We start from the raw sequence: 121,896 nt of genomic DNA, 5'->3' as shown, positions 1-121,896 counted from the left end.
AATTAGCTCTTTCTACTATCCACATAGCGATATCGCATTATTAAATATAAGGTTGGTGTTCTCCCCTAAATAATCCTAAAATTGATTCTATTACTAAAAATCATGCTATTAGTTTGAGAAATTTATCATTCACTATTAAAATAGAAGTAGACATGACCAACATGTAAATCCTTGATGAGTTACAATATAGATATCTAATCCAGCCATATGCAGGGAACTATATCTGCTAACACTGTCCTTTATAATGGTCGGATATGAAATGTGTCTGTAATCTATAGTAAAATATAGATAATTGAAGCTAAAGATATATCAGGTTGTTTTTCATTAGAATAGACAGACCTGATCGAATGCCACACATAATGTATGTTTATGATGAATTATATCTAAATGTTTATTATACAACTGTATGGTGTGAGCTGCATGCAAAATTGAGATAAATATGACAATAGATGCGTCCATACCCAAATCAAAACAGGTTATATCTATGCTAACACTATGATGGACCAATATGGGAGAGTCTTCCAATTTACAAACCTAAATTCAAATTTAGGAACAACATGTCTGTATAGTATAGATAACAACAGCCTGATGTCCTCTATTGAGGCATCATATTCATGCTATATCCATCACGTTAAAATGGTCCGTTAGAATTGATGGTACACATATATACCAGACCTAACTGGAATGAGATGTATAAATTGATAACAAAAATGCCTTCTATTGGAACATAAGTAAGAGCTAATTCCAATCATGTCATGAGCTACTGTATATAAATATTGAATATAATTGTATGTAAATAATGACCTATATCCTCTCGAACTGTAAATTGTAAATATTATTTTGCTACGACTTTTTAAAATTCTTAATGTAATCATATGTATGTTTTTGTATTCCTTTATAGTTTTTGTTGTCCTGTACAGTATACACGTGAATGACGGTCACCTGATGAAGGCAGAATGCCGAAACGCGCGTAGTGCCAATACTCACCGCTTTTGCCCACTATAATAGACTACTGACCGATTTGTCTTTGTTGGTTTATGTGATATGTGTTTCTATATTTTTCAAGTTTTTTTGTAATTGTGTATACCTTGATCAAATATAATATTAATTTTTATACTGAAATTATCTATCCAAAGAGCCTATATAGGACACTAAAAATACTCAGACAACTATTGTTATAAAATAAAAATAAAATATTCTTAAAAAACAAAAAATATACATCTCTTTGTGATCATAGATATATAAGAATGTGTGAATGTCGTAGCTATACACACGAGTATGTGCATGAGAGGTCTTGGCATTTTTTCAAATATTGTTTGCTATAATTCCTTTTTCAAAACTGCTTTTGCCCTACCTATAGCAAATCTATTTTCGCGTAGGGGTCCCCTGCTTTTCAAAATATATATTCTCATGGCCTGTCCATGAGGGGAGTTACATGTAGTTTGTTAATTATTATTATTGGTTGACACAGTAGCTTTCATTATTTTTGTACTCTTTATACTAAGAATTTCTTAAATTCTGGGATTGTGTTCCACAGTTCATATCGGACCATTAGTACCAGTGTATGGATATACAGCCCTCTATGGTCTGCATCTCTTGAAATTTTTACATACATATAAAGACATCTGTTAATAAGATATGGCCACGCTAAAATCATTTGGGTTTAGCGATGAGGATTTTGCCTCTATGGTAGGCTCTTCTGTTAATTTTGATAATATAAATCCAAATACCATTGATAAAAGTGAAGATTTTGTTAAACTATTAGCCCTTAAAAAAAAGTCCATAAGAATAGAACTCCATGGCAAATACATCCTAGATTACCTTAAGGCCGGTGTCATACCCCAAGGCCTACAAATTAAAAATATTCCAGGTCTGTTCATACAAGTGAAACATTTTCTTGAACGATGGTCCCTCATCGCCAATCGGTGTTCGAGGGACCTCATGATGTTGATAGTGGAAACAGCCAAGGAAGTGCTGGCTGAGTTAATTCAAGAAATTCTAGAATTAGAAAATCAGATTAAATCATCTACGGTGATTACTGACATCAAAAAGAAACTAGAAGAGGTCGAATCTGAACTGAATTCCTATAGTGAATATTTAATAAAACGCAAAATGGATAAACTCCAAAAAGATATACGCTATTTCAGTCGAGAAAATGTTTACCCGTACTTGCGAGACAATTTTTACGAACAAACAGATCAGTTTGGTCAAGAGATGGGTGACTCTCACTTTGACCCAAGACAAAAAAAGGTCACTACATTTTCAAATACATCAGATTCTGGAAGTAGCTCTAGTATGTCTCCCCACCAAAATCAGGGTCAGAGATTCACACCAAGACCAAACCAAGGTTATCGTCCTTTTTTAGGGAGGCGCCCTCAAAACAGAAGGAACTGGCGACCGAATTATCAATCCCAGTCTCGACCCTATCGTCAATACCAATCCAACTTTCAACAGAGAGGGCAATTCCAACCACAATATCAGGACCATCAACCTCAGAACTCCAACCGATATCTGGAAACACGGAGCTCCAAATATTGGAGAGAATAAAAACTATTCCAATATTTAATCTAAGCAAATTTGAGGCAGATGCATCTACCATTGCGATTCTATCGAAGGGGTTATCCTTTGTTCCTCATTCAGGACTCAATAAATTTGAGCTCTATAATGATGTCATGAGCTTTTTTCGCAAAATACGTCTAAAAAATTACTTTTCAGATAAAGAACCCATAACAACCGAAGAGAACAAGTCAGGTCTAGCCCCTAAGTCAGTTTTTACACCCACACTAGACCAAGTGTCCCCTGAAATACGAATTTTTGAACAGATAGTCATGCATAAATTACAGACAGCAACCAAATACATACCTAACACTCCCTACAACATGAACAGAGAGGAATATAATGCGTTGCAACAGTTAAAAAATATATCAGAAATCACCATAAAGAGTTGTGACAAGGGTGGCGGGATCGCTATTCTTGATACACAAAAATACACGGAAAAAATCGAAGAGATGCTCAGTGACAACAACTTCTATTGTAAAATACTGAGAGACCCCACCCCTAAAATTAAAAATAAAATTCACAAATTGACCACCAAAGCTCTACAAAATGGAGATATTTGCAGAAAGGAGTATGAATATCTAAATATAGACAATCCCAGAATGGCGAGTCTGTACGGTACTCCTAAAGTTCACAAAAACGAATTAGACCCCCCTTTTAGACCCATTGTCACCACCATCGGCAGCATAACAGAACCCATATCAAAATATCTAGACGCCATTCTGCGTCCGCATATCTCCAAAATTCCAGGATATATACAAGATACTCGACAGATCATTAACCAAGTGGAAGGAACAGCTTTTAACACCCACAGACAATGGATGGTAACCCTTGATGTTGAGAGTTTATACTCTAACATCCCCTGTATAGGAGCCATTGAGGCCACGCAATGGTTTATCGAAACATACAATATTACTTGCAATACCGAATTTATTCTGGACTGTCTAAACATTGTCTTAAATGACAACGTATTTGAATTCAGAGGCACCCTTTATAAACAGACCAAGGGGGTAAGTATGGGCGCGGCCTGCGCACCGACTATCGCTAATATCTATGTCGCTTTCTTCGAAAATACGAATATTTTTAACGAAATGGCCCCATTTTTCGAATCCGTATTTTATTGGTCGCGATATATTGACGACGTCATCTTTATTTGGGATGACACCGAAGACACCTTGGCTGAATTTGTTCTTTGGTTAAATGCATGTGACCCAAACTTGAAGTTTACCGCACAAATTAACAATCATGAAATAGAATTTCTTGATGTCACTATAAAACATGATCAAGGTCAATTATATACGGACCTTTATGTAAAACCCACAGCCCGTAATACAATTCTTCATTATGATAGCTTTCACCCATCTAATCAGAAAAACAGTATCCCTTTCAGCCAATTCCTCAGGCTGAGACGGAACTGTTCGAGACTCAAAGACTTCGATGAACGAGCGATCTTGATGAGGAAAAAATTTGAGGAACGAGGGTACCCCCATCGATTAGTACGTGAATCCTACAAAAGGGCACGGTTCTACGATCGGCAACATCTTCTGCAAGGTACGAAACCTAAACAAAACTCGAATTTAGTGTTTGTTTCAAGACATTCCTGTCTCAATAACCAAGTACGCCAGATTATTTATTCTAATTGGCACATTTTAAACACAAACAAGAATACCAACGATAACCTGCCCAAACCACTTTTTGCATATCGCAAAAACAAAAATCTTAAAGATATAGTGGTGAGGTCACGCATGCCCCCATTGGTAAAATCGACACAAAGAAGCTTAACCAATTTAGATCCAGTCACCGGAAACTACAAATGCGGAACATGTAAGGTATGTCCCCAGGCGATTGAAACAAAAGAAATGGAATTCAATGGAGTTACTATCCAATTGACAACTATGGTAAACTGTAAAACTAAGAATATTGTATATTTGCTTTTGTGCCCCTGTGGGTTGGGCTATGTCGGGGAATCCTCTAGGTCTCTGTACACAAGGCTTACAGAACATAAATCTGCAATTAGAACTCAGAAAGTAAATGCACCGATGGTCAGCCATTATATCGAACAGAACCACAAACCAGAAGATGTACGTTGGATCATTCTAGAACATATTGAGACACGTGAAGGTCTATGTCCAGACAAAGTCCGTAAAAAACGGGAGGTATTCTGGATTTTTTCTCTGAATACATTCACACGAGGCTTAAACCAGGATATTCCATGGGAACAAGCAATTCTGTAAAATTTAAGATACCAATGGCTATAAGACATATACAGACTAGCTGTACTGAGACACATCCACACAGTAATAAGTCTATGTTTTATAAATACCCTGAAACTGACTTTTTCTATCTCTAATTATATTTGGGATATCTGTACAACAAGATGTTTTTGTGCCATTATATTTGCCCTCCAGCAGGATGGTTAGTCTAGCTAAATCTAATATTTCTGCGCCCTGGTTGGTTGCTTATCTGTTTAGGCACTTTGGCTATTGATACCATTCTAGTACTCAGACATTAGGTATATATGCATCATTGCATCTCCGTCCTCTCTATGTATACTTTTTTGTATACATCATGACCTCACTCATTGAACCGCCGGACATCGTTAGAGTAAGCGGTGCTAAATCTAGTTTTTTCAATTATTGCCCTATTAGTATTCATGTATGAGTTCGTTTTTATTAACCGTCTTGAATATAATAAAGATGCAGACAAACTAATGAAAGTCCGCTTTCTATCATTTTTTGTATTTCTGTAATGACAGGTTGACATATAGCCACATTTCTAAACATGCGCCTCTGTAAACAATCTAAATAAACAGGCTGCTGCAATATGTAGCGAAACTCAATCTCGCCCTTAGATCAATTTGTTATAGTCCGTTGTTTACTTTCATGACATTAAGTCCCATCATGAATGCGTCACGGAATATGCGCCAGATATTCACCGGCGTCAGGTGTAATCAATTTCACCTTCCTTTTGGCGGGCCGGTCCGCTTATATATACTGCTGGCTCAGAAACACTTGTGTTCTTGAACCACCGGCACGTCGAGGGGAGATCTGGCCAAAGCTTACTACCCGGCAATACGAAGGTAAGGATATTATAGCGATCACTCTCACCAGCACTATGATTGTGCCTTTTAGACGCTTACTGGCCCATGTTGAGTTAGTGTCTAATACTCTGTTTTATATCCCCCCTTTTTCTTCTTCAGCACGGGGAATCCATAATTAATTGATGCACGTCATCCTCTATCTAAAATACGGCGAAACTATCCTGTTTCATCTCTAATAAGGTAATACCTTAGGCAGACTCTCTTTAAAGCTATATTATTGTACCATATACCGATTTTTGGACACTAGAAGGGGATACATAGACATATATGTTCCTATTTTTAACAGAAACAGAAGAAACAACAAACTAGATTTGCCGGTCTCCCAATCATGACGTTTTCAAGATTTTCAGTACATCTAAGATAAGGTACTGTTTCCTATCTACACGTCAGACATCTAGAGATTTATATCGTGTGTAGTTACACAAATACTATATATGTGTATTCCTATTTCCCCCATGATACAGATAATGTTCCAACTCGGGGACCTCTGAGCATAGGTCTTCTGGGAAAGAGAATACAGAAAGGGGAAATAAAATACATTGGAACAAGCATCTGGACCACAGACTGGGTCCCATAATTTTATATTCCCAGTACAACCACCTTTTAAAACGGTAAATATACATGGAGCTTCTATTTTACTCGCATGTTTTGACCAAATCAGCTATTAATGGCCAAACTTATTCTTTATTTAGACGCATTATTCTATGAGGATCTTCAAACGAATCTTTCTACTATCCACATAGCGATATCGCATTATTAAATATAAGGTTGGTGTTCTCCCCTAAATAATCCTAAAATTGATTCTATTACTAAAAATCATGCTATTAGTTTGAGAAATTTATCATTCACTATTAAAATAGAAGTAGACATGACCAACATGTAAATCCTTGATGAGTTACAATATAGATATCTAATCCAGCCATATGCAGGGAACTATATCTGCTAACACTGTCCTTTATAATGGTCGGATATGAAATGTGTCTGTAATCTATAGTAAAATATAGATAATTGAAGCTAAAGATATATCAGGTTGTTTTTCATTAGAATAGACAGACCTGATCGAATGCCACACATAATGTATGTTTATGATGAATTATATCTAAATGTTTATTATACAACTGTATGGTGTGAGCTGCATGCAAAATTGAGATAAATATGACAATAGATGCGTCCATACCCAAATCAAAACAGGTTATATCTATGCTAACACTATGATGGACCAATATGGGAGAGTCTTCCAATTTACAAACCTAAATTCAAATTTAGGAACAACATGTCTGTATAGTATAGATAACAACAGCCTGATGTCCTCTATTGAGGCATCATATTCATGCTATATCCATCACGTTAAAATGGTCCGTTAGAATTGATGGTACACATATATACCAGACCTAACTGGAATGAGATGTATAAATTGATAACAAAAATGCCTTCTATTGGAACATAAGTAAGAGCTAATTCCAATCATGTCATGAGCTACTGTATATAAATATTGTATATAATTGTATGTAAATAATGACCTATATCCTCTCGAACTGTAAATTGTAAATATTATTTTGCTACGACTTTTTAAAATTCTTAATGTAATCATATGTATGTTTTTGTATTCCTTTATAGTTTTTGTTGTCCTGTACAGTATACACGTGAATGACGGTCACCTGATGAAGGCAGAATGCCGAAACGCGCGTAGTGCCAATACTCACCGCTTTTGCCCACTATAATAGACTACTGACCGATTTGTCTTTGTTGGTTTATGTGATATGTGTTTCTATATTTTTCAAGTTTTTTTGTAATTGTGTATACCTTGATCAAATATAATATTAATTTTTATACTGAAATTATCTATCCAAAGAGCCTATATAGGACACTAAAAATACTCAGACAACTATTGTTATAAAATAAAAATAAAATATTCTTAAAAAACAAAAAATATACATCTCTTTGTGATCATAGATATATAAGAATGTGTGAATGTCGTAGCTATACACACGAGTATGTGCATGAGAGGTCTTGGCATTTTTTCAAATATTGTTTGCTATAATTCCTTTTTCAAAACTGCTCGGGTCTAGAGATCATCAGTTCAACAAGTACCTACTTGCACCCACTGGGGTGAACCACTCAAGAACTCCATGTACCAGAGTCCCTAGGGGCGATCCGGAGGAGGGGCTAGCGGTGTGCGGTCCATTGCGATTGTTTCTACAAATGGGCTCCCTTGAGTTTTGAGTCGACAGGCTCCTGGACGACGCACCTGCGTGCCGGTTCGGGCATCGAGGCCATTGACGGTTGCTTGGCGGCCTTCTCTTCCACCCCTAACTATTTTCTCTACTGATGAGGGAAGTTATCCCGAAACCCGAGCCATGTCTCGGGCGACATCCAAAAACCCGGGACATGTATCGGGTCTAGAGATCATCAGTTCAACAAGTACCTACTTGTACCCACTGGGGTGAACCACTCAAGAACTCCATGTACCAGAGTCCCTAGGGGCGATCCGGAGGAGGGGCTAGCGGTGTGCGGTCCATTGCGATTGTTTCTACAAATGGGCTCCCTTGAGCTTTGAGTCGACGGGCTCCTGGACGACGCACCTGCGTGCCGGTTCAGGCATCGAGGCCATTGACGGTTGCTTGGCGGCCTTCTCTTCCACCCCTAACTATTTTCTCTATTGATGAGGGAAGTTATCCCGAAACCCGAGCCATGTCTCGGGCGACATCCAAAAACCTGGTACATGTATCGGGTCTAGAGATCATCAGTTCAACAAGTACCTACTTGCACCCACTGGGGTGAACCACTCAAGAACTCCATGTACCAGAGTCCATAGGGGCGATCCGGAGAAGGGGCTAGCGGTGTGCTGTCCATTGCGATTGTTTCTACTAGTGGACAGTTAGATCTCCGTGTTTCAAGGAACTCATGATAGTCTGATGTAGGGCTTTGTGGACCTCCATAAAAGCCTATTCAAGTCAGTCCCACAAAAGAAAGAGGGCACTCTGCACAGGACTCACTGGATGTATATAAAGAATAACAAGTAACACCACAAAGGGTTTTTGGGAACAGAAATACAAGCACTTTTGGCCGTGGATCCTCTAAGAGCTTTGTGCCCCCTTAGTTGATTCCCCAACTTTTGAGTTGTCATCTCGGGCAGTGCTGAAGAAGGTGGATTTTCAATATATTTTCCACCGAAACGTACGTAGACCGGATTGCACCAGATTCCAACCTACAACACAGCAGTGGTTGAAAAAATAGTAATATTCCTGTTCCTGGATAGTGATTGTAAAAATTGGTTGGCACAAGCATGAATGCTATAAGTCAGGGAATGAATGTGTGCGAGCGTGAGAGTGAGTGGCGTCGTATTTATGGGGAGTACAAAATTGATATGAGGTATTATTTTAACAAAAAAATGTGTATATATATAGACATGTCTCCTTGTGTCTTTAAGGTTCTTGGGATTGTGTCTGTATATGAAATGAAGAGGATTGGTCAACAAAAACGATATTCATTATTGGACCAAACTGTATAGTAATGTACATTTTGTATGTATTTACATTATGTTTCCGAGAAAATTCAATTGAGCGATCAAAGAATCGGTAACTTGTTGAAATCAATCCGTATAGCACTGTATATATTGGAGGCAGTCAGTTTATATTTTATATATAACTAGTAGCCCGTCCCGACGTTGCCCAGGAGCAATTAGGCTTCAGGGCCCCCCCCTCCCTGCTTTTGTAACCATGCAGACATCATTTTTTCCTCCTGTAATTTACTTTGCTTCAGGGCCCCCGCCCGCCCCACTTTTGTAACCTGCACATGTCACTTTTTCCTCGTGCACACGTCATCCACCCCCTTCCCTCCACTCCACCCAAGGGACGCAGGCATTCGTAAAGAAAATAGTCCTATATAAATATAATCTCCTATAGTGAAGCAAACGCATCTAAACAATAACATATTCACCGCTGACAGTTATGTGAGCAAACTCTCCCCTTTTTGACAGAAGGTGGCCTCGTTCGAGGGGGTACCGTTTTTCTCCTGACCGTGTGTAGGCCTTCGTTGCGCACTTTGTTAACGGCGGAGCACAGAGTCCCATTAAGAAGAGCATGGGATTATCCTATGGAAGCCGAGGTGGCTCAAACGTTTACAGCATCTAAAACCCCTCTGGCTACACGTCAATTTTTCCTCCTTTTCCTCCTGTAATGCATTGTTTGTCTGACATTTGTAGTGCACCGTTTGCCTCCTCTTTCTTGTCCTCAGGCTTCCCCGACCGCCGCCCGCCCGTCCCCAGCCCGGCCCGGCCCGTCCCGTCCCCCGCCTGCCCCGACCCCCGCCTGCCCCTACATGAGCGCCCTTCCCTCCGCCGGCGATGCTCCCGCCTGTCCGCTTGCACCACCGCTCCTCCCCTGCGCCATGTCCGCCGCTCCTCCTCCGCCCCCGGTCCTCTGCTCCTGACGTCACTGCTCCTCCCCTGCACCATGTCCACCGCTCCTCGGACGCCGCTCCTCCCCGTGCTCCTAACGAGACCACGCACGTCGCGGCCGTCGCTACTTTTGAGGGACTACTTTTTTTTAATCTAAAATTTTAAATAACGTTTATTTTTTTAATTTATGTAGCCTATAACCATCTACACACCCTGCCAATTTCAACGGTGTATCGGGTGTGTAGATTGCCGCAGTGGTTCCCGAGTTTACCCGCCTCAAAGCCTGAAAGTTTCTGCTTTATTATAGTAGTATAGATTCAATGGAGAAATGTAAAATGTATAAAGAAATTACAAGTTAAGAAATGAGAATCTGATATATTAAAAAATAAATAAAAGGAGTTTGACGCAAGGATTTATTGGTTCAATATCACAGTTATGTACAGATGGCCAGCTTTGGGAGCTATTTGTAGCCCTTGAGGAAGTTATGCAGGTCCAGTGGGCCATTTAATTATGTTTATTGCAGGCTCAGAGACCTCCCTGCGGCCAATCCTGACGCTGCTCTAATGTATAAGAGTGTAGTGTAGTTCCTATCATCCCAATAGGCTCTGCACATTGGAATAATATCTTCAATAGTATAGACGTAGGACAGAGGTTAACTAGGTCTTCTACTGACGATAATAGACTTAAAGTTTAATGTTTGTGCCAGCTAGCTCAGAGTTCACTAGAAACTTTCTCGAATAGACAAGGAGGAGTTTAACCTCCCTGGATAGACAAGAAGGGATTTAGTTTCTGACAACCATAGAACATGACAACTTTGCTCTCCCCTAATCAAGAGTGTATCTCTAGAATCGTGTGAAAACAAAAGACAACTTATTTTACTCAGTCAGTTCAGTGCATTCTTAGTTTCACCAGATTGTAGAGAAAAGGAAGAGACGGGCGTGTTCAATAAAAAGATGTTATTTATTGATCAGTCTCTTTTCTCATACAAGAGAAATTAATCGCTATTATTGCAATACTTAGAGTTAAGTAAAGTGCATACAGTAATAACAGAATTATAAAATAATACTGTAAAAGCATTGATATGGTTTCTTAGCCATATGATACTTAAAATGGATAAAATAGATACATACATATATACATTGACTAATCGTACTCAACTGGTGCTTCTAACTACGCCTACCCCAATGTACCTGACCTAAGCCTAATACGTGGCGGGAGTAGATAAGTAGCAGTTTAAGTTAAGTTTGTTTTGCCAAGGGTCTGCTTCAAGAATTCTCTACAAAGGATGATTCAGTTCAGTACCTGGGAGTTTAGAAGGCTGGAGGGCTGGTATCTCTATCTCAGGTCTTGATATTCCAGCTGCCTGCGAGGGCTGCTTGGAAGCGCCGGAGCTGGATTTCTCGGCAGGAGAAAAAGCAGCGTCTCTCTCTCAGCGCGTCAGAAAGGAGGGGCAGCGTCTGTGGGCTTCGCTGTCAGCTGGGCTCCTCGGCAAGTCTCGCTGCTCCAATCTTGTCACCACCTCGTGTGTTTGCTTAAGGCAATGTCGGTATTATTTATACCTGAAATGTGCCGGGATTGACGTAAGGATGGACATAAATACGTCAATAAGGATGTCATACGAACTGGTCGTTCGCACATTCTTTACTGAAGTTCTCGGCTAAATTAAAATAATGGCTGTGGGGATTTCCCAGGTCGTGGTAGGTTTGATTTGTTTTGAGAACACCGTATGCCTATTAGGGGGCTGGAGGAATAGTGCTTGCCTAATGAGATGGCATGCGCTATGACCTAATCAGATAACGGGCTTCTGTGCCGTTGTGTGGCTAATCAGATAACGGATTTCTGTGCAGTTGAATGGCTGCTAGTTAATTATTAACCAGACAAGGGTCAGAAACAGGGGGATCGATACAGTACCCATAATAAATACACCACACCCACTCCACCTAGTCTATGTCCATATTTACAAGTCTAGGCATAGTAAACATACTAGTAGTTCATGTGTATACCGAACCACCCCAAAATACAATCATTTGCATATTGAAATTTAGGAAATGCGAAATACACGAAAAAGATGAGTATAGTTACTATATGCACGTCGAGCAGTATAATAATGCTAAATCAAATACGCATATTTTAAAATCAGCATGAATGAAATGCGGAAATTACACATGAAATGGCTCTTAATACAGAAGAAAAAAGTCGAGACCATCTCATCACAAAAATCATAATACTCGTGAACATGCTAGAGGGTAGCTAATGTGTCTTGAGTAGCTAAAGATAGAAATTTTGTTCTCTAAGAATAGTTTTACTTTAAGCAGAAGATAAGTGTCCCAAAAAATCGTAAATATTTTGGAATGGAAGGGGAAAAAATGTCTCGCTCTCTGTAAAAACTGGTGAGAAAATTTATTTTGCTGTATTTTCAAAGTTGAAGGCCAAGTACAGGGTGTAGGGAACGCCGTGTGCTAGTTTGTTCAAAGTCATTCTTTCTGCTCTGGTGAAAACCTCATATTGTTGAGACTTTCGAAAAAACTGTCAACTGCTTCTTGTGAAGGTTCCACTAACTCAGATAAATTTTGTAACATGCATTCATGAGCATGATTGCCTTCATAGATGTTTTGTTCAGCATAGCTGACAGAAGGTTGTACCTGATCGATGCTGCTTTCATCTTGTACTTCACAACTCTTCAATCGTAGTGGTGAAGTCTCCACGAATGCCGTCATCAGGATTGGTAGCCGCTGGGGACAGCACAATGCATGAGCCGTTACCGGACCCAACAAAGTCTCTGCGTCCATTGGCACATCCGATTGTAGTGTCAGACAGGTGTCCAACACGCATTCTTCGCCGCATAGCAAGCACCTTAATACAGGCATAACACAACTTTGCCACATCGGTCTGAATGAAAGAAACCAAGTCATGTTCAAATCTCGTAGCCGTGCTAGTCCAAGGACTTTAGTTATGCGGTCCCGGTAGCCAATAGCTCGGATTGTTTCTTCCATTATCGCTGGTGTGTTGTCTGTGACGTGGTTTGCCATAGCGAAGTAACAGGATCAAAAATAGGATGCCTGCCACTAGTCCCAAAAGGAGAGGAAGTCCGCCAAAGATGGAATGGACAAAATCAGGAAAAATACCCAGGATGGCTTTGAATGGGGTTAAAGCTCCCGAAAACACTGTCTTAAATACACTCGCGATTCCGCTTGTATCAGAAATATTTAAGATTTCGCTCAGTATTTCTGCGAAATGTATGGGGGAATTGGTTGATAACAGTGAATGAATCTCAGCCGTTGTCCTTGCAACTTGGAGATCATATGTTTCTTTTGATGACGATAACATGGTTGGCGTCTGTAGGAGCACTGTCTTCATTCTGCTTAAAGTATCAATTCGAATAGAAGAAATCTTCAAACTGGGCCACAACCTTGCCTCCCTGTCTCGGGCATCGTTCGGGTACAATACTCGTTCACAGCACATGACCTTCGTAGTCACGGTTGTGAGATAAGGTTTTCCGGGCAGCAGACTGCAACATCTGCGATCTACAATTAGAATGTAACTCCTGTTCGAGAGTCTCTTAAAGAATGGTTCTATTTGTGTTGCAGGTGTGCCTAGCTGGTGACATGAAAGGTTATTTGAGTTCCCTTCACAAGCTCCATGCAAACTAATACCCTGACACAGAAGTGTACCGCTTAGTGACCTTTCACAATTATTGCCACTAAGGAACACACTTTGTCCTTTATTACTAACACAAGCGTGTGTATAGGGCAAGTTCCATGTTGACTTAATGTATCCTTTACCCAACCTTTCATACTGGCCTGCCTGTATATATTTTTCGCAGTATTGAAACTGGAAAGTTGTTATCGGAATATTTATTATCCCATGTATTATCCATTCGATGACAGGTCGTTCTGACATTGTCAATGGTAATCTCTCAAGTTTTTCAATGCTCAGAATTGTATAGTCAGCACCCTTCTGTGCCAAACTGATTTGTTTATCAGTAAGGTTAAAGATATTAAATAGTGACGTTGTGTTGATTAAACGCCAAGGCACATAGCCAGAATGCAGATTTTGTAACGTCCAGCCAAGTTGTACAATAGAGCGCAATTGGGACTGACCGTGTTGTAACATCAGTAAGTCCTGCGATATTATATCGATTGCTGAAGACACAATACTGTCCAGTGAATATATTCTGGAGGACAGAGTCATTAACCCATTGTCCACAACAGAAAGTGATTTTTCCAAATTAATACGGTCAATTTCCCGTATTTTTCCAAGCTTCGTTGTAAGCTGCATATATAGAGGCCGCTATGAAACGTTTTTGACGCTGTTTGCGTGGTCCCATAATGAAATCACGCAAGTCAGCACCTTCTTGAAGTAAAGTTAGGTGTTGCTTAATTTCTGCCAGTGTGGATGTTTGTAGCCATTGAAGGCAGAGCTTGCCCACACTGTAAGTAGTTACTATCCCTGGATGTTGTCTTTGGGAATATCTAGGGTCTGGCCTGGTCAATTTGAACCCCTGTATTTTGTTCAGGAATCTGTCTTGACAGTTATTAGTGTCTGTGGGCCAGATCAACCATTGTTTCCAATCAGGATGTGTTCTGTTTTGGTTTAAAATATGGTTTACGTCTATCTCAACATCTATAGAGTTATTACTATTCGTTGTTGGCTTTGGAATAGACGGTTTGTTTAAGTCTTTGATTTTGGCTAAGCCAAGACAGGTAGTTTGTTGAATAGTGTCATTCAAAAATATAATTTGTTCTGGGATCATGCAGGCTCTGAACAATGATTCTATACCTTGTACTTGCCAATCTTTTGTACCCCAAACAGTTTTTGTTTCAATGTTACTGTTCCAGAAATCAAAACCAAATGTATTCATTTGCTCAAAAAATGAATCTGAATATATCAATTTTGTGTTTGTAAGCATGGTCTACATACCTGTCTTATTTGACAATTTGAAATAAAATGTTTCTGCATTACTTGTGTTAAACCCTGAAAAGTATGAATATTTATCAAAAAATGTTTTGGAACTACCCTTTGGTGGAGTAGCACAATGTTCCCATTGGTTATAATTTAAAACATTTCTAGGTTGTGCAGATTTATGGAGATAATGGTTACCATAGTGGTTATAGCAGAACATTTGATCATAATTAGATGAACCCTGTAAATAATCATGTTCTGTAAACTTAGCAGACATTACTAGGTCAGACATCATATCATTAATACTTTCAAAGTCCCAATCATCAGTAAATGTGCTTGGTTTTACAAAGTCACTTAACGAGATCTTAAATTGGTGTGGATACTTCAGGATTTCAACCGGGCCATAGATTTCATAATCAGTATTGTCCCATGCTACACCGCCTGGTATAGGATTGGCTGTGAAGTTCACTGAAGAAAGTTCTCTTTTCTTGACGTGTGAAGTTGTGTGTGGTTTAAGGACCAAGTTGATTTTCTGGCTTGCTGTGTCCATTTTAGCATATTTTCCCTCAATGAAATGTCCCAAGCATAGTACCATGATGAGCCAAAGTATGAGGACAAATGCACCTAATGTCACCCAAATTTCAATCCATGGAGAAGTCAGATAGGTTCTCTTTAGTTGATGAAAAAGTTCCTTTGTTTTGTCTTTAAAAGTTTTTGTTGATGGCTGTACTTCTGGTTCGCTTTGTTCTTCTGAAGAATCATCGAAGTTAATGAAGTAGCCGGATGCCGTTCTGTCAATTGTTCCAATTGCTTCTGGATTACTTTTTGTTTTTGGCTTTTGCTTTGTTTCATTAGAAGATTCTGTAGTTATATCATCGTAGGTTGGTGTTTCTTTATGAAAAGCTTTGATTTGGGTTTTAAGAGGTTCAAGTTCCATTGCTTTGTTGCATAGTCCTTGTTGTTTCACTGTAGATTTTCCAAATGTGATCAGTCTTTCAGTTTGAACCTCTGTTGATGTAGCAAACTTTGGTGTTCTGCTACTTCTTGGGAGTCCACTTGGCCTACTATTTGTTATCGGCCACATGATTGTGGTTTAACCAGGTCGATGGATATGACTCGGTTCTCCTTTTTACCAGCAAGGGGCGGTAGTACTACTGATCTTGTCCCGTTGATAGACAAGACAGGAACTGCTTTTCTGTAAGAAGGCCCAAATTCCTTCTTTACCGCGATCTTTTCTCTGACCAGATCCCCGACTTTTGGAATCCAGACAGGCCTTGCTGGGACAGGTGGTTTTTCTTCAGTGGTTGTTGGCTGCTGTTTCAACTTTATGTTTCTCAGGTCTTTTCTTGTTTCATTTAAGTCCTGTAAAATAGCCAAGCGATCTTTGATATCAAAGCATTTTTCTTTAACCACTGAAGTCTGACTATCTAAGTCCTGGATTAACATTCTAGTCCCAAACAATAGTTTGTACGGACTGAGTCCTTTCAGAGAATTTCTTGGCAGGTTATTTAGACTACGTTGGACACTTATTAGATGTTTGACCCACCCAGCTCCCGAACCTAATATCTTTGCTGTTATAGATTGCTTTATGCCTTGGTTTTTTCTTTACACCATCCCGTTTCCCTCAGGAAGGAAGTGAGAAGAGTCCCGCAATGCAATGTTAATTCTGGCCAGGCACCCCCCATAAGCTGTTTTTAGAGCTAAAGGAAAGATTTTGGTCAGAACATAACATGCTTCTAGCGTATATGCCATTCTAGACTCGCAAATCTTTGTATAACAGTTCCGACGTCAGCCGAAAGTTGGGGCCTACATTATAAGTGAAAATAGTCTTTACATGTTAATGTGGCGCATTATTCATACTGGGTTTTATTTTTTTGATGATTTGATACATTCTGGAGTGAAACGCCATGGTATTAAACCGTTTCTCTCGCCACTGCGATCTCTATTGCAGTCTGGGCAGTTTTTTACAAAAATGTGATGATGCAGGCTCATGCCTGGCCACCAGTACACTGATTGTAATTCTTCCAGAGAATCTTTTAGCTTAAGGTGTCTGAGACCCTCACCCATATGTGCGTCTGCTATTAACAAGCCTCTCCTGTTCATGTTTGGAATTACTCTATCCCCCACTCCAGGGATTCGAGCAAAAGGAACGGAGTTTGCATCGATTATGTATGTATAATTGAGTGGATAATTGATCGGTAGTGCAGAGCAGTCGCCTTTTGATGATGTTTTTACTGCCAGCACAGTTTCACCGTCAATGTATTTTACTGCACGCTTTTTTGTAGCTACGGAAGCCGATTTAGTTGCTACCGCTGTGGCTGTCTCAGCCAATGAATTCCCTGCAACGTGAACGCCATCACGCTGATGACTCAGTGAATGTTTTTGGTAGTTCTTTCTGTAAAAGAACTACTTGTTCCCAAAGCACTTTTTGCTTTATTGTTGCACCTGTGTCATCTTTGTAACCGTTTTGAATCCATTTCTGTAAATCGTTATTGTATGATTTGACGCAGTAATATGAATCGCACACAATAAGTGTCGGGAATTCGCGATCGGCATTATCTAGCGCCATTTTTAACGCTATTATTTCAGTTTGTTGTTCTGAATTATTTTCCACTGAGTGTGTTTTTGTAAGTAGAGGTCTTAATTTACCTCCGCGCCACACTTCTTTTACAATTTTGCATGTGGCGTTGTAAGCCAGCTCCCCCCAAACTGAAGGTTGAGCATGACCGTCTGTATATATTACACAGGCGTACTGTCGTAAAAGCAGAATGTTGATTGGCAGAGGGTATTCTCTCTCATATTCTAGATATTTTAATTCTTTCATTTCCGGGTCAAAATAGTATTTTACTTTGTCTGTAGCAACAGAATTTACCCATTGTATCCATTCTGGATTCAGTGCAGTTGTTGGTAAATTACATGGTGTTGTTAATGCCTTAAAAGCTGATTCTGCTGTTCTGACTGTAACCTGTCTACCGTCGGCTTGGTATTTTTCTTTTGCTACAGCTGTTTGAACTGCATGAACTATGTTTTCCTTAATGCTGAACCTTTTTTCAGCTTCTGTGTACAAATGTGATTTGTATGCTATTGGTACCTTCTCTCCTTCATTAGAGGTCAGGTATGTGAATCCGCATCTTCCTGGGATGACTCGAATCACAAGGTTGCGTGTGTTGTCACGTGTTTGTAATTTTGTTTTAACTACCATATCTGTTTGTAAAGATCTCAAAATTTCTGTGTGTTTTTGAGTCCAATTGATTCTTTTAAAATCTGGTTTTATAAGATCATAGAGAGGTTTAACTCTCTCTGCATAATTTATAATGTAAGTTCTTCCGAAATTTAGGAAACCTAGAATTGATTGTAAGTTTTTTAGTGTTCTAGGTGCTTGGATTACAGCACATTTCTCTAGGAAATTGTCAGCCAGGTTTTTGCCTTCACTTGATAATTCATATCCTAAAAACAGGACAGTTAGATGGGCAATTCTCGACTTTTTAAAGTTGAATTTGTAAACCTCTGCTGCGAACCCAAGTATTATGGTGTTCACTCTCTTCAAGTGAGTATCCAAGTCATCATCTGTTAGATAGATGTCATCGACATAAGATAATGCCTCATCATCATATATTTGTAGTAACTCTGTTACTCTTGCTGAGAATAATCCTGGGCTGTTCTTGAACCCCTGGGGCAAACAACAGAAATTTTTTTGTGCGCCATTTATTGAGAACGCGGTCAAATATCTGCTCTCTGGTGCTATATTTTGACAGAAGAATCCATTAGAGATGTCTAATGTTGTTTTGTATTTTTTGTGCACTATGTTATTCATTAGTGCAGCACTATGCGAGTTTTGTACTGCAAAGGTTTTGCAACATGAGTTAAGGTGTCTGTAGTCCAAAACAAGACGATATGAATTGTCTGGTTTGGAGACAGGAAACAAAGGATTATTCATTTGTGAGGTGCAAGTTTCAATCGCCCCCTGGTATTCAAGTTGATCTAGGATCTCTTTTACCCGTTTTTTAGCTTCTTGCTTAATTGGGTACTGCCTCTGAGCAGTAGGTTGTGATTTTAACTGGATTTTGTGAGGAGGAGAGTCCTCATCCCATCCCACATAGTTTTTATATAATGCAGGAGCTTGGGCTACTGCCCACTTTCTTGCAAGTGTATATTTTTTATGAATTGGAATATGATTTGAGAAGGCAGGCATAATTATTTCTTCGCCATGAGGGCACTCCCCGACAAACTCTGGTGGCCAGTCTCTTTCAGCTAGAAGGATGTCATAGCCCTTGGAGAGATTATCCCAAAAGAGACCCCTTATTTTCCTAGTCTTATCCCCCTCTATACGCAATGTTATTTCATATATTTTATGATGTTTGCTAACTCTGGTATCTGCAGTTTCCACCTGAATGTATTCATTCGTGTCCACTGTCTCCAGATGATTCATAAGGATCTTGCGAGCTATGCTCACTTCTGCTGTGCTGTCTAGCATTGTCTGAGCCCATTCTCCGTTTTTCAGCTGTGTCCTCAGTATTCTCGGCATGGTTGATTACTTTAATACTGGCTACCTTCTTTTTTGGAAACTGTAATTTTTTATTTTGATGAGCAGGTTCCTTGTCTTTGGACTTGACGTGCTCTTCCCTGTGTTCTGACCGTCCTCTCCTTTCCGATTTCTGCGAGGAAGTCTGAAAAGATTGAGAGGGACGTGTATCAATATCTTGATATCTATTAGGTTTCTTCAGAATATCCCTATTTCTAAGGTTGTATTTTTTCTCAGAGGGCTCCCTCTGGGGAGACTTGAGTCCTTGGTCCGGAGATCTTTCTCTCCGCCGAGGAGACCTTCCTCTGGACTGGAATCTTTTTTCTTTAGGAGTGGATTGTTTATTTCCATCCCAGCTCTTTTTTTGAGTGTTTAGATTATTTTTAATAAATATTTTTTCAGGTTTTTCAATAAGTTGGGGTTTCACCGGTTTTCCACCCAAACTATCTCTTCCTAGTTCTTCATAGGATTTTTCTATGATTCTGGCAATTTCAAATGGTTGGTCTGCTATATCTGTCTCTTTTAACCTCTGGTGGATTGCCACATTTGCTGCTTCTCCCTTTATATTAGCTAGTAATATTGCCGAGACCTGCTTGAAGTCTTTTAGTAATTTCATACCAAGAGTTAAAGCAGGTTCTGGACCATATTCATCTTGAATTTGTTTTAGCACATCTGGTATTACTGACATGGATGGAACACCATGTGTTTTTGTGTAAATGGAAGCAAAGACTGTGCCCCAAGTGTCACAGTCCTCCACATGTGGTGCGATTCCCATTGGAAGACAGATAGTCAGAATCCTGTGTTTCTCAACCGGGGTGGTATCTGGAAATACCGCCTCTATTTGAGTGATTTTTTGTGCTAACCAGAATGGAATTTGTTCCCGTTTTGTGGGTACTTTACCTAGACAGGACTGTATGTTCTGTGGTGTAATTTTATTTGTGTTCCCCTGGTGAGGGATCAGCTGTGGAATTTTAATAGCTGGTAGGACTGTTGAAGTCCGCATTACATATTGGACTAATTGTCTGTGTATTTTAATTAGTTGTTTTAGCTGTGCTAAAAGATCTGGTGCAGACATTTCTTCAATGTCTGGATGTGGTGTGTATCCGGATAGGATCGGCCACGTTGCTCCTGGTCTACATAGTGGACCGAGCCTGGTGATGTGATTATTATGTTTTAGGGCGCCATTAAACCAGAGCAGGTGCTCTTGGTATTTGAGTGGTATTTCCACCTCCTCGAAAGGAGTGTACTCATTCGGAGGTTCCTCTATTTTGTAATAGTGGAAGTCCTTTGTTACAGCGTTTGCTGCTGGAAAGTTTATCCATGAATAGAATACCTCTGTCTGCCGATATTCGTGTGCCTCTATTACGAATATGACTGTACCACCTCTCGGTGTCAGCCCATTTTCTATAAGTTTTAAAGTTATAGATTTTCTTATGTTGACCAGGATGAGTATTGCCTCCGGGTCTTGCTGTAGCAGAGTATTGTCAGCTGCTAGGAGTTCAGCTGCTATTCTAACTGTCTCCCTTTCTTCTTCAGTTTCTGACATTCTAATGTCAAGAAAGTTATTTTATTTATTTGCAGATCAGGTTTCTATGGAAACAAAGATTAGATGCACAATATTTTGGAACAGTGTATCCTTCAACGTTGAATAAACCAAGAACCATACATAGGAGTCTCCTCCTACTAAGTTTGGCGGATTTAACCTTTCACCCACTCCAGACGTCTTTGGAGTATTATGGGGAAAAGGGTCTGTGTGAAAAAGCACGACTGAGTTACTCTAATGTCTTACGTTAGATTTATCGCCCATCCAAACACGTTGGTCGCCATGTAGTGTAGTTCCTATCATCCCAATAGGCTCTGCGCATTGGAATAATATCTTCAATAGTATAGACGTAGGACAGAGGTTAACTAGGTCTTCTACTGACGATATTAGACTTAAAGTTTAATGTTTGTGCCAGCTAGCTCAGAGTTCACTAGAAACTTTCTCGAATAGACAAGGAGGAGTTTAACCTCCCTGGATAGACAAGAAGGGATTTAGTTTCTGACAACCATAGAACATGACAACTTTGCTCTCCCCTAATCAAGAGTGTATCTCTAGAGTCGTGTGAAAACAAAAGACAACTTATTTTACTCAGTCAGTTCAGTGCATTCTTAGTTTCACCAGATTGTAGAGAAAAGGAAGAGACGGGCGTGTTCAATAAAAAGATGTTATTTATTGATCAGTCTCTTTTCTCATACAAGAGAAATGAATCGCTATTATTGCAATACTTAGAGTTAAGTAAAGTGCATACAGTAATAACAGAATTATAAAATAATACTGTAAAAGCATTGATATGGTTTCTTAGCCATATGATACTTAAAATGGATAAAATAGATACATACATATATACATTGACTAATCGTACTCAACTGGTGCTTCTAACTACGCCTACCCCAATGTACCTGACCTAAGCCTAATACGTGGCGGGAGTAGATAAGTAGCAGTTTAAGTTAAGTTTGTTTTGCCAAGGGTCTGCTTCAAGAATTCTCTACAAAGGATGATTCAGTTCAGTACCTGGGAGTTTAGAAGGCTGGAGGGCTGGTATCTCTATCTCAGGTCTTGATATTCCAGCTGCCTGCGAGGGCTGCTTGGAAGCGCCGGAGCTGGATTTCTCGGCAGGAGAAAAAGCAGCGTCTCTCTCTCAGCGCGTCAGAAAGGAGGGGCAGCGTCTGTGGGCTTCGCTGTCAGCTGGGCTCCTCGGCAAGTCTCGCTGCTCCAATCTTGTCACCACCTCGTGTGTTTGCTTAAGGCAATGTCGGTATTATTTATACCTGAAAGGTGCCGGGATTGATGTAAGGATGGACATAAATACGTCAATAAGGATGTCATACGAACTGGTCGTTCGCACATTCTTTACTGAAGTTCTCGGCTAAATCAAAACAATGGCTGTGGGGATTTCCCAGGTCGTGGTAGGTTTGATTTGTTTTGAGAACACCGTATGCCTATTAGGGGGCTGGAGGAATAGTGCTTGCCTAATGAGATGGCATGCGCTATGACCTAATCAGATAACGGGCTTCTGTGCCGTTGTGTGGCTAATCAGATAACGGATTTCTGTGCAGTTGAATGGCTGCTAGTTAATTATTAACCAGACAAGGGTCAGAAACAGGGGGATCGATACAGTACCCATAATAAATACACCACAAGAGCAGCGTCAGGTTTCGCCCGAGCACCCTCGAGTTGCACTCCCAGGGGGACTGGAAGCATGTGCCTGCATGTCTCCAACCCAGCTCTGCCGCTCGGGTTGGAGACATGCGCACTGACAGCAGTACGGAAACACTCCCCCCTTCAGCCTTTCATCGTCTGGCCCTGCCCCAAGGCTCGTTTTAAAAATAAAACAATAACTCCTTGTTATTATTTTATTTTGTATATTGTGCGGCTGCTGGCAGGGGGTGCGACGCACTTCCGCCATAGCGGAGGAGCCACAGCTGAATTTAGGGATAAAAGAGATAGTCAAACTAACTAGCGCTCTAGCTGAAGCAAACACAACTCAACATGATCAACTCAGATTTGAACTAAAACAGTAGCCGAAGGGAAGGAGCAGAATGGTCCCATGTGACCTGAGCTCCAAAATGTATTCCGTTCTTCACTTTATTTTCTTGTTCTTATTCTTTTAAAAACGTCGGACATGTGCAAAGTTTAAAGGCTCAGGCTACTTGTGTCCAAAGATCATCTGCTTCCGATACAATGAAAGCATTGATTAGGCTGAGACATAGAGCATCATTTAGAATGAAGTGTGGTCGCAGTCACTCGTTCAGATTCATGGGAATGAAGAAATCATTGGAGAACATGGGATGTGAAGGAGGACAGGAAACAGGACAGATATGTAAACATGAAAAGAAACTTTAGCAACTACCACAAACAACCAATATTGTAAATCATTGCAATATTAATCACAAACCGAGTCTACACATCCATTTATATACATCCTTATATGTGAATAAACAACTTTCGCCCGTAGACCAGAAAGTACCCTGTGCTCACGGTGGGTCTTCCAACTAGAGTTCTTTATTCAGTCACAAAGCCCACAGCTTGCAGACTGTGGGGCTTATTTACACGTCCAATGTGCCACCAATGAATCACTTTTTTTTACGCACCAGCGGCGCAATGAGCTTCCCTATATTTACAAGGCCTTGTAAAGTCACCCTGCATGTCTTTTCATGGCCTAGTAAATATGGGCCCCTTCACGCATTACTCTGTGTAAAAAGGGCGTTCCGTGGGTATTGCTATGGGTGTTCCTACGCAACAGCCATGGAACTTGACGCATTCCCAGATTTACAACATTTCTTAAAACTGAGAATGTGTCAGAATCCCATGCTTCCCCAGGGGAGGCATAGGAATGGCACAGCAAGGACGAATACTTTTATTTCTCCTTGTTCTTTCCTCTTTCTATACATGCTGCATAATAAAGCACGCTTAGAAAGAGGTAAATGCCATTAATTATTGTTTTTGTGCTGGACGGTGTCGCTTCCTACACAAAAATAATCATCCCTGCAGCGCAGGCACCGGTGCTAAATGATGCAAGGGTGCCTGTGCTGGTGCATGGCCGCCAACTGTGTGCCAGCAAAGGAGAAAGCACATGGATGCGTCGTATTGTTGTTAATACGACGCAACCCTGTACTTTGGAAATGACGCAGCACGGCGCAGCTAAACAGCTTGTGGGACTGCACCGCGTCATTTTCTTGTAGATGAGGCACTTTGTGGCTGAATAAAGAGGCACTGATTGGAAGCCCCACTATGAGCACATTGTGCTTTCTGTAGTACCGGCCAAAACTGTGCAAACATAAGGACCATCGGGTACCTGGTCCCACACCCGGTGTGGTGATCTGCCCCTCGAAAGGGCCTGGCGATAGTTAATGTGGGATGTGATGAGACTATCCTTCATATGATTATTAGTAAGGCTCATACTGTGCTGGAGCGGAGTGTACCGAACCAACTAAGATATCCACGGACAGTCCAAATAGTTGCTCCTGAAAAAGAAAATTCTATTGGTCAAATTCCTGAAGGGTAAACGCAGAAAATGTGCACAACTTCTAATCTACAGCCAGGCGTTCAGAATAGGAGGCACCTGCAGCAATGGGGACACTTAAATAGTGCATCCACTAGAGTTTGTGAAAGTATTCCATATGAGTGACTCCTTTTTGAACATCAAAATGCAGCATATTGGCAAGTCCTTGCAGTTATCCTGAAAAGTACTTTAAAAAAAATAATTAAAAAAACAGTTGAAACAAAAGTAGCAGAATTCAATTTGTGACAGTCTATTGTTCATCAGCAACAAAAACATTATGCAAAAAGCATTTCTCATATTGTCCACCTCTGAAAAACCACAAAAGTATTTTTCAAAGCGTCTAGCCATTGCTTAACATAGAGATCCCAATTAACAAGCTCTTAAGTGGAGAGAAGAAATCAGCACAGAGGAAACAATTGCAGGCAGACTGCTGTGAATCTAGAAAGTGAATACCATTTACAAACATCAGCAGTATCAGCTTCTGCCTGCAGATCAACTTGGGTCATTGATGTGATCCAAAGCCCATGAGCAGACTGTAACAAGCAATATGTAGGCCAAACAAATGTCCTCACTGCACGCTTGAAGAAGCACACATCAGCAACAGTTTAAAAGAATCTCGAGCAGGCTGTTGCCAATCGTTTTAAACGCACAGACCATTTGCTGTTGGAAATAAACATTTTCACTGTGGAACATGTTTTCAAAGCTGGACTACTGGACTGCACGGATAATGTTTGGATGTAGTTCTTGAAATCATTGCATACAGGTGAGTGAACATCTGTGACAATAGCACTGGTGGCACTGCATATCCTAAGAGATTTCAGGACTGTATTGATTCTTCATTCGAAGTGGAATCTTCACCAGTGGTTTTGAAAAAACATTATTGATGTATGAGCAACCACTGAGAAAACAATCTTGCACTACCTAGGAAAGGTGGAAGCTGAAAAGCTGCAGTTTAAATATATAGGTTTCTTTTTAGGGCTCGGCATCGAGCCCTATTGCAGTTGAGTTCGCTCTCAAGGGAGGACAGAGCGGTGCACGAGCCTACCAGGGTCTGTGGACGCGCACACACACAGGCAGGCAGGCACGCCCCAGACACACATAGACAGACAGACACATGCACACACGCACACACACACACACACACACACACACACCCTCCCTCTCTGCCCACTCCCTCTCTTTGCGCACTGTTGCAGGTCCGCTGTAGACAAGGAGATTGTCTTCTGAGAAGTGTTTACATCCTCAAAATGACTTTCCAGTGTAGAGGACCATTGGTGCACCTGCTTATCTGGCAATATGCATAAGGATTACTACCTATCTCACTAATATTTTATCTTCGTAAATAGTTTGTTCACAGTACATTGTAAATTGTTTTCACATCATGGGAGCTCTAAAAATTGAATTCTGTTCATCGCTTCTAAATGAGGCGCTTTTTTTGCATTCTTCGACAATGCTTTCAAACTAATTTCTGCTACTGCGGTAGATGGATGGCACTCCGGAGAATATTGTGTTGATCGGTGTTGGACCCGGTCCTTTGGGCAGGTTTACCCCGTGACTTTTTGCTTTTTCCTAGCCTGTTTTTGGAACCTGGATTGGTGATTGTAGGCCTCTGCGCACTTTTTCACTGTGGTACAGTGTAAAGTGCGTGTGCTTTCTGTGTATGGATGGTGAGTGACCTGCCCTCCCATAGGAATGAATGGGGAATATGTATGCCCATGGTAGATTCCTGATGCATGGGGAGTGCAGGGGCGAGTTTGATATGTATGAACTCGTGAGAATGAATGCTGCAGAATGGTGTATGCGGCATGGCTGTGTGTAGTCTAGAAGCGCCACTTTTAGGAGTTGGCATAATTGTGTAGTGAGTCTGCTAGCACGTGATTGGCTGATGGGCCTGGCCCAGGCATGCCTGGGCCTGTTGGTAGATGGACTGTCTGGAGAAGGGGGTCTGAGTCAAGCCGTAGATGAAAGGCCCCCCATCTGCTGTTAGGGGGGAGTGGAAAGAGCTCTGGTGGTGCCAGGCTGTGTCTGTCGGCCCACCCTGGATGACTCTCCCTCCCGATGGCCCCCTGTCACCTCTGACCTGAGGCTGACAGGCGAGGGAAACCAGATACTCCCAGAGCTTAGGGCTCGCCTACACAAAGACTTCTAAAGACTTCAAAGCTTTTTCTGTGGATAAGAAGGGGCTCCGCCCCTTCCAAAAGGTTCTTCTTTCTCTGGAGTTGAATCGACCAGGGGTGGGTGCTGCCCAGCTCCTGGATGCCTGGACTCCTGGGGGACCCCTCTGCCCTGCCTGGGCTGAGGAGGGGACTTGGCTTTACCCCTGGGAGGCTCTGGGACCGTGGCAGCATGGAGAGGCTGCCTTTTCCTGTTGAGAGCGCTTTCTCTGGACTTCCTAGCGCTTAGGAGCGCTTTTATGCTCACTTATAGCGCTGGACGCGCTGAGGCTTCTTGCCCGTATTTATTTAATTATTTACGAGTGCCCACCTCGATCTGCCGCGGAGAAAACAACCACGAAGGGGCCGCGACCGGATTGGCCGGGACCCGAGGAGAGCCGTGCTCTGATTGGTCCTTGGACGGGAGCCTGGTCCAGGAGCCGCGCTGTGGTTGGCTGACTCCTGGAAGCTGCGTGACGTGGTGGGGAGCCGAAGAGGAGGAAGGACGCATGGTGGCCGGGAGAGGGCTGTTCCCGCTTCCCCCTGCCTGGGGAGAAGCTCTGGGTTGTCGTTGCTGGTCTCCCGTGTGGAGAGGGAGACCGGAGATTCCCCCGCCGCCAGTGGAAGCCGCCACATCGAGGCCGGCGGGAGGAGCTGCCGTCTGGAGGAGCAGGCGGGGCTCCGGCGGCAGGAGCAGAGAGCCCCCGCGTGCAGCCGCCGCCTCAGGAGACCGGTGAGTGGGGTGCGGGCGTTTGACCGGCCCTAAGACGCTGGTGTCTGCAGGGCGGCCCCCGATGGCAGTGGGCCGCCCCAACGTCGCGCAGAGCCTGTAGAGGCTCCCACAACCCGGGGGCAGTATTTGTGCCAGAGTCCCCCGTGAGGGACTCCAACGGAGCGAGGATGCTTTGGGCGGCCCCGCGTGGCAGAGGGCCGCCCCGACGATCGCGGGGCATATTACTTGGAGCCCTGTGAGAGGCTCGTGCCCGCATGTTGTTTGGTGAGCCTGTTGAGGCTCAGAAGGGCGTTTTCTTGACTCGAGTCCCCCGTGAGGGACTCCAACTGCCCTAAGTCGTGTTCAGAGCCTGTTGAGGCTCTTGGGGGCCATGTTAGATAAGTAGGGGCGCCGGGGCATAATTGTCGGTGCCCGTCCCCTCCTGCCTGGGAGAAGCTCGTGTCCAGGGAGGCTCCAGGGGGCATGTTGCTTTAGAGCCAGTGTGGCTCCAACGTTTGACCAGTGTTGGCCAGGGCCTGTGTGGCTCCAACGGGCGCAGTGTTTGTTTTAGAGCCTGTGTGGCTCAGGTGGCGCAGATTCGTTCTAGGGGCTACTGAGAGCCCTGCCACAGCTTCTGGTACCAGCTGCGCAGCACTTAGTGCCAGCTGCTACGTTTAGGCCCTTGTGAGTGTTCCCAGGGGCCCAGCAAGTAGTGGGCCCCTGCATCGTTTAGGCCACTGACATTGAGACTCAGGGCGTTCTAGCCCCAACAAGGCCAGTTGGCCTAGGGACTGCCACAGGTGGTGGCTTATGTAGGTTGTGCGCAATTGTATGGTTCTTGCACCTCTGAATGTGATTTCTTGCATCATGTCTTATTCCTGCACCTCTGAATGTTTTTAGACATCATGTGACTATTGCGCTACTGTATTATTATGTGCTTTATTCTTAACACCGCTGAATGTGTAGGTTTATACATTATGTGTTTCTCTTTACTACTCCTCTGAATGTATATCTAGGCATCATGGGTACTGTGTTCTCTCTTAGACCCCTAAATGCTGTGTGATACTTAGGTGGTTTGCCTTTACTACTCCTCTGAATGTGGTTCATACATCATGGGTAATGTGTTCTTTCTTAGACCCCTAAATGCTGTGTGATACTTAGGTGGTTGTTCTTTTTAGTACAGGTGGTCCTAGTGAGGTCCTGGTCCCCTGCGTGACAGTCTCCTAAGGGGTTTAGGGTTGCGTAGGTGGTACTTACCTGTTCCCAGTAGTTACGGGATGTGATCTATAACTGTTACTTTGTGTTACAGTGAAGTTTATATACTTTTATTCTAATTACTGACCAGTATTTCTATATCTGCAAAGTGTTGATTCAGACAGTGGCCCATGTGGCCCTGTCTTGTAAATAATCCCTTGTGAATATTGCCGTGCCAGTTGGCACAATGTACCTGTGTAATTACTATCTGATATGTTTTGACAATACAAAAGTTATTTTAATATAACCTTGTGTGGAGTCTCTTTTGTGGTGTACCTAGTATGTTGTTGCTGTTGTGCGCTGACGCAAATGCTTTACACATCGCCTCCGAGTTTAGCCTAGACTGCCCGCGCCATGCTACCTAGAGGGCGAGCAGGGGTTATCTTGGCGTGTGACTTCCTTTCCCTGACTGGAACGGTGGTTTCTGCCTGGCTTTGGCATCAGCCTTAGCCTACCCGAAATAGCCGGTTTCCAACAATCGGTATAGCTCTATAAGCCGTGCGCGCCCCTGGTGACCCTCACGCCCAACCCCAGGTCTGCCCAGTAGAACGGCGCTCACTTCATCCCTCTGTGAGGCAGAAGGTGAGTGTGAGTGCAGAGTGCACAGAGTGTGAAGTAGTGAGTGCAGAGTGAGTGTGCAGAGTGGGTGTGCAGAGTGCAGAGTAGTGAGTGCAGAGTAGTGAGTGCAGAGTAGTGAGTGCAAAGTAGTGAGTGCAGAGTAGTGAGTGCAGAGTAGTGAGTGTGCAGAGTAGTGAGTGTGCAGAGTAGTGAGTGCAGAGTAGTGAGTGTGCAGAGTAGTGAGTGTGCAGAGTAGTGAGTGTGCAGAGTAGTGAGTGTGCAGAGTAGTGAGTGCAGTGTAGTGAGTGTGCAGTGTAGTGAGTGTGCAGACTAGTGAGTGTGCAGACTAGTGAGTGCAGAGTTGTGAGTGTGTAGAGTAGTGAGTGTGTAGAGTAGTGAGTGCAGAGTAGTGAGTGCAGAGTAGTGAGTGTGTAGAGTAGTGAGTGCAGGGTAGTGAGTGCAGAGTAGTGAGTGCAGAGTAGTGAGTGCAGAGTAGTGAGTGCAGAGAGTAGTGAGAGCAGAGTGCAGAGTTGTGAGTGCAGAGTGCAGAGTAGGGAGTGCAGAGTAGTGAGTGCAGAGTAGTGAGTGCAGAGTAGTGAGTGCAGAGTAGTGAGTGCAGAGTAGTGAGTGCAGAGAAGTGAGTGTGTAGAGTAGTGAGTGCAGGGTAGTGAGTGCAGAGTAGTGAGTGCAGAGTGCAGAGTAGTGAGTGCAGAGTGCAGAGTTGTGAGTGCAGAGTGCAGAGTTGTGAGTGCAGAGTTGTGAGTGCTGAGTTGTGAGTGCAGAGTAGTGAGTGCAGAGTAGTGAGTGCAGAGTGCAGAGTAGTGAGTGCAGAGTGCAGAGTAGTGAGTGCAGAGGAGTGAGTGCAGAGTAGTGAGTGCAGAGTAGTGAGTGCTGAGTAGTGAGTGCAGAGTAGTGAGTGCAGAGTAGTGAGTGCAGAGTGCAGAGCAGTGAGTGCAGATGCAGAGTAGTGAGTGCAGAGTGCAGAGTAGTGAGTAGTGAGTGCAGAGTAGTGAGGAGTGCAGAGTAGTGAGTGCAGAGTAGTGAGTGCAGAGTGCAGAATAGTGAGTGCAGAGTGTAGTGAGTGCAGAGTAGTGAGTGCAAAGTAGTGAGTGCAGAGTGCAGAATAGTGAGTGCAGAGTGTAGTGAGTGCAGAGTGCAGAGTAGTGAGTAGTGAGTGCAGAGTAGTGAGTGCAGAGTAGTGAGTAGTGAGTGCAGAGTAGTGAGTGCAGAGTAGTGAGTGCAGAGTAGTGAGTGCAGAGTAGTGAGTGTGGAGAGTAGTGACTGCAGAGTAGTGAGTGTGCAGAGTAGTGAGTGTGTAGAGTAGTGAGTGCAGGGTAGTGAGTGCAGAGTAGTGAGTGCAGAGTGCAGAGTAGTGAGTGCAGAGTGCAGAGTTGTGAGTGCAGAGTACAGAGTTGTGAGTGCAGAGTTGTGAGTGCAGAGTGCAGAGTTGTGAGTGCAGAGTGCAGAGTTGTGAGTGCAGAGTTGTGAGTGCAGAGTAGTAAGTGCAGAGTAGTGAGTGCAGAGTGCAGAGGAGTGAGTGCAGAGTTGTGAGTGCAGAGTTGTGAGTGCAGAGTAGTAAGTGCAGAGTAGTGAGTGCAGAGTGCAGAGTAGTGAGTGCAGAGGAGTGAGCGCAGAGTAGTGAGTGCAGAGTAGTGAGTGCAGAGTAGTGAGTGCAGAGTAGTGAGTGCAGAGTGCAGAGTAGTGAGTGCAGAGTGCAGAGTAGTGAGTGCTGAGTGCAGAGTAGTGAGGAGTGCAGAGTAGTGAGTGCAGAGTAGTGAGTGCAGAGTAGTGAGTGCAGAGTAGTGAGTGCAGAGTAGTGAGTGCAGAGTGTAGTGAGTGCAGAGTAGTGAGTGCAAAGTAGTGAGTGCAGAGTGCAGAGTAGTGAGTAGTGAGTGCAGAGTAGTGAGTGCAGAGTGCAGAGTAGTGAGTGCAGAGTGCAGAGTAGTGAGTGCAGAGTGCAGAGTAGTGAGTGCAGAGTACAGAGTAGTGAGTGCAGAGTAGTGAGTGCAGAGTGTAGTGAGTGCAGAGTGCAGAGTAGTGAGTGCAGAGTGCAGAGTAGTGAGTAGTGAGTGCAGAGTAGTGAGTGCTGAGTAGTGAGTGCAGAGTAGTGAGTGCAGAGTAGTGAGGAGTGCAGAGTAGTGAGGAGTGCAGAGTAGTGAGGAGTGCAGAGTGAGGAGTGCAGAGTAGTGAGGAGTGCAGAGTAGTGAGTGCAGAGTAGTGAGTGCAGAGTAGTGAGTGCAGAGTAGTGAGTGCAGAGTAGTGAGGAGTGCATAGTAGTGAGGAGTGCAGAGTAGTGAGTGCAGAGTAGTGAGTGCAGAGTAGTGAGTGCAGAGTGCAGAATAGTGAGTGCAGAGTGCAGAATAGTGAGTGCAGAGTGCAGAGTAGTGAGTGCAGAGTAGTGAGTGCAGAGTAGTGAGTGCAGAGTAGTGAGTGCAGAGTAGTGAGTGCAGAGTGCAGAGTAGTGAGTGCAGAGTAGTGAGTGCAGAGTAGTGAGTGCAGAGTGCAGAGTAGTGAGTGCAGAGTGCAGAGTAGTGAGTGCAGAGTAGTGAGTGCAGAGTGCAGAGTAGTGAGTGCAGAGTAGTGAGTGCAGAGTAGTGAGTGCAGAGTAGTGAGTGCAGAGTATTGAGGAGTGCAGAGTAGTGAGGAGTGCAGAGTAGTGAGGAGTGCAGAGTAGTGAGGAGTGCAGAGTAGTGAGGAGTGCAGAGTAGTGAGGAGTGTAGAGTAGTGAGGAGTGCAGAGTAGTGAGGAGTGCAGAGTAGTGAGGAGTGCAGAGTAGTGAGGAGTGCAGAGTAGTGAGTGCAGAGTAGTGAGTGCAGAGTAGTGAGTAGTGAGTGCAGAGTTGTGAGTGCAGAGTTGTGAGTGCAGAGTAGTGAGTGCAGAGTTGTGAGTGCAGAGTTGTGAGTGCAGAGTAGTGAGTGCAGAGTAGTGAGTGCAGAGTAGTGAGTGCAGAGAGTGCAGAGTAGTGAGTGCAGAGTGCAGAGTAGTGAGTAGTGAGTGCAGAGTAGTGAGTGCAGAGTAGTGAGTGCAGAGTAGTGAGTGCAGAGTAGTGAGTGCAGAGTAGTGAGTGCAGAGTAGTGAGTCCAGAGTAGTGAGTGCAGACTAGTGAGTGCAGAGTAGTGAGGAGTGCAGAGTAGTGAGTGCAGAGTAGTGAGGAGTGCAGAGTAGTGAGGAGTGCAGAGTAGTGAGGAGTGCAGAGTAGTGAGGAGTGCAGAGTAGTGAGTGCAGAGAGTGCAGAGTAGTGAGTGCAGAGTGCAGAATAGTGAGTGCAGAGTAGTGAGTGCAGAGTGCAGAGTAGTGAGTGCAGAGTAGTGAGTGCAGAGTGCAGAGTAGTGAGTGCAGAGTAGTGAGCGCAGAGTGCAGAGTAGTGAGTAGTGAGTGCAGAGTAGTGAGTGCAGAGTAGTGAGTGCAGAGTAGTGAGTGCAGAGTTGTGAGTGCAGAGTTGTGAGTGCAGAGTTGTGAGTGCAGAGTAGTGAGTAGTGAGTGCAGAGTAGTGAGTGCAGAGTAGTGAGTGCAGAGTAGTGAGTGCAGAGTTGTGAGTGCAGAGTTGTGAGTGCAGAGTTGTGAGTGCAGAGTAGTGAGTGCAGAGTAGTGAGTGCAGAGTAGTGAGTGCAGAGTAGTGAGGAGTGCAGAGTAGTGAGGAGTGCAGAGTAGTGAGGAGTGCAGAGTAGTGAGTACAGAGAGTGCAGAGTAGTGAGTGCAGAGTGCAGAATAGTGAGTGTAGAGTGCAGAGTAGTGAGTGCAGAGTAGTGAGTGCAGAGTAGTGAGTGCAGAGTAGTGAGTGCAGAGTGCAGAGTAGTGAGTGCAGAGTGCAGAGTAGTGAGTGCAGAGTAGTGAGTGCAGAGTGCAGAGTAGTGAGTGCAGAGTAGTGAGGAGTGCAGAGTAGTGAGGAGTGCAGAATAGTGAGTGCAGAGTAGTGAGTGCAGAGTAGTGAGTGCAGAGTAGTGAGTGCAGAGTGCAGAGTAGTGAGTGCAGAGTAGTGAGTGCAGAGTAGTGAGCAGTGCAGAGTAGTGAGGAGTGCAGAGTAGTGAGTGCAGAGTAGTGACTGCAGAGTAGTGAGTGCAGAGTAGTGAGTGCAGAGTAGTGAGTGCAGAGTAGTGAGTGCAGAGTAGTGAGTGCAGAGTTGTGAGTGCAGAGTTGTGAGTGCAGAGTAGTGAGTGCAGAGTAGTGAGTGCAGAGTAGTGAGTGCAGAGTAGTGAGTGCAGAGTAGTGAGTGCAGAGTGCAGAGTAGTGAGTGCAGAGTGCAGAGTAGTGAGTGCAGAGTGCAGAGTAGTGAGTGCAGAGTAGTGATGAGTGCAGAGTAGTGAGGAGTGCAGAGTAGTGAGGAGTGCAGGGTAGTGAGGAGTGCAGAGTAGTGAGTGCAGAGTAGTGAGTGCAGAGTAGTGAGGAGTGCAGAGTAGTGAGGAGTGCAGAGTAGTTAGTGCAGAGTAGTGAGTGCAGAGTAGTGAGTGCAGAGTAGTGAGTGCAGAGTTGTGATTGCAGAGTTGTGAGTGCAGAGTAGTGAGTGTAGAGAGTGCAGAGTAGTGAGTGCAGAGTGCAGAGTAGTGAGTGCAGAGTGCAGAGTAGTGAGTGCAGAGTAGTGAGTGCAGAGTGCTGAGTAGTGAGTGCAGAGTAGTGAGTGCAGAGTAGTGAGTGCAGAGTAGTGAGTGCAGAGTAGTGAGTGCAGAGTAGTGAGTGCAGAGTAGTGAGTGCAGAGTAGTGAGTGCAGAGTCGTGAGTGCAGAGATGTGAGTGCAGAGTTGTGAGTGCAGAGTTGTGAGTGCAGAGTTGTGAGTGCAGAGTAGTGAGTGCAGAGTAGTGAGTGCAGAGTAGTGAGTGTGCAGAGTAGTGAGTAGTGAGTGTGCAGAGTAGTGAGTAGTGAGGAGTGAGGAGTGCAGAGTAGTGATGAGTGCAGAGTAGTGAGGAGTGTAGAGTAGTGAGGAGTGCAGAGTAGTGAGGAGTGCAGAGTAGTGAGGAGTGCAGAGTAGTGAGTGCAGAGTAGTGAGTGCAGAGTAGTGAGTGCAGAGAAGTGAGTGCAGAGTAGTGAGTGCAGAGTGCCGAGTAGTGAGTGCAGAGTGCAGAGTAGTGAGTGCAGAGTGCAGAGTAGTGAGTGCAAAGTAGTGAGTGCAGAGTGCAGAGTAGTGAGTAGTGAGTGCAGAGTAGTGAGTGCAGAGTGCAGAGTAGTGAGTGCAGAGTGGTGAGTGCAGAGTGCAGAGTAGTGAGTGTAGAGTGCAGAGTAGTGAGTGCAGAGTGCAGAGTAGTGAGTGCAGAGTAGTGAGTGCAGGGTAGTGAGTGCAGAGTAGTGAGTGCAGGGTAGTGAGTGCAGAGTAGTGAGTGCAGGGTAGTGAGTGCAGAGTAGTGAGTGCAGAGAGTGCAGAGTAGTGAGTGCAGAGTGCAGAGTAGTGAGTGCAGAGTGCAGAGAAGTGAGTGCAGAGAAGTGAGTGCAGAGTAGTGAGTGCAGGGTAGTGAGTACAGGGTAGTGAGTGCAGGGTAGTGAGTGCCGGGTAGTGAGTGCCGGGTAGTGAGTGCCGGGTAGTGAGTGCCGGGTAGTGAGTGCCGGGTAGTGAGTGCCGGGTAGTGAGTGCCGGGTAGTGAGTGCAGGGTAGTGAGTGCAGGGTAGTGAGTGCAGGGTAGTGAGCGCACGGTATTGAGCGCACGGTAGTGAGCGCAGAGTAGTGAGCGCAGAGTAGTGAGCGCAGAGTAGCGAGCGCAGAGTGCAGAGTAGTGAGCGCAGAGTGCAGAGTTGTGAGTGCAGAGTTGTGAGTGCAGAGTTGTGAGTGCAGAGTTGTGAGTGCAGAGTTGTGAGTGCAGAGTAGTGAGTGCAGAGTAGTGAGTGCAGAATGCAGAGTTGTGAGTGCAGAGTAGTGAGTGCAGAATGCAGAGTTGTGAGTGCAGAGTAGTGAGTGCAGAATGCAGACTGAGTGTGCAGAGTAGTGAGTGCAGAATACAGAGTGAGTGTGCAGAGCAGTAAGTGCAGGTGCAGAGCGGTGTGTGCTGTTGAGCGCAGAGTGCTATGTGCTGTTGAGTGCAGACTGCTGTGTGCTGTTGAGTGCAGAGTGCTGTGTGCTGTTGAGTGCAGAGTGCTGTGTGCTGTTGAGTGCAGAGTGCTGTGTGCTGTTGAGTGCAGAGTGCTGTGTATTGGCAATGTAAATGACAATGTCATTTGTTTATGATTTAAAGAAAAAAAAAGAAATGTCATGAGCAATGCCAATAGCTCTTCCTTTAATGATGCCGAGACCATTGCATTGTAAATGCTTGTTTGTCTTGCATATAAACAACATGTGCTTTGCCATAGGCGATTAGTCTAAAAATATCTGCAAAACTACAAAAAATACACTTGACGTTAAGGGCACAGCAGACTTTACAACATTTAGTGCCTTTTCTCACTTAGGTGAATTTCCAATCAGCAGTTCTGGATATGTCCAGTGATCAAGAACACAATTGTTCTTGATCATTGGACAAAAAAGGATAATTTATTCCAAACAACGAAAAATGTTAAAGGGGCAGATGCCCCGATTTCTCATCTTTCCCTCCTCGTAATGTATTTAAACGACCGGAAAAAAAGCAAAGCAGCATAACTAGCCAATACTGCAATATGAGGGCAGATCTGCATAGGAGGGCAGATCTGTAGAGGGGGCAGGGTGACAAATCCAACCACACTCCACAGCTTTGCAGCACATCTGGGAAAGGGTGTGTAGGTCCCACCTCTCCAGGAAATAATTTGCTTACCTTGTTCAAAGGTGAGAAGTTCTTTGGCTTCCCCTCCTAGCATTGAAAAAGGGTCAGGCAGGGTAAATGATACCCCCACCCTTCAGACTTACCATCTGCCCCTGCGTTACTCAAGTGTGGGAGGGGCATTGGTATGCTTCCTTTGGATTATCCAAATGAAGAGATTTAGTAGCCCCTGAAAGCCTCCTGGATTGTGAAACTGCAGCAGTAACAACAGACCACTCCTCCGGCTTGCCTAAGTGTGGGGCTTAGTCATCTTTATTCTCCTACATCCCACAATATTAAGGAGTATTTGCTAAGCAAGCCCAGTGCTTCCTCCATTAAATAAGTGTGGGGGCTTTAATTTCAGCCTATCTTTGCTTAAGGATGTTGATATAATTATCTGCCTTACCCACCACAAATCAAAGTAAGGGGGATTTGAACGCACCACCAACCTTGCCCAAGGGTAGGGGGAATACTTGGACCGATTTCATTTGCCTTGAATTAGTGACTTTTCCCATTCCTCTAATGGCCCACAAAATGATGTAGACCATGGGGCAGTGAGACACCCTATTTGTAATTCTTCCTTGTCCTCCATAGTCTGTAGCATTCGGTGGGCTAAGGACAACTAGGTAAGTTCACAACTGCACCAGTGTCCTGTTTGCACATTCTAAGATCTGCACTAAAGCAGCTGTCAGCTTCTCTCCATTTGGCTATTAGCTCCTATGTTCTATGGCAAGGTAAGGGTGGAGAAAAACATCGACATCCTTACCTTTTAGCACGGCTGTGGGGTTAGGACCACCAAATGCTCCTGAGGCAATTTTTAAGTCTATGTATAAAGAAACACTCCCAGGCAGTATGAGACAATAAAGCCCAGATGACCCAAATCTCCCCCATCAGCGGAGAAGTCCGATACAGTGGCAACACCCAGCACCTCACCAATGTAGATGGAACAGTGTCACAAAAGACCAACTCACCTCCACCCTCATCAGCACCCCACCACCGACGAAGCCAGACGCTAACACCGTGGCACACAACCTCCACCGCTGGATCATGAACTGAGATGACGCACTCACCCCCCTCAAGATGACCACAAGACGACATGTCAAGAAAGCAAGATAGTTCACCCCTGCACTCCAAGAATCCAAGCACTCCTGACGACGACTCAAAAAGTCATAGAGGAACAACAAGACCCAGGAAACATGCACCACCTACAGAGCAGCCACCACCGCATTCCACCGACTCATCAAATCCACAAAGAAGATTTTCCTCCAAGACACAATCCTCGCCAATGCCCACAACTCCAAAAAACTCTTCTTCATCATCGAGGAATTTGCCAAAACCAGCAGCGAAACAACAGACGCCCTTCCCTCCCAAGACCTCTGCAACAGACTCAGCATCTTCTTTTACCTCAAGATTAAGACTATCTATGACAACTTCTACAATCACTCCAGCTCCCATCCCCAGCGACACCACCTAACAGACCCTGCTCACTTGGTACCCACTTATGACAAAAGACACTTTGAAGACCATGAACAGAATCCACTCAGGAGCACCCTCAGACCCCTGCCCACCTCACATCTTCCACAGAGCCACCACAGCCATCGCACCTGAACTACGCCGGATGATCAATTTCTCCCTAAAAACTGCCACATTCCCCGATGACTGGTTAAACACAGAAGTCAACCTCCTTCTGAAGAAACCCCCCACAGAACCGATGGATCTCAAGAACTTTTTGCCCATCTCCCTGCTTCAGTTCGCAGCCAATGTCATCGAAAAGGCTGTCAACAACCAGCTAGCAAACTTCATCAAAGCCATCAATGGCCTAGACATCTCACAATCTGGATTCTGCAGCAACCACAGCACCGAGACCCCCTACTTACTGCCACAGATGACATCCACTCCCTCTTTGAACAGGTCCATCCGTCAGCCCTCATCCTCCTGGACCTCTTGGCTGCCTCCGACACCGTCTCCCACCGCACACTAGCCACCAGACTCCACGACACCAACATCCGTGGAAAGGACCTTGACTGGATGTGCTAATTTCTCACAGGGAGAACCCAGCGAGTCAGACTCACGCCCTATCTCTCAGAACCAATGAAGACCAGATGTGGAGTGCCCCAGGGATCTTCCATCAGCCTCACCCTTTTCAATATCTACATGACACCCCTTGCAACCATCGTCAGAAACCATGGGCTTAACATCGTCTCCGACGCCAACGACACCCAGGTCATCCTCTCCCTCACCAAAGAAACCAACATCACCAGGCAAAACTTCCAAGAAGGGATTAAAGCCGCTGCAACTTGGAGGAAGAAGAACAGCCGGAAACTAAACTCTGAGAAAAAACAAGTCCTCATCCTTGGCTCTACCCCCTCCGCATGGGACGACAACTGGTGGCCCCCACCCCAACAGACCATGCACAAAACCTCTGCATAATACTAGACTCATCGCTCACAATGAACCACCAGATCAATGTCGTATCCTTGGCCTGCTTCAACACCCTCTGCATACTCCGAAAAACATTCAAATTGACCCCTTCTGAATCCAGAAAAACGGTCATGCATGCCCTCATCAGTAGCAGACTGGACTACTGCAACACCCCCTCAACAAGAAACTACTTCACTCCAGACCATCCAAAACACCGCTGCCAGACTGACCCTAGACATCCCCCGTCGCAACCACATCACCCAACATCTCTGAGATATCCACTGGCTCCCCATCGAAAGAAGAATAATCTTCGAGCTCCTCACTCATGCGTACAAGGCCCCCCACAACATTGGACCAGCATACCTAAACAACTGCCTCTCCTTCCACGCACCCAACAGACACCTCCGGTCAGCTGATCTCTCTCTGGCCACCATCCCACGCATCTAGAAAAAGAAAGTCCTTCTCCTACCTCGCAGCCAAGGCCTGGAACATCCTCCACCTCCAGCAAATCCCTACACAGCTGCAGTTCAGGAAGGACCTCAAGACCTGGCTCTTTGGATGACCCACCGCACTCAATGGAGTCACCCCCATTCCTCCAGCATCTTGAGACCCTTGCGGGTGAGTAGCAGCACTTTACCAACCCTGATTGATTGATTTAACACCACACCAAGCCTGGCCCACAAGTCCTCCCTCCCACTCTCCCCTTCCCCTGACACAAGCTCATAGTATTGAATCCATCAGCCTCTCCGACACTGCACTGGTGAACCTCACAACACGACAAATTTCATAGACACTAGGAGGTGATACACCTCAGCTGATAGAGATTCTGGAGTAACTCAACAGCAAATTTTTCAAGTTGTGAGCCCCTATAGGGCATTATGTTTGGTTATTTTCAGTGGGCCTTTTGCGACCAACACACCAAGCGACTATGCTCAGAGGAGGGGTACACTGCACCTCACTATTATTATGTGATTTGTAATGCCCACAGATATCCCGGCGCAGGGTACCTAATAAGTCTGATGCAGTAAGTTAAGTTAACAAGATTTTAAAACCCTCACAAAAGCTCAGGGAGTGAATTACAATTCCTTACAGCTGAGGGAAGAGAGTTCCACAGTTGTAGGCCAAGATTTGCTAAAATAATGGCCTTCCAAGCGAGGTAAACAAAACCTTGGTATCGAGAACAGGATTTGATTTGAACATGTTAGGGTGCGAGTTGGCTGGTAAGGAACTACCAGTTCATGAATGTAACGAGGTCCTAAGCTCTGTTTGCTTTTAAACATAAAGAACAGCGCTTTAAACTCAATGCGCTTGATGATCCTCAACCAATCCAGTTGCAAATGGGAAACTGAAGCAGATTTTGATAAACGAAACAGCAGGCTAGAAGCATTTTGCACAACATGAAGGCCCTGAACCAGGGCCTTATCAGCACCTAGGTAGAGCACGTTACCATAATCCAGTCTGGATAGGATTAAGGCCTGAATGACCATCCTTTGCCCTGTTAAGGGAATCAGCCAAATTATCTTTTTCAGCCATCTATGATTTGCAAAGCAAGTAGCAGTGACTCCAGCCACTTGTGGTTTCTTGGAGAGTTTATTATCCATGAGAATGGCCAGGTTTTTCACCAGAGACAGGGTGGGCAGGGTCCCAGGGGACTCTGGCCAGAGTCTAGAGCCCCAAAGTGAGGCATCCTTACCCACAATCATGACCTCTGCTTTGTCCCCACTAAGCTGGAGGGACTAAACCACGGGCTCAACCGATGAGTCGTGAAGGCTGCCAAACACAGAAGACATGCACTTCACAGTTGTCTCAAATGTATCTAATATACAACTTGTTGAGATATCCTCTGTAGCTACCCAACTACCGTAATATGTACGCTCTACATTTCAATAAAGAATCGCGAGTGGATACAAAATTAGACAAAGCCCCGCTTTCGAATTCAGTGGTGACTCCCAACTCTCCAATCGTGAAAGAAACTCTAAATATGAGGAGAATTCAGCATCTGAATGTCCTTTCTCATAGGGAGATTACGGTGGAGAAGGCTCAGCTGAGGGAATCTGCTCAGGACTTAGAGTTTCCTCTTGCAATTTGGAATTTACCAATTGCCTCTAAGCTTTAAATCGTATTCATATGACCAGCTGGGGCGCAGCAGATAGCACCCTCATACTCTTGGACAAAGTGAAGGTTTTGTAAAAGATCACACACCTCAACATTGAACAAAACAGGGAGCTTCAAGTGACAAAATGCTCCACACACTTATGAAAGGAGTGTGAGGAAGGAATATACTCCACCCAAATCCTTGGATAAGTTGGTGGCAGGGAATAAATGTCAGCTTTCAAATATTGGGCTGGGTAAGGAAGTTAATACCACAAAATTCTTCCTCAGCCGTTGCACAAGGCAGAGGGGAAACACCTTTAGGGGGAGGGCATTCTCTCACCCTGGACCAAAATGTAGGACAAACAAAACTACTCATCCCGTACTTATGTCGAAGTGACAAATCACCGCTGGCCTTGAGCAAAGGGGCAGAGAAAAACATACCATTACTTTTTACAAGAAAAGGGAGTTGGCAAATGCCAGTGGTGCAAAAAATTCTTTCACTGCCTCTAAGCAAAGCCAGCAGAGGAAGGTAATGCCTACTCCCTCTGTGGCTGAGCAACGCAATGGTGCCTCACTGCCCCGCTCCGCACGTGGACAAAATGTAAAGATGAATGCCACAAAAAGTTCCCTCAACAATTGGGAGGGGTAAATCAGTCCCATAGGGCATACTAAACTTCCAAGGGCAAGGTGGGGTTAGCAGATCTACTCCCTTGCCCACAGACAAGGCAGGGGCCCAAGACACAGTATGTCTGTCCCTGAAAAAGGCAGAGGCGTCACCGTCTGCGCTTAGCGTTCATTGCCTTGCCCTCCTTTGCCTTGGGTATTTTTCAGCATAGGGTGGTCAGAGATGGGCGACACCTGCCCTGGCGCTCCGTTTGTAGTTGTGAACAGCACTGCGGGTGAACGGTAACGTGTCACAGCTTTTTCATCTTACCAAAATTGGGTAAGTGAAGGCTAGGGCAGGTTTCCTCACACACTTTCAGCCTAAACAGTTGAAGGAGAATTTTCTGTAAACAAAAAAAACCACAATGGCACTCGTGGAATTTCTATATTTAATTGAAAGGAATGTAATGGCTAGAAGACAAATCCCCAAAAGATGTGAAATTGGCAAGTTGTGATAGTAGCTTAAACATAGCTTCCAGCTTACTGTCCTCATTCAACCATTACTCCTACCTACACCAAATATGGTTGTCAACATGAAAAGATTTCCACACATACAATACCATATTAAACAATATACAATATCACAAATTACATATGTAATCAAAAGACAGTCACCCACATACTTATTCCGTTTCTCATCCGTGTCATATTTCGACCTTCCACAAGTGATGACTGGGGCATGGGTTAAAGTATGCCAAAGAAAAACAAATTCAAACTTAGAGGATTTTAAAATCAAGCGGCTAGTTAGCCCAAGTGTGTTTTATCCCAGCCATGAAAGAGTCAACTCCTAGTGAATGGAAGTGTGGTCGCTGTGTTTTGTGTAACAAGACTTTGCAGGGAAAGGGACAGAATATCTGCAAGATCCTCCCCACATTAGGTCTAGATCCCTGACCAAGCCCCCTTTTTTTCCCCCCAAACAAAGGCTATATGAAAAAATGATAATAGTAATAAAGTAGAGGCCCTTTAGTCAAGACATACCAGCCCTGGCACACTTGCTCTTCTTTTTAGAGGGCTGTGCATGTGATCTGGGAAAATACCATCACTCAGAGTGCTAGAGAGACAGTGAATGAAATGGGCAGCCCCATTGCCCTATGCTCAGGACCACTGGAATTATGTGGCAGGAGACAACCAAATTATGACCAGGGTTGACTAAAGGATGTAACAAGAAAAGGCAAATTACCTGGCCTAAGAGGCACATTTTGTGATTGTATTATTTCATTAGTTTGTCATTTTTAGGTCTCGTCTGCACAGCGCTTGCACTATGTTTATAAAATCTATTGTGTTTAATATAAATCTTAAAAGAGGCTTACATCCCACCTTTACTCCTTATTGGTTTGTGTGTTTGCCACTTACTTTTCCTCTGTGTCTATTTGCTGTTGCACTATATTGCCTGTTGCCAGTGGGGGCTGGTGACATTTGAAAGTGGTAAGGTGTAAAAGTTCAGGATGAGTGCTCCATGGGGAGTGAGTTTAGTGAGCGAGGCCGACCGTCATAATAAGGATTTGGGGGTTCTCCCCCACCCCCCGGAACATTTTGAAAATGGGCAAAGGGTGCATTTTCAAACAAATTTGAGAAAGCAAGAAAATTCATGAAGCAATTTATAAATAAATAAGCCACCCATCCATCCATCCACAAGAAAAACTGGAAGCACTTTAAGGCAATCAGATTACGCCATTCTGTACAAGCCTATTCATCCATTCAGAAGAGGTCCGACGCTGAGCCTTTCACTTAAAATAGCTATTCTATAAAAGTTCATTAATTCAGTCATTCTTGACCTTTTCAAAAGAGGACCAGGGACCACCTTGAGACGATTCAGTTGACAGAATAGTCTCTACATTCCTATTCATTCACCTTTTCATTTACATATTCACAAGAGAGTCCTTGGGTGCCTTGAGGTGACTCAGTCAACCGAGTCATTTACTACTAGCCTATTCATGCATTCACAAGAGAAACAGAAAGCAGCTTGACGCCATTCAAATAACAGGACCCTTCCCTACAAGCCTGTTCACCCCGCCATCCGCCATTACTTTGGTAGAGTCAACCCCTGGAACCCTATTTATTCATCAAGCTACTCATGAATTCACACCCAACCAAACTGAGTTGGACTTTCAGGGATTCTCGTCGCACCCACCCTTGAAACCTACTCTCCAGCCGCATTCCTTCTCTGCTCTCTTCCCTACTTTGGGTATATAGTGGTGTTGTCAACTGCTGTGGAATCAGAAGTCGTGGCTGCCTCACAACTGAGCAAAGCCGTGTGATCTTGGGAAGATCAATGTATGTCAGTGGGGAGGTTGGTGGGAGTTAAAGCACAATCATCACCATTAAGTGGGACATTTACCCTAGTCCTTTAGCTACAACAATTCAGAGTTTAGAAACGGGTTAAATGCTAGTGTAAGGCGCTACATAAAGTAGACCCGACTTGTTCTCTACTCCATCAGGGCACTGCAAACACTTGCTGTCAGCACAGTTCCAGAATAAACTCCAGAAGTCAGCTACAAGCACGTATGAAGAATGAACAAGGAGACCAGAGTTGCAAATTTACCTGTTTGAAGCCCGTTAATCCCAGGCAGTTCACGTTGTCTTTCTCTCGGACTCGGTTCCATATAGGAAGGATCCTGGAAGAGTGGGTGAAATGAGGTAAAACAGCAGCATTTGTAGCTGTGTCCACTCACGAGAGTCCCTCGGGAGGCTTCGCCACGATTTACCCTGAAGTATGTGTCCCCACTGCCCTCCATTCTGTTAACGCTGCACTCAAACTTTCGGTCATGAAGAGTCTTTTTCTCCCCCAGTCAACAGAACATGTTAATCTTGCCACAGAGGCAAGCACTCTGAGGCAAGAAGAACGACAGACAGACACAGCACACATAGACAGGACGCTGATGGGAAGAGGACGAGAAAGACACGGAGAGACAGATCGCTGCACTCTCGCCCTCCCCTGTCCTCCATTTACAAACGCAGCTCCCCAAACCTGCACTCTTTTCCTCCCCTCTCCTCCATTTACAAACGCAGCACCACAAACCTGCACGCTTTTCCTCCCCTCTCCTCCATTTACAAACGCAGCACCACACACCTTCACTCTTTTCCTCCCCTCTCCTCCATTTACAAACGCAGCACCACAAACCTTCACTCTTTTCCTCCCCTCTCCTCCATTTACAAACGCAGCACCACAAACCTTCACTCTTTTCCTCCCCTCTCCTCCATTTACAAACGCAGCACCACAAACCTTCACTATTTTCCTCCCCTCTCCTCCATTTACAAACGCAGCACCACAAACCTTCACTCTTTTCCTCCCCTCTCCTCCATTTACAAACGCAGCACCACACACCTTCACTCTTTTCCTCCCCTCTCCTCCATTTACAAACGCAGCACCACAAACCTTCACTCTTTTCCTCCCCTCTCCTCCATTTACAAACGCAGCACCACACACCTTCACTCTTTTCCTCCCCTCTCCTCCATTTACAAACGCAGAACCACAAACCTTCACTCTTTTCCTCCCCTCTCCTCCATTTACAAACGCAGCACCACACACCTTCACTCTTTTCCTCCCCTCGCCTCCATTTACAAACGCAGCACCACAAACCTTCACTCTTTCCCTCCCCTGTCTTCCATTTACAAACGCAGCACCACAAACCTTCACTCTTTCCCTCCCCTGTCTTCCATTTACAAACGCAGCTCCCCAAACCTGCACTCTTTTCCTCCCCTCTCCTCCATTTACAAACGCAGCACCACACACCTTCACTCTTTTCCTCCCCTCGCCTCCATTTACAAACGCAGCACCACAAACCTTCACTCTTTCCCTCCCCTGTCTTCCATTTACAAACGCAGCTCCCCAAACCTGCACTCTTTTCCTCCCCTCTCCTCCATTTACAAACGCAGCACCACAAACCTTCACTCTTTCCCTCCCCTCTCCTCCATTTACAAACGCAGCACCACAAACCTTCACTCTTTCCCTCCCCTGTCTTCCATTTACAAACGCAGCACCACACACCTTCACTCTTTTCCTCCCCTCTCCTCCATTTACAAACGCAGCACCACAAACCTTCACTCTTTCCCTCCCCTGTCTTCCATTTACAAACGCAGCTCCCCAAACCTGCACTCTTTTCCTCCCCTCTCCTCCATTTACAAACGCAGCACCACAAACCTTCACTCTTTTCCTCCCCTGTCTTCCATTTACAAACGCAGCACCACAAACCTTCACTCTTTCCCTCCCCTGTCTTCCATTTACAAACGCAGCTCCCCAAACCTGCACTCTTTTCCTCCCCTCTCCTCCATTTACAAACGCAGCACCACACACCTTCACTCTTTTCCTCCCCTCGCCTCCATTTACAAACGCAGCACCACAAACCTTCACTCTTTCCCTCCCCTGTCTTCCATTTACAAACGCAGCTCCCCAAACCTGCACTCTTTTCCTCCCCTCTCCTCCATTTACAAACGCAGCACCACAAACCTTCACTCTTTCCCTCCCCTCTCCTCCATTTACAAACGCAGCTCCCCAAACCTGCACTCTTTTCCTCCCCTCTCCTCCATTTACAAACGCAGCACCACAAACCTTCACTCTTTTCCTCCCCTGTCCTCCATTTACAAACGCAGCACCACAAACCTTCACTCTTTTCCTCCCCTCTCCTCCATTTACAAACGCAGCACCACAAACCTTCACTCTTTCCCTCCCCTCTCCTCCATTTACAAACGCAGCTCCCCAAACCTGCACTCTTTTCCTCCCCTCTCCTCCATTTACAAACGCAGCTCCCCAAACCTGCACTCTTTTCCTCCCCTCTCCTCCATTTACAAATGCAGCTCCCCAAACCTGCACTCTTTTCCTCCCCTCTCCTCCATTTACAAACGCAGCACCACAAACCTTCACTCTTTTCCTCCCCTCTCCTCCATTTACAAACGCAGCTCCCCAAACCTGCACGCTTTTCCTCCCCTCTCCTCCATTTACAAACGCAGCTCCCCAAACCTGCACGCTTTTCCTCCTCTCTTCTCCATTTACAAACGCAGCACCACACACCTTCACTCTTTTCCTCCCCTCTCCTCCATTTACAAACGCAGCACCACACACCTTCACTCTTTTCCTCCCCTCTCCTCCATTTACAAACGCAGCACCACAAACCTTCCCTCTTTTCCTCCCCTCTCCTCCATTTACAAACGCAGCACCACAAACCTTCATTCTTTTCCTCCCCTCTCCTCCATTTACAAACGCAGCACCACAAACCTTCACTCTTTCCCTCCCCTCTCCTCCATTTACAAACGCAGCACCACAAACCTTCACTCTGATAGTATAAATTTTTATTGTCTAGTTAATTAAAACCTTTACAATATTGTTGCATAAAAAAGTGTTTTTTTTTGTTTTTGTTTTTAAATACAAGTTCTTGAACAGTTAAAAAGGAAAAGAGCTTTCTGGAAGTCCATGTGTTTGGTTTAATTGTAAAAGGTGTTTCAATGAGTCTATTCGTTACACTTCACGCATCCGGTTTCATGCCTTTGCTTTCCTTTTTCTCGATGTTTTGTATTAGCTGTAGTGCCCTTTGGAAAAATCTGGCAGCCCGACAAGCTGTCTGCAATTGGTGACTGTTTAGTGCTAGCATGACGGCCGGACGGCATGTACTGATTTGGAAAACGGAATACGTGAAGGAGATAGTAACGTCTCAGGTTTTTCAAAGAGGGACAAATGCACAATATGTGCAACGTTGATGCTTCTTTTTGTCCACATAGTCTGCAGTCAGGGGTCGTCCATGATTGCTTCCTCCCCTGCCCTCCATTTACAAACGCAGCACCACAAACCTGCACGCTTTTCCTCCCCTCTCCTCCATTTACAAACGCAGCACCACAAACCTTCACTCTTTTCCTCCCATGTCCTCCATTTACAAACACAGCACCACAAACCTTCACTCTTTTTCTCCCCTGTCCTCCATTTACAAACGCAGCACCACAAACCTTCACTCTTTTTCTCCCCTCTCCTCCATTTACAAACGCAGCACCACAAACCTGCACTCTTTTTCTCCCCTCTCCTCCATTTACAAACGCAGCACCACAAACCTGCACGCTTTTCCTCCCCTCTCCTCCATTTACAAACGCAGCACCACAAACCTTCACTCTTTTCCTCTCCTGTCCTCCATTTACAAACGCAGCACCACAAACCTGCACTCTTTTCCTGCATGCCCTCCATTTACAAATGCATCACCCCAAACCTGCACTTTCTTCTTTCCTGACCTCCATTTATAAATCACCCCAACCCTGCACTTTCTCACCCCAACCCTGCACTTTCTCCTTCCCCTGCTCTCCATTTACAAATGCATCACCCCAAACCTGCACGTTATCCCTCCCCTCCTCTCCATTTTCACCTCAAACCTGCACTTTATCCTTTCCCTGCCCTCTATTTACAAATGCATCACCCAAAGGCTGTACTTTCCATAAACTCTCCAGGGAAGTGAGGCTCGAGTGTGTATCTGTCCTCCTGGCCTGGAAAGCAGTGCTCCCAGGTGTAAACCATTAGGGCTGCGCCACAATAATGCGCCTTTATGTCTTGAAATACCTTGTATTAGCGGGGAGTGCAGCCTCTTAGTCCAGCCTCCGAGTACGACCCTCCAGAGCTCCGGGCCTCTCAGCTCTGCATACGACCCTCCAGAGCTCCGGGCCTCTCAGCCCTGCATACGACCCCCCAGAGCTCCAGGCCTCTCAGCTCTGCATACGACCCCCCAGAGCTCTGGGCCTCTCTGCTTTGCATACGACCCTCCAGAGCTCTGATCCTCTCAGCTCTGCATACGACCCTCCAGAGCTCTGGCCCTCTCAGCTCTGCATACGACCCTCCAGAGCTCTGATCCTCTCAGCTCTGCATACGACCCTCCAGAGCTCTGGGCCTCTCAGCTCTGCATACGACCCTCCAGAGCTCTGGGCCTTTCAGCTCTGCATACGACCCTCTCAGCTCTGCATACGACCCCCCAGAGCGCTGGCCCTCTCAGCTCAGCATACGACCCCCCAGAGCTCCGGACCTCTCAGCTCTGCATACGACTCTCCAGAGCGCTGGGCCTCTCAGCTCTGCATACGACCCCCCAGAGCTCTGGGCCTCTCAGCTCTGCATACGACCCTCCAGAGCTCTGGGCCTTTCAGCTCTGCATACGACCCTCCAGAGCTCTGATCCTCTCAGCTCCGCATACGACCCTCCACAGGTCCGGTCCTCTCAGCTCTGCATACGACCCTCCAGAGCTCCGGGACTCTCAGCTCTGCATACGACCCTCCAGAGTCCAGAGCTCTGGGCTTCTCAGCTCAGCATACGACCCTCCAGAGCTCTGGGCCTCTCACCTCTGCACACGACCCTCCAGAGCTCCGTGTCTCCCAGCTCTGCATACGACCCTTCAGAGGTCCGGGCCTCTCAGCTCTGCATACGACCCCCCAGAGCTCCAGGCCTCTCAGCTCAGCACACGACCCTCCAGAGCTCCGGGCCTCTCAGCTCTGCATACGACCCTCCAGAGCTCTGGGCCTCTCAGCTCTGCATACGACCCTCCAGAGCTCTGGGCCTCTCAGCTCTGCATACGACCCTCCATAGCTCTGGGCCTCTCAGCTCAGCATTCGACACTCCAGGGCTCTGGGCCTCTCACCTCTGCACACGACCCTCCAGAGCTCCGGGCCTCTCAGCTCTGCATACGACCCTCCAGAGCTCTGGGCCTTTCAGCTCTGCATACGACCCTCCAGAGCGCTGATCCTCTCAGCTCTGCATACGACCCTCCAGAGGTCCGGTCCTCTCAGCTCTGCATACGACCCTCCAGAGCTCCAGGCCTCTCAGCTCTGCATACGACCCTCCAGAGCTCCGGGCCTCTCAGCTCTGCATACGACCCTTCAGAGCTCCGGGCCTCTCAGCTCTGCTTGCGACCCCCCAGAGCTCCGGGCCTCTCAGCTCTGCATACGACCCCCTAGAGCTCCGGGCCTCTCAGCTCTGCATACGACCCCCTAGAGCTCCGGGCCTCTGAGCTCTCATATGACCCTCCAGTGCTCTGGGCCTCTCAGCTCTGCATACGATCCCCCAGAGCTCCGGGCCTCTGAGCTCTGCATACGACCCCCCAGAGCTCCGGGCCTCTGAGCTCTGCATACGACCCTCCAGAGCTCTGGGCCTCCCAGCTCTGCAAACGACCCTCCAGACTCTGGGCATCTCAGCTTTGCATACGACCCTCCATAGCTCTGGGCCTCTCAGCTCTACATCCGACACCCCAGAGCTCTGGGCCTCTCAGCTCTGCATACGACCCTCCAGAGCTCCGATCCTCTCAGTTCTGCATACGACCCTCCAGTGCTCTTGGCCTCTGAGCTCTGCATACGACCCTCCAGAGCTCTGGGCCTCTCAGCTCTGCATACGACCCTCCAGAGCTCCGGTCCTCTCAGCTCTGCATAGGACCCCCTAGGGCTCCGGACCTCTCAGCTGTGCATACGGCCCTCCAGAGCTCTGGGCCTCTCAGCTCTGCATACGACCCTCCAGAGCTCCGTGTCTCTCAGCTCTGCATACGACCCTCTAGAGCTCCGGGCCTCTCAGCTCTGTATACGACCCTCCAGAGCTCCGTGTCTCTCAGCTCTGCATACGACCCTCCAGAGCTCCGGGCCTCTCAGCTCTGCTTGCGACCCCCCAGAGCTCCGGGCCTCTCAGCTCTGCATACGACCCCCTAGAGCTCCGGGCCTCTCAGCTCTGCATACGACCCTCCAGGGCGCTGGGCCTCTGAGCTCTCATATGACCCTCCAGTGCTCTGGGCCTCTCAGCTCTGCATACGATCCCCCAGAGCTCCGGGCCTCTGAGCTCTGCATACGACCCCCCAGAGCTCCGGGCCTCTGAGCTCTGCATACGACCCTCCAGAGCTCTGGGCCTCCCAGCTCTGCAAACGACCCTCCAGACTCTGGGCATCTCAGCTTTGCATACGACCCTCCATAGCTCTGGGCCTCTCAGCTCTACATCCGACACCCCAGAGCTCTGGGCCTCTCAGCTCTGCATACGACCCTCCAGAGCTCCGATCCTCTCAGGTCTGCATATGACCCTCCAGTGCTCTTGGCCTCTGAGCTCTGCATACGACCCTCCAGAGCTCTGGGCCTCTCAGCTCTGCATACGACCCTCCAGAGTTCCGGTCCTCTCAGCTCTGCATACGACCCCCTAGGGCTCCGGGCCTCTCAGCTGTGCATACGGCCCTCCAGAGCTCTGGGCCTCTCAGCTCTGCATACGACCCTCCAGAACTCCGGGCCTCTCAGCTCTGCATACGACCCTCCAGAGCTCTGATCCTCTCAGCTCTGCATACGACCCTCCAGAGCTCTGGGCCTCTCAGCTCTGCATACGACCCTCCAGAGCTCCGGGCCTCTCAGCTCTGCATACGACCCCCCAGAGTGCTGGGCCTCTCAGCTCAGCATACGACCCCCCAGAGCTCCGGGCCTCTCAGCTCTGCATACGACCCCCCAGAGCTCTGGGCCTTTCAGCTCTGCATACAACCCTCCTGAGCTCTGGGCCTTTCAGCTCTGCACACGACCCTCCAGAGCTCTGGGCCTTTCAGCTCTGCATACGACCCTCCAGAGCTCTGATCCTCTCAGCTCTGCATACGACCCTCCAGAGCTCCGGGATTCTCAGCTCTGCATACGACCCTCCAGAGTCCAGAGCTCTGGACCTCTCAGCTCAGCATTCGACACTCCAGGGCTCTGGGCCTCTCACCTCTGCACACGACCCTCCAGAGCTCCGTGTCTCTCAGCTCTGCATATGACCCTCCAGAGCTCTGGGCCTTTCAGCTCTGCATACGACCCTTCAGAGCTCTGGGCCTTTCAGCTCTGCATACGACCCTCCAGGGCGCTGATCCTCTCAGCTCTGCATATGACCCTCCAGAGGTCCGGTCCTCTCAGCTCTGCATATGACCCTCTAGAGCAACGGGCCTCTCAGCTCTGCACACAACCCTCCAGAGCTCCCTGCCTCTCAGCTCTGCATACAACCCTCCAGAGCTCCGGGACTCTGAGCTCTGCATACGACCCTCCAGAGTCCAGAGCTCTGGGCCTCTCAGCTCAGCATATGACCCTCCAGAGCTCCGGGCCTCTCAGCTCTGCATACGACCCTCCAGAGCTCCGTGTCTCTCAGCTCTGCATACGACCCTCCAGAGGTCCGGGCCTCTCAGCTCTGCATACGACCCCCCAGAGCTCCAGGCCTCTCAGCTCAGCACACGACCCTCCAGAGCTCCGGGCCTCTCAGCTCTGCATACGACCCTCCAGAGCTCTGGGCCTCTCAGGTCTGCATACGACCCTCCAGAGCTCTGGGCCTCTCAGCTTTGCAAGCGGCCCTCCAGACTCTGGGCATCTCGGCTTTGCATACGACCCTCCATAGCTCTGGGCCTCTCAGCTCAGCATACGACCCTCCAGAGCTCTGGGCCTTTCAGCTCTGCATACGACCCTCCAGAGCGCTGATCCTCTCAGCTCTGCATACGACCCTCCAGAGGTCCGTTCCTCTCAGTTCTGCATACGACCCTCTAGAGCACCGGGACTCACAGCTCTGCACACAACCCTCCAGAGTCCAGAGCTCTGGGCCTCTCAGCTCAGCATACGACCTTCCAGAGCTCTGGGCCTCTCACCTCTGCACACGACCCTCCAGAGCTCCGTGTCTCTCAGCTCTGCATACGACCCTCCAGAGGTCCGGGCCTCTCAGCTCTGCATACGACCCCCCAGAGCTCCAGGCCTCTCAGCTCAGCACACGACCCTCCAGAGCTCCGGGCCTCTCAGCTCTGCATGCGACCCTCTAGAGCTCCGGGCCTCTCAGCTCTGCATACGACCCTCCAGAGCTCCGGGCCTCTCAGCTCTGCATACGACCCCCTAGAGCTCCGGGCCTCTCAGCTCTGCATACGACCCTCCAGGGCGCTGGGCCTCTGAGCTCTCATATGACCCTCCAGTGCTCTGGGCCTCTCAGCTCTGCATACGATCCCCCAGAGCTCCGGGCCTCTGAGCTCTGCATACGACCCCCCAGAGCTCCGGGCCTCTGAGCTCTGCATACGACCCCCCAGAGCTCCGGGCCTCTGAGCTCTGCATACGACCCTCCAGAGCTCTGGGCCTCTCAGCTCTGCAAACGACCCTCCAGACTCTGGGCATCTCAGCTTTGCATACGACCCTCCATAGCTCTGGGCCTCTCAGCTCTACATCCGACACCCCAGAGCTCTGGTCCTCTCAGCTCTGCATACGACCCTCCAGAGCTCCGATCCTCTCAGCTCTGCATACGACCCTCCAGAGCTCTTGGCCTCTGAGCTCTGCATACGACCCTCCAGAGCTCTGGGCCTCTCAGCTCTGCATACGACCCTCCAGAGCTCCGGTCCTCTCAGCTCTGCATACGACCCCCTAGGGCTCCGGGCCTCTCAGCTGTGCATACGGCCCTCCAGAGCTCTGGGCCTCTCAGCTCTGCATACGACCCTCCAGAACTCTGGGCCTCTCAGCTCTGCATACGACCCTCCAGAGCTCTGATCCTCTCAGCTCTGCATACGACCCTCCAGAGCTCTGGGCCTCTCAGATCTGCATACGACCCTCCAGAGCTCCGGGCCTCTCAGCTCTGCATACGACCCCCCAGAGTGCTGGGCCTCTCAGCTAAAGCATATGACCCCCCAGAGCTCCGGGCCTCTCAGCTCTGCATACGACCCTCCAGAGCGCTGGGCCTCTCAGTTCTGCATACGACCCCCCCCCAGAGCTCTGGGCCTCTCAGCTCTGCATACAACCCTCCTGAGCTCTGGGCCTTTCAGCTCTGCACACGACCCTCTAGAGCTCTGGGCCTTTCAGCTCTGCATACGACCCTCCAGAGCTCTGATCCTCTCAGCTCTGCATACGACCCTCCAGAGCTCCGGTCCTCTCAGCTCTGCATACGACACCCCGGGCCTCTCAGCTCTGCATACGGCCCTCCAGAGCTCTGGGCCTCTCAGCTCTGCACCTGACCCACCAGAGCTCCAGGCCTCTCAGCTCTGCATACGACCCTCCAGAGCTCCGGGCCTCTCAGCTCTGCATATGACCCTCCAGAGCTCCGGGCCTCTCAGTTCTGCATACGACCCTCCAGAGCTCTGGGCTTCTCAGCTCTGCATACGACCCCCCAGAGCTCCCGGCCTCTCAGCTCTGCATACAACCCTCCAGAGCTCTGGGCCTCTCAGCTCTGCAACGACCCCCCAGAGCTCGGGCCTCTCAGCTCTGCATACAACCCTCCAGAGCGCTGGGCCTCTCAGCTCTGCATACGACCCTTCAGAGCTCTGGGCCTCTCACCTCTGCATACGACCCTCCAGAGCTCCTATCCTCTCAGCTCTGCATACGACCCTCCAGAGCTCCGGGCCCCTCAGCTCTGCATACGACCCCCTAGAGCTCCGGGCCTTTCAGCTCTGCATACGACCTCCAGAGCTCCGGGCCTCTCAGCTCTGCATACGACACTCCAGAGCTTCGGGCCTCTCAGCTCTGCATACGACCCTCCAGAGCTCCGGGCCTCTCAGCTCTGCATACGACCCTCAAGAACTCCGGGCCTCTCAGCTCTGCATGCGACCCTCCAGAGTACAGAGCTCTGGGCCTCTCAGCTCAGCATACGACCCTCCAGACCTCTGGGCCTCTCAGCTCTACGTACGACCCTCCAGAGCTCCGGGCCTCTCAGCTCTGCATACGACCCTCCAGAGCTCCGGGCCCCTCAGCTCTGCATACGACCCCCTAGAGCTCCGGGCCTTTCAGCTCTGCATACGACCTCCAGAGCTCCGGGCCTCTCAGCTCTGCATACGACACTCCAGAGCTTCGGGCCTCTCAGCTCTGCATACGACCCTCCAGAGCTCCGGGCCTCTCAGCTCTGCATACGACCCTCAAGAACTCCGGGCCTCTCAGCTCTGCATGCGACCCTCCAGAGTACAGAGCTCTGGGCCTCTCAGCTCAGCATACGACCCTCCAGACCTCTGGGCCTCTCAGCTCTACGTACGACCCTCCAGAGCTCCGGGCCTCTCAGCTCTGCATACGACCCTCCAGAACTCCGGGCCACTCAGCTCTGCATGCAACCCTCCAGAGTCCAGAGCTCTGGGCCTCTCAGCTCAGCATAAGACCCTCCAGAGATCTGGGCCTCTCAGCTCAGCATACGACCCTCCAGAGCTCCGTGTCTCTCAGCTCTGCATATGACCCTCCAGAGCTCCGGACCTCTCAGCTCTGCATACGACCCCCCCAGATCTCCGGGCCTCTCAGCTCAGCATACGAGCCTCCAGAGCTCCGGGCCTCTCAGCTCTACATACGACCCTCCAGAGCTCTGGGCCTCTCAGCTCTGCATACAACCCTCCAGAGCTCTGGGCCTCTCAGCTCTGCATACGACCTTCCATAGCTCTGGGCCTCTCAGCTCTGCATACGACCCCCCAGAGCTCTGGGCCTCTCAGCTCAGTATACGACCCTCCAGAGCTCCGGGCCTCTCAGCTCTGCATACGACCCTCCAGAGCTCCGGGCCTCTCAGCTCTGCATACGACCCCCCAGAGCTCCGGGCCTCTCAGCTCTGCATAAGACCCCCCAGAGCTCCGGGCCTCTCAGCTCTGCATACGACCCTCCAGAGCGCTGGGCCTCTCAGCTCTGCATACGACCCCTCAGAGCTCCGGGCCTCTCAGCTCTGCATACGACCCTCCAGAGCTCTGGGCTTCTCAGTTCTGCATAGGACCCTCCAGTGCGCTGGGCCTCTGCGCTCTGCATACGTTCCCCCAGAGCTCCGGGCCTCAGAGCTCTGCGTACTACCCTTCAGAGCTCTGGGCCTCTCAGCCCTGCAACGACCCTCCTTAGCACCGGGCCTCTCAGCTCTTCATACGACCCTCCAGAGCTCCGGGCCTCTCAGCTCTGCATACAACCCTCCAGAGCTCTGGGCCTCTCAGCTCTGCATACAACCCTCCAGAGCTCTGGGCCTCTCAGCTCAGCATACGACCCTCCAGTGCTCTGTGCATCTCAGCTCTGCATATGACCCTCCAGAGCTCTGGGCATCTCAGCTCTGCATACGACCCTCCAGAGCTCTGGGCCTCTCAGCTCAGCATACGACCCCCCAGAGCTCTGGGCATCTCAGCTCTGCATTCGACCCTCCAGAGCTCTGGGCATCTCAGCTCTGCATACGACCCTCCAGAGCTCTGGGCATCTCAGCTCTGCATACGACCCTCCAGAGCTCCAGGCCTCTCAGCTCAGCATACGACCCTCCAGAGCTCCGGGCCGATCAGCTCTGCATACAACCCTCCAGAGCGCTGGGCCTCTCAGCTCTGCATACGACCCTCCAGAGCTCCGGGCCTCTCAGCTCTGCATACGACCCTCCAGAGCGCTGGGCCTCTCAGCTCCGCATACAACCCCCCAGAGCTCCGGGCCTCTCAGCTCTGCATACGACCCTCCAGAGCGCTGGGCCTCTCAGCTCTGCATACGACCCCCCAGAGCTCTGGGCCTCTCAGCTCTGCATACGACCCTTTAGAGCTCCGGGCCTCTCAGCTCAGCATACGACCCTTCAGAGCTCTGGGCATCTCAGCTTTGCATTCGACCCTCCATAGCTCTGGGCCTCTCAGCTCAGCATACGACCCTCCAGAGCTCTGATCGTCTCAGCTCTGCACACGACCCTCCAAAGCACCGGGCCTCTCAGCTCTGCATACGACCCCCCAGAGCTCTGGGCCTCTCAGCTCAGCATACGACCCTCCAGAGCTCTGGGCCTCTCAGCTCAGCATACGACCCTCCAGAGCTCTGGGCCTCTCAGCTCTGCATACGACCCTCCAGAGCTCTGGGCCTCTCAGCTCTGCATACGACCCTCCAGAGCTCTGGGCCTCTCAGCTCTGCATACGACCCTCCAGAGCTCCGGGCCTCTCAGTTCTGCATACGACCCTCCAGAGCTCTGGGCTTCTCAGCTCTGCATACGACCCCCCAGAGCTCCCGGCCTCTCAGCTCTGCATACAACCCCCCAGAGCTCTGGGCCTCTCAGCTCTGCATACGACCCTTTAGAGCTCCGGGCCTCTCAGCTCAGCATACGACCCTTCAGAGCTCTGGGCATCTCAGCTTTGCATTCGACCCTCCATAGCTCTGGGCCTCTCAGCTCAGCATACGACCCTCCAGAGCTCTGATCGTCTCAGCTCTGCACACGACCCTCCAAAGCACCGGGCCTCTCAGCTCTGCATACGACCCCCCAGAGCTCTGGGCCTCTCAGCTCAGCATACGACCCTCCAGAGCTCTGGGCCTCTCAGCTCAGCATACGACCCTCCAGAGCTCTGGGCCTCTCAGCTCTGCATACGACCCTCCAGAGCTCTGGGCCTCTCAGCTCTGCATACGACCCTCCAGAGCTCTGGGCCTCTCAGCTCTGCATACGACCCTCCAGAGCTCCGGGCCTCTCAGTTCTGCATACGACCCTCCAGAGCTCTGGGCTTCTCAGCTCTGCATACGACCCCCCAGAGCTCCCGGCCTCTCAGCTCTGCATACAACCCTCCAGAGCTCTGGGCCTCTCAGCTCTGCAACGACCCTCCAGAGCTCGGGGCCTCTCAGCTCTGCATACAACCCTCCAGAGCGCTGGGCCTCTCAGCTCTGCATACGACCCTTCAGAGCTCTGGGCCTCTCACCTCTGCATACGACCCTCCAGAGCTCCTATCCTCTCAGCTCTGCATACGACCCTCCAGAGCTCCGGGCCCCTCAGCTCTGCATACGACCCCCTAGAGCTCCGGGCCTTTCAGCTCTGCATACGACCTCCAGAGCTCCGGGCCTCTCAGCTCTGCATACGACACTCCAGAGCTTCGGGCCTCTCAGCTCTGCATACGACCCTCCAGAGCTCCGGGCCTCTCAGCTCTGCATACGACCCTCAAGAACTCCGGGCCTCTCAGCTCTGCATGCGACCCTCCAGAGTACAGAGCTCTGGGCCTCTCAGCTCAGCATACGACCCTCCAGACCTCTGGGCCTCTCAGCTCTACGTACGACCCTCCAGAGCTCCGGGCCTCTCAGCTCTGCATACGACCCTCCAGAACTCCGGGCCACTCAGCTCTGCATGCAACCCTCCAGAGTCCAGAGCTCTGGGCCTCTCAGCTCAGCATAAGACCCTCCAGAGATCTGGGCCTCTCAGCTCAGCATACGACCCTCCAGAGCTCCGTGTCTCTCAGCTCTGCATATGACCCTCCAGAGCTCCGGACCTCTCAGCTCTGCATACGACCCCCCCACATCTCCGGGCCTCTCAGCTCAGCATACGATCCTCCAGAGCTCCGGGCCTCTCAGCTCTACATACGACCCTCCAGAGCTCTGGGCCTCTCAGCTCTGCATACAACACTCCAGTGCTCTGTGCATCTCAGCTCTGCATACGACCCTCCAGAGCTCTGGGCATCTCAGCTCTGCATACGACCCTCCAGAGCTCTGGGCCTCTCAGCTCAGCATACGACCCTCCAGAGCTCTGGGCATCTCAGCTCTGCATTCGACCCTCCAGAGCTCTGGGCATCTCAGCTCTGCATACGACCCTCCAGAGCTCTGGGCATCTCAGCTCTGCATACGACCCTCCAGAGCTCCAGGCCTCTCAGCTCAGCATACGACCCTCCAGAGCTCCGGGCCGATCAGCTCTGCATACAACCCTCCAGAGCGCTGGGCCTCTCAGCTCTGCATACGACCCTCCAGAGCTCCGGGCCTCTCAGCTCTGCATATGACCCTCCAGAGCGCTGGGCCTCTCAGCTCCGCATACAACCCCCCAGAGCTCCGGGCCTCTCAGCTCTGCATACGACCCTCCAGAGCGCTGGGCCTCTCAGCTCTGCATACGACCCCCCAGAGCTCTGGGCCTCTCAGCTCTGCATACGACCCTTTAGAGCTCCGGGCCTCTCAGCTCAGCATACGACCCTTCAGAGCTCTGGGCATCTCAGCTTTGCATTCGACCCTCCATAGCTCTGGGCCTCTCAGCTCAGCATACGACCCTCCAGAGCTCTGATCGTCTCAGCTCTGCACACGACCCTCCAAAGCACCGGGCCTCTCAGCTCTGCATACGACCCCCCAGAGCTCTGGGCCTCTCAGCTCAGCATACGACCCTCCAGAGCTCTGGGCCTCTCAGCTCAGCATACGACCCTCCAGAGCTCTGGGCCTCTCAGCTCTGCATACGACCCTCCAGAGCTCTGGGCCTCTCAGCTCTGCATACGACCCTCCAGAGCTCTGGGCCTCTCAGCTCTGCATGCGACCCTCCAGAGCTCCGGGCCTCTCAGTTCTGCATACGACCCTCCAGAGCTCTGGGCTTCTCAGCTCTGCATACGACCCCCCAGAGCTCCCGGCCTCTCAGCTCTGCATACAACCCCCCAGAGCTCTGGGCCTCTCAGCTCTGCATACGACCCTTTAGAGCTCCGGGCCTCTCAGCTCAGCATACGACCCTTCAGAGCTCTGGGCATCTCAGCTTTGCATTCGACCCTCCATAGCTCTGGGCCTCTCAGCTCAGCATACGACCCTCCAGAGCTCTGATCGTCTCAGCTCTGCACACGACCCTCCAAAGCACCGGGCCTCTCAGCTCTGCATACGACCCCCCAGAGCTCTGGGCCTCTCAGCTCAGCATACGACCCTCCAGAGCTCTGGGCCTCTCAGCTCAGCATACGACCCTCCAGAGCTCTGGGCCTCTCAGCTCTGCATACGACCCTCCAGAGCTCTGGGCCTCTCAGCTCTGCATACGACCCTCCAGAGCTCTGGGCCTCTCAGCTCTGCATACGACCCTCCAGAGCTCCGGGCCTCTCAGTTCTGCATACGACCCTCCAGAGCTCTGGGCTTCTCAGCTCTGCATACGACCCCCCAGAGCTCCCGGCCTCTCAGCTCTGCATACAACCCTCCAGAGCTCTGGGCCTCTCAGCTCTGCAACGACCCCCCAGAGCTCGGGGCCTCTCAGCTCTGCATACAACCCTCCAGAGCGCTGGGCCTCTCAGCTCTGCATACGACCCTTCAGAGCTCTGGGCCTCTCACCTCTGCATACGACCCTCCAGAGCAACTATCCTCTCAGCTCTGCATACGACCCTCCAGAGCTCCGGGCCCCTCAGCTCTGCATACGACCCCCTAGAGCTCCGGGCCTTTCAGCTCTGCATACGACCTCCAGAGCTCCGGGCCTCTCAGCTCTGCATACGACACTCCAGAGCTTCGGGCCTCTCAGCTCTGCATACGACCCTCCAGAGCTCCGGGCCTCTCAGCTCTGCATACGACCCTCAAGAACTCCGGGCCTCTCAGCTCTGCATGCGACCCTCCAGAGTACAGAGCTCTGGGCCTCTCAGCTCAGCATACGACCCTCCAGACCTCTGGGCCTCTCAGCTCTACGTACGACCCTCCAGAGCTCCGGGCCTCTCAGCTCTGCATACGACCCTCCAGAACTCCGGGCCACTCAGCTCTGCATGCAACCCTCCAGAGTCCAGAGCTCTGGGCCTCTCAGCTCAGCATAAGACCCTCCAGAGATCTGGGCCTCTCAGCTCAGCATACGACCCTCCAGAGCTCCGTGTCTCTCAGCTCTGCATATGACCCTCCAGAGCTCCGGACCTCTCAGCTCTGCATACGACCCCCCCACATCTCCGGGCCTCTCAGCTCAGCATACGATCCTCCAGAGCTCCGGGCCTCTCAGCTCTACATACGACCCTCCAGAGCTCTGGGCCTCTCAGCTCTGCATACAACCCTCCAGAGCTCTGGGCCTCTCAGCTCTGCATACGACCTTCCATAGCTCTGGGCCTCTCAGCTCTGCATACGACCCCCCAGAGCTCTGGTCCTCTCAGCTCAGTATATGACCCTCCAGAGCTCCGGGCCTCTCAGCTCTGCATATGAGCCTCCAGAGCTCCAGGCCTCTCAGCTCTGCATACGACCCCCCAGAGCTCCGGGCCTCTCAGCTCTGCATAAGACCCCCAAGAGCTCCGGGCCTCTCAGCTCTGCATACGACCCTCCAGAGCGCTGGGCCTCTCAGCTCTGCATACGACCCCTCAGAGCTCCGGGCTTCTCAGCTTTGCATACGACCCTCCAGAGCTCTGGGCTTCTCAGTTCTGCATAGGACCCTCCAGTGCGCTGGGCCTCTGCGCTCTGCATACGTCCCCCCAGAGCTCCGGGCCTCAGAGCTCTGCGTACTACCCTCCAGAGCTCTGGGCCTCTCAGCTCTGCAACAACCCTCCTTAGCTCTGGGCCTCTCAGCTCTGCATACGACCCTGCAGAGCACCGGGCCTCTCAGCTCTGCATACGACTCTCCAGAGCTCTGGGCTTCTCAGCTCTGCATACAACCCTCCAGAGCTCTGGGCCTCTCAGCTCAGCATACGACCCTCCAGAGCTCTGGGCATCTCAGCTCTGCATACGACCCTCCAGAGCTCTGGGCTTCTCAGCTCTGCATACGACCCTCCAGAGCTCTGGGCCTCTCAGCTCAGCATACGACCCTCCAGAGCTCTGGGCATCTCAGCTCTGCATTCGACCCTCCAGAGCTCTGGGCATCTCAGCTCTGCATACGACCCTCCAGAGCTCTGGGCATCTCAGCTCTGCATACGACCCTCCAGAGCTCCAGGCCTCTCAGCTCAGCATACGACCCTCCAGAGCTCCGTGCCGCTCAGCTCTGCATACAACCCTCCAGAGCGCTGGGCCTCTCAGCTCTGCATACGACCCTCCATAGCTCCGGGCCTCTCAGCTCTGCATACGACCCTCCAGAGCGCTGGGCCTCTCAGCTCCGCATACAACCCCCCAGAGCTCCGGGCCTCTCAGCTCTGCATACGACCCTCCAGAGCGCTGGGCCTCTCAGCTCTGCATACGACCCCCCAGAGCTCTGGGCATCTCAGCTTTGCATTCGACCCTCCATAGCTCTGGGCCTCTCAGCTCAGCATTCGACCCTCCAGAGCTCTGATCGTCTCAGCTCTGCACACGACCCTTCAAAGCACTGGGCCTCTCAGCTCTGCATACGACCCCCCAGAGCTCTGGGCCTCTCAGCTCAGCATACGACCCTCCAGAGCTCTGGGCCTCTCAGCTCTGCATACGACCCTCCAGAGCTCTGGGCCTCTCAGCTCAGCATACGACCCTCCAGAGCTCTGATCGTCTCAGCTCTGCACACGACCCTCCAAAGCACTGGGCCTCTCAGCTCTGCATACGACCCCCCAGAGCTCTGGGCCTCTCAGCTCAGCATACGACCCTCCAGAGCTCTGGGCCTCTCAGCTCTGCATACGACCCTCCAGAGCTCTGGGCCTCTCAGCTCTGCATACGACCCTCCAGAGCTCTGGGCCTCTCAGCTCTGCATACGACCCTCCAGAGCTCCGGGCCTCTCAGCTCAGCATACGACCCTCCAGAGCTCTGGGCCTCTCAGCTTTGCATTCGAACCTCCATTGCTCTGGGCCTCTCAGCTCTGCATTCGACCCTCCTAGCTCTGGGCCTCTCAGCTTTGCATGGGACCCTCCGAAGCGCCGGCTCTCTCTGCGCAGGCTGTGACCCTCCGGAGCTCCGGGCCTTTTGGATTTACAGCGCTCTGCCAGTGTTCCCTGTACCTTGCTAGAGGCACGGACGAGTGGCTGGGGGCTGCCTTTGCAGGGTTTAGATGCTGGATGTTTTTTACCCTCAAGGATGCTCCATTGGTCCGAGGTCGGCTGCACCGAAGTCCGCTTCGCCCACTCACGGGCCCTATTGCTGAAAGCTCGCTCAAGAGTGAGCCCCAGTACAACGTATGTTGTGCTGGCGCAGCTCACCGAGAAGTACTGAGACGTGACCCCTTGCAGCACGAGACTGTGCACACCTCCCTATGAACCGGGAAATCATAAATCATATACTTTAAATATATATTGTTTAAAGTACTTACTTACTGACGTCGGTTCTTCTGGTTTGTGTCTTAGGAAACGGCAGTCCACTCTGTTCTCTGAAGAAAGGCACAGAGCCTGAAGTATAGTGCCAACGAACCTAACCAATCCTGGATCTGCTCTCAGCATGAGAGTAGCTTCATGATTGGTCGGAGCAGGTTCATACAGCACTCCTTTTCAGGTTAGGAGCCCGTGCTTGCATTGCAGTCTGCCAGCTTTCACCCAGCTAATACATAGGTGAGGACTACAGTGCGCATTGGGGGTCAGCCGTGGCAAGACCGGGACCAATCTGACATGTGCTCTTTAGGCAAGTAAGTCCTGCTGCCAATCAGCAGTAGGAATGGCCCTGCCCCCAAGAGGAGGCAGTAAGTGGGCGTTACTAAATCAAATTGCTGCAGCTGTTGCACTCACAGAGGGAGAGACAATGCTCCTCCGCCCAGCAGGAGGAACCGCCACTGTAATTGATTGACAGAGCACTGTCTACGGAATGGGGGTGAGGAAACCTGGTGGTGAAGTATTGGCATTATGCGTTTCTTTGCTGCAGCAAACCGATCTATGTCTGGTGTGCCCCACCTGCTGAAGTAAGGGAGCAGGACTTGCGGGTGGAGTTCCTTCTCGTAGACTAGTTGTTATTGTGCTGAGTAGGTCTGCAAAGTCATTGTCCACTCCTGGAAGATATTTTGCTAAGAGAGGATCTCAGTGATGGATGGCCCAATGCCAGATCTGTTGAGTAAGCGCTGACAAAGGCGGGGAGCGAGTGCCTCCCTGCTTCTGAAGATAGAACATGGCTTTCATTTTGTTGGAACGTACCAGATCTGTTTTTTTTAATCTGTAGGGGAAACGCTTATAAAGCTAACTGAATGGCTAACAGCTCCAAGCAATTGATGTGCATATCCCTGATATGAGGTGGCAACAAACCTTGTACTGTCATGTTGTTCAGATGTTTCCCCCCCAGCTGCTTAGGGATGTGTCTGTGGTAATGGTCACCTGCGGAACAGGTTCTAGAAATGGCCTGCCCCGCAACAACTTGCTGCTGTTACACCACTGTAGAGAGCAATGGGTGCTTGTCCTTATCAACACTAGATCTTCCATATGGCCCTGAACATATGACCAGTGACTGTAGATATTTATATTTATATCTTTATTTTTATTTTAAGCAACAATATCTCAATCGGATTCAATGAGAAAGGCACATATACGTGTATGTACAAGACATTACAAGGTTGTGAGAGAGACTCTCAATATCAATTTTAGAAAGTGCATGTAGCATCATATATTAAAAAAACACATTTTATACAGGAAGTTGTAGAAGCACTGTTGGCATAAAATGCAATGGCAACCCAAGGGGGCTTTGTGCACTTGGTGCTCGTGAAACAAAGAGTGACGGCGCGAGTGACAGGTGAGAAAACACAGCGAAGAACGCAAGGTGACAAAGTGGAAAACAATATGTACAAAAGCAATGGTTTGTCATCAATGAATGGATAACAAATTCTTGTTTGGGAACCAGAGGTGAGAGTGCGCCGTGAGTCACGCTGCACGTTGGGTCATTGCCTGTAGAGGCACTCCTAAAGCAGACACATATAAAGCTATGCATGGGGCACTATCGAAATGCAAAAAGCCAATCATGTCTCGAAAATGCACAAGAGTGCGAATTGGGATGTGATTAAGTGGCATAAAATGAGGCAACTGTTGGAAAACTTATACCCTTTGTGGACTGGGGAAGGCTTTTCTCTCTTTTGAGTTGAGGCCCGACTCTAGGAAGGGTTGGATTTGAAGTGGCTCCAAATAGGATTGTGTGGCATTTATTGTGAACCCTAGAGTGTGAAGGAGGGATACTGTGGACAGAGTGTGGATCGGGCATTATTGTCTGCTTGGGCTCTATCAGCCAGTCATTAAGGTCTCCTTCGATGAACAGCTACCACTGCTAGACATTTTGTGAAAACTCTTGGTACTGTAGTCACTCCAAAGACTAGAACCTTGAACTGATACTGCCGGCTACTTAGCATGAATCGAATTCGAGGCAGCGGCGATAAGCTGGAAGGATTGAGATGTAAAAGCAGGCATCCTTCAGGTCGAGCATGCACATGAAGTCGCCTTGCTGCAGTAGAGGGACCACATACTGTAGGGGTACCATGCAGAACTGCTTTGACCTCTCAGTACCTGCTGAGAGGGTTGCGGTTGAGGATTGGTCTGAGTGAGCTGTTCTTCTTGAGGATTAGGAAATATAGGGAAGATACCCTTGCCCCGGTGATGCGGGGGGTACAGACTCTATGGCTCCTTTGGATAGACGAGCCTGAACACCCACCTGCAGGCATATGAGATGCTAAGGGTGCAAGGGGGAGGCTTGGTGTGATTGCCACAAGCTCTAGACAGAAGCCATTCTCCATAATAGAGAGAACCCACTTATCCGTGACCTCTCCCAGGGCGGAAGAAATCCCTTAAGTCCTACCCCAGACAGGTGTCGTGTGATCAGTGGGGCTGGGTAAGTCAATTTTTGGAAGGGTAAACTCCACAGGTCGGGATGCCTCTGCCTCAGCCCTGGCAGTTGCTTCCCCTAAAAGAGTCCCTTGAAAAACCTCGAATTGCTTGTTGTTGATAACCCTGCTGGTGACCTTGGTATGAGTGGAAGGGTCCCGAGAGGTGGGCTTGGAACCTCATTCGTTCTTGTGCTTGGAAAAGGATCCTCTACCAGAAGAACTCTGCAAGGCGCCCATGGCCTTCGCAGTAACTGTGTTCTTTTTAATTAGGTTGAAACCTATCTTTGCCAATGGCAGCTTGGGAACATTTAGGAAGCTTCCCTGGGAATGTATTCCACCTGTTGCTTACTATTGGCTTTACGGTTTGTTACTTAGATTTTTCTACAAGTGTTCCTTTCTCTAAACAGGATTGTAAATGTTGTCCTTATCTTGTTACATTTGCTGTGCATTCAAAGAAGGAGGTCAAATGTGAGGCTCTGTCTTTCAAGGGAGCTTGGTGTTTACTTTTCTCTCTCCGGCTTCAAAGTGAGATAATTTATGTTACACTTACTGGATACCGGGGTAGGAAAGGATTTTTTTCTAGCACATTACATCATTTACATGATCTTTGCAAGTATTTCAGAATATATCAGAATTAGAAGCACAGAAATGAAGCTAATCTTTTGTTAATTTTTTAAGTGTGTTGTAAACAAATACTTTACTATGACCAAAACAAATCAATACACTAGGTGATGCCATTGCCACACATTGTTTCTGTGCTGCATAGTTTTATTAGTAAAACTGAATGTCTGTGCAAATGTTATGGTCATTTAAATTGAAAGTGTGTTGTTTGTAATGTCAGTGTGCTACCACAATATGCATACTGTACTCTGTGCCACTCAACTGTACTCTGCGCCACTCCACTGCACTCTACTTTGCACCACTCAATGTCACTGCACTCTGTACCGCACCACTCTTTGCCACTGCACTCAACGCCACTCCAGTCTACTTTGCACAACTCCACTGCACGCCACTCCACAACACTGCACTCTACGCCATGCACTTTAATGCACTTTAATCTAACACTCAACTCTACGCCCCTGCACGCTACACCAATCCACTGATCACCACTCGTATCTACTCTGCACCACTGCAATGTATGCCACTGAACTCTACACCACTTTACTCTACTCAGTTAACCTCTACCCTGCAAAAGTCCACTTCACTCTACTCTGGAACAACCTACTCTATGTCACTGCACTCTAAGCCACTCCACGCCATTGCATTTTATGCCAATGAACTTTATGCCACTCTACTATGCAACACTACAATGTCCACTACTGAATTACACTCTGCACTGCTGCAGTCTACACCAGTGCACTCTACTATGCACCACTCAAATCTATGCCATTGCATTCTACAATGCTGCATTGTATGGTGCTGAGTTCTATGCCACTGCACCCTATGTCAACCTACTCTGCAACACTCTCCACCAATGCACTCCATGCTACTGCACTCTACTCTGTACCACTGTACTCCATGCCACTCTACTTTACCCCACTCTTCTATACACAACTACACTCTATTTAACTCTGTGCTACTGTACTATCTACCACTATACTTTACGCTCCTCTACTCTCTTGTTCAGCACTGCACTCTATGCCCCTCTACTCTCCGCTGCACCTCTACACTCTACTATGCAACATTCTAATCTATGCCACTTCATTCTATGGCACAGCATTGCACACATTTGAATTCTATGCCACTGCACTCTACGCCTCATTCTATGCCACTATACTCCGCAACACTCTATGCCAATGCACTCTACACCGGCCCACTCTATGCCACTCCTATAGAAGACACTCTCTGACACAACCCTCTACTCCTCTCTTCGTCATTACACTCTCCTCTACATGGCTGAAGAACATTGGCAAAGCCAATAGCTATTGCACAGGCAAGACCTTTTGGCCTTGCAAATGCTTGTTTTCTCAAACATTGTGCCCCTCTGTAGTCCAAAAAGGTGCTCCCCACAAAATGATGGAAGTATTTATGCCCCTTGCAGCAGTATCTGCCGCATCCAAGGAACACCTAATTCTGGCGGGAGGTGCTGCAAGAGCTCCTCCATTGCCTCCCATTGGGCCCTATGATATCTAGATCGGAGACCCACTGAGGTAGTGATGCACCAGTGTTTTGCAGTATTTACCACTACTCGTTTTCCTCCAGCATCTATGTGCTTTTCTCTCCTTATCAGAAGGTGGCATGTCCCCAGAAGCCTGGGCTGCAGCCTGCTTCCTCGCAGTGGTGACCACTAGGCAATCCCGGGAGACATGACCACTGATGTAGAGTGGGTCTGAGGGAGCTGGTTTATATTTCTTGTCAATAAATAGCGTAACCACCCAATATTTCCAGGCTCTTTAAAAAATATCAGGAACTAACTTAACCATCCCTTTGAGCATTGGGAGATACTGGATAGATCGTTCTGTCTTTGAGAAGTTCTCTAAAGAGGGTCTCTAGAAGGAATTTCTTTTTCTTCGGGGTAGTGTGCAAATCCACCTTGTGGTCGGTGGCGGCATGCTGAATGACACAATGGTATGCTGTTGTATCATTGAGTGGTAAGGTCCTGACTGGGATGTGTTCTAAGTCTGGATCTGTTGGAGGGTCCACATCATAATCCTCAGAAAGGTCACCAGAAACACCCTGGTACACAGGTGCAACATCTTCTGCCAGTCAATAAGGGCTTGGGCTGCCTGTGTCTGAATAGGATGGTGGGGACCTTTGTGGCGATAGCATGGGAGATGAGGTGAAGACGGAAGAGGAGGAGGTGATGGGGGAAGAGGAACTGGAGGAGTACAAGGAGCAGGATGGGCTTTTTTGGAAGACCATGAACATTCTACAGTAGAGCAACCTCGGATGGTGTTTTACGGTTTTGGGGAAGAAGCCTCAATGTTTCCTGTGAGAATGTGGATGAAAATGTTGCGTTGTCTCACATCCAGCGCTTCCTGTAACTTTTTGAGGAGGGGTTGTTCTTCGACGTCGAGAGTACGAGTCTTCAATATCGAAGGTGGTTTTGCTAATGGCTTCAGCACCAAGAGTATCTTCGGCGGTGAGTTTGGTTTGGACGTCGAGAAGTCTGTGGTTTCTGTCTACTTTTGACTAGGCACCAACATGTTGTTTCAGACTCGATGGCCGGTTGAGGACCAAGGTCTGAAGTAAAGTCTGTCATCAGCTCAGAGACCTTACTTTAGTTTAAACCAGTGCCAGAGGGCAGTGGAGCAACTGAAGGTGGCAGTGCTTTGTGCAGGTGGCTCAACACTCAACACCTTACAAGGCAGTGTTCATCTCTGACATGCAGATGCTTACGAGAGGAGGTGGAAGGAGGGGCATTGACAATGCTAACGCATCCTGCTGTATTGGCGCCTTGCTTGGGTCCCACTGACAAGGATGCAGCTCCCTACGGGACCTCCTCTTCCTCCTAAAGGAGTTCCTTCCCAGAGTCTGAGGCATCAGAGTGGATGTACTTTGGACTGGGCTGTCGAGATGGGAGCTTGAGTGACTCCTGCTGTTCTTCTTCTGGTCAGCTTCTTCGAAGATGTAGGGTGTTTCCAAAGTGGACTGTGCCATCCACGGGTAAGTGATGATGTAGGCGCTCACAGAGAGTCTTTTTTACTTCAGAATGCAAACAGCAGTTTGCACCGGCTTTTGTCATGGTCCAGAGAGTGACACAAGTTGCATACTAGATAAAGATCTGTCCAGGTATGTTTAGAATGGCACTGGGCGCATCTAATTACAGGCGTCCGTTCCATCCCTTCGAGGAGTTTGTCATCCCCTGAAGAGAGGCCAGAGCATGCGGTGGCCCAAAGGGCCCCCAAGAGCCAGAGGCCCAGATGCTCGCCATTGAACAAAACCAACACCCGGAACAGACACACTAGTAGACAGTGATGCATCGAAGATTGTACTTGCGACAAGGTGGTAGTCTGCAAACTCAGGGCCACAATGGGAACCAGTGATCTTGTCGAGACTGGGAGCTCACGCAATCACGTCCTAACCTGATTGCAGAAAAAAAACAATCTAACAATGGAGTTTGTGACCATGCGCATCTACACCTGGAGGGGTAATAACAGAGACCTTGTGACCCAAAAGACTTCTTTGAAGAAAAATAACTTGAAATTTCAAATTCCATATCACCACAGTACAGTAAAACCGACAGAAGAAAAATTATTTTGACTTCCTTACAGATTGCATGTTACATTAACTTTACACAGGGAACCATCTTTACTAATAGTCTCTATGTGTAGTTTTACACACTGCGCAAATGTAACCCCTTGCAACCTGGTTCCATGGCAGGAATAATACTTAAGAGATGTGCAGAGCGTAATGTCATGGGGTATGATAACATTTGGCCGGAGTAGAAACACCACAATTTTACATGCTCCTGTTTTTAGATTGTTTCTTTTCTTAAACACACTGACATTTAACACACATTTGCTTGCATTTCTGTGTAGAATAATATTCTCTTTCATTTCCACTTCAAAGGCGTTTTATCTAATACCTTGAACATTCTGTACAAGGGCTAAGTTCACTGTGCAACATGTTGTTGCTTGTCATCGTTCGCTCGGCGACTGAGCTATCATAGACAAATCAACAATAGCAACCTGACTGGGACATCAGCATGGGAACATGGGTGATGTTTATTGTATAAATGGCATCACTCCTTTGTTTAGTTAGAGGAGCATTTAGCTGGCACTGTGAGGTTGCCCCATGCCAGAATGCCAGCCTATCCGATTCCTGTTTACCCTCTGCGAGGGATCAAGCCCAGCTGTCCACTAAGATCGGCTCCCTGATGACACTTACCCACAAGTAATGGGGGAGTTAGATCACCCTACAGGGTAATTGGCAGATTCACCCACCTTAGCCACACTAGGTTAGGTAGCAGTACAAAATATAACAGTATTTGTAAGCAAGCATATATACTCTGTTACAACACAATAGTTTAATTATTCACTATTCTCATAATGCTGATCATGTTATTCTGTTTCCTTCTATTGATTCTTGCAAGGTATTTTATTCAAAAATCACAATGCTTCAATAAATATTAAAAGACCATGTTGTGTATATCTTGTGTATCTCTTTAGGTATGCATGAGTAACCAAACTAAAATATTCTAGATCTGTTATCGTGATTTCCTTTGGGGGTCAGGATTGTCATGTTCTGAGGTTGCATATTCCACCTGCCACCTTACCTAGTTAGTTACCCTAACTTACCCAGTTAGGGTAACTGTGCCACCTTACCACAGTTACCCAGATAGTGTGCTGTGAGCTAGCAGGACTATGGCCAACATATCCTGATGATATGCTTAGAATCAGTCTGGCACAGTTTTGACGTTTATGTAGTAAAAAAAATGCACAGTTTTACTGAGAAAGTATAAGCAATACGACATTGCGCCATGTCACCACTTGCCTGGTCGGGCCGGGGAGAGTGAGGATGTATTTCCGCTTACGTCCCTCCTCTACTCTATTTGCAGTCGCCCATAGATCTGGCTGAGTGTGGTATCAGAGATAACTTTAACAGGCTCAACTTCCTGGGAGCTGAGCCGACCCACGTGACCTCATCACATGAACCAATCGGAACCCTCAAAGTCTGGAACAATGACACCATATCCAGTATTCCGAGGAAGTAGAGCGTTATGCCGAGTGAGCAGGAGGAGTCAAGGAGGGATGACTGCAGCTCAGAGAACCAACGCATATGGGACCCAGGACGAAAGGGACGAAAGTATCGACAGCTGTGCAAGGAAGGCTCCCGTACTGGACATGGAGCCAAAGAGCTGGGAGAGAAGTGCAAGGAGGGAGCCGGACACTATCAAAGATCACAAGACTGTCAGCTGCGTTCCTTGAGGTAGTAACATTCCACAGTCAGAATTTACGAGAGACGAACAAGGAGTAAACCCACCACATTTTACCATGAGTGAGGTTGAGAAGGGCATCACGGGGTTGTCAAGTAATAACGGGCCAGGCCCCGATGGCTTGCCCCCAGACCTTTTTAAATCAAGTGTACCTCTTTGGGCGCCTGTCCTTGCTGCCATGCTTAATGCAGCTGCAGAACATGGCTGCCCAAGGTCGTGGGGAACATCTACGATAGTGCCAGTTTTGAAGAAAGGGGACCGGAATAGCACATCCTGTTACAGGCCGATATCTTTAATTGACTCTATGGTTAAAGTTTTGGGTGGAGTAATTTTGAATAGATTAACAGCCTGGGCTGAAGAGCATGAGATAATTTCCCCAATTCAATATGGCTTTCGGCCTGGTCACTCCACAATTGCACAGTGTCTTAACTTATATATGGTCTTAGGAAAGTACACCGAGCGCGCCAGGGTACCATCCATATGGCGTTCATGGACCTCTCCTCAGCTTTCGACTGTGTTAATAGGGGCAAGCTTTGGGAGGTCATGGGCAACATGGGTGTGGAGCAAAATCTGGTTAACCTTTTGGCGGACCTTCACCAGGATACCAGGGCCAATGTAAGGTATTCTCAGGACCTTAGGGTGTCTAGGGAATTTGGTGTCCGCCGGGGAGTCAGGCAGGGCTGTATTTTGGCCCCGTTCCTTTTCAACTTATACATTAACAATTTGGAGGAGTCCCTATTAAATACTGGTGCAGATTACCCTTATGTTGGGCGTAAGGGGTTACCTGTTTTATTATACGCGGATGACGCCGTCTTGTTGGCCAGGACCGCAAGAGGGCTTCAAATTTTATTAGAAGCTTTTTACAGCTTTATGAAATCCCGTGACTTATCTATTAACAATACAAAATCTTTCGTAATGCAGGTAGGGCAACGTAATAAGAAGCCGTTTTTATTTCGGGCTAATGAGGAGAAGATCCCTACAACAAAAACCTTTTCATATTTGGGCGTCCTTTTTGATGACCAGCTGAATTGGGGCCCTTCAGTCCAGAGGAAAAGGGGGGAGATAACCCGGGCAAACGCGGCCATCTTTAATTTTGCCAGGAAAATGGGCAAACTCCCTATTGCTGCTCTGTTAAAGATCTATCAGGCAAAGAGTGTGGCAATAGGCTGTTACGGAAGTGAACTTTGGGGGTATGTGGCAGCTAATGACCTTGTGGTGGCAGAAAACAACTTCTTGAAACAGCTGTTGGGGTCCCAAGGGGAACTTCCAACTTAATAGTGCACGAAGAATCTGGTATCCCCTTTCTAAGTGACACTATAGCACTACGACCACTAATTTTTTGGTTAAAATGCTGGCTAAATAAAGACCTGCCTTTAAATCACCTACTCATGGGAGAAGCCTTATCCTGGGATAATAAGCTCAAAATCCCGTGGTTAAAGTATTTGAAAGACTGTTTTTTTAGTATGGGGCGTCCAGAACTCTTTTTAAAACCAGATTCTATCAGGGCTGCTGACGTAGAGTCTGTGAGGAAAACTTTTTCCCTCTCTCAATACTTGCTTCGTGAAGAGGTGGAATTAAATAAACGTAGTGTTTGGAAATATGTAATCTTGAAAAGTACTCCGCATATGGAGCCTTATTTATCCTGGCCAATGTCGGGCTTTGATCGCCATCTGTTAACTAGGTTCCGACTGGACTTTTTCCACCTAATGTTAGCTGTCCCAAAGGGTTGCCACCGAGGACAAGTGCTACCAGCCTGCGGCTGCGTTAATGAGTCTCCGCAGGATTTGGTGCACTTTTTATTTATCTCTCCTTTTTATGATCTACCTCGGAGGTTTTATCTCAAGCTCCTCCTCAAAAAACTGAACTTCATCCAGGTTAGACCTGCACTCTATTATTTGCAATTACTAAACCCCGAAAGTACTTTATTTGTGATTGGCTTCTTAAAATCAGCCTTAAAATTTAGGAATAGCATGGAGGGTTAATTGTTTAGTACTGCTCTTATTATCCTATTCGCCCTAATGTGATTGTTACTTTTAACATGTGTTTTTAGACCACTTTTGTTTTATCGTGTGATTTTATCAATTGCGCTTTTATGGTTGTTTCTGTTTGAATAACCGAATAAAGATTTTGAATGAATGAGTGCCCGTATATTTTGTGGAAAAATAAATGCCTTTTGTTTATACCCGATAGCTTGCGTTGAAATCCTTGAAACATCACACGCCACCAGCAATCTAGTTTGGGTTCTAGTATAATGGATCACCAGAGTAGTTTTCTTTTATGAACCCAAAGACCCCTACTTACCAATTTACCAGAGACGTCTGTAGTGTGAGGGAAAAATCCTCAGCGGAGTAGGTGAATCCTATGTATTGGCTGTAGGTTGTACATGCTTGAACCTTTAAATGGATCACCCAAAAGAGGTACCCTCTCTGAACCCCACATATTCACATGGCTAACGCAGCACCAGTTAGCATAATAGTAAACTGCAGCCATGCGGTTACACAAATGATGCAACAACATGGACTCCCCTTGCGGTTGCAGACATTACCCGTGTGCTAGAGTCCCACAAAGTATACAAGACAGAGGTATTCTTTTCATGGCTTACATTCCCAGCAGTAAATGAATACTCAAGATATTTGCACACTTACACTGAGGCTGCAGTTCCTAACAACTACGCAGCTTATGAAGCACTAGAAATATCACCAACATATCAATAATACCAACATTGTCCTATTTTTGGGATACTATATACAAGAAACAATGTTAGGCTAGGTCCCCTTTGTAATGAGGGAGCAACATGGCCAGTCTTAGTCGGTTACACACCCCTACCCAGATATAGGAAATCTGACGGCACCAGAGCTACAAATACTATGCACAGATCTGGTTAGAGCATAAAGATGTTTGACACAATATGTGATGCGAACAATGACAATGCAAGGGCTGCTCATGCTGTACAACCACAATTGGCCATGCCTGGAATTAGCCCAGTAACCATTGATGCAGTCATGTGTAAGGTTCCCACCAGATGGGAGGGAATTCCGCTCTGGATTGCACAAAAACAAATCAGCTTGAAGCAGTTTTTCCCTATACGGGGCACCATGAAAAACAGAATTCTTACAATATGCCTGCCAAAGGGGATGGTTTCCCGGGGGAAGACTGCGCCACTTGGGGAACACACTTTGCTGCAGTATATGCCAGAACACATATTACACCCTCATTAGCCATTTTGCCAGAGGTGCTTAAACAGATCCAAAATGAGTACAGGGCAGCCCCTGTTCTGGATTTGGGAACAAAACTGATGGGCAACTTTGTCGCAGTATCCACCATAATGTTAAATAACATAAAAAAGGAAGGAGCAGCATTGGCTATATGCCAGGGACTCACACAGGTGGTTCTGGAAGACCAGAAGCGCGAATTACCTAAAATCTGTGAGGAAACCAATTGCATCAATAGGTAGGATAATTTGGAAGCCAGACATAGTAAACTATAGATTAAGGGTAATTGTGAAAAGGATAACTCGAAGCACGGACACATGTCTTCTAAGAAGTGGGATAGGAAGAAAAATAAAGAAAAGACTAATCACAGGGTAGATCTCCTCAACAGGAGCCCATTGACAAATGCTACAACCTGAGTAACCGTGAAACTATTAGAACGCCTGACAAGCATCAGGATACTGATACATGTCCAGCTCGGGTAGAGGAGAATGATCAGAGCGCGTGACAGAGAAGTATGTGAAACCAAAAAAGGATTCACAATGCTCTTCTGACTTCATAATAAAAAAGGAAGACGAATCTACACAGCCCAACCCTCAATTTAAAAAGAAGACGGTATCTGGTCTTAAATTCAAGCGTGCCAAAGAAAATGAGGACACTGCTTCTGAGTGGGAAGTGGGCTATGCTGGAAGGTATGGCATGTCAGAAGTCATAATAGTTTACCAGAATCTAATGGAGTGTCTGGAGGAAGTAGCAATGAGTGACTACATTCAGGCGGAAACACCGGATAGGGGACGAGTGTTCCTAACCAAGTATATGAATGGCAACTCCACATGGAGGGAGATATACAACGCACCATAAATGTTTTCTTTTGGGAGAACTTGTCATTTGGCTATGACATTCTATTGTCTGAAAAAAATTGCCCACCAGAGTTTACCCTAAAGTAAAAGCAGTCATTTTACTTGTCTTTTCCGACTTTGTCCCAGATGCAGTAAAACATTCATACGGCAAGGAGTGGGCTTTAGCGCAAGCTCCAGCGCTATACGGCAACCATGTGGGGTGGGATGACGGTAACCCTTATCACACAATCCCTGCGAGGTCAACCCCACAACCACAAAGACAATATGCCATTAAACATGAAGCTAAAAACAGGTTACCGAAATGCTGACACAACTTGAATACCAAGGAGTAATAGAAAGCTGCACCTCACCAATGAATAATTCTTTGTTCCCATTGATTAAACTAGATCATTTATATTGTTACGGGTTAGATTACAGACACTTGAATACCGCTACATGCACATTCACGGTACAAAACGCGTACAGCTCGGCACTAATAAATAACATAGTGCGAAAGAAATACAAAACCACTTTACACATATCAAATAGATATTTCTGCCAAAATAGAGTACCTGAAAGCAGGTACTTGACTGCATTCAGCACCCTCGGTTCTCAGAACAGTTCTGTAGATTGCCCCAAGGGTATAAGAACAGCCAGGGTAACAGAACTTTTACCAGATTTTGATGATCAGGCATTATCCTATGTCAATGACATAAACCTAACGGATGAAGACCTATCATCTCAATTGGCTAGAGTAAATCACATAGTTTTGGGATTTGCTCACATGAGCTACACATTTAATTTCAAGAAATCAACAATAGCTTACCTCAGTGTCCTATTTTTGGGATACGAGCTGTCAAGTGAGGGCAGAAGCCTTGCAACACACTTCCTAGAAAAGTGTGTACTTTTACAACCACCAAACACATTGAAGAAACTCCAATCAATATTGGGCTGTCAAATGTTTGGCAGAACATTCATACCAGGCTTTGCCCAACAAGTAAAACAGCTCTTTGATTTGATTTGTCCAGGCTTTTCAGTACACAGCTGAACACACACAAATATGACATTCAGTACAAGTTGACATGTTAGCTTCCAAACACACACACATGTAAATACCTCGAACATGGTGATCCATATAATTGTGGGTGAATCAGGATACACATATGTCACATTCAATGGAGGAGACACAGTACCCACTGCATATACATTTCATTTATATACAAATGGATAGTTGCGTTTTGCACCGACAGAGAAGATTCTGATGGAGGTACAGACTTTTGCAGTGAGAGAAAGATCATTGGCTGAGGAGAAACACATCATTGTCATTACTTGGGTTCCAGCCTAAGAGACTGTCACAAAGGCAAACGTTCCAAACACAAAAGCTTTACATCCAAGGTGAATAGAATAAGAAAACTCACTTACAGCAACAGATGTAGATTACATATTTGATTCTACGCCACAAACACAAGCATATCTGCAATATGAACATGAATATCCTCTGCCAAGTGAAAGTATGCCTCTAGATCAGTATAATTATATCATATATATCCTTATGGTTCTGCTCAGCCTGCCATTGGGACAAAGCACTAATACCCTGCAGCATGTTCAGCAGGAAAGGGTAAAATGCAGAATGGAGAATTCCACATGCATAAAACCGACACAAAGTCATTTGGTGATTGCACACCACAGCTGTACTGAAAGCTGTAGTACTTGTGCTAGAGAATACGGATTCCACACACTCATTGTGTGTGATCCATATTATTGTGTCCAGTCTTACAATGTGTACCTAAACTACTGGGTACACATTAAAGCATACGATGCTTTGAGGACAGGTGACCAAACTAAAAGCATGTTTATCACAGACTCATGTGATACACATTTTGAGTCATCCGCGTGTAGGAATACATGTTGCTGGGAATTCCATGGCTGCTCAAGCTGCAAAAGCAACAGTGCAAACTGCTGCAGTCACTGCAATTACTTTTTCTAATCTATGGATAAATGGAGACATCATAAGGGCCGTCAACGCTGTGCACAATGGCACCACTCAGCGAAAGATTTTTGAACTAAATAATCCTATCAGCTGAACGCCCAAAACATTCAATTTTCTCATATTCCCGATGTGGGGGATAGAGTAATACCTAATTCAGATTACAGGTTAGGCCTAAGCCTAGCAGCAGATGAGGGCCTAGCATCTGGTCATGCAGGGGTGGCGGCTACAATTTCATTATTGCAGCAACCCTATTGGCGGGCACGTTTATACAAGCAGGCAAAGGACGTAGTCCTTAAATGTGACATGTTAGCAGATGAAGGTTTCTACCACAGCACGCCCACGACAGACATCTATTAATTTCAGACAAGCCTCTAGCTTGTGTTTATTTGGACCACTGCGGACCCTTACCCTCTGATGTGTTTTACAAGTACATCATGGTAGCAGTGAATTTCTGCTCTTAATTCCTATGGATTTGGCCACAGCGATTGGCTCATGCTCCAACTGTTATATGACTTGCAAGTGTTCTTTGGGACTCATGCAGTAGACACATTACATTCTGACCTGGCCCTGGCATCCGCCTCTAAGGATTACAGAGACATGGGAGAATTGGGTGCAACTGTGCAGTACTCCTCCCACCATCCCAATTGAAACGCAGTAGTGGGGAGGAAGAACTAAGACTTGAAGCAGTCTTTAACAGCGAGGGTATTAGATTCAGGTTGAATTTGGGGCCACCAAGTATATAGGGTCCAGAGAGCCCTTAATAATCTGCCTAGAAAATCCTTGAGTGGGTAGACTCCTTATGAGATCCTGTTTGGGGTTGAGATGTGGGTTCCAGACTCGATGGTCCCAGTGCAGTGGTGCTGGAAACAACTTTCTCTATCAGTGAACGTTTGAATGTTTTACCGGAACTGTACAACTTCTGAGATGCTCGGAGCAACAACGTCCAGCAGAAATGTTCTGCCAGTGGTAAAGAGAAGGAAGAACCAGCAACTCGTTTGTATTCCAAAGATTGGTGATCTATTCTGGGAGAAGATAGTGGACAAGAAGGAATTTGGGCTATCCTACAGAGCGCCTATACCTGTCCTGGCTGTTGAAGGTACCAGAACTATACTTTTGCCACTCCTTGCTGGCAGCAAACACAAGAGATTTGTGACAATTGATCTCATCAAACCACATCACGTGACCGGTTCTATGCAGAAGGTCAAAAAGGTTCCTGGGTAGTGACCTGTCTCATGTCACTACCCTACAGGAAGTCCCATTGACAGCTTTGACCGATGATGAAGCTTCTTCTTCCCTGCTGGGGAGAGATAACACTTCTTCCTGTTACATCAACAAACTCCATAAAATCATCATTTACGGAAACACAGATTTCAATTCTGAAAACAGTCAAGGATGCGTCTACCACAATGTACCACCATTAGAGTCATCTATCTGTTCTACACAGCTCCACAAGTCTCCCAATTTTGTGCCAAAAGCCTCCGGCTACTTCGACTTTGATACCTTCTTTTCAGATTTGTGAGAACCGGATGCACCTACACAAAGGGGACTACATGAATTCTATATTTGGCTCAAAAAGACATACTTTATCCCTCCATGGGTATACATTCGGATTGCAATTTCTTTACTTTTCCTCTTCATTTTCTGCTTCTGAATAGACACTCTCTCCCAGAAAGCTCTGCTGTTGAACTACTAAATGAGACTTTGAAACCCCATTCTTCATCGTGCAATGACATTTCCCTGGTGAACATTTTGGCTGTTCCTGCTCCTGATGGAATTGTTTGGTATAAGGGATCCTATGATTTATTTGGTCCAACTGAAACTCTTCAAATACCTTACGTATTACCTATTTCTTTGATTGACATTTTCTGTATCCACCAGAAAAAGCATTACAGAAGGTAAGTAAATGTAAATGTAAATGTGCTGGACTTGTAAAGCGCACAGCTGCCCGTAAGCGTCCCGGCGCTTGCTTAGGGAACCCATCCTGGTATTCCCCTGTGAGAAACCCCCGCAGGGTGTCCACAAGGTGAAAGCCAGGCATCCTGCCGCGAGGGGCCGTAGTAGAGATTAAGCAAGCTATTGCCCAGAGTCACAGAGTGTGACCCCGTGAGTTGAGTAGGCACCAGAGCGAGAATTGTCGAGACCGTGGAAATTTTTTTTTGAGCCCGAGACCCGCCGAGGCGGGGAATCGAACCCTGGTCCATGGTCGATCTCAGCTTCCGGGTCTGCCGCCTCTAACCACTGAGCCACGCTTCTCCACAAGTAACTTGTTCTTCTGATGGATACATCTGCCTGTGGATTCTTCACCTTTTGAATTGAATCCCCAAGCAGTTCTGCTCCCAGCAGAGAGTGCCTACTACCTACATAAAAAAATCCTGCAGCACTGAACTTGCAAATGGCCATCCCTCCTCACCTCCGAATCTAAGCAATAGTGCTTCGTAAATGTGTGGAGGAAGGCCCTAGGTTGCTGCCTTGAGGTATACCACAGGGACACCACTAGCTAAAGCAGAAGACTTAGCTCTGTAGAATGACCTCAAATTCCTTCAGGAGGCTTCTTCTTGGTCAAGGTGTAGCAGATCTTGATACAGAGGATGATCCACCTGGACAGTGTTCTCTTGTGGACAGCCTTGCCTTTCATCTTGCCCACAAATCCGATGAAGAGTTGGTCGTCCAACCTGAATTCCTTGGTCCTGTCCAGGTAGAAGCTGACCGCCTTCTTAGTGTCAAGGTAATGATGTCTCTCCTCCTCTTTAGAAGGATGAGGGGGGGGCAAACCATGGGTAAAGTGATGGATTGCCCTAGGTAGAAAGGAGTGACCACCTTAGGCAGGAAAGCTACTCACTCACCCTCCTAGCGGAAGTGATTGCAACCAAAAATATCATCTCAAATGCTAGGAACCTTAAGAGACAACCCTGTTAAGGTTCAAAGGGTGAACCCATCAAAGTGCAAACCAAATTTAAATCCCACTTAGGATTGATAAAGGAAGTGGGAGGAAACCTATTTGTGATACCTTTAATGAACCTCATAACTATGGGAGATTAAAACAACGAGGGCTATTCTGGAAAACAGAGAAAAGACAACAAGGCAGACAAATAGTCCTTAAAAGTAGCTACTGCACAACCCTGTTGTTCCAGGGAAAGAAAGAAAGTCAGAATATCAGACAAATGGGCTGGCAACGGATCAATTGATCTCTCTGCACACCATTTAACAAACTTGGCCCACCTACCAGAATAGACAGATTTGGTGGAGTGTCTCTTGGACGATAAAATAACATTCACCACATCCGGTAGAGGAGAGAAATAACTCAATTTGGCCTGTTCAATCTCATGGTATAAAGGGGCAGGCTCAGGAGGTAGGGGTGCAGAACCTGCCCCCTGTGACTGTGAGAGGAGGTCTGCCCTGAGAGGGAGACGTAGTGGAATGTGCGAGGAGAGGTAATGAGGTCTGTGTACCACACCCTTCGCGGCCAATCCAGGGTGATCAATATGACTTTGGCCCAGTCATGGTGAATCTTCCTCAGAACTAGAGGAATCAAGGGTATGGGAGGAACTGAGTAAAGAAGCTGTAAGTCCTAATCTAACTGAAACGTGTTCCCCAACGCTCCCCATGTCAGATACTGGAGACTGCAGAATGACAGGCAGTGCATGTTCTTGTGATTGGCAAACAGGTCCAACTGAGGAAACCCCCACATCCTCAAAATATGAAGGCCCACCTCCAGATGGAGAAGCCATTCGTAATCAGCCGAACACTGCTGATTGACACTGTCCGCATGCACATTTAGTTCTCCGGCCAGATGATTCGCGATCACACAAACCTGATGGTCCTTAGCTCAGGACCAGAGTCACAGAGCTTCTCTGAAAAGAAGATAAGACCTACTCCTCCCTGCTTGTTGATGTACCACATTGAGGTAGTGTTGTCCATTAGGACCTGAACAGACTGACCGTGAAGTGAGGGAAGAAAGGCCTTGAGAGCCAAACGTATCACCAGCAATTCCAGGAGAATGATGTGCAACAACCTCTCCTCTGGAGACCAAATGCCTTTGACCTCTAGATCCCCAAGATGAGCTCCCCACCCTAAAGTGGAGGCATCCGTTATCACTGTGGTCACCGGAGAAGGAGGTTGAAACTGCTTCCCTTGAGGCAGGTTGCCTGCAAAACCCCACCATAACAACTCATCTGCAATCCCTCTGAAGATTCTGATCATTTCTTCGAGATCTCCGTTGTGTTGAAACCACTGCCTGCAGAAGCATCACTGGAGGGCCCTCATATGCCAGCTAGCATGGTTGACCAACAGTATGCAGGAAGCGAACAGACAGAGCAGGCACAAGACCTTTAAGACTGGAACAGCTGCTCCATTCAAAGAAAGTAGAATCATAGCCTGGATGTATTGAATCCTCTATAGAGGTGGGAAGGCATGACTTACAGTAGTGTCCAGTACTGCCTCTATGAACAGGTTGTGCTGAGATGGCACCAGATGAGATTTGGGTACATTTATCGAAAACAGAAGGACTGCAAACTGGTAGTGTTGGGACCCCACCATAAAATGAAGATACTTCTGATGTGAATTCAGGATGGGAATGTGAAAATAAACATCCTGCAAATCGATCGACACCATCCAGTCTTCCTTCTGCAGTGCAGGAAGAACCTGAGCCAGGGTCAACATCTTGAATTTCTCCTATTTGAGATAAAAATTCAAGACTCTGATGTCTAGGATCAGCCTCAAGTGATCGTCCTTTTTGGGAATCAGGAAGTACCAGGAGCACCATCCCTGACCCCCTTCCTGCTCCGGAATCACCTTGTGCGCAACTTTTTGCACTAATGGCAGAAATTCCTGCTGGGGAAGCAGCAGGTTCTCTTCTGAGCACAAACCCTGATGGGAAGGGTAAAATGAGGAAGGGTAAAATGGGGGAGGGTAAAATGGGAGGAAACTCCCGGAAGGGCAGGATGTACCCATTCTCTCCGATTTTCAACACCTAGAGATCTGTAGTCACAGAATACAATGCTGTAGAAAATGGGAAACCCGTCCTCCCACGGGACAAGCATGCTCTAGGATGGCGGAGCTAGAGCGTCTTCGATGCCGCACCAGTTGGTGGGGCAGAAGAGGAGGAGGAGACTTGCTGCAGTGCTGCACCCAGGAGACGACCTCTGCTCTTTCCCCTCCATGATCTGCACAGGGGATTTGCCTGCTGTTGCTGCTGCTGCATGGCAAGAAAGGATATGGTCCTACCCAAACAATGAAACGTGCAATAGCAAACGCCCTTGGACTGAGACTAGAGACCCAAAGGTCTTGCCATGGCTTTACTGTCTTTAAAGAGCTACAGCACCAAGTTCGCTGGCACCAAACAGGCAAAATCCATTGAAAGGCAGATCTAACAGAGTAGCTTGGACATCTGGGGAGAACCCCGCAACCAAGCGTGCCTCCTGGTCCCCACAGACAATCCCATTGCCTTGGTAATCGGATCAGCAGTGTTTAGACAAGATTGTATGACATGGCAGTCCGCAGCTTGAGCATCCGTATGTACCTCTGAAAAATGACCCTGAACGTCCTCCTATAGTTTTGGGAGCACTTCACTTGCCGAGTCCATAAGTGCATGGATGTAGCGACCCAAAAGGCATGTCGCATGTGTTGATTTGAGAGCCATACTGCCTAAAGAGAATACTTTTTTAACAGATTGCTCCATCTGTTTGGACTCCCTATCTGTAGGTGTAGATGGGAATGACCCTGCAGACTGCTTTGATGAGGGCAAAGTCTGGACAACCAAACATTCTGGTGATGGATGAGTGGACAGGAAAGCAAGATCCTCCGGAGCCACCTTATACCTCCTCGCCACAGACCATTACACCGCAGGAGCAGTTATTGGCTTCTGCCACACATCAAGGATTAAAGCCTCATTGAAAGGGAGAAAAGGCTCTGAGATAGAAGGAGAATGGAGCACCTCTGTCAAAATATTAGATTTCAATTCTGCTATGAGAAGAGGCAACTTCAGCAGATCTGCTGTCTTGCTGATCACAGAGAGATAAGAAGTCACCTCCTGCATTGGGAAACCTTTCGGAGATGATAGCTCCCATTCACGAGAAGTATCCAGGCCACTAGCAGGATTCACAATCTCCCCTTCCTTAGCCTCCTCATTTTCCCCTTACTCCTCCTTTTCCAGTAACCTCCGTGCCTCTCTTCAAGACCTTCTAACTGGCGTCGGAGGTGCCAGACGTGGCGCCAGTGAATTCGGGATTGGCGTCGAAGGAAGGTCTACCGGGACAGTAGTTGACGCTGATCAAAGTTGAGTCAGCGCTGGTTCAAAACCAGACGGTGCTGGGGAAGATCCTTCCAGTGGCACTCACCCCTCCAGAGATTGTTCCGGCATCGAAAATCTCAGCGTTTGGATAGGCCAACTCCCTGGAGCCATCGGCATAAAAGTTATAAGAGGTGCCTGAGGGAAATGAGGTGGCAAACCTCCCAGGGAGTATGCCAGGGTCCATTGGGCCAACAGGCGCACCAATAGCGTTTGCCGCTCTAGCGCACAAGCCGAACATTGCAGTTGCAAAATGCAACGGATCCGTACCCAGAGTCAGGAAGGCAGGATACCCTGGATCCGGTACTGCAGGCTCTGAAGTCACTCGAGGAGGCAATACATTCAGCTCCCGTTGTGGCACCGGGGACCCTGGAGCCAGAGATGGAGCGGTCGAGGCATTGCTTCTCTTGGAGCTGGTGGAGTCACCGCTCTCAGAGCCGGAGATGGGGCCTGAGTCGCATCAGGAGGAGACTGAGAAACTTCATCCTTCCGATGATGCCAGGGAACCGGGGACATCGACTTCAGCATTGCATATTTTGACAAACGACACAGAGACCCATGGCGCCACTTCTTCTTTTGCTTCCTCAATGACTTCGAAGTATGCTGAGTTGGTGACTTGGATCGGGACCACGACCTTCTTCGACCCCTTTTTTGTTTCTTTGCTTTGGCCATGAACAATTTGGCCTCCCTCGCCTTCAGTGCCTTGGGGTTCATGCGCCTGCAAGACGAACAATCCCTGGTGTCGTGGTCTGATGATAGACACCAAAAACAGTCTTCATGGGGGGTCAGTGATAGACATCTGACCTCCATATTCCCTGCATGGCTTGAATCTGGATTTCCTCTGAGTAGCCATAGTCACTGCTAGAAAGATTGCAACAAAAACTCCCAGAAATGGAGAGCCCTGGAAAAAACTGCTATGGGTTGACGGCGCTGAAAAAAGGGAACTGCCGTCAGCACGCCCACGAGGTCTTCTTATTGTTATGTCAAGCCACTCACCTGCACTCCAGATTTGCTGTGCCTTGGCGACGGGTGTCCCCCAAATCCTCTGGGAACTGACAGAAAGGCAGTAATTGACAGCAACACACCGCCAATTCGAAAGCCCCCAGGGGAAAGGGGACAGGGACAAGAGAAAATAGACAAGACAGAAGAAGGAACCAAAGATTTTCGCTGATCCAACGAAGCTCCACTAGGATTCACTGTGGATGGCCTTGAAAACTCAGAGTCTGGAATTTTGGAATAGTGGTGGGTTCTGCTTACGGGGATTTTTCTGAACGTTCTAATGTGTAAAAGAAAAAACATGAAAATTATGAACTCTAAGGCTACTAATTTGAGAGATATATGTCTTCTTGATCTTTTGAATTAATCTACCCAACATATGAATTTAGTACAATTCTAAAGATGTCATCACAGCACAAAACTTCTTTTAACCACACACCCTGATTTACATATGATCTTCCTATAGAAACAGAAAGGTACATTTAATTATCAGATAACCTTTTCTTAGTGTAACTTGTCTAATTTTCACTTTCGCCAAACATGTACCTGAGTTTTTTTAGCCTGAGTCTTCACTTTTTCTGTGCAACACATTTTTAGATAAATATTATCAAAGGGAAAAAAATGAAAGCAAGAAATAAACAATAAAAATGCACTGGACCTTAAAAGTCCACGTTCATTCTTTCCTGTAGAAACAGATCTTTTGGAAAAACAAACAACTTTTCTGGAAGTCCGACTTCACTGTAATTACGACTTTTTAAGCACCGTAAAACTGTCTTAGTTCTTTCAAGTTGAAATCCTTAATGCATTCTAGCACAAGTTCTGTAATTAGCCCAAAAGCGTTTTGCTTACTTGCAAGTTTAAATCTGTGTGCACTCTTAAGAAAAAGAAATGTCCAACTCACCGATGTAACTCTAAGACTGCTCGTTTTACCTTGTCTTGCTTGCTCATTCATGCTTTAATTTTACTTGCGCTTTCTTTACAGGATTCGTGGTAGCTGAGGTCCGAAGAGCAGGAAGATCAGCCTCTGAAGCCAAGAGGTAATGAAGGGACGAGGAGCCAGCTGGGGAAGTTGGAGCCTGGAGGAGAAATGGAGGACTTCGCCGAAGGAACTGGAGGCAGCAAAGCATTAAAGGGAAACGAGGCGAAGCAATGATTTAAATGTGGGAGCGGTTTAAATACCATTGCCACACCGTTTTTTATTTGCATATTCGTGTCTTGCACCTCTGAACTGTTTACACGTGCAAGCGGTTTGCCGGTGAGCTTGTCCATTAGGTGAGCTTGTCCATTAACATACTCGTGTGTTATACGTTTTAGCAGTTAACATGTGTAGGAGGCTGTTAAATAAAGTTTGTTTTACATAATCATGTTTGCAAGGGGGGACCCAGGGAGAGCCAGGCGCGAGCCGGTCTCTCCCTGGGCAGGTTCGCGCGAGGAACATCAACAGGTGGGGGGCTGATTAGCAGAGGGTTGAAAAGGGGAAGTCAGGCGGGGATTAGCAACTGCGTGGCGGGAGGCGTGTAGGGAGGTTGTTTTGCGGCGTGTATTTGTCGTACCTGGGTTTTCTCTGACCACATGGAGGACGTGGAGGAGGTCAGGAGGGCCGTGCGGTTCCTCTGCGATGCCGGGCGCGAGGACCTGCTGCGGCCGGGTGTCCCAGCGGAGGCGTGGGTCGGACTGGCCCGCCCACCTCGCAAGGCTTCCGAGGGCGTTTCCAGGGCCGTGGACGCTTGTTTAACCCCGGGCCCGGAGGAGGAGGAAGACGGCGAGGCGGCCACGCCTGCGGACGGGCACATGCTCGTTTTGCCGGTCGCTGCAGTGGAGCCCCCGCCGGGTGACCCGGGCGCCCCCCAGCAGGTATGTGCATTCCAGTTACTTGGTGCTGGTTCCCGCGGGGCGCCCGGGGGGAGGCGGGGGCGTTCTGCGGGCCGTCAAGCTCCGCGTTCAGGCGGCTTGGTCTCGGGGAAGACGGGGAGGCTGCAGGCGGGCCCTAAACCAAAGCGGGGGCGGAGCCTGGACTCCCTTGGGCACGCGCCGACCCCTCCCCCTGCCGGTATGCCTGTAGTCCCTGCCGTTACGGTGCCCAATTCTCCGGGGGGGGTTTCCCCACTCCTGTGGCTTAATGGCCAGTGTTTTATGCTCTCTCCTGCCATGCTGGGGCCTGGCCCTGCCCCCCCCCGCGATGTTGGCTCCCCGCACACGGGTGACGCCGGTGCTGGGCCACTCACTGCTGCATTGCCGGCTCCAACCCCTCCTGTGGTCCCCACTCCTGCCCCTGCTGTGGTTCCAGTGGGCACTGTCTCTAGATTGCTGCCCCCCCCGGCCACTGCGGCTGTGGCAGCCGGTTTGCCTGGCCCTCGGGCTGCCATCCCCACGCCCCCGGCTCCTGGTATGAGGGGTTTGTTCAACGAGGGGGCGCCCCAGTACCCGGGGCAAGCCTTGTTCCCGGTCCCCAGGGGGCGGCCAAGTGGCCACTTGGGGGGTCAATCGACTGGGTCGGGAGGTGTCCATGGTCTGGCGTCGGTGGGCCGTCCCTTGGGGGAAAATTGCGGTTCAGCTTTCAGGGACCATGTTGTCGCGCACCCTTCATCGTCTGGCTTGAGCGGCAGCAGTTTTCAATCTGCGCCTTCGGCTGGGCGGCTGTTGGCAGTTTCTACGGGCCCGGGAACTGTCCCCACGGCTGTTTCCAGTGGTGGGCTTTCAGGGGGGCTATCTGGAGCGGATACCTCTTCTACAGTTTTCTGTCCACAAAGCTTTCAGACCATTGATTGGCAGTTTTATGATGGGGGTATTGGTGATGGGGCTATGCCCAGTGGAAGTAATCAAGTTGAATTTTCTGATGCAGCTTTCGGTGGGAGTTTTCATGATGATGAGTTGGAAGAGGGGGAATTGAGGGACAAAGATGTTGGGCTTTTGGCAGCACGGGCCCAGGGGGGTGGGTTGGGGCAACCCACTGTTTCTCGTGTTTTGCAGGAGTCTAGAGCGGACCCTGCAGGTGTACGAGGGGCAGTGTGGTCTGGACCTTCTCAGCGGGATCGTGGGGCCGTCGCCCAGCAGTCGGAGCAGTTACCAAGAGGTAAGGATGGGTGGTGGTCAGTGTGGCAACCTAGGGAGAGTCTCCCGGTTAAGTGTACAAGATCTGTTGGTATGGGTGATGGGGTTGTGGTTGAGCGAGTCGCTCTGGCACCGAGGCTTGAGCGGCCCGTAATTTCAAATGTGCAACCTAGGGAGAGTCTCCCGGTTAAGAGTACAAGATCCTGTGGTACGGGTGATGGGGTTGTGGTTGAGCGAGTCGCTCTGGCACCGAGGCTTGAGCGGCCCGTAATTTCAAATGTTTCTACTGTGCAAGTTGCAAAAGAAGTTTCTATATCGGGGGATGGCGGGGTGGATGCCACTCGGGTAACGGAGGATAGTATCCTACCGAAAAAGTTGCCTTATTCTGGGGTGGGGATGCCCTTGGGGTCCCATTTATCTGAAAAAACAAAGAATCTGATCTGGTCTGGGGCTTTTGTAGATGTTTTTCGTCTTCTCCACAGGGATGTCCAGGCAAAAGAAGGGTCGAAAGAGGAGGAATTAGAATTGGCTCGGAGGCCTCGCGTTCCGAAGTCCATAGAGAATTGGACTTCGGCCTTTCTCATTTATGCCAGCGTTTATTGTCAACGTCATCCTGAGAAAGCGATAGACATGTTTAAATATGCAGATGTCATCCGCAAGGCTCACAGTTATTTTGGAGGCTTTGCTTGGTTGTCCTACGATGACGAATTTAGGGCGCGCATGGCCGCTTTTCCTGAGCGTTCGTGGGGTGCGGTTGACTCTGAGTTATGGTTGCAATGGATGGCATCGGCAAACCCTCCTGCTACGACCCACACAGCTAGCGGGCAACCTGTGTTTTATCGGCCCTTTTCAGCTCGCCCCGCTCAGTCTGGGGCGGGGGTTTGGGGCAGAGGTCAATCAGCCGCTTCTGGCACTTGCTGGCATTTTAACAGAGGTTCCTGTAACAGACCCGCTTGCAGGTATAAACATGAGTGTTCACAGTGTGGAGGGAAGCACGCCCTCACCCAGTGTTTTCCCGGCCAGAGATGGGGTGATCAGGGACGGGGTTCTGGGGGCAGGGGGCAGCACCATCAGTCTGTTTACAAGGGCCCCTACTCCTATTAGGCAGGAGGTTCTCGACCTCTGGCTGGTGGATTATCCGGATTTTGAGGCAGCTAAGATTTTGTCTTGGGGCTTCAAAATTGGGTTTCGGATTGGGTATCAGGGACCCAGGGTGGGCAGGTGGTCGGATAATTTGAAGTCTGCGAAGGAGAGTCCACATGTGGTGCGGAAGAAACTGGATGCAGAGCTTGCGGCTGGTAGGATTGCTGGTCCTTTTGTGCATTGTCCCCTGCCTGACTTGATTGTATCACCCCTGGGCGTGGTGCCCAAGAAGGCGGAAGGGGAGTTTCGTCTTATTCATCACCTGTCCTGGCCCGAGGGTTCCTCAATCAATGACTTTATTGATCCAGCTGACTCAACTGTCACTTATGCTTCGGTGGACGATGCCTTACGGCTCGTGCGCACGGCTGGTGTTGGGGCTTTGCTGGCGAAGAGCGACATTCAGTCGGCTTTCCGGCTATTGCCCATTCATCCTTGGGATTTCAGTCTGTTAGGAATGCATTTTGATGGTAGTTTCTACGTGGATCGGGTGTTGCCCATGGGCTGTTCAGTGTCATGCTCCCTGTTTGAAACCTTCAGTACCTTCCTGCAGTGGCGATTCACTTTTGTCAGTGGCCACGCGTTGGTCTGTCATTACCTTGATGATTTTCTTTTCATTGGGGAGGGTTGCTCTGGGCAGTGTCAGTCGGCTTTGAACATCTTTCAGGCTCTAGCGGAGGAATTGGGTGTCCCCTTGGCGCCGGACAAGACAGAGGGTCCCTGTACGTCCCTGACTTTTTTGGGGATCGAAATTGATACTCTGTCTATGGTGGCGAGACTGCCTGTGGCTAAAGTGAAGGAAATGTCTGCTTTCATACATCTGGTGTTGGGGGAGCGGAAAGTGGTTTTGAAAACTGTTCAGAAGTTGTTGGGTTATCTCAATTTTGCTTGCCGGGTTGTTCGGGCGGGCAGGACGTTCTGCAGACGTCTGGGTCTGTCCATGTCCGGAGCAAGCCTTCCCCATCATAGGGTGCGCATTACCACCGCTGTGCGTGCCGATTTGACTGTCTGGCTTCGTTTTCTGCAAGACTTTAATGGCGTGTCCTTGTTTTTTGCGGATGAGGACATGGTGTGGCAAGTACAGTTGTTCACTGATGCGTCAGGGGCTCACGGATTCGGAATATTTTGGGAAGGTCGATGGTGCGCGGCCGGCTGGCCGGCGCACTGGAAGGATCAGGGTCGCAGCATTGCGTTTCTGGAGCTCTTCCCGCTGCTGGTTGCTTTGCACCTATGGGGGGATGAGTTTCAGAATCGTTCCGTCTTGTTTCACGTGGACAATTTGGCTGTAGTACACCTTGTCAATCACCAAAAGGCTCGCGATTTGCGGGTTTTGCGGCTCCTGCGCGCATTCATGCTGCGGTGTCTGCAACTGAATATTGTCTTTAAAGCGCGGCATGTTCCTGGTACTTCTAATTGCATCGCTGACTCTTTGTCTCGCTTTCAGTGGTCCGAGTTCCGCAAGTTAGCTCCTGGGGCGGACCTGGCACCAACACCGATCCCACAGTACGTATGGGACCTGGGGGATTGAGGGTTCACCACTTGGTGGAAAATTCTGTGGCTGAATCCACCAGGCGGGGTTATGTGAAAGCCTGGTCTGAGTTTCTGCAGTTTTGCAAGGTTTCGATGGGGCCGTTCAGGGCTGGTTGGTCTGATGAACAATGCATCTTGCAGTTTGTTTTACATCTGGCGGACAAAGGCCTGGCGCCCACTACCATTTCGGGTAAATTGGCTGGGGTTTCTTTTTATGGACAGCTTTGGTGGGGGAGGGATCCGGTTGGGGGGGTGTTGGTTCGTAAATTGTTGAAAGGTTTGGCCAGGCTCCGGGCTGGGGGTCAGCAGCTCCGGCAGCCCGTGACGTTTGAATTGCTCCAGTTGATGTTGCCGGAACTGGAGGTGTGTTGTCATGATGCTTTTGAGTGTGCCAAATTTCGTTTGTGTTTTGTGTGGTTGTTCTTTGGGGCATTTCGGGCATCAGAGTTGCTGGGGTTGCGGGGCAGGGTAGGCATGACCAGCGGTGAGGTGGTGTTGGAAAGTGACAGAGTGCGACTTTGGCTGCGGGCATCCAAAACCGACCAGATGGGGAGGGGTAAGTGGGTGTTCCTTGGTAGGAGTGGGGTCTCTGCATGTTGCCCGGTTGGGGAATGGGAAGGGTTTGTGTCCTCTCCGCATTTTCTACAGGGGTCCATATTTTGTCATGCGGATGGTAGTCCCATAGTGGCATCTCAATTGTTGGCTGTATTACGTAAGGTCTTGTTGCGTTTGGGGAAGGACCCTGTTCAGTTTGGTACCCATTCCTTCAGAATTGGTGCGGCGACGGAGGCCGCCCGCCTGGGGTGGGACTGGTCCCAGATCCGACGCATTGGTCGTTGGCGTTCCAAGTGTTGTGAAAAGTATGTGAGGAAATAGTGCATTTTTGGCTGGTCTAACATTTCTTTCTCTCCTAGGTCCCTGGCTATCAGTCGCCGGATGCAAAAGAAGGGTGTGGATACTGGGGCACTCTTTTATTAAACGAGCAGCTTTAGCCGCTGCCAGCCAGCTTTGTGGGAGATCACTTGGCCTGAACAGTATGACACATGAAGTCTCATGGCATGGAACAGGGGGAATGCGCTGGGGTGGGCTTTTTCCCGCCTTGGCTGCTTTGGTTTCGCAGTGTTTGGGGGGCCCTCCGGATCTCCTGGTGCTACATTTGGGAGAGAATGACTTGGTTTCTCTCTCTGGGCTGACCTTGTTAAAATTAATGAAGCAGGACCTGGAAATCATCCGAACCACATGGGAGAGCACCATGCTCATATGGACTGAGTTTGTGCCCCGTTTGCACTGGCGTGGGGCACGGACCCATTCTGCCCTGGAAAAGGCTAGACGGAAAGTGAACAGGACAATGCGCCTTTTTTGTCAACATTGGGGGATATACAGTTTGAACCATTATCATTTACAAGTATCTGAACATCATTTATTTTGTGAGGACGGTGTGCATCTCTCAGCTTTGGGCCTCTCTTTTTACCTCCTTGAACTCAGGGACTTGATTAGCAAGGTTCTTCAAGTACAGTTGTGGTGTGCTCCTTCCTTTCCTTTAGGTGGGGCAGGAAAACGCTAAAGGTTTTCCTGGGTGGCGGGTTTTTGTTAGTGGGGGTGGGCAGCCTGGAGCGGGTTGGCCATCCTGAAGGGTAGCGTTGGGTAGGCTAGGGTTAGTAGGCAGGAGTTTGTTCGGGGTTTTGGGATTTAGGTTTCGTAGGCTCACTGTAGAGTTGAATTATGTAAATAATAAATAAATAATGAATATGTTTATGATATTGATGATGCACCTGTCCTAAAATAAAAGTGGCCTTTCTTGCTCCTAAAAGAAGGTGTGGACAATGTTTTCTCGCGCGAGGGGGGACCCAGGGAGAGCCAGGCGCGAGCCGGTCTCTCCCTGGGCAGGTTCGCGCGAGGAACATCAACAGGTGGGGGGCTGATTAGCAGAGGGTTGAAAAGGGGAAGTCAGGCGGGGATTAGCAACTGCGTGGCGGGAGGCGTGTAGGGAGGTTGTTTTGCCCCACCCACCCTCCCTCTTTTTTCTTTTTCTTTCTTTATTTCTGGGTTTGTTCTTTTGCGGTGCTCTAGGCACTGTTTTAGTTTAGGTAGGTTTGCCACTGTTAGGATGGGTGCCTTTGTTCTTTTGTAGGCGGGTTTTTGTTAGTGGGGGTGGGCAGCCTGGAGCGGGTTGGCCATCCTGAAGGGTAGCGTTGGGTAGGCTAGGGTTAGTAGGCAGGAGTTTGTTCGGGGTTTTGGGATTTAGGTTTCGTAGGCTCACTGTAGAGTTGAATTATGTAAATAATAAATAAATAATGAATATGTTTATGATATTGATGATGCACCTGTCCTAAAATAAAAGTGGCCTTTCTTGCTCCTAAAAGAAGGTGTGGACAATGTTTTCTCGCGCGAAGATGCTGTACAAGACTTTATTGGTCATCATTTTCTGCAGCATAAAAGAAATAAATGAGCATTAATATTACTCTTTTGCAATGTTTCACAATGGTCCATGCTTTCACTGTGTTTTCAACATCTATTTTCAATTGTATATTATTTCCAATAAATATTCTGGGATATATCTAAACTGCTGGTGCCAACTTATTCCTGGGTGACACGATCATGAGAGTGTGACCATGCCCATAACAATTATGGCTACGATGATGTCATGCGGAGTCACCTGCCGAGCCGTTCCATTGTGACGCTCTTGTTTCCGTGGAATGCTGTGCATTGGGTTAATTCAAAAGGTGAGGAATCCACAGGCAGTTGTATCCGTCAGAAAGAGCAAATTTAGAAAAAGCTCTAGAAGTAATATACAATAGTATGACCACTTTATCCACTAGTATATATTTTCTGCGTAACATTGTGTCATTTGCTATAAACTTCATATGAAACATGGGCAATCACAGCATAGGGCTATTATGCTACTGAGTTTGACTCTACAGACGCTATGCACTGGTCATGTCCCATGGAAACACCTAAACACCAGTAGCTTGTTTTTTTTCCATACAATCTAACTAAAGAACAGACTATTATGAAAAGAAAAAAAAGACGAGACATACACTATGTTACACATAGAAAAGTTAGCAAAATTACCATTTACTGTTGCAGAAGTGCTGAGTGCAGAATGGATAATACACTGATAAATCTATCCACCAATTTCAACTTTTCACTTCAATTACTGCTTGCAACGCCTTTTATTAGGCAGATACGAAGCACGAGGGGCAGTGTTTGTACACGAGTGCTGTCATTCACTTATTGTTGTAGAAATGGTGCAACTGCGGTACTGACTGCGAGAATAATTCAGCCGAAATTCCGCCGCTTGAGGTGGGGGTCCCTCAGGGATCTATCCTGAGCCCCACTCTTTTTAATATCTACATGGCCCCTCTCGCGGCGGTGGCTGAATCGTATGGTGCTCAGATCATTTCCTATGCTGATGACACCCAGCTTTTGTTCTCGTGTGGCAAGGGGGAAGACTTTGACAGCGGTCGGATTCGGGAATGCCTTGAAGCCGTTTTCAACTGGTTTCAAAGGCATAGTCTGAAGTGCAACTCAGACAAGTCTGAGCTGCTCTTCTTTGGCTGCCAGCCGGATCCGGGCTGAAAGTCATGGTGGCCCTGCGACATGTCTCCACCTGACACGGCAACACTAAAGGCGAAAAATCTGGGCGTCCTGTGTGATGTCGATCTTTCCCTTAGACCCCAGATCATCGGGCAAACGGGGAAGTGTTTTGGCATCTTAAAAATGCTGCGGAAGTTCCTTCCTTTTTTATCTCTCCAGCATAAAAAAACGATTGTACAGGCCTTGATAGGCTCTCGACTTGATTATGCGAACGCGCTCTATTCGGGTCTTCCGAAATACTTGATGGCGCGCTTGCAGGTCGTACAAAATTCGGCGGCCAGAGTAATCTTTGGATTACCAAGAAGGGCACGAGCTTCTGAGCTCCTTGCACAACTCCATTGGCTTCCGGTTGCCAAGAGAGTCACCTTTAAGATCTTGACGATGGCTTTCAAGGCGCTGCACCGGATCGGCCCAAGCTATCTTGGAAAGCGGATTGCCTTCTACGTTCCTAGAAGAACTCTTAGGTCTGCTCACGAGGCCAAGGCCGTGGTTCCTTTCATTAGGCGCACACGCATCGGAGGTCGTTCTTTCCGGTATTTAGCACCGCGTTGCTGGAACGATCTTCCCTTATCTTTGAGAACAGCTAGCAATCTGTTAGCTTTTAGAAAGGAGCTGAAAACTTGGCTCTTCTCTCTGTAATTGCTGCACGGGCCTTATGCATTGCTATGTTGTGTGTTCGTCTCTTTTTCTTTTCGCCAAAGCGCCGGGACACTCCTCGGAGTAGCCGTGTGCTATAGAAGAGCGGTTTTAACATAACATAACAATAATTTAGGCCATTCTTTAATTTGCAGGGAGGTAACTCTCCATGGAGCATGTAATGCATTCAAGGCAAACTTGCCATGTTATCTCAAAGGTTAACCGGCAGCTGTGATTTGTTCGACATTCAGATTGCTTTCCAAATGTAGCTATTTGATGTTGAATAGTCAAGGTTGCTGTGGGATGAAACCTGGCATACCATATTTGGTAACAGTTTCTGGGGTTGTGACATGTTATGCATAAGTACTGTTTCCACTTGTCCGTACAGCTAGAATGCAGCTCTTTGATTGATGTTGATGTACTCAATGATACGTGAGCATAAAAATGAAATCGAATCACTGTTGTCGAAATCACGCAAAGGGACCACTCCATCAACCTTGTATCAGAAATACTTAGTCAGGCAGGCCCTACAACCTAGGTCTGAGGCAACTGATGACCAATCACAGGTGAGGTGACATGTAACCAGCAGAACAAACGCATGAACATGAAAAACCCAGACGAATCCAACAGATAGGCAGTGAAATTACAATGGTCCAGGGAGATTGGCCCCAATAAAGTGCCCATAGCCAGAGGGGTGTGCATTCCCAAACACCATAAAGTTAGATGCCACATGAAGTTAAGAACACTCAACCAATCATTCACAGCACACGCAGTGATCACGCGCTCCACATTCCAGACGCCTAGACATGTTACCAACTGGCCCTCATTGTGTCCATGCAAGGACGAGATCCACCTGCATTTATTATCAGATGGGAGTAAATTATAACTCCATGACTAGGCCCATATTCCTCTTCCTAAAAACGATCTATGAATTGCTTTATGATGCTCCAAGAAATGTATACAAAGACGCTCAAATCAATTGTACTTTGAGTCAGTCTCAGAGCCTTTTCTGTTTGCTGTACTCCTGGTTGCAGTGTTTAATTAAACCAACTGTTCCTGTTTTGCCAAATGCCTCTGGTCTTTTGTTTCTTTCAAGGTAAATTCATATTTGAGCAACATTTTGGTGAGCCAGCCAGGGGAGACTGGTGCTTTAAACCAGACTCCAGCCGAAGGAAAGGACCCTGTCCGGAGGGATTCACACCTGCACAGCAAGGAAGGTGAACAGATGCCACAATTGATTGAAAGTCTTCTGAATCCGGCGGGGCAGAGGTCTGTGCTGAAGCTACCGTCAAGTGGGTAAGAGACTACATAGGATCCTTAATCCCAGCATTTGGCGTATGGGAAACTAGGAAGAAGGGCTAAAATTTAACCTGGGTGCCCTGCCACTGACAGAAATCTGACATAGTTCCTATTTTATGAGTCCGAACTGAGTACTCAGAAGGTGGCCTATGTAGCTATTCTGCAGACGTCACAATTTTTTCATTTTTCATAAGCCGTTTGGACCGTGGGGAGTGACACAGATGGTACGTTTGTCCATTGTATGTGATACAGGGGTGAGGCCTCACTGCTTGGACCACTGGGCATGATAAAGACAGTACGCATAGGCCCAGCGTGTGCTATAGGGCCAGCACCTTGATCTTATTTTTTTAATCTAAAAAGGGTTTTCTCCATACTGGTTGTTTCTTAACATGGTTGGTTCGCTTGGACCGCTGGGCATGCTACAGATGGTACGCATGACCCCTGTGTGTGATATAGGGTGTAATTCAGATATTAGTAAAAATTTGGACCTTGGAGATTAGGTATAGCTGATGCTTGCCCAAGAAGGGCCTGTGGTGGTCAAGTTGGTCCTTGTTTTCTCATAAATTGGTATCTTTGTCCCGGAGCAGATATTGACAGACTATCAGGCTCACTTAGTCCTGTGTACCATGCAGAGCCTCCCTTTGTCATCGGGTAGCATGCACAAAGGAACGGGCTAAGGGTTTTTTGGACACAGTCATCATTTTTTCTCTCTCAATTTTGTTCTCTTTTTTTCATTGTGGTTATTAATTGGTGTATTCTTGATGATGTTGTGCTGCTGGTAAATTATTGGAACAGAAGTTTTGTAGAGTGTTGTGTTTTGTTAATGACTCAATGTGCCTATGAAGGAGTTGCCGATTCTTACAATTATTATTCCATATCTAAATAAGAGTCTGCGCGCCTAAGAGGCAACGAAGCCTGTGACGGTTGTTTGGCGGCCTTCTCAACCTCCCCAGAACTTTTCTCTACTGATGAGGGATACTATCCCGAAACACGAGCCATGTCTTGTGTCTAGAGATTCTGGAAATATCAAGTACTTACTAGCACCAACTTTGGTGAAACACTCACAAACCTTTTCCCAAACTCTTCAAGTTACACGCACTGCATATACCAGAATGCAGAGGGGCGATCCGGAGGAGAGGCTAGCAGTGTGCTCCCATCATTGTTTCCTGTTAAAAGGGCTCCCGTGAGCCCCCAAGCTGACAAGCTTTTGGAGATGCACCTGCGCGCCTAAGAGGCAACGAAGCCTGTGACGGTTGTTTGGCGGCCTTCTCAACCACCCCAGAACTTTTCTCTACTGATGAGGGATATTATCCCGAAACACGTGCCATGTCTCGTGTCTAGAGATTATGGAAATATCAAGTACTTACTTGCACCAACTTTGGTGAAACACTCACAAACTTTTTCTCAAACTCTTCAAGTTACACGCACTGCATATACCAGAATGCAGAGGGGCGATCCGGAGGAGAGGCTAGCAGTGTGCTCCCATCGTTGTTTCCTGTTAAAAGGGCTCCCGTGAGCCCCCAAGCTGACGAGCTTTTGGAGATGCACCTGCGCGCCTAAGAGGCAACAAAGCCTGTGACGGTTGTTTGGCGGCCTTCTCAACCACCCCAGAACTTTTCTCTACTGATGAGGGATACTATCCCGAAACACGAGCCATGTCTCGTGTCTAGAGATTCTGGAAATATCAAGTACTTACTTGCACCAACTTTGGTGAAACACTCACAAACTTTTTCCCAAACTCTTCAAGTTACACGCACTGCATATACCAGAATGCAGAGGGGCGATCCGGAGGAGAGGCTAGCAGTGTGCTCCCATCGTTGTTTCCTGTATTCTTGATGATTTTGTGCAGCTGGTAAATTATTGGAACAGAAGTTTTGTAGAGTGTTGTGTTTTGTTAATGACTCAATGTGCTTATGAAGGAGTTGCCGAATCTTACAATTATTATTCCATATCTAAATAAGAGTCTGCTATTTTTCTGCTCAATTCACACATTGTGAACTAACAATTCCACTTTCTTCCAGGTCGAGACCTTTTGTATGCATTTTTTGTTTGCGTTTATGAAATGTCTATGCCGATGCATATATATACAAGATTGAGCTCGTAGAAGCAGTTATAACCAGTAGTCCCTGTGTATTTTTTCCCCTCGATCAGAGTACAAATTAAAATCACTTAATCCCGAGAAGCTAGTGTATCAGTCCACAAAAAAAAAGTTCCCAGCTGAACATGGAGTCACAGTCAAAGCACAAGCAACACAGGTCCCCCCACACAGATTAACACATTTCACAAGCCTTGCCCCAGAAGGCACGCACACACTAAAACACACGCATTCCCCAGGCCAGGGGGGGGGGGGGGGGGAACCTTTGACACTAACATAATTGAACACGCAACAACACACATTTGGACCAAATAAGTAGGGCAAAAGAAGGCCAGAAGAGAGGCACTGTTAGAACTATGGGCCATCTTCGAGGAGAACCAAACTGGTAATGCAATTCCAGAATCAGTAAGTAAGTCATACGTGCCTCCTCCACCATATGTAGGAATGGATGTGCTCTCCCCAATGTCTGCCTTCCCTGCACTAGGAGCCAGAGGGTCCCCCTACCAAAGAACCACTATTTCAAAACAGGGGATGCCAGCAGGCCCAAGCAATCCCAGCGTCATCCCCATCCAGTGCTAGAGCTCCCCAAAGCTCGACCCTGCGTCTGTCATGTTCAACCCACCGAACCCCAATGGCATGGAGCATCTCAGCCGTCCAGGTAAGCACACTCGGGTGACCGGGAGATCAATAGCGGACCAGAACAGCGATGATACTAGCAAAAGCGGGTAAGAGGACCGCAGCTCCCCGGGATCCGACCATGAGACCGCGGCTACAAGGTCGGGCCAGCAGACCAAGGGGGGAAAATATGGAACCTATGCCAGAAACAAAACAAAAAAACAGCCAAATCTAACAGGCCATCCCAGGCCAATCGAAGGAAGATCCTGTGGTCACGTTGCTGGTGAACGAAACACTGTACAATTGTCTGGTAGACATGGGGGCAACTAGGTCATGCTTACAGGAAGGGACAGTCCCCTTGTCAAAACACACTGCAACTATACAAATAGTCTCAGTTAAAGTGGCCGGCATCCCTATCACAGAACAACTCGGGCTGGAGATAGGGGGTAATAGGATAAGGGAACAGTTATTATATTTTCCCTTATACCCAACTAATATATTAGGGTAGAAACTAATGACTAAGCTAAAAATGTCCATCCAGGTTGCAGACAATGGAACTATAGCCTGCTCCTCCCTGTAGCCTCTTCCCTAGAACCCAGGCCAGCGAAGAGATCCCGCACCACATTACAAAGACAAGGACAGTCCCAGCCAATGAGGCAGTCCTGGAATATACAGGGCATTTATTTGAACTATATAGGTTACCACAGCAGCGGACATGTCCCACACACCACCTACTAGGATGGGTCTGGAGCAAGCTCAGAAAGACACCGTCAAGTTGGACCAACACAAATTGAAAAAGACTGCCCTCGAGGGGGCCACGTTGGCAGCAAATGTACAAATGTTACCTGTCATGAAAAGGGCTCCCAAGCAAAACCCAGAGGGTTTCAAACCAGTTATAACAGTGAAGGTCAACGAGGTTAGCCCCAATCGGACCTCAGAGATAAATTTGGGCCAGTCCCGCAAAGTCCCAGCCCGCAAAGTCCCAGCCCTCAAAAACCAAGCCCAAGGTAACCCGAATGCACTTTACGCTCAGCCGCAGGGAAGTCAGACAGCCACTGCGCTACCCCTGTTAGGATCAGGTGGTAGGTCAAATACGTAGCAACAGACGGGGACCACAGCCCAACAAGGACCGTAGCAGGGAGTGGTAACTGTCTGGGGAGGCAAAGCCTTAACACAATTGCAAAAGCCACTTATGCAATTAGCTCAGACCCCCAATGCAAAACATCCACTTCATGCACACTTCAAAACTCCTTTGAAAAATAAAAAGTAATATGGCAACATTAGGAATTCAAGCCTTTACTTCAATCAATCAATCAAGAGTTTGTATTGGCGTTTAGGGTGAGGGGGCTGCTGATCTGTCTGGGTTCAGTTGAAGAGCCAGGTCTCGAGATCCTTCCTGAATTGGATCAGTGACTGGAATGGGCTGAGGTGGAGGGGCAGGGTGTTCCAGGTCTTAGTGGCGAGGTGGGAGAAGAAACTTCCTCTGGTTCTTGTCTTGTCTTGTGGATTCGAGGGACGGAGGCAAGGGCCAGCTGAGCAGAACGGAGATGTCTGGTGGGAACGTGAAATGCGAGGCGGTGGTTCAGATATATGCTGGTCCAGCGGCATGGAGGGATTTGTAGGCGTGAGTGAATAGCTTGAATGTGATTCTTTTGTCGACTGGGAGCCCGTGAAGTTCACAAAGGTATTTATCGCTGCAGCGGGAACGTTGAGGATGAGTCTGGCGGAGGCGATCTGAATGTTCTGCAGGTTCTTGGTGATGAGAAGGCGTTGATCTGGCAGTTCATGGTGAGCGAGGAGTCAAGGATGATGCCAAGGTTTTGGGTGTGGTCTGTGGGTTTAGGGGGTTTGAAGTGCTACGGGCCACCAGGACTAGTCCCAGTCCGGTGGAGCCCTTGATGAGGATTTCGGTCTTCTCTTAGTTGAGCTTGAGCATTTAGATGGTGACAACTTTTATTCAGTCAAGGAAGTTGTCCTTGGTGACTGTGGGTTGCTGGTGACGGAGAGAATCAACTGGTTGTCGGCGTAGGAGATGATGTTGAGTCCGTGGTTATGGACGATGGCTGCGAGTGGGGCCATGTAGATGCTGTGGAGAGTGGGGCTCAGAGAGGAGTTATGAGGCACTCCATAGCTGATCTCTGTGGGATTCGAGAGGAACGGTAGTAGTCGGACTGTGTTCATCTGGTGGGGAATGAGCAGATCCATTCCAGGTCTTTGTCGCAGATGCGGGCGTTGTGGAGTGTTGTGGATAGGGTGCAGTGAGAGACTGTATCAAAGGCAGCTGAGAGGTCCTGGAGAATGAGGGCTGCAGTTTTGCCTTGGTCGAGGAGGGTGCGGACGTCGTCTCTGGCGGTGAGGAGAATGGGCTTGGTGCGGTAGTTGCTTCGGGAGCAGGATTGGGAGAGGTCCAGGATGTGATTCGCTTAGATGAACTTGGGAAGTTGGGCGTTGATGGGCTTTTCGAGGACCTTGCTGGTAAGGGGAGAAGAGAGATGGATCTAAAGTTCTTTAAGGCCATCGGGTCACCAAAGGGTTTCTTCAGCAAGGGGTTGAGTGTTTCCATTATTGCGGGCAGGTGGCGGAGTTGATGGAACAGTTGATTTAACAACTAATTATTAATTATAATGCATTTACTCCCCTCCCTTCATCCCTATAAACTCCGCAACCTGCACTTAAAAAAATAGTAATTACGCAATTACCATAATTATCATTTAATAAACATTAAATAAAAACGAATTATTAATCAAAAATACATTATTTCCCACCCTTTACCCCTATAACCCCCACAAACAGCACCTAGAAAAATAATTACACAATATAACTATCAATAATTAATATTAATTATTAGTTAGCAACTACTTAACCCCACAACCCGCACATACAATTTACATAGAAAATTAATAGCACAATTAACGTAATTAAATATCAAGTAAATAAATATTAAATAAAATAAATCATTAATATATTAGATTTACATTACTTCCCACCCTAAACCCCTATAAACCCACAACCCACTACAGCACTAAAAATCACAAAAAATAATTACATGTAATAACTACTAAAAATGTAACAATATATTAAAAAACAAACAATAATACAAAAAATTACATCATATACATTTAAAATATATACTAAAATATATAATAATTACAAAGCAATATTTTAAATAACAATCTTTGCCAACGTTATTCCTTCTGACGATAATTCCATAGCACGATATATTGGATAGAAATTTTGGTATGGCGAAATTTTTACTTCCATATTTTGTCTGAATACCATGGCCAAATGGGAATGGCACTACCACATGTGCTACTATTTCATGAGAGAAAGATATAGTTCTAAGGCGCACCCTTGCTTCTGGAACTCAAAGACTAAAGGTTCTTGTCCTTTCGTCCCGTTGGCTAAACTCTCGTATAGCCCGTATTCCGCTGCGAGCTGTGCAAGTTCAAGTGTGCCTTGGATATATACTCTTGGGGAGGCAATCGGTCCAAGCTGCAGACATTACGCTACTGGTGAGTCCTCTAAAGACACACCTGTGCAGGTGCCCTGTGCAACTGCCGCTGCTTCAGAATGCATACAATGAGTCTTCCTGAGATGCTCCAGCTCCTGGTGATGTGGATCTTGGCTCTTCCTCTGTGGATGCATTACTGCCCGTTACTCTTTCAGTGGCTGCTGAGTGGGTTTGATTTGAACATATTTGTTCCATGAAATTGGCATGAGGGGTGTCAATGGAGCCGCCATCTGAAGATGCTGGCAACAGCAATGAGTAGTCTACTCCTTGGAACATTTAAACAATCTGGCAGTATCAAGCAGTGAAGATTTATTGTTTAAATTCACCTACGTTTTTGTTTACAAGATTGCTTTTAGAACCGAAGTGTTCTTAAACATTGCTTTTTCAATTACTCTTAACTTTCAATTTGGCTTTCTATTTGCTTTTATTATCAAAGAAGCAATGTGCTTTGAAATATTATATTAACTATATATATTTCTTAGCATAAGTTTAGGAAGCTTTTTAGTCGTCTCACGTCCAAGAAGTGGGTGTTATGTGGTAACATTTAGGCCAGGGTAGAAATACCACCATTATACATGCTCATGTTGTTAACATGCCTTCTAAACATGCTTACATTTGATACACATTTGCTTGCGTGCCAGAGCAGGACAATATTCTCTGAAATAGCTTTGCTTACATTTCTGCTTTGTAGGCATATTATCAAATACCTTGAGCATTCTAAACAAGATCTAAGTTCACTGCGCAAAATGTTGTTGTTTGTTATTGTCCGCTCGACGACTGAGCTATCATAGAAAAATCAACAACAGCAGTCTGACTGGGACTTCAGCATGGCAACAGGGGTGATGTTTATTATAGGGATGAAGCCCAGCTATCCACCAAATTGGGCTCCCTGATGACACTTACCCACAGGTACCGGGGTAGTTAGATAAACATACAGGAATTCTGGCAGATTTACCCACCCTAGCCACCCTATGTTAGGTAGAGTAAGGTAGGAGCACAAAATATAACAGTATTTGTAAGCAAGCATATATATATATATATATATATATATATATATATATATATATATATATATATACACTGTTACAGCAAAATGGTTGTATTATTTAGCTTCGCGTTATTCTATTTCCTTATATCGATTATTGCAGCGCAGATATTTTACTCAAGAATCACAATGCTTCAATAAATATTGAAACGCCATGCTGTGTTTTTCTTGTGCACCTCTTTGGGTTTGCATGAGTAGCCAAACGAAAATGTTCTAGATCTGTTACCACGATTTTCTTGGGGAGTCAGGGTTGTCTTGATCTGAGGTTGCGCATTTCACCTGTCACCGTACCAAGTTAAGGGTACAGATGGTGCACTGTGAGCTAGCAGGACCAAGGCCAACATATCCTGATTGTGTGCTTAAAATCAGTCCTGCACAGTTTTGACGATTATGTTGTCCAACAAACGCAGTTTTACTGAGAAAGTATAAACCATACACTAGTAATATGTTACTTGTTACCACTGCTGAGCGAAAGAGAGGCAATATGACCCACTCAACAGAGGGGCACAGCCAGGAATAGCATTTTTGTAGACTACGAATTGTACTACTAGAGTACTACAAAATAATATTCACAAACTTACAAGCAATTCTCTACCTCCATCTCTCCTACCTTTTCTATGGCGAGATCCTCACACACATTAGTTTACTACTTACTAGTAAATGGGGGGGGGGAACAGATGGAGTGGCTGGCACCCTGAGGGATGCTGGTAAGGACAAATGGGAGCACAACAAACTGAAAAGTCTCTTGGACAACCGTGAACCGCAGGTAGTGCCTGTGGACAGGAAGGTCGGGAATGAGGAAGTATGCCTCCTGCAAGTCCAATGCAACCATCCAGTCTCCCAGGTCCAAAGCACACAGTACATGAGTGAGAGTAGGCCTCCTGGACTTCTCCTTACTCCAAAAAATAGAGAAGGCCCAGGTCGAGGATAGGACGGAGGCCCCTGTACTTTTTGGGCACAAAAAGTAGCAGGATTAGAAACTGCACCCCACTTCTGAGGCTGGCACCTTGTCAATGGCTTCCTGGGCCAAGAGAGCCGACACTACCTTATAAAGCAAAGATGCTCCCCGTCAGCTTTTCATAAGTGGGTAGCATAGGAGACTGGCATCCAGAAAAGGGAGGAGTAGCCCTTTTGGACAGTTTACGAAACCTAGGCTCTGGTGGAATGAGCACGCAAGCCAAAGGTGGTTGCTTCTTGGCGAATGCATAACAGATTTTGATGCAGGGCATGATCTATTGGGGTATGGTTTGCTTCTGCACAGCCTTCCCCTTCTTCGCTCTGACATACCACACGAAAAGTTGGTTGTCTACCCGGAACTCTCTTGTGCGGTCAAGGTAGAACAACAAGACTCTTTCTGGGTCCAGTCGGTGAAGTCGCTTATATGTTTTAGAGGGATGTGGCGGAGGGTAAATAGTAGGCAGGGTGATGGACTGGTCTACATGAAAAGGAGTGACAACTTTTGGCAAAGAGAAAGCCCTAGTTAGTAGAACCAGCTTGTCTAAAGCTCACCGACTCTCCGGGCAGGTGGTATTGCCAACATGCAGGCTGTCTTGATGGTAAAGAGCCTGAGAGGACAGTTGTGCAAAGACTCAGAAAGCGCACATCAGGAACATCAAGTCTAGACCAAGGCATGATGAAGGGAAAGGAGTTGGCCTAACGGCTAGGGCGGTCGACCTCGGAACTGGGTTCTAGTCTCGGCAATAACGCTGAACATCCTGTGATTCTGGACAAATCACTTCTCTCCCTGAGCCTAACAAAACTGAATGTGTCCTCATGTAAAGCAACTGGTGCTATGTAAAGCGCTGTGATACCTGATTCGGTTCAAGTTCGCACTATATAAAACAGTAAAAAAAAAAAAAAGAAGGGTGAAGGACGAAACATATGTCGAAAACCTTTCAAGAATCTATGTACAATAGGGGATTTAAAGAGGGATGGCTGGTCAGGCAACCGCAGAAAGGCAAGACCTTTAAGGTGCCTAGAGCAGAGCCCTGCGGGGCAAGGGAAAGAACAAATAGAAGAACCTGAGAAAGGAGCAGAAAGGGGCAGCCTGTTTTTTTGTACACCATACCACACACTTTCCCAATGGCAGGCAAATTGCGTTTTGGTGGAGGGACACCTAACTGACAAGATAACAGGCAAAAGCAAGAAGGAAGAAATGGCAGATAGATAGCCATTAAGAGCACCCAGAGCAGAGCCCTGTTGGGACAGGGAAAGAATGAAGAGAACGACTTCAGAAAGAGGAGCAGAAAGGGGTCTAATAGTTTTTTTGTACACCATGCCATAACGTTTTTCCAACGCAAGGCCTATTCTTTCTTCGTGGAGGGACACCTGGCTTCCATAATGACGTTACAGACTAGGGGTAGAAGGTCAAAAGCTGTCAACTGTTGGAACTCAATCTCTACCAGGAAGGTGAAACGTTGACAAATTTGGGTGGAGAACCTTCCCCTGCGGCTGGAACAGAAGATCCTCCAGAAGGGGCAGCCTGATTGGAGGACAGATAACCATGCTCAACAGTTTTGGATACCAAACTCTCTGAACCTAGTCAGGAGAAGGAGTAGTTTCTTACCTGTAACTCCAGTTCTGTAGTGGGGGTATCTCGGTTATAGTCATAATCTAGTGAATAGTCCCGCTCATGTGCGGGGACCCCGGAGCAATCAAAAATAATCTCTTAAGCTGTTTCTGTGCAGTCCTGCATAGACACTTAAGAGAGAATTAAAGACAAATAATGCAGCCTATACCTGCAAGGCTACACTGTCCAGTACTTCAACTAGAAATGCAAAGGATATTCCACCAATATCATATTCAGCACAGTCTGCCAAATTTCACCCATAGAGAAACTTCCCCCTTCACAAAATCCTTGGAATGATAGAGAGGAAGGGATGGACAGACAAGCCCCCATAGGCTGCCATTATGTGGCTTAAAAAGGGATACAGTGCCTTTAAGGAAGCTTTCCAGAACTCTCGGTATCCCAGAATGGACAGCAACTCCCTCCACTTTCAGTTCTTTTTGGAGGTGTATAAAGCTAGACCTGTAGCATTCAGTACTTCATCATTTTCTCCACCGGGGAGGAGGGCGGGCGCTTATGACTAAAACAGAGATACCCCCACTACAGAACTGGAGTTACAGGTAAGAAACTACTCCTTCTGTAGTAGGGGATCTCCGTGTATAGTCATAATCTAGTGAATAGAATGGCAAGCCCATCCCCACAACCAAACCTGCGGTGGAGGAAAAAGACCACACCACTACTGTGCAAACAGATTTCGTAACGAAGCCAGCCCAACCTGAGCATCTGCTTTGGCATCAGAGTCCAGACAGAAGTGCTTCGCAAAGGTATGGACCGACTTCCACGTGGCAGCCCTGCAGATGTCTGCAATGGGAACATTACGGAGCAAAGCTGTTGTAGCCGCTTTGCCCCTGGTGGAATGAGCCTTAGGCTTACCCCCTAAGGTCTTATTAGCCTTTTGATAACATAACTGGATACAGGACACAATCCACCTAGAGATAAACTGTTTAGAGGTAGCAAGACCAGTCCTGACCGACCCATAGTTGATAAACAATTGGTCTGACCTACAAATATCCTTGGTTTTATCCAGATAGAATTTCAACACCCTTCTGACATCCAGGGAATGAAGAGACCTTTCCGCTGGAGTGGAAGGATTCTGAAAAAACGTAGGTAAAGTTATAGTCTGGTTAACATGAAAATCAGAAATCACCTTAGGAAGGAACTTAGGGTGAGTACGCATCACAACCTTAGCAGCATGAAATACAGTATAAGGTTCCTGGCAACACAATGCCTGAATTTCACGCACCCTGCGGGCCAATGTAATGGCCACGAGGAACGCCGCCTTCCAGGACAGGTGCAGCATCGAAGCCTTATGGATAGGTTCAAAAGGCTCCTTCATCAACCTGAACACCACCACATTCAGCTCCCACGAAGGCGAAGGAAGCCGAACAGGAGGAAACACTTTCTTCAAGCCTTCCAAAAAATCCTTTATCACAGAAATCTGGAAGAAGGATGTCTGTGAAGGGCATTTCCTGTAGGCGGTCAGCCAGCGAGATGAACCTTAATAGAATGGAAATTAAGGCCAGACTGCGTCAAATGCAAAAGGTATGGAAGAATTACATCTTCCTTGCATGTCGTCGGATCATAGTTCTTGGACGTGCACCAGATGCAGAACCTCTTCCACTTGTAAGCATAGGAAGTCCTATTGGAAGGACGCTTAGCCTCCTTCAGTATGTCCATACAATCTTCAGGAATATTCAAATAGCCATATTGCACTATCTCAGGAGCCATGCCGCCAAACTCAAAGACGAGAGGTTGGGGTGCACCATCTGCCCCCCCGAACTTCGTGAGAAGGTCCGGCCGGCACGGCAGCCGTATGTGAGGAAGGAGAGACCGGTGAAGCAGGTCCGTGAACCACCACTGTCTGGGCCATTCCGGAGCAATGAGGATCATCCGCGCCCTGGATTGGGACAGCTTGATGAGCACCGCCGGAATCAGGGGAATGGGCGGAAAAGCGTACAGAAAGCTGTTCGACCAGTTGATCCATAACGCATTCCCCAGAGTCCCCTGCTGGTAATACCTGGTTGCGAAGTCTCGGCATTTGCTGTTGTCGGCGGTGGCGAACAGATCCACTTCTGGAGTGCCCCAGCTGGCGAAGACGTCTTCGAGCACTTTGTCGTTTATGACCCACTCGTGGTTTCCTGGATCAGTCTGCTGAGTGCGTCCGCCTGAGCAATCTGCACACCTGGCAGATGGGTAGCCGTTATCGTCAGTCCTCTGGCTAGCAGCCAGTGCCAGATCGCCTGCGCTTCCAGTGATAGTGTGCACGATCTCGAGCCCCCCTGCATGTTGAGGTAATACATTATAGGCAATACTCATCCTCGACATCCCACGAACCAGCCACATCTCCGGACATCTGAGAGACCTACATTGGCTCCCCGTCAACAAAAGAATCACCTTCCGCCTCCTCACCCACGCACACAAAGCCCTACACGACTAAGGCCCGACCTACCTCAACAACCGTATCAACTTCTACGCTCCCAAACGCCACCTCCGATCAGCCAACCACGCCCTCGCCGCCGTCCCCCGCATCCGAAGAGCGACTACAGGAGGAAGGTCCTTCTCCTACCTGGCCGCCAAGACCTGGAACTCCCTCCCGACCGACCTGCGCCTGACCCAAGACCACCTCTCCTTCAGGAAGAAGCTGAAGACCTGGCTGTTCGAGCAGTAGCGGCACCCCCCTCCCCCCAGCGCCTTGAGACCCTACGGGTGAGTAGTGCGCTCTATAAATGTCTGTGATTGATTGATTGATTGATTGATACATTGTGGTCGTATTGTCCGTCTGTACAAGCAGAGAGTTGGTCTGGAAGGATGGATGAAAGGCCTTCAGCGCCAGGGGAACAGCTCTGAGTTCCAGGAAATTGATGTGGTACGTGGACTCAGTCGGTGACCACGTTCCTGGATTTGTAACTGTCCGGAATGTGCTCCCAAGCCGTGGAGAGTAACATCCGTCACGATAGTCTGAGTGGGAATGTCCTTGTGGACCGGAACCCCCTTGAGGAGGTTCTCTGCTGAACACCACCATCTCAGGGACTGCTGAGCATGTCGTAGCCTGTCATCCCAGATCCCTCGCCTCTGGTCCTCCAGACATTCCTGCAGCGGCCGCATGTGTAGGCGTGCATGTGGAGTAAGGAAGATACAAGAGGCCATCGACCCCAGTAGAGAAGACACCATCCTCACTGTTGTAGATGGAACAGCCATGAGAGCCTGAGCCTGAGCCTTCCAAAGGAGCGATAAGCGTCTCTCCTCCGAAGGAGACACGCTTGCTGACAGCGTATTGATGGAGGCTCCCAAGTACTGTAGGCACTGGACCGGAGTCGGGACAGACTTGGACATGTTTATGTGCAACCCCAGCTGGGTCAACAGAACGGCCGTCCTGTTGAAGTGCAATTGCGCTTCCTGAAAGGTGGAGGCTTTGATCAACCAATCGTCCAGGTAAGGGTAAACAAACACCTTGTTCTTTCTCAGGTGTGCCGCCACCACTGCCATGCACTTTGAAAAAGTCCTGGGCGCAGACTTCAGTCCGAACGGGAGTACAGTGTATTGGTAGTAATTGGTGCCGACTTGGAAGCGCAGGAACCTCCGGTGTTTCCGTGCAATGGGCACATGGAAGTACGCATCCTGCAGATCTATTGCGCAAAGCCAGTCTCCCCTTTGCAGCTGAGGGTAAATCTGGTGCAAGGACAGCATGCAAAGCTTTTCCCTGCGAATCCATTTGTTTGCTTGTTGCAAATCCAGAATGGGCCTGAACTCGTTCTTGTCTTTCTTGCGTACCAGAAAGAAGCGTGAGTAAAAACCCTTTCCCGTTTGAGACAGAGGGACGTCTTCTATCGCCCTTTTTCTTAACAGGGTATCTGCCTCCGCCTGGAGCTCGTGCAGTTGGAACTGCGAGTAAACCGGTGGAATCGCTGGAGGCGGGCTGAGAAAACGAAGACTGTATCCATTGCAAACAATATTCAGCACCCACTTGTCCTGAGTAATTTTTCTCCACTCTGCCAAGTAATTTTGTATGCTTCCCCCTACTGGAGCGGGTAACGGACGAGGGGGAAGTAGGACCTCAGGGCTTAGACCCGGCCGGGCCCTTGTTCGTGGAGGAGGACTGCTGACCACCTATGCCCCTCTGGCGCTTTTGGAATGGCCTCCGCTGGTACTGCTGCTGTCCAGCCTGCCGACCTTGCCCTCTGCCCTGGGCACCGTAACGCCTCTGGAACGGGCGGAAGGTCTTCCTCTGTTCCTTCGGCTTCTCCAACCCGACAGCCGTCAGGGTTTCAGCCTCCGCCTTCATGCGGGCCATCTCCTCATCCACATGTTTGCCGAACAGGGTCGCTCCTGAAAACGGCAGGTTGGCGACCCTCTGCTGCGCCTCTGGCTTCAGTGACGTAAGACGCAGCCAGGCGTGGCGCCGCAGGTTGATCCCATGGCAGTACCCGTGGGCTGCCAAGAGCGAGGAATCCGCAGCCGAGCTTATCATCTGGTTGGAGACCATCATCCCGTCATTAATGATCTCTTGGAAATCCTCCCTTCTATCCCTGGGAAGGTGTTCCAGGAACTGCTGCAAGGATTCCCATAAGGCCCGGTAGTAACGGCCCAACAGAGCAGAGGCACTCGCGGCCTTCATAGAAGTGGAGGCCGTACCTCAGACTTTCCTGCCGGCCGAGTCCATCAGGCGGCTCTCCTTGTCAGGAGCAACCGTCGACGACGGGGCGGTGGTGTGTTGTTTTATAGCCGCCGTCACTATCACCGAGTCCGGTACAGGGTCCGAACGAAGGAACGCCGGGTCTGAGTCCGGGGCCCTGTATTTCTTTTGCAGCCTGGAAGGTGCCGCTTTTGTAGAGGCAGGGGTGAGGAAGAGCTCCAGGGCAGGTTCCTCCAGCCCTGGCACCAAGGGCAACAATGGGCGAGACAGCTGTTTCTTGTGCAGGGTCTCGAAGATGACTGAAGTCGATGGCGCGGGCACAGTGAGTGTAATGCCCAGTTTTGCTACCTCTTGGAAGGAGACAATGTCGTCTACTGGAGACACCCTCGTCCGAGGGGAGTCCGACAATGTAGGTGAATAGTCCCGGGCACTGGACGAGTCCGTGTGGCGGGACCTAGACCTGTCCCTCCTATGGCGCCACCTGGACCGTGTGGAAGAACGACGGTCACTTCTGGATCAGTCCCTCCGCCTGGAGCGAGATCTCGACCTCCTTGGCCTTGGTTTGTCCATAAAGGAGGGAGCTGTAGCTGGGGCGGAAGCCTAGGACGTGGAAGCCCTGTAGGTGGTGTCGCGAGATGAGGCAAAGAGAGAGACCTTGGCGGAGGTGGCGGTGGAGGAGGAGGAGGTTTATGAGGAGGGGGAGGAGGCGGTGGAGGCGTAGGATTACGAGGAGGAGGGTCCTTGGGCAACGGGGGAGGCGTAGGCGTCCTGGGCCGTGAGGGCGGAAAGTTCTGGGAGCACTCCGAGCCCAGAGACTCTACCACTCTCCTTTTCTGCGAAGGCCTTGATGGGGGTGACCTAGAGGCCGACCTCGTGGACGAGCGACGGCGCAGCCGCGACCGTGGGCTCGTTGAAGCCGAGGAAAAGCTGACTACAGAGCCCTGGGACTCCGTCCTGGTCTTAGAAAACCACCTGGAAGTAGATTTTCTCCTTCTCAACGCTGACTTGCTCTTCGACGTCGATGATCTTCTTCTCGACGTCGATGATCTTGGTCTCGACGACGAACGTCGAGTAGACGCCGAACGGCGGTGTCGCCTCGACGGCGATCGCCGTTGCCTTCCAGACCCTTCCCGACGACGAAGCGGTCCTCGACGTCGACCTCGTCCGAGGTCTCAACGTCACTCCCCTCGACGTCGAAGTCTCTTCGACCCAGAGCCTTTGGGGAGACGGGGAGCAGACGGTGGTCATCCCTCTCGACGCCGACGCTATCGACGTCGACGGAGACCTGAGCCCTTTTCTGGCCTTCTCTTTCCTGGGGAGCCCCCCAGAGGCCAAAGTACGGGCAGAGGAAGAGGCCTCTCCATGCCCAGACCCACCTTGACCTGGCTGTCTTCTTTGCTCCAGTCCTCGGAGCTGAGTCTTCTCCCTGTCCTTCAGGGTCCTGTTGGAGAACTGCTGGCAGATCTCACAATCCACATGGACATGAGAAGAAGGGAGACCGAGGATACACATCCTGTGTGGATCAGATTTGGCCTTCTTCCTGTCACACTCAGGGCATTTGTCAAATAAGGAAGGCATATCTGACAAAAGAGTGGCCACACTCACCAGAAAACTCCAGCAAAAGGAAGAAGGAACAAAAACACGTCGAGTGAAACACTCTAAACACTTGAAAAGTGCAAAAAATTAGACAAAAACACCCAAAAAGGGAGAGCTAAATGCTCCAGGGTCCTACTAGCAGGAGCCTGAAAAAAGAACTGAAAGTGGAGGGAGTTGCTGTGCATTCTGGGATACAGAGAGTTCTGGAAAGTTTCCTTAAAGGCACGGTATCCCTTTTTAAGCCACATAATGGCAGCCTATGTGGGGTTTGTCTGTCCATCCCTTCCTCTCTATCATTCCAAGGATTTTGTGAAGGGGGAAGTTTCTCTATGGGTGAAATTTGGCAGACTGTGCTGAATATGATATTGGTGGAATATTCTTTGCATTTCTAGTTGAAGTACTGGACAGTGTAGCCTTGCAGGTATATGCTGCTTTATTTGTCTTTAATTCTCTCTTAAGTGTCTATGCAGGACTGCACAGAAAACAGCTTAAGAGATTATTTTTGATTGCTCCGGGGTCCCCGCACATGAGCGAGACTATTCACTAGATTATGACTATACACAGAGAACCTCTACTACAGAAACAAGGATGTCTTGGGCCCGGTGTGTGGCATGGGCAGAAAGGCATATAGGTGGCCTAGGTGCCACTTGAGACAAAAAGCGTCTCAGGGAAGCGCTTTGGAAATTCCAGTGCGCAAAAGTGCTGATATTGCGTGTTCTTGGCAGTGGCAAAGAGATTCAACCAAGACTTTCACCACTGCTGAAAGAAATCTTTCACCACCTCCGAATGGAGACACCACATGATCTGCTAAGCATCGTCGGCTGAGTTTGTCTGCCCTGACCTTCAGAGAGCCTGCCAGGTGTTGAACAACCGGAGATATGCCCTGAAGTTCTAGAAATGTCCAAAGACACAGGGCCTCTTGAAAAGAGGGTCCATGACCCTGCCCCACCCTCTTTGTTGCAGTACCATATGGTGATGGTGTTGTCAGTGAATACCGGTACTAGCCTTCCCTTGTAGGGTAGAAAGGCTTTTAATGCCAGTTGGATCACCCGGATCTCCGGAAGGTTGATGCCTGGATTACGCTAGAGACCAGTAGAAAAGTTGGTTTCTGTTGCAGTAAAACCACCCACTCACACTTTTTGCCAGACTTCTGATGCACTTTGACTTGATGTGCCCAGGTTCCATGGACAATCAGGTTCCCGGGCTTATGTTCTTTCCCAAAACTGTACATTTATACCCCAATTGGCACCTCTATGGCTATATGCAAGTACCTTGTAAAAGGTATAATGGGTACCAATGGCAGTGTGACCAGGAAAGGCCTCTAAGGGCTGCAGCACATATTGTGCCACTCTTAACAAGGTCCTGCACCTTAACAGACACACACACTGCCATTGCAGGCTGCGTGCTTTGGTGCAGAGAAAATTGAGTCTTGGCATGGTGTGCCATGCCTGCAGCCCACTGCCTCTGCTATGATTAAGACACCCCTCTAGCTGGGTGCACTATACCACTGAAAGGGTACAGTTGCATGAGTCCTGTGCCCTACAGTATCTAAGTCCATTATTAGACATTGTAAGTGCAGTAAAGCCATAAGGAGTATATGGTCTGGGAGATTGGCATCACAAACACCACAGCACCATAATAGCTTTACTGAATTCTGGGAAGTTTGATAGCAAACAGCCTCTAGTGGGTTCCCTGACTGGTAAACACCAGCCTGCCACCACAAGACATGTATCTGGACCGCTGGGGTGAGATTCTTCGCTCCCTGGGCCCAGAAACAAAGCCTTTCCTGGGTGGAGGTGGTCACACCTACCCCAGGTCAGGAAAAGCCATCTGTGGCAGGTGAGCTCCAAAGGCCTTGCCACCTTTGTAACACGATCCTCAGCCTCTCCTGCTATCAGGAGCAGGCCCCCTTTCCTATATCACCCCTTTTTTTGGTAGCAGGACAGGTGGGTAAAATTAAAACAGCCCAGAAGGTGTGCCCACCTCTGCCAACCCTACCTCTCAGGTGGGGGAGGTGAGGTGAAGGCCACTCTTCAGTGCCTGCCATCTTGCAGATAGCAGGCCCTCTCCAATCAGTGTTAGGGATTGTGCCCACTCCCCCAAGTGGGGTGAGCACACAAAGAGTGTAGTCACCCTACGGTCAGGAGCTCATTGGAAACTAACCTTGAAACCCCTAAATAGAGTATTTAGGGGCAGCCCTGAACCCAGAAGGCAGATTCCCACAACCTACGACGAAGGACGAATGAACGAAGACGTCCAGCAGAGGGGACTGCAGAGAAGAACTGACTGGGCCCCAGCCCTACCGGCCCGTCTGCAGTTTTCAGATATCCTGCGTCAAAAACCGCCTTGTCCTGAATCCAGCGACCTCCAGGTCCCCTGGGAGAACGGACTGCCATCAACAAAGATCGGATCTCCTGTGAACAGCAGCTCTGTTAAAAAAAAAATCACCAAAGAAAGGCTCTGAGCCCACTGAGGACAAAGAAACCAGACGCCTGGAACCACCACTACACCCAATGCCTAAGGTCCGAGTGGCCCACTGGTTCCAGTGACGCTCCCCAGTGCGCCAGGGTCTGAGTCCACCGTGGGTTAACCCCACCAGGAGTCCTCAACGTCGCCTGCAGCCTCTGCATGAAGACCCCCTCCAACCGCGAGTGACCCGGTGAAGTGAAATCCGACCTCAGAAAGCACCCCTGCATCCTGCGCCCTAGAGAAGAGGATCTAAGGGTGCACCAACGTACCTGCCAAGCTGTTGGTTCCTCCCGGAAGACTTCCTGGACTGAGCCTGCAGCCAAAACCGGCAACTCCCATTGAAAACAGGGCGTCCAATGCCAAATCAGCACCCTTCACCCGGCTGCCCCTTTGGGTCCACCTTGTGTGCTAAATAGGATCCCCCTTTGCCCTGAGCTAAACCATAGGAGCTTTGCTCCCACATCCAAGTGGCATGCCTGTGAGCAGACACGAACCGGAGTCCTCCTATCCCCCGTTAGATAACATTGGGCCTCAGCACTCTGCACCCGGCCGCTCTAGTGCCACTAAGAGTGTTCGGAGAGCACATCCTTGACCCTGAAGGAACCCTGGTTCTAACCCCAGAAACCCAACCAAGTACTTACCTTTAAACTGATAACTTCATTTCTTCTCATAGGATTGCATTGACTGCTTTTCTGTGAAAAAAGTTTTATGTATGGAGTTGAAAATTGTATGAACACCTAAGACTGAATTACCTTTTATCAAAGAAATGTCTTAGAGTGATATCCAGGCAGAAAAAGTCATCTAAAAAGTAATGGCAAAGTTACTGAAAAGTAATTTCAACTGTAACAAAGCCAACTGCATTCAACTGGATTATACAAAAAAAAGTAGTATTTTTAAAAATAAATATAACAGAAATATTAATATACAAAACAATTGGTCAGAGTTCAGTCTTTGAGTGTGTAAAATCATTTCTTGCCTGAGTGTGTACAATAAATGCTTAACACTACCCTCTGATAAAGCCTTACTGCTCGCACACACTACCACAAATAGAGGGTAAGATGTTATCTACTTTTACCTCTAGACCTCTAGCCTTTGGGGATCCACTGGACTATGTGCACATTATACCTTAATTTAGTATAGTATATACAGAGCCAGCTTCCTACACCAGAGGCCTCTGTTCACCACCTCTCCCAGATGGCTGCCCCATCGCAGGAGAGACGCATGTCACCACTGTATCTGGTTAGGGAAGGGAGAGAGGTCTGCTGCTGGCTTACTTGTGGTTCGTGAACCACCACTGCAGATATTTTATAGTCCCCTCTGAGATCTGGACCATTTTGGAGATATTCCCCTTATGCTGAGCCCACTGGAACTACAGGTATCACTGCAGAGCCGGCTAATTCCAGAAGGCAGGTGCCACAAGCAGGATGCAGGAGGCCATGAGGACAAGCAGACTCAGAGTTAGTCTCACCAAAATCCAGGATAGGGGTTGAAACATTGGTATCATAGCCTGAATTTCCCGTTCAGGAGGATAGGCCCAAAACTACACCATATCAAGAACAGCTCAGATGAAAGGGCATATTTGACAGGGAGTGAGGTGTGATTTCTGCAGATTGATACTGAATCACAGCAAATTTAGGAGGTCCTGGAGGTGGGTGACGGCAACCTGGGACGCGTCAGCATTCAACAGTAAGTCAAGGTAGAAGAAGACTTGCACCCCTGATCTCCACAGAGGAGCTGCAACTACTGCCATCACCTTGGTGAACACTCAAGGGGCTATGGCAAGACCAAAACTGAGCACGGTGAACTCAAAGTGTTTGTGGCCCACCGTGAAACGCAGGTAACACCTGTGGGCAGGCATGAAGGAAATGTGGAAATAAGAGTCATGCAAGTCCAACGTTATGATCCAGTCTCCTAGGTTCAGGGCAGACAGCACTTGAGTGAGTATGAACATTTTGAACATTGGTGCAGGTCTAGGATAGGAGAAAGGTCTCCATTGTTCTTGGGCACCAAGAAGTAGCAGTAATAGCAACCTCAACCTACTTCTGGCGACAGCACCCTCTCAATGGCTCCCTTGCCCAAGAAAGTTGTTACTTTCTGGCGGAGGAAGAAGAGGTGGTCCTCAATAACTCTGCTGTAAGAGGGTGGAATGGGTAGAGGGGTAGTCACAAAGGGCAGGGAGTACACCCTCTGGACAAATTGGAAAAGCCATCAGTCTGATGTTATAGACCTCAAGTGGGGCAGGTGATGGCGTCTGGCCTCCCAATGCGTGCCCATGATGGTAAGAGTGCAGACTATAAGGGGTTGGAGGCTGTGGCTGTCAGGGCAGTGGTAGACCTTCTGACCTCTGGCTGCCCGACTCACGTGGCTTGTGGGTACCGCTTCATCGGACACACAGAGGTTGGGAAGCTTGCGCACCACAGTGGCTTGGAGAGTATAGACCTGGCTGAAAACCTCTTCTCTTGCTGCATTCGACAGATTGGGGGTGGCGAGGGGCCATGGAAAGGCTAATTGACCTGGCTGTAGCCCAGCTGTCCTCAAAGTGCTCCTGCACTGAATCCGCCTTGCCTCAGAAGAGACCTGAACCATGAAAGGACATGATCCATAAGCGAGGTTTGGAGATCCCCTGAAAAGCTAGTTGTTCTCAGCCAGAGGTGGCACATTGAGGCTATCACCAAAGAAACCGCTGTGCCCGGTGAGTTGGTGGTATCAGTCAACATCTGATAGTGATGTAGCTGCATCTGTCCCGTAGGCAATAGCCTGAGAGAGTATAGCCCAGGCCTCTTCACCAACCATGGGCAGCTTCTGCACAACGGAATTCCATAGAGCATGGGAGTAAAGTCCCATAAGGCGCACATTGTTCAAGGACTGCGGTACCAGGCTGATGGAAGAAAACATCTTCCTCCCAAAAGTGTCCAGCCTCTTGGATTCCCCATCTGTTAGGGCGGTGGGGAATGAACCACGATGTACATGGGAGGTAGAAGCTTGGAACACACAGCTCTTTGGAAACGGGTCCCCTGGGGTGAGGCGGTGGTAGAAGGCAATCATCATATTCACAGAAGCCCCTGCGCTGGGCTTGGACCATCAGCAGGACATCTGTAAGGACATCATTAAATGGGAGAAGCAGTTCTGAAGGGGGACACACTCGGCTGAAGCACCACCATCAAGACATTTGTCTTGAATGCCACTTGGGGCAAACTAAGGACCAGGACCTCAGCTGCCCTTCTGACCACCATTGCAAAGGACGCTTACTTCTCTGTAGCCATGGCAGTGGAAGAAAGCATGCCAGTATCTGGAGAAGTGTCCAGTCCACTGGCCTCCGCCAAGTCCTCACACCAGGCCATTTATGGATCTAAAAGTTGGTATTCCCCAGGGTCCAGTGACCCCCTCCTTATCTTTCCCGAGTCATAGCCCATAGGGATAGTGCTCAGCCTCCAAGGCATGATTCCAGTCTGTGTGAGGGCTCAGAATTGGGACGCCATTACTTGTGCTGGGAGTGTAGACACTGGGGCAAGTCGAGGTGGTACGACCAATTCCGGTCCGAATCTATCTGTGTATCCAAGGAGCCCGAATGATGCAAAAAGCAGCCGGTGTGGAACCAGTAGTGGCACCTCTGGAGCCCGTGGGGCCCGAAGGCACACCAGCGGGCTGCTCATATATGAGGCGCATGGCCTCATAATACTATTGGAGTTGAGTTGGGGTCGCTGCGGCTCCTGGAAACTCACGGAAACACTGAGCCAAATCAGGCGCTGGCTCAACCATGGAGCCAGGCCTTATGATGACGCTCCCTCGTGGGTCAATCGATGAGGTGAAGTCGACGACCTCTTTGAATTCCTACTCTTCTTCTAGTGGTGGAAATTAGACAAGTGTCCCAACGACATAGTGTGATGAAGATTTCAGGCTCTGCAATTGATTCCGGAACCTTCCTCTCAACCGAGATCATTGCTGCACTGCACATTGAGCTGCCAGGAACTTGAGGGACCGCTCCTTCAAGGCCTTTGGATTTATTGTGCAACAGTCAAAGCAGGTCTTCATGTTGTTGTCGCGCTCAAGGTACCAGAGGCAATGGTGCGGGTCTGTCATTAACATCAATCGGTGACAGGCGACACAGGGCTGAAAGCCAGCCTTACTAATTGACATTTCTGCCACACCAGGAGGAAAACCTCTCTAAAGACTTAGACAAAAATAAAAAAGCAGCTTGTCAAAAAATGACTGGGGGTAGCGAGTCAGCGCGTTGGGGGTAAGCGCAGTGCATGTCACTTCTGGTGCTGACGATGCCACCTACCGGCACGCAGGTATACTGCTCAGAAAAAAAATCCAGATCGAGTCTTGACGCCTGGAGATAATTCTAAGATAATGTATCTGTGGCTAGAGGTCTATATTAGATATATTAAATTAATCAACATTTTTTCCCATTTAAATGTAAAAATTAATTACCATCTAAAGTACAAAAAATATTTATTTTTGATTATGCATTAACAAATGTTAAAAGTAATATACATAATTACAAGTTTTAAAATATTTTAATAAAAATGATTGTTACATTAATTTATAAATTCAAAAATGTTATTAAAATAATGTATATTTCAATGTTGTTATTGTTAGATCATTTTAACATTACATTTATTTATATTTTAAATAATTCCAAATTATTTCCTATACAGTTTTAAGTCCCGGTCTCCAATATTTTCTATGAGAGGATGTTCTAGTATCAGAGGTTGGCCATGTGTGGTGCTGGACTTACTTCTCTTCATTTCTTGGCTTTAGTAACTTACAATCTTAAATTTGGCTCCACTCCCTTTTTCAGCAGGTGAAGACAGGCAAATATACACTTTTGAGTAACTTTACATTTGACTTTGTGACTTGCCAAAAGTAGTAGCGTTGCTCAAAAGTGTAAATTACATGTGTAATTTACTCACAGGTGTAAGTTTACCTTGATGAATAGCACATTTGTCTCTCATGAGTCATGATCGTCCCCACACAAAATTATGGTAAGAACTGCATTATAGCATATATCACACATTGTTATATACATTATGAACAAGTTACTTACCCTAGGTAATGCTTTATCTGGTAAAGACTATCTAGCCACAGATTCCCCACATTAGAATGATCCCCGGCATCAGACTGGTTCTGGAAATTTTTTCAGGAGCCGTACCCCAGCGCACTGGTAGTTGGTATAGTTTGGCTCCTCGTGGCATCATCCGTGTCGGAAGTGACATGCTTGGTGACTTTATAGGTGCCACTCCAGTTTTGTTTAGCGACTTTCCACGCCAGAAGCACAGAGCCATGAAGAACACTGATCACTGGTGTGTGGAACTAAAGCCCTGAAAAGGGGAACAGTCCTCAACTCTAAAATGTGTTTGCAGGGAGGATGGGTGGGACGTTAAGGAATCTGCACCTAGACAGTCTCTACCAGATAAGGCATTACCAAAGGTCAGTAACTTGTTCATCTGATAGAGACTTCTAGCCGCAGATTCCTCACCTTAGAATAGATACCCATGCAATACCTTCTCTGAGGTGGGTCTGCAAACATGATTTAAACCAAAGTCCTGCAGGACCGAACGGGCAAAATACCCATCCCGACATAACCGACTGATGTCCAGGACTGGAACTCCGCATGCTAATGCAGTGGTTACTGCTTTTAGTCTGGTAGAATGAGCATGCAAGCCATCTGGGGGCTGTGTCTTGGCCGATGTGTAGCAGATCTTAATGCAGAGTATAATCCATAGGGAGAAGATTAGTTTCTGCACGGCATTCCCTTTTTTGGTCAGATATATCCAATGGAGCATTGATCGTCGACTTGGAACAGTTTTGTGAGGTCAAGGCAGAACGAAAATGCTCTTTTTGTGTCAGCCTGTGGAGTTTTAGAGGGATGAGTCAGAGCATTAAAAGGTAGGTAAAGTGATGGACTGACCTACTTGGAAAGGGGTGACTACCTTCGGCAAGGACGCTCAAGTTCAAAGGACCACCCAGCCTGGGAAGAAAGACGCAGATGGAGGATGAGATGACAGAGCCTGCAGTGGCTGACCCTGCGGGCAGATGTAATTGCCACCACAAAGGTTGTCTTCACGGTGAGAAGCCTAAAAGGGCATTCATAAAGCGGCTCAAAGGAAGCGTACATTAGAGAAGTAAAGACCAAATTAAGGTCGCATTGAGACATAACAAATGGAGTTGGAGGAAACGTGATCGAGACCTTTAAGGAACCGATTTACAATAGGGAACTTGAAAAGAGAAAGTTGATCTGGCAGGCGCAAGAAAGCGGAGATGGCAGATAAGTAACCCTTTAACATAACCAATGGAGAGCTCTTCTGGACGTGGGGAAGGATAAACAACAAGACTTGAGAGGTGGCATGTAAGGGGTGAAACTGTTTGGCTGTACACCATGCCACAAACTTGCGCCAACAGCTGGCGTAGACTGTCTTGGTGGAGGGATGCCGAGCTGTCAAGATAACATTACAGACTTCGGGTGGATGATCAAAAGCTGTCCACTGTTGCAGCTCAACCTCTACGTACAAAGTAGGAGTGCTCACAGGTTCGGGTGCAGAATCCTCCCCATCGGCAGCGACAGAGGTTCCTCCTGAAGTGCAGCCTGATCAGAGGACAGATGGCCATGCTCAACCACTCAGGATACAAGACTCTCCAAGCCCAGTCTGGAGCCACAAGAATGACTTGGGACTGGTCATTCGTGATCTTCTTGATAACTCGGAGCAGGAGTAGTATGGGCGGAAAAGCGTACAACAGGCTGGAGCTCCACTCAAGATGAAAAGCCTCCCCAAGCAAGAGCCTCCTTGGAAACTACAGCATGCAGAAGTGCTGACATTGAGCTTTTTTGGCGCTGGCAAATAGATCTAACTAATGTTCTTCCTACTGCTGACAGAGACCTTGCACCACCTCCAGATGGAGGCGCCATTTGTGATCTGCTAGCTATCTTTGGCTAAGTGCATCCGCTCTGACGTTCAGAGATCTCCCCAGGTGTTGAACCACCAGGGAAATGCCCGACGTTCCAGCCAAGTGCAGAAAAGTAGGGCCTTTTGACAGAGGGTGCACAACCCCATCCTGCCCTGTTTGTTGCAATATCACTTAGCTGTGGTTTTGTCCATGAACACCTGCACTAGTCTTCCCTTGATGGAGGGTAGAAAGGGTAGAAAGGCTTTCAATGCCAGTAGGATTGCTTGGCGCTTCAACAGGTTGATGTGGAGTCCATATTCCGCCAGAGACTAGAGTCCTATGATCTCCACCTCTTCCATATGGCTGCACCAGCCAGTAGTGGAGCATCTGTTACTACTGTCAGATCTGGTTGGTGCATGGAAAGTGGTCTGCTGCTGACCCAATCACAGTATGCTAATCATGCCGGAAAGATTCCCCTGATGCTGTACCCACTGGAACTTCAGGTCTCACTGCAGACACCACATATGGCAGTGGGCATGGGTCACAAGCAGGATACAGGACGTCAAGAGGTCCAGCAGCCTCAGTCAGTGTCACAAAAATCCAAGATAGAGGCTGAAACATCATTATCATGACTATATTGGATGCGCAGATAAGGAGGATAGGCCTGAAACTGCACTGTGTTTATAACAGATCCGATGAAAGGGAGCGACTGAGAAGGGGTTAGGTGTGACGGGCATGTTGATAGTGCCGTAGTCTGGAGGTGTGAGACGACTGCCTCGCGCACATCTTCCTTCAACGGCCTGTTGTCGAGATATGGGAAGATTGCAGCTCATCTGTGGCGGGATCAGGGGTGGCAACCACCACCTTGGTGAACGACCAAGGGGTGCTGGTAAGGCCAAAGGTCAACGGAAAGTGCTGTCTGTGGGCAGGCAGCACAGGAATGTGGAAGTAGGTGTCTTGCAAGTTTAACACTACCGTCCAGTCTCAACAGGCTTATGCGAGCGTGCACATTTTGGATTTCTCCCGCTTCAGGAAAAAATTGAGAGGGTGCAGGTCTAGGATAAGACGAAGGTCTCTGTCATTCTTGAACACCAGAAAGTAGTGGGAATAGGAAACACAACATACTTCTGATGCTGGCACCCTCTCTATGGCCCCCTTGCCCAAGAGAGTCGCCACTTCCTGGTGGAGTAAGGCGATGTGGTCCTCCATCAGCCTGTCGCTAGTAAGTGGCATGGTTGGTGGGGTAGTCACAAAGCGGAGGGAGTAGCCCATTCGGGCAATTGGGAGAACCCAGAGGTTGGAAGTTATTGACCTCCAGTGGTGCCGATTATGTATCCTGCCTCCTACTCTGTACCCATGACGGTCAGGGGCAAAGTGGTGGACTAGCCCGACCTCTGGCTACCTGACCCATGAGAACTATAGAGGCTACGCAGAGGCTAGGAAGCTTGCGTGCCGTGGTGGCTGGGTGCGTAGAGACTGCTGAAAAACAATCCAGGACCAGGAAAGTAGTAAAAGGCCTGAAGACCACGGGCGTGCACCAGCGCTGCCGACGAGTGTTTTAATTTTCACAGCTGACTTTGAGCTGTAGCTCTTTTATGATATTAATGTTTTGTGTGCACTGGAGCTGACTACGAGCTTCAGCGCACTTCTATACTCCTATACTTCTTAGCACTGTCATTGTGTGTTGAGGCTTACAGCGCTAGCATAATTCATGTTGTGACGCTTATTTCTACTTACCTGCTCCTGACCCCGGTCCGCCCTGGCTGTGTGC

At 48.1% G+C, this 121,896-nt stretch overlaps 1 protein-coding gene across 1 annotated transcript; it reads left to right on the top strand.

The window, feature by feature from the left end:
• Positions 1–1,638: 1,638 nt before the first annotated feature.
• On the top strand, positions 1,639–90,849 carry LOC144762432 (uncharacterized). The gene is made up of 4 exons (XM_078647615.1): positions 1,639–2,293; positions 84,437–84,491; positions 87,610–89,148; positions 90,090–90,849. Exons 1-4 carry the CDS (start codon positions 1,639–1,641, stop codon positions 90,151–90,153), a joined length of 2,313 nt encoding a protein of 770 aa, XP_078503741.1. The 3' UTR covers positions 90,154–90,849.
• Positions 90,850–121,896: the final 31,047 nt, after the last annotated feature.

This window comes from Lissotriton helveticus, chromosome 1_1 (assembly GCF_964261635.1).
Source record: "Lissotriton helveticus chromosome 1_1, aLisHel1.1, whole genome shotgun sequence".
NCBI lineage: Eukaryota > Metazoa > Chordata > Amphibia > Caudata > Salamandridae > Lissotriton > Lissotriton helveticus.
The sequence above is the reverse complement of the archived record's forward strand: the minus strand, read 5'-3'. Positions and strand labels throughout refer to the sequence as shown.

Coding starts and splice junctions, on each gene's coding strand:
- LOC144762432 (XM_078647615.1), top strand. CDS start 1,639: ATGGCCACGCTAAAATCATTTGGGTTTAGCGATGAGGATTTTGCCTCT. Junction 84,492..87,609: donor TCAGCCTCTGAAGCCAAGAG/GTAATGAAGGGA, acceptor TACTCCTATTAG/GCAGGAGGTTCTCGACCTCT. Junction 89,149..90,089: donor GCACCAACACCGATCCCACA/GTACGTATGGGA, acceptor TTTCTCTCCTAG/GTCCCTGGCTATCAGTCGCC.